Consider the following 138590-nt stretch of genomic DNA (forward strand, 5'->3'; position numbering starts at 1 on the left):
AAGCTCGGCCTTGGCCTCGGGAGAAGGCTGAGGGATCAGCGTCAGCGCCAGGGCCAGGAGGAACCTGGGCATCACCTTGCCTCACAGCCAAGGGTCCTTGCCCGGAGTGGGCCTGGGCCTTGCAGGCTTTCCAGGGGCTGAGAGGACAGGGCAAGGGAAGTCCCCAGCACGCTTGGCCTGGAGTGCCCCTACCACGTGCTGTGGAAATGCCTTTCCTTCCTTCCCTCCCCAGCTGCCTGTGCCAGGTCCAGGTGCCCAAGACCAAGACTTGCCTGCTGCATGGCCTTGGCCAGCGCCTGCACCTCTCTGCCCCTTTCCCAGAGAGCACAGAGAAATGGCCCTGCCCAGCATCATTGGGGCAGCCACCATCCCAGGCGGGGCTTGGCAGAGTACAAAGCAGGCCTGGATGCTGGCTCCCACTAAACCCAACCCGCCCCCGCCTTACCTCTGCCCCATCCCAGCCTGCAGGAACCCTCAAGAGGCAAGCCCAGCCCTGGCACCCATCCCCCGGGGCCCCCATGGGAAACACACACCCTGCATGGGCTGTAGGGACCTCAGCCTTTCCAGGCCTGAGTGGCTTCCTTAAATCTGTGAGAGGAGGCAGCTGTCCCAAGATTTGGGGCAACAATGTCCCATCAGTTCCCACCTCTTCTGAGTAAGGCCCTGGAGAAGACTTTTCCAAACTTGCCTGGGCTGAGGCTGGAGCAGGAGGGCCAAGGGCAGGTGCCCGGAGGAGTGCTGGGGTGAGGGCTGGAACGGGCTGGCGTCTGGTGGGGAGGCTGGATCCCTGCCCTTCCAGGGGAGCAGAGACTGGGGCATCCTTCAGCCAGCTAGCACAGGCTTCCATCGGGGGTGGGTTGTACCAGGTGGGCCCATAGGGCTGTAGGGGGGTTAGTATGAGGGGGAGCACAGTGGGTCCCTGGGAAATGGCAGTTCTGCAGCACTGGAGGCAGGTGGGGGTAGGGAGCTCAAGGCGCAGAGCGGAAGCGGGACCAGGTGTATGAGGTCAAGCCTCCACCTGCGCCTAGCATGCCTGCCAACCCAGAGGGAGGGAAGCAGGGCCCGGCTGAGTGAGTGCAGGCAGGAGAGCCAGAGCTGGGAGTGGGCCTGGGTGGGAAAGTGCACACGGAGGGCAGGCGGCCCCGGTTGCAGAGCGAGGACCACAGTCCAGACCAGGACCCCAGATGCTCATTTAATCAGGAGAAGGACTGCCTAGGTAGGTCCTGTCGCTGCCTCCTCTTTACAGGCAAAACAGGGAAGGTGCAGGCGGAGTTAGCCACTGGTCTGAAGTTCACAGCTAGAGCAGGGAGGGGCCAGCACCCAGCCATTCCTCCCAAGGTGTCCCCAGGGTCCCTGGTGTGGGGAGGGGCGCTGGGTGGCATGACCTGGAGCCACAGGAGGTGCACTTGCTGGAGTCCAGGCAGTGACAAGTGTCAGGCACCCCCTGCTTGGGAACCCCACCTTGGAGGAAGCCTCAGGATCTGGGTGGAGGCTGGACCCGGCTGGGATGACCACTTTCCAATACAATAGCCACCAACCACATGTAGCTATCTAACTGGAAATGGATTACAGCCAGTCAAATTAAAAATTCAGTTCCCCAGGCCACAAGCCACATTTCATGCCCTTGGTAGACATTAAGGCCAGTGGTGGCCATGCCGGACGGCACAGACACAGAACGCTGCCACCATCACAGGCAGTTCCATGGACAGAGGCATCCAGAGATTGGCTCTGGACTCGGATGCCTGGACCTAAGGGTTGGGCCTTCTCTGACCTTTGCTGGCCCCAGTCCAGGGGTGGGCTGTCCGGGACAGAGGCGAGGGGAGGTTAGGGAGGAAGAGAGGAAGGGGATGGGGGATGGGGGAAGGGAAAGGCAGCCTCCCCGGGTCCTCTCTGTCTTCCTGGAAACCTGGGCTGGTGGCAGCCAGGAGGCCACCTCCTCGCAACTCCTCCCCATGACCGAGGCCCTGAACTGGGATGGCTGGAGAGCAGAGCACGCCCGAGTCACCTCCATGGGTCCCCACGCTGCCTGGCCTGGGTGCAGGCTGAGGCCACAAAGGGACTACAGCATGTCACAGAATTGAAGCTGGCTGTGCATCTGCCCGGGAGCCAGCTTGTGCCTTGTCTCTGTCCCCCATCTTGGGATGCAGAGCCCTGGGTGGAGGGACTGGCTGCTTTCCTCCTCTGAATCCAGGCAGGAGATGGGGCCTCTGGGCAGAGGAACCGGGGAGGGTCCTGGCCATGTTTGCCTTTGCTGACTGACGGGTGTGCTGAGACAGAGGACCTGCAATGTGCCTGGGACACAGGAAGGGGCCATGCCTGCCAACCAGAAGACCAGAGGAGGCTTCCTGGAAGAGGAGGCCGGGTGCACCACACTGTTAGAACCTTGTTAACAGGAGCCTCTGCCCTCACTATCACTTGCTCTCTGACAGTCTCTCTCCTTTTCCCATCCTTCCTCAACATCTGCACAGTTTGGGGCACCTTCGGGCTGAGCTGGGGGTGGGAGGGGGGCCAGGATGCACCAGGACAGGCTGGGTGAGGGCAAGGCCTCAGGATCCTGTATGGTGGTAGGCAGGGGCTCCAAGGGTCCTGACTGGGAGGCTAACCTAGACTTGCTGCATCCACAGTTAACTCCTCTGCCTGTGAATCCACTAAGTACTCACCATTCCGGTCACCCCCACACAGAGGCCCTTCAGCCTCTGGCTGGCAAAGTCTATTGAGTACCTCAAGAGGACCAGGGGTCCTCTTCCTCCTGCGCCCCCATGCGACCTCAGCCCTAAGAAGCACTGGCGGATACAAAGAGCCCTCATTCTGCCCTGGGGGGTCCCTGCAGACAGCTCTGGGGGACCATGAAACGGGAGTCAGGGAGCTGGGTTGTAGACTGCCCTGGCTCCCCTGTGGCCTCAAACAAACACCCACCTCCCTGAGGATGGGACAGTCCTATGTGAAAATGGCTGGAAATATAGGACTTTGAGGCACACTTCCTGCTGCCCCACTCCGAGGCCTCATACCCCCCTTTCTGTTTCCTATCAATCAGGGACGCCTTAGAGTCTACACTTAGCCTTGGGACCAAAGCTCTGGATGGACCAAAGCGGCCATGGGATCAGGGCTCAGTCTGTACCAGGATGGAAGCTCGTGTGTGGCCAGAACTCAGCGTGTGACCAGGATGGAAGCTCGCGTGTGGCCAAGCTCAGTGTGTGACCAGGATGGAAGCTCGTGTGTGGCCAAGCTCAGTGTGTGACCAGGATCAGGGCTCAGCATGTGACCAAGCTCAGTGTGTGACCAGGATCAGGGTTCAGTGTGTGACTAAGCTCAGTGTACAACCAGGATCAGGGTTCAGCGTGTGACTAAGCTCAGTGTGTGACCAGGATGGAAGCTCGTGTGTGGCCAAGCTCAGTGTGTGACCAGGATCAGGGCTCAGCACGTGACCAAGCTCAGTGTGTGACCAGGATCAGGGTTCAGCGTGTGACTAAGCTCAGTGTACAACCAGGATCAGGGTTCAGCGTGTGACTAAGCTCAGTGTGTGACCAGGATGGAAGCTCGTGTGTGGCCAGAACTCGGTGTGTGACCAGGATCAGGGCTCAGCATGTGACCAAGCTCAGTGTACGACCAGGATCAGGGTTCAGCGTGTGACCAGAACTCAGTGTGTGATCAGGATCAGGGTTCAGCATGTGACTAAGCTCAGTGTGTGACCAGGATCAGGGTTCAGCGTGTGACCAGAGCTCAGTGTGTGACCACGATCAGGGTTCAGCGTGTGACTGAGCTCAGTGTGTGCCAGGATCAGGGCTCAGCATGTGACCGAGCTCAGTGTGTGACCAGGATCAGGGCTCAGCATGTGACCAAGCTCAGTGTACAACCAGGATCAGGGTTCAGTGTGTGACCGAGCTCAGTGTGTGACCAGGATCAGGGTTCAGAGTGTGGCCAGAGCTCAGTGTGTGACCAGGATCAGGGTTCAGCGTGTGACCAAGGTCAGTGGTCACTGATTCCAATGTCGGGGGCAGGGTCACAGCTGAGTGGCTGTGGCCCGGGATCATTTTGTGGCTATGGAGAACACCGAGAAGATACACTCCCTCTGGGCTGCGCGAGGAGGTTCTAGGGCCCAGCGTCCAGTTGGGTGTGGTCCCCAGCAGGGACCGTCAATTCCAGCCTCCCGGTGCTGGGCCCACCCTGGGTTCTTCAGGCTGTGGACAGGACCCTGAAACGAAGCCGATCTGGGCGTGAGACGTGCAGTGGCGGGCGGCGGCGGGGGATGGTGAGCAGGTGAGGGGAAGGGAGTTCAGGGTGCACACCGAGGCAAGCCTCCTGAAAGCCAGTCACCAGTTTAGGTTCTAGAATCCCGGAGTGTCTGGGCTGGAAGACACCTTCAAAGCCATTCAGACACACGCATGCCGACAGGGAGACAGGGCTGAAGTGGGGTGAGCAGGACTGCTTCAGGGCACCCTGCTGGGAGCTGGTCTCGGTGGGCAGAACTCCTTACGCCTGACCTTCTCCCTCCCTGGGGAGGGGCTGAGGGCTGGGCCTGGCGGTGGGAGGTGGAACCCTCTGAGTCCTGGATCAGGAGCTGGGCTGAGAGGGCGATTTTCTAAAAGGGGCGAGTCGGGGAGGGAAGCAGAGAAGGCCCCGTGCAGGGAGAGGAAAGGCCCTGCCGAGAAGCTGGACCCAGACGGGAGACTGCCTCACCCTGGATGGCCGCATTGGAGAGGGCCCCAGCCCTGAGAACCTGGGGCTGGATTCCCCAGCGGAGGCACCGGGATCGCTGCCACCCTCCGGGCTCCAAGGAGGAAGGCTGAGTCCTGACTCAGAGCTGTTGGCCTCCTGGCCTGACATCAGCCGCCCCCTGGTGGCCATGACTGCTGGTGCAGCGAGGAGACGAGGCAGGGCATCGCCGCCAGGACTGGGAGGAGGGGGTGCCGCTCGGCAGGGGATCCTCAGAGGCAGCCCGGGCACCCTGCCCTTTTGTCAACAATCCTGGCAAAGCTTTGGAGAAGAAGGCCTTTTCCCCAGGAGGAAGGAGGTGTGACACTGCCCAAGAGGTTGGACCGGGAAGCGGACCGCCCCCACCCTTTCTTGGCTGCCCTGTGGCCTGTGTCTCTGGGCCCCTTCTGGCCAGTTCCTCTGGACACTTCTAGGAGCCTTGGCCACAGATCAGCCTTGCAGAGGGGACTGATATGGACACAACTGTGTCCTGCGAGCTGTGCGCCATGCCCAGGGGCTCGGTAGGCTTGAGTTCCCTCGTCTCCTGGTGACCTGTGTTGTGATGGTGGTGACTGCCGTTGAGGGCCATGGGAGGACGGGGTGGGGTGGGTGCTGACATTCAGGTAGGGGTGGTGGCGGTCCTTGCGAATTTGTGTTGATGGTGGCAGTGGTGGTAGCCAGTGGAGACTGGCTGATGGGCTGACAGAAGCAGCCAGGCCGACGGTGGGCCTGGGTAGCAGCAGCAGCGTGACCTGCTGAGATGGTTCAGTGTGCAGAGTGCTGGACATCCACACAGGGGGACTTGCGCTCAGAGTGGACCACACGTTGAGAGCTAGGAGAAAGGGGTTGAGGCAGAAGCATCTTGGTGGAGAAGGATCCCGCAGTCACTTCTCCAAGGTCCGTCCTTCTGGGAAGTCTCCCTCTGGGTACCTGTCCAGCGGTCCTGGAAGCAGAAGAGGGGCCGTGGATGATCCAAGGCAGCCGAAGGGGCCATCCCCATCAGCTGATGAAGAACAAAACCTGAATATGGGGCTGGGAGGTCCCCCATGTCACCAAGTCAAATAAGGATGGATGGTGACAATGGGAGGAAGTGCCTGGGGACAGCCACCCAGGATCAGTGGTAGGTTAGACCTCACCTTCAAATCCGTCTCCTGGCTCTTTCCCCAGCCACTCCCCTCAGCATCTCTCAGCACAGGGTCCATGAGGAAGAACTGGACAAGCCCCCCCCGAGCAGTTCAACTGGCCCTACCCAGTCCCTGCCCAGCCCCCACTCTCTGACCCTCTTGGATGGGGTCAGGAGTCTATGCCTCCACTCTCTCTCCTACCCATCCCCCACTCAGCCCGCTCTCACCCCCATCCATGCCTGGTCCTTGCACCTGCACAGCCTTCAGCCAAGCAGACCTCCACTGGGTGCTGCCCATCCACTTACCCACCTATCCCGTCCATCCTCACCCATCTCTTCCCTCAATCCCCATCGTCCTCTCGCCAGCTCTCCAGTCATCTGTCCATCCATCCGTCCACCCCACTTCCATCTACACCCACCACCTCATCCATCCGTCCACCGTCCATCCACCCACGCACCTGCATTGCCTAGGCACAACCCCTCACTTCCTTCCCTCCATTCATCTGTGTGTCCGTCCTGCCGTCCACCATCCATCATCCAGCCAGCCAGTGGGGCCACTCCCCTGCTCCTGGAGAAGGCCGAGAACAGGGACCCAACTCTTGGCTTCTCTGCTGCGCGGGGCAGGCACCGGGCTCTCCTAGGTGTGCGCGCGTGTGTGCATTTTATCCGCCCCCCCTTATCTCGCTCCCCTCCCCCCACGCCCCCGCCCCCCGCTCGCGCTCCCCCTCTAATGTGTGATCTGGAAGCTCTATAAAGCCTGATGTAATCCGTAATGCAGTCTCTGGCTCCCGATTCGGGATCCAGTTTCAGAGAGCGAGAGATTGGGGAGCGCCGGCAGCCGGGTGGGGGGAAGCAGCTCTCGCCTCTCTCCTCCTCCTTCTCCTCGTCCTCGGCCTCCTCCTCCTCCTCCCCGCGCCGCCCCGCCCCCGGCTCGGCTCGGCTCGCCCCCCCCCCCCCCCCCCAGGAAGGGGAAAAAAGGCGAGAAGAGCCGGGCAGGCGAGAGGAGCGGAGCGGCGGCGGCGGCGGCGGCCGGAGAGGGAGCTGCGGGCGCAGGCGGCGGCGGCGGGCGCGGCGTTGGCGGCGGCCCCGGCGGAGCGAGCGCGGAGCCGGCGAGCCGGGAGCACAGGCGGCCGCGCCGCGTCCTGGCCCGGCCCGGGCCCGCGCGCCAGCATCGTCCGCAGCGCGGGCATCCGGACCCTCCGGGCGCCCGGGGGGCTCCAGCAGGCGCGGGGGAAGGGGAGGGGGCCTGCGTGCGCCGGCGGGTGCGCTCCAGGGGGCGTCCCGGTGAGGCCCAGAGCGGGCCGGGGGCGGCGGCGGCTGGAGGAGCCCCCCCACCTCCGGTCGGGCGCCCGGCTCGGCCGCCGGCGACGCGAGGCGCTCGCGGGGATTTGCAACTCGCCGGATCGAGTCCTCGCCGGCGGGGCCGCTGCTGCTGGGGAAGGTAAGGAAGGCTCCGGCGGGGGGCTGGGGGCGCGGCGGGTGGGGGCGCAGCGAGGGTGGGAGGGGGTCGGGGGAGGGGCGGGCGCCCAGACTTCCTAACTTCGCCGTTTGGGGCTTCGCAGCTCCGAGGTTTTGCGCTCAGAGCTCAGGAGTTTGGACCCCCACCCCCTACCCCCTCAGCCCCCTGCCTCCTCCAGCGCTGGCGATGGAATGTGGCAGGTCCCCGCGAGCCCGCATTGGGCAGGCTGAGGAGGGGGCGACCCTGGACGCAGGAGAGGCTCCTCGGCGCCGCTCGCCTCCTCCCCATCCACACACCACAGCCTGGCACCCCTGCTCATCACATGCACAGGGCAGGCTGGGGAGGGCGTTCCCGCTGTACCCCCAGCACACACAGATGCTGGCGAGGGTCTAAGGGAGCCCCCCATGGCCTCCAACAGCCACACATAGACGCAGCAGGCTCCGGAGAGCCGCCAAGCGTGTCCCCCTCCTGCTAATCACGTCCAGGGCCCCCTACAGACATTGTAAGGGCCCGAGACGTCCTCCCCCCACGCACAGAGCCCGGGGCAGGCAGGAGAAAACCCCAGACTCCTTCTCGAAGCCCTCGCCCGTAGAAGCCCTCGCCTGTAGACCTGGCATTGGCGGTGGAGACTCCCTGGAGGTACTCTCCCCCACTTCGGGCGGAGGGCTATTTTTGCGCCCCCCACCCCCACGCGAACGCCCTCGCTCTTCCCTCCTTGTCTACCTTTCCACTGGGTCGGACAGGCCGCGCGGATAAGCCGCTGTCAACTTTGGGCCGGCCCTGTGCCGTCTCCGCTCCAAGCGCCAGCACTCCCGGGCGCCGAGCACTCCCGGGTCCGCGTCGCCGGTGAGCAGAGGCCGCCGGCCCTCCACCGTCGCCGCGCTAGCTAGGAGCCGCGCGGAGCTGCCTCGAGGAACGAGCACGGCCCCCGCCCCCTCCTGGGGAGGCTGGGGGCTCTGGAACCGGCCAGGAGCCCTCTCCCTAGGTCCCCGCGGCCCCCTGGGCGAGGTAGAGAGCTCCTCCGGCCTCGGGAGGGGGCGGTGGAGCTGAGAATCACCGCGAAGCGATGCGACCGGGAGGGCTTGACGGAGGCTGCGGCTCCGAGCCCGGGTCCCTCCTCCTGGCCGCGGCGGCTCCTGCTTGGCCACTCCCCGGCAGCCTGAGGAGAACGCCTAATCTGGCACCCCAGCCCCAGGCCGCTGGGCACCTTACCCCTTTCCACTTTTATTTTGGGCTTCTAAGTTTCTTGGAGCGCAGGCGCCCAGGCTGGGACCCGAAGAGCCCTAAGCCAGCCCTCTTTCAGCACCCGTCCCCGCCGCGACCTCCCCGTTCTTCCTCCGGGTCTGGGGCGCAGATTCCTGGGCTGCAACTCCGGAGTAGTTGAAAGGCAGGAAGGCGTGTGGGCGGGTAGGGGGCCTGCACTCCCGCCCCAGAGGAGCCGCTTGTCGTTTGTGTTGGGGAGGGGGCTGGGAGGTCTGCTCTCCCGCTCCACCCTGGGAACCCACGGAGACCCTCAGTGCTCTCCCCACAGAGACAAACACACGCCCCCTCGGAGCGAGAGCCGCCGCGGGGGAACAGCAGAGGCCGCGCGGGCGGAGGCGGGGGAAAGGGGAGCTGGGTCCCTTTTCTATCTGGGAGGGAGGTGGTATGCGGTGTGTGGGGTCTGGGGAGGCGACTGTCACGTTTCCTAGAACCCTCATGCCTTCCACTCGTCTGCGACCCCGGCTGCCGAGGAGGCAACGAGGGAGGTCGAGCCGCTCCCTCCCGTGGGCGGCAGCGAAACTCTGCGCCCGCACGCCGGGGTGCCTCCGAGTCCAGCTTTGAGTACCCAGCAAGGTCAAGCAGGCGAAGGAGGGGGCGGGGGTTCCTGGGCGCGCCCCCGTCCGCGCACAGTCGGGGCCCTGGAAGGGGGTGTGGGCAGCCCGCCGAGTCAGTCCCGCGCGCTCGCCGCCCGCGCCCGGTCCCCGGAGGCGGACGTTGCGCGCGTTCGGGGATCCCGGAGCGTCCGGCGCCCCACGCCCTCCCTTCGGCTCGCTAGCTGCTCCTTGGCGCTGCTTTCGGACTTGTTGCGCCTCGATCTGGGGGGCAGAAGGCTGGCCCGGGAGCCCCGGCAGCTGAGGGCCGAGCCGCGAAGCCCAGGGATGCGCCAGAGAGGCGCGCGGCTCCGCGGGTGGGCGCTGCGCTGGGGGCTCGAGCCGGGAGTTTGCCGCCTCCGATCCCAGGGAAGGGCGCTTGCTTGTTCCTGCCGGGGTCCCGCGCGGGGGCGGATAGGGGGCGATTCGTCGCCTCGGCCTCAGGCAGCACTCCTCCGGATCCCGGGCTAGGGAGGGGGCGCAGCCAAGTTGTGGAGCCCTCGGAGGCCCTTCCCTCTCCCGCAGGCTCCGGCCCCTCTCGGACCTCGGTGGCCGCGTCCGTGAAATGGGGGCGCGGGCTCTGCTCTCGGATCCCTTCCAGCCCCCGACCCTCCGCGCTTGTCCCGAGATCCAACGTGCCGGGTCCGCAGCGTGCTGGGTCTGCGGCGTCAGGGCGGCCAGGGTCCCGAGACCATCTGCGCTTGCGGACACAGCCGTGGGGCCGGGCATGAAGGGCCCCAGGGAGGGCCAAGCAAGCGCCCGGGGTCCCAGCAGCCTCCTGCGGCGCCCTCCGCCCCTGGTCGGCCCGACCCCGCACCCGGGAGTGGGTCGTGGGGCGCAGGGCCCGTCCTCCGGGGCCGCCTCGGGGCTCCAGGCCCAGGCGGCCGGCGCGGGGCCGCAGTGGCGGAGGGCGGAGGGCCGGCGCGCTGCCGCTGACTGCCGGGAGAGGGCGCCCGCACCGCGCCCGCGCGGCCCTGCCCGCCCCTTCCGTCTCCTCCGCGCCTGGCCCGCGGCTCCGGCCCCATCTTGGGCAGCCCCGGCCGCCCCCTCCCTCCCGCCCGCTCGCTCGCTCGCTGTCCGCTCCCGCCGCCGGGTCCCGTGACGCGCTTCGCGTCTCGGCCAGAGCCCCCTTCGCCGGCCCGGCCGGGTCCCCGTGTGCGGTGCGCTGGCGTGAGCGCGCGTTGCGTGCTTGTGTCCATGTGTGGCGCGCATGCACGTGCGTGCCCGTCCGGGAGGCTGGGGGCACGTGTGTGCAGGCATGCAGACTTGCACATGTGTGTGCGTGACGGGGGCGGGACTCGCGCCGGTGTGGCCCCGGATGGCAGGATTTAGTCAAACCCCGTTTTACCGTCGGCTCTGGCTCTGGGCTGCCCCCGGGTCTGCTCTGTGTGCACGGGATGGACCCCCGGGAGGAAAGCTCCAACACCCGACCCTCAGCAAAGACCCCAAACCAGGAGGGTATTGTTAACCCCTCGGGGCCCGCGAGCCCACGCCCTCCCTTTGTCCTCTGGAAGTCTCCGGCCTCCCTGGCTGCAGCTGCGCCATCGGCAGAGCTGTGACTTCTGGGTAAACACGCACAGGCCTGGGATCCCCCTGTAGACAGCCGGCGTGCACACAGAGGAAGTGGCACTCACTAGACGCGTGGGTGCCCATGTGAACACCCTCGCACTGGGAGCAGGGCAGGGGGCAAGGGGGAGGGCGTGGTCCTGTGCAATCCCCCACCCCAAGCACTAAGGCTGCGGGAATATGAAGGAAAAAGCCCCTGACCAGCTCTGCCAAGGAGGCTCTGGGGAGTGCAAGAAGGCAACCTACAGAGGCCTAGAAGTGGGGCTCACCCAGGAGGTGTCCCACGGAAGGGCAGGTGGGTGGGTGATGAAGGGGTCAGAGGTCCGGGCAGAAGGAAGAGCCGGCAGTGCAAAGGCCCTGGGGCAGGGCATAGTGCGGGTGTGAGAAATAGACCAGAGCTGGAGAGGAAGGTAGGAGGCAGGACAGGGGCTGCAGAGGGGTCCGAGCCAGACCTGAGCCCTGAAGGTCTTGGCCCATGTGCTGGGAGCTGCTGTCAGGAGCCACAGGAGGGTCTTGAACAGGGTTAGTGGCTTGGCCTGATGGGGATGCCAAAGAGATGGGGCGCCCCGTGGGCCGCAGGTCATAGGGCGCGTCAGGAGGCTGAGTGCACAGCCTGTTGAGTGCCGCTGCCACGCCCACAGCTGCACTGCACAAGACTCACGCCACATTCATCTCAGTGGGCGGCAGCCAGCCCCGACGCCACCCAAGACCAACACACACCCCAGTGTGAGACGCAAGCAGACACCCAGAGCAGGCACGCGTGTCCCCACAAAGGCAAGAAACACGGAACGCCAGGGTGCACCGCCCGAAAACCTGCGTCCCATTGTGGGCTCACGAGGACATGGGTCAGCACGAGCACACCGTGAGGTGCACACGGGTGCACACGGCACCCCCGCCCTGCGATGTGTGCCTGTCTACACACGCAGAGGGGAAGGAGGGGAGGTTCAGACCTACAGACCCACGATCCGGAAGACACAGCCTGGATGTTCATGTCCAGGGATGGGGCAGGGAGGCCCCCGCAGGCAGGGACTGGCAGTGGGACCCAGGGGGTGCTGGCCCTGCGTTCTGCTCTGTGACCTTCATCAGGCCGTGGCGCCTCCTTTCCTCATCTGTGCTCCACTCCTCGGGGTTAAGGTGAGGATCCCCCTTCTCCCGCAAAGCACATGCCACTGAGGAGGGGGCTCCGGACGTCTCCACTCCCGCCCCACCCTCCCTCTCTCTTCTTTTTTCATACTAACTCATTTCTGTTAATTAAGGAAGCAACAAAAAATAGGATCAGTACCAAAGGACTAGCCTCCTTCCTCCACAGAGCCCTGGTCCCCTCGCCTCCTGCCACCCCTGTTACAGGCTCTGTTGTTCCGGGCTACCCTGCCTGGATAGACTGGTGGAGACCTCTGCCCCTCCTCCCTCCTTCCCTGCATGGGTTTCACAAATACAAACATGCACACACCCACCCCTTCTGTCCCTTGTCCTGCTCATCACCAGCCACAGCACCCTCATATTTGACACCAGCACCCTCACTGCCCCCCTACCATCTCACCCCACCCCATCACCCCCACCACCATTGCCCCCGAGGCTATCTCAGCCGCACCCTGCCGCCAGCACCACACCGCACCATCGTTCCTATCTGACCCCACCTCCATCCCCAACACCAAAGCCAACAAACACCTTCCCCCCATCACTCCCACTCGCCTCAGCAGCACCTGGACACCCCTCACAGCCACCTCCCTCAGCAGGATCGCTGTCACCTTGGCCCCAACCTTAGGCTCCTGTCCCCTTCACTGGCCCCCATGGCTGTCCTCCTGCTTGTGGCGTTCTGTTCTCTCGGGCATCCCTCTCTGGGGCTCGGTCAGGGGAAGGGCACGGCAGAAGTCCTCTCTGCAGCTTCGCTGTTAGGCCCCCAGCCACTTGCCTTCCTGGGAGAGAAGCATGCAGCAGGCTGGTCCCCTGCAGTCTGCCAGGCAACTGAGCGGTCCCGGCCCAGTGCAGCTGAGGTCAGGAGGACCCAGGGATTACTGGGAGCTCAGAGACTGGGGTGGACCTTGAGATGAGACAGAACCTGTGTCCTGGTGCCTGTCCCCCACTCCTCACTCAGCTGTGGGCCAGTTTTGGGGGTGCTGACTCTTGACTGAGACATGTGGTTGAGGGGTCTTTGAAGTAAGAAACGCAGAGGAGCGGCCAGGAGGCTGAGAAGAGGGTGCTGGCTGGGTACTGGCCTGGGTGCAAGGCGGGGAAGGAGGCTTGCAAAGCCCACACCCCACCCCCGACCACCATGAATCCCGGCCCATCCTCCCGGGCCCTGGGGGCACACGGTCGGTCTTTGGGCCAGCACCTCTCTGAGGCTAAGTTGGCATCTCTGTGACAGGAGGGTGGGCGGCCCTACCTGCGTGTCCTGGAGAGTGCCAGAGCGTCCAGGGTAGCGCCTGTGAAGTGCCAGGGAGAGGTAGGGCTGTCTAGGCAAATCTTGGTGAGGCCCCAGTTCCAGCTCGGGGGTAATGGCCACCCCAGAGGAACGCATTTCAATGGGATTTCAGAGCCCCGGGGAAAAGGAATGGGATTCAGGGAGGAGGAGAAGGGCCCCTGCACTCTGCACCCCCTCCCTGTTCCCGAGCCCCAGAGAGTCTGTCCCTGTGCCCATTCCAGATCTCATGGGCAGCTCCTCCAGAAAGCCTTCCTCTCCACCACAGCGCACCTACATGCACACATAGACCCGCCTTGCCACTCGCACACCTAAAAGACGTGTGCAGACCCGCATGCTAGCAACTCACTCTGTGTGCACACACTTGCTGACATACACCTGCACACATGCATGTGCACACAGCCCTTGAACAGTGTGTACACACACTTGTAATAACTCACAAAAGGAGCATGCACACACCCTGCACGTGCACACACTTCCTAACCCCCTGAAGCACACGCCACATGTGCACACTCACGTGTGTAACTCAGCTGGTGAACACGCACATTCTGTTCCCCACACTCGCTCACACACACACCACTCACACCTGCACGGCTTTCACTTGCACTCATCACCACATGCACACACGCACACATATGTGCAGCTCACATAGCCACACATGCATCCTCTAGCCCCTCCTTGCGCCAAGGCTGCTCACTTGCTGGACACACCTACTCTCTCCCTCGGTCTTGCTCCTCCCAGATGCTGGGCCCTGGCTGCAGCTGTTCCTCCCCATTGCCACGTAACTGCCTGCCCGCCGTGGTGGAGCGGAGGCCTGGGTTGGGGCCTGCTCCCGTGGTACAGCCGCCTCTCAGGGGTCCTCGAGCCAGGATACCAGCCATTTTGGAGTCCAGGCTGAGTGCAGCCTCCTCCTCAGGTCCCCATACTGCTGCTAGGGGCTCACCAGCCTGGCCGGGCAGCCCTGCCCTCGAGGACAACTCCTAGGCAAGGTAGCCCTCCTCACTCTGGCCTCGGATCATCCCCGGGGTGTGCCTGGGACCTCAGTGCAGCAGGGCAGGGACAGAGGAGCTTCAGCACAGGAAGCATCTTTAGGGCCTGCAGGTGGCTTGGGGTGATGAGCCCTAGACTATGGGAGGTGCAGTGAGGCCTGGAGCCTGAGGGCCGTTGGAAAGCTGGCCTCTGACGCCGGGCCAAGGTGGTCTGGGACAGTTGGGTGAGATGAGGGGTAACACAGCTCCTATCTTCCCCTGGAGTCACTAGGGGCCGGTCGGTCCCTCTGGGCCTGTATCCATGTCTGGGGAACTGCAGGCTGCGATCACCTTGCCTTTTGCGGGTGGGGGGTCAGATGAAGGTCTGTGTGCCAGGGCAGAGCATGGGGCCGGCCAGAGCGGAGCTGGGCACAGGACAGAGCCCCTTCTGCCTCAGCCCCACAGTGGTCTCTGTAAGAAGGGCCTTTCTTTCCCTGCCAGCAGCTCTGGCCAGATTCTTTGGGCACCCCTGTGCCCAGGCAGCTGGGTGGGGCTGGGCCTGTCGGGCTCTGTGAACATGGTGGGCTCCTACGCCCTTGGGGGCCCACGCCCAGGGGGTCCAACACTGCTGGCAGCCCTGCCCACCCTTAAGAGAGGCTTCCCTGGCCTGCCTCTGCTGTGGGTGGCACGTGACCTGGGCTCTCTATGGGCAGGCCTAGCTACCCTGCAGGTTGGCCAGTGGGGGTGTGGTTGGCACAAGCTGGGGTAGGGCAGGTGGCATCTGGTGGTTACCCTGTCGGGGGGAGGCTATCTCGGCACCCCCTCCTCGACTTGGCTAGTCCCCGACTCTCTGGCCCACTTCTTATGGCTCTGAACCCCTGAGACACGCAAATAAGTTGTCCTGGGCCCATGTCAGGGGCCCTGCCAGGACCTCACAGGCGGAGGACAGTGCTGCCTCTGCTTCCGGTACCAGGCTGCTTGAATGGGGGCCATGGGCACCCTGAGCGGGGAAGGCCAGCCGTCTGCCTCCCAGCCCCCTGGGCAGTCGGTGCCGAGGGTGCCCACCCCGCCCCTCCCCCCGTGCAGCCTTTTCTCAGGACACACAGGCGGGCACTGTTCAGAGGGCCGGCAGGACAACAGAGTGCCTTTTGTGGCTGGTGTCTGGGGATGCCATTGGTGGCCTGGGGTGGGCGGGGAGGGGATGCAGGAGGCCTGAGCCCAGGGTCGGGTCTGTCCGGTGTGGACTGGACCCAGAGCGGGCATGGGGTGCCGAGCCTCATGGAGGAGCCCCAGTGCCCCGAGAGAAGGGCGTTGGACAGCATCCACCGCCCCGGGTTGATGGTGGGGAAACCGAGGTGCAGGGTGTGACTGGAACCCAGGCCTGGTGGCAGGGTGGGGTGTGTGTGTGCAGTTTGCACAGGCGCAGGATGGCGGCGGGAGGTGGGTGCGGTGCCTCTCATCTGAGGGTGTCTGTGATGGGGGTCACTGCCTCACCCACCTCCTGCAGAAGCTGTGAGATTGAAGGAGGGGTTCGTGTATAATCTCAGGCCCGTTGCTGGCCTGTGGTCAGCGCGTAGTGAAGGTTGGTACCCACTTCCCCTCTCTGTGGCCCCCAACTCTGCTCCCCGGCCCAGCGTGGCTGGCTCCTGCTGCCCCACCTCTCTGGGTCCCCTGTCTGCCAGCCCAGGCCCTCACCCTGTCACCTCTGCCCAGAGACCGGCAGCACCCCCCACCCTCCCTGAGACCACCTCGCAGAAGCTGGCCAGCCTCCTCTGCAGCAGAAGGGATAGGGGCTAGACACCAGAAAGAACTTCCTGACAACAAGGGCAATTTGACGCTGGAGAAGGTGATGAGAAAGGCAGGAACCTGTGAGGGCTTTGCTGGTAATTGGTCACTGTCCTTGGGAGGCTGAGGGGCAGTGGGTAACAGGAGCTGCTGTTATCCAGGCTGAGATATAGAAACCAATGACCAGAGAAGTGGCCTGTGGTTCGGGGACCAAGACAATCGCCCACTTCTCTGCAAGAGAGTTGATGACAGTTTTGCCATTAAATTGTAACACTTAAAGCCAGGAGTGACCAGCGCCCACACGGGTCCCCCAGCAATGGGGGCAGCCCATGAGCCTCTCACACCCCGTCACCTGTGGCCTGGATGCCCAGAGCTTTCTGTCCTCATAGTGGAGGGCTGGCATGGGGTGGGCTCAGGGGTCAGCCTGGCCTCAATCTTCAGGGTCCCTGACTGCTGCATGGAGCACGCCTTTGGAGGATGAGGCTGGAAAAGCCTGCTGGGGAAATCAAGGCACCTGATGGAGAAGCACAGAGCATGGATTTTGAGGGACCAGGGCCAGGTCCAACTCCCGGGGCCCCCGGGGGATCCTCCCAACCTAGGGGACCCGGGAGCTGGTGTGGCCGGGGGGAGAAGGGTGAGCCAGCTCAGGGGAGCCGAGGCCAGAGGTACAGCTGTGCAGATACCACAGCGGCTGCCCCAGGGTGGAGCCATTGTTGGCCTCAGGCCTGGACCCCTTTCTCCAAGGCTGTGACTGTGCTTCTGGCTAAACGCACCCTCTGGGGCACACCCTCCTCTCCCAGCCCCGTCTCTGTCCCCGCTGCCCTCACATCCCAGCAAGTACAGCACGAAGCCCAGGCTGTCCCACAGCCACGTGGCCTTGTATAAATGTGTCGCATGTGAGTGCGTGTTCATGCTCACATATGCACACTCACAGGCACACAGGAACACGTGCACACACATATGCACTTGGGCACACACAGGCACACAGGTGCGCACACATGCACATGCACTCGTGCACAGTGACACACATCTGCTCATCCCCCTCCACATCTCAGCAGAGGCCACCAGCCCCTCCCCCATTTGCCCTCTGGAAGTCTCTTGTGACCCTATCCGCATTGACCTTCCTCCTGGCCCAAACACTACACAGGCCCACCCCTGCCCCCAGCAAGCAGAGGGACCCACTCATCCTCAGGGCCCCACTCAGGCGCTGACCCCTCCTGAATGCCACCCTGGGTGCCAGGAAGGATCAGGAGTCTCTCCTGCAGGCCCCACTGCGTCTCAGCTAGACTGTCGGCAGCCGTGTGACCTGGGCTGCAGTGCCCGGCTCGGGCCTGGCATGGGGGGATAGGAGCCTGAGGAGATGGTCCCTGGTTGCCCCCGGCCTTGGTCAGCTCTCTGCCCGCCTGGGCCTGCCTTGGTGTGAGAAGGCTCCGGGGTGGCCCTGTTGGAGAGTGGCAGGCAGGTGGGGTGCAGGAGACCTCGGCTGGCTCAGGGATGGGTGGGTCTGCTGGGGGCAGGGCAGGGGGTGAGTGTGGCAGGTGGGGAGGCCCGTGCCCACTGGCAGGCTCAGGGGCCATCAGCCAAGACAATGGCCTGGGCTCCTGCCCAGCGTTGCCCAGTGGCCCAGCCAGAAAAGGCAGGTTTGGGCTAGTTCTGTGGGTCTCAAATTCATGTCAGCTGGGCCGGCCTTCTGGCCAATACAGCCTCTCCCAAGGCCTGGGCGGGGAGCAGCTCAGTCAGAGATGTTCTAGGGGATGCTGGGGAGCTGGGAAGTAACCTGAGCCCTCCCTCCCCACACCCCCCTGACTTGCTGATGGCCCCTGTGGTCCCTCCTGTGGAACCCCGGGGCTCAAGGTTTAAGAATCCCAGGGATGGGCACTTCTGGGCCATCTCCTGGCCCCGAGACAGTCTGCCAAGGCCCCAGGTCCCTGCCAGGGCACTGGGCAGTTGCACTGCCTGGCCCTTAGCATCTCCTCCCTGCAGGTACCTCCTACCTCCTCCCTCTCCAGGCCAGAAGTGGGCCGTGTGCACCTTCCATGCCTGGCTGGTGCTGGGGCCTCCCCCTTCCACCTCCTGAGCACTCTCCTTCCCCATAGCCACTCCTGGCCCTCATGCCACTCCCTCGCCATCACCCCCAGGGTGACCCCAGCACTGCCAGGGTGGGCCTTCTAAGGGGCGGTTCTGATAGGGGCACTGGCTGCTTCTGATCCCCTCTGCCACCTCTTGCCTACAGGGTGGGCCTCATACCCTAAGAGGGTTCAAGGCGTGGAGTGAGCTGGTGACAATGAGAGGCGACCAGTGATACCAGGGCCCTAGGGGGTGCCAGGAGGCCTCCACTCGGCTCAGCTCTCTAGGGCAGGGGGAGGCCCTCGTCCACCTGCTTTGGGGCCATGCTGGGCCATGCTGTGCAGAGAGCATGGGCGGTGACCTGCAGGCCTGAGCTGGATTCCAGGCTCAGGTGCCCAGTACCAGCTGTGAGCCTCCACCAAGGCATGGCCCCTCTGTGGACCTCGGCATGCCCATCTGTAAAATGGATCTGTAACAGGGTGCCTCAGCGACAGAGTGCCTGGCACACATCCTATGTCCCTGTGAACCTGGGATGGACTCTTCTGGGTTTTCTCACCAAGCTGGAGCCTGTCCTGGGACACCCCTCCCAGGCCTGCACAGTCCACGTGGCGTTGCAGACACCAGCCTCGTCGTGGCCAGCTGGGCTTATGAGGCTGCGCTCCCCTTCTAGGCAGCCAGGCTGTACCAGTTTCCAGATGGGATGACCGAGGCCCTAAAGACTCCGTGCCTGGCCGCAGACCCACAGAGGCTGGTCCTTGTACACCCCAGCTCCTGTGCCCGCTCCTGGCACCACAGGCCCCCAGAACCTGCCCCGCCTTGGGAAGGCTATGGGGTGGAGCTGCCAGGGCCTGGGATGAGGAGGGGAGAGGTGGGCCCTGGCATCTTGAGCTATGCGGGTCCCTCTGGGGGAAGGTGGTGCATCTGGGGTTGACATTGACTTAGGGTCAGGGCTAACAGGATTGCCTGGGGCCTCCTTGGCACTTGGAGGGGCATATGGGGCAGTGAGGCTGGCTGGCCTGTGAAGGAGTCAAGGCCACGTGGGGTCAGCACCAGGTAGGACTGGTGCTCTGCTAGGCTCTGCCGACGCTCACCCCGGGACTGTAGCGCAAGGTGAGGCTGGGAAGGCCTTCTGGCTGTGGGACCTGCTCACAGCTGCTCCCTCTCCATGAGATGGTGAGGGGGTGCCCAGGACAGCCCAGCTTTTCCATGCCTTGTCCAAGCCCACCCAGCCAAGCGTGTCTGGGGGCAGGACTGGAGGAGGGCTTCCAGGAGGCAGGGGACATGGCGGCGTCTTCCCAGGTCTGCCACGAAGGCACCAGGATGGGAAGATTTTTTTGTAGGTTTGCCCCTTTTTAAAAAAATTTTCTCTTGGGAGCCCGGAATGTTTGCCAGGAATGAGACCACAGAGGGCCAGGTTGGGCCATGTCTGTCCCCAGATCCAGAAGCCCCAGCCAGCTTCCTCCCCTGCTGGGAGCACTTCCTGCACCCCCCTGGCTAAAATTTCCCCACCCAGCTCTTAACCTCTTGTTGAGAGCAGTGGGGTGCCCATCCCACTTTACAGATGGGGAAACCGAGGCTTTGTGGTGAGAGACTTGTCCAAGGCCACTGTGCAGTCAGGAGCACAGCCCGAGTCCAGCCTCCAGCCTCCTGGCTCCCATGGGCTCAGAGCCTCTGCTCAGGCTGGGGCCAGGCCTTGAGGCTGCCTGGGCCCAGCTCCCTGTCCTGCCTACAAGGCTGTGCAGGAAGGACGCCAGGAGGGGACTGCAGAGCAGTGACCGACCTTGTGTTGCCAGCCAGCTGGGCCCGGGCAGCAGGAAGCGGCAAGTCCCGTGGGCGGGCGACCGGCATTTGCGCGGTCAGCAGAGCGGAGGCATCCCCACCAGGAGGCTGGGTGGCCTGGAGGAGGGGGACTGGCTACAGCTCCCCTCCCTCCTGCACTGGCTCAACTGCTGGGTGGGATGGAAAGCCTGGCCAGAGGCCTTGGGGGTGGTGAGGAGACTGAGGTCTGTAGGCAGAAGGAACTTGCCAAGGTCCACAGCGAGGTGGATGCCCGCTGGGCCCAGGGCAGCCCCCAATCCAGGGCCTTCGCTGTGCCTCTGCTCACCCGTGCCACTGTAAGTGGGCAGTCACTCAACCTGGGCCCTCTCCTGGAGCTGGGAGGTGTCTCCTGGTGGCACAAATTTAGGGTCAGCCTGGGGCTTATATATGGGTTCTCCCACCCACTCACTGTGACGGGTAAATTATGGATTCTCTCTGTGTCTCAGTTTTCCCATCATGAATGATAGGAAGTAATGCTAGCCTTGCAGAGGAAGGGCGAAGGTGAGGTGGCTCCTGGTGGCTCCATCCCCCCTCCATCCCTCCCCAGGCCCTGTGCCTGTAGCTTTAGGGCACGAGGACACACGTGGGAGGGCCGAAAGAGAGCTTCCTGGCAGGAGCAGCCTCCACAAGCTGCTGGAGGCTGCAGAGGGCAGTCTGGGGGGGGCACCAAATCTGAACTCCCCTCACCCCAAAGATCCAGTCATTGCTATTGAGGCTCTGCACCCCCTTCCTGCTCCCCAAGCCTTTAGAAAGGGCTCGGGGGCCAGACGGGAGGCTGGGGAATTGCCCGAGTAACCTTGTTCCTGTGCTCCGGGCCCACTTCCCTTCCCACGGGGTTTGCAAAATCTTCCCGGGAAGGAGGAAGGTTAGAGAGGAGGGACCAAGGTCAGCAGGAAAGAGAGAGCCTGAGAGAGCTACACCCTCCACTCACAGAGGGGCAGCCACGCAGAGCGTGGTGAGCGAGCGGGCAGGCAGGCAGGCCAGGGCCCCCGGGAGCCACGCCAGGCTGCCTGGGCAAAGGGGTACCGCCAAAAGCCCCAGGTGGACTGCCAGCCCCTCCCTGCTCAGGCTTGGGTGGAGGCGGAGGTACTTTGTTCCCCAAGCTGGGCCGCTGCCCCTGCAGGTGGTCACGCTGGTGAGTGGTAGACAGCCAGGTGGACGGAGCAGGTGCCTGGAAGGGTGCCAGGGCCTGTGTCTGCGGCCCAAAGTCCTCCTGCCCTCGTTGGTAGCAGGCTGAGCTGCCTCCTCTGAGAGAGCCCACCCCTATGCCCAGAGCCCACGTCTCCCCAGGGGCTCACTCTGACCCTCTGCTCTTTCTCTTCCAGCTGCTGCTGCTGGCCACAGGCTGGCACCAGGGCCCTGGACTTTAGAAGCCGTTGCTGCCCTCTCTGTCACCTGAAGCAGGGCCCTCTCCCATCCCACCCTTGCCCCGCCTCCCTGCCCCCACCGGGCCGGCCCTGCCCGCCGCCGGACCCTGGCATGTCAAGACCTGGTCCGCGCCTGACTGCCCAGCCCGCGGAACCCCGGCGGCCCCGCGAGCTAGGATGAGGGGCCAGGCCGCCGCCCCGGGCCCCGTCTGGATCCTCGCCCCGCTGCTGCTGCTGCTGCTGCTGCTGGGACGCCGCGCGCGGGCGGCCGCCGGAGCAGACGCGGGGCCCGGGCCCGAGCCGTGCGCCACGCTGGTGCAGGGAAAGTTCTTCGGCTACTTCTCGGCGGCCGCCGTGTTCCCGGCCAACGCCTCGCGCTGCTCCTGGACGCTGCGCAACCCGGACCCGCGGCGCTACACTCTCTACATGAAGGTGGCCAAGGCGCCCGTGCCCTGCAGCGGCCCCGGCCGCGTGCGCACCTACCAGTTCGACTCCTTCCTGGAGTCCACGCGCACCTACCTGGGCGTGGAGAGCTTCGACGAGGTGCTGCGGCTCTGCGACCCCTCCGCACCCCTGGCGTTCCTGCAGGCCAGCAAGCAGTTCCTGCAGATGCGGCGCCAGCAGCCGCCCCAGGAGGACGAACTCCGGCCCCGGGCCGGGCCGCCGGGCCCCACCGACGACTTCTCCGTGGAGTACCTGGTGGTGGGGAACCGCAACCCCAGCCGTGCCGCCTGCCAGATGCTGTGCCGCTGGCTGGACGCGTGTCTGGCCGGTAGCCGCAGCTCGCACCCCTGCGGGATCATGCAGACCCCCTGCGCCTGCCTGGGCGGCGAGGCGGGCGGCCCTGCCGCGGGACCCCTGGCCCCCCGCGGGGATGTCTGCTTAAGAGATGCGGTGGCTGGTGGCCCTGAAAACTGCCTCACCAGCCTGACCCAGGACCGGGGCGGGCACGGCGCCACAGGTGAGTGACTGGCGGGGAAACCTTCGGACAGGGGAGGTGGGCGGATAGGGGGAGGTGGGCAGACAGGGGAGGCGGGCGGATGGGGGGAAGTGGGCGGACAGAGGAGGTGGGCGGACAGGCGGAGGTGGGTGGGCAGAGGAGGGGGGCCAGGGTCTTCTTCCGCAGGGCTGCCCTGCTAGCACCGCTGTCTGGGGAGTGTGTACCCTGGCACCCTCCCAGGCGCCTGCTCCATCCACCTGTGCAAAGAGTAAGAGTGAAGGTCACTGCAGGTGTGCAGCTCCAGCCCGGGCACACGGCGGGTGCTTGTTGAGCGTTGAAGGCCTAATTCCCTCCAGGATGGGAAAGGATCATCCTCCTGGCTGGGAGAGGGCCCGCCCTTTCTCTCCGGCAGGACAACTTTAATGGGCCAGAGGCTGCAGCGGCCGGAGGCTGGGGGCTGCAGGAGTCTCTGGGACTGGATGATGGTCCTGGGGACTAGGGCTGCGTGGAAAGGTCGGCAGGTGGGCTCTGTGGAGACTTGGTCAGGAGATGAGGTTTCGGGTTGAGTATGCTCTGGGTGGATGAATCACACCTGCCACGCGCTCTAGGTGCTGGGGCCGGGGCTGCAGCAGTGAAAACCCTCCAGAGCCCTGCTCTCAGGCAGCTGCGTAAGGGAGAGAGGAAGGCCCTAAGCAAGAAGACATGAGCAGCCAGGCCTCGGGCAGCGATGAGAGCCTTGCACTAGAACCGGGCAGGGCTAGCCCCTCATGGCAGGGTTGCCATTGTACCTGGAGGTCAGGGAGGCTGGGAGGAGCAGGGACCTTGTTCAAAGCTCTGGGAGAGGTGGGGGAACCTCATGCCAGGAAGAGAGAACGGCAAGTGCAGAGGCCTGGGTGGCTTTGTGCCCGGAGAGCACAGAGGGGCAGGGGCCAGTCCTGTGGGGCTGCCAGCCTCTGGGACACTGGCTTTTCCTGCTAATGAGACAGGAGTGTGCACAGGAGCAGGGTCCTCGGGGTAGAGTCCTGTGGGGGCCCAGTGGGCCTCAGTGCAGGAGATGGGTCCCGTACACATACGGCATGGAGACCCCTTGCTGACGGGTGACGTGCAAGAAAGAAAAGGAAGCCCAGGGTTTTGGTGTTAGCATCTGGGAAGATCAGAGGATTGGAGAGGTTTGAGTTTGCAATGCCAGGCAGGGGCTGACTGCATACCTCGGGTGTTTGGGGGTGAGGCCGGGCTGTGTACTCCAGGCTGGGGGGCCATCTTGGGGCAATGGGACCCTTAAGGGTATCCAGGGGCCTTGACTTCTCTGGGGCCAGTGAGGCCTATGGACTCCTCCTCAGAATTTTGTGTTTAAAGGCACAAAATAGGCTACGCAGGGCTACAAAGGAAGCCAGTTATGCTGGAGCATGGTTCTACCCACAACGCGGGGCCATGGATCCCAGATAAGAAGCTTCTGTGAGGCCGTGAGTGGGGCTAGAGAGGGGCCGGGGAAGGAGGGACAGGCGTGAGGCTCGGCCCACCCCTCCAGTGGCCCGAGGAGGAGGGAGGCAGCGCCCCTGGGCAGTGGGGGGCCAGGAAGCCAAGTGGTCATGCTGTGTCAGGACAGGTGGGCGCATCAGCTGCGTCAGGTGCCGCCAGTGGCTGGGTGGGAGGGGCTGAGGACCAAGCCCCCACCAGGCAGAGTGGAGGTCACTATGGCCTTGGCGAAGGCGGCTTCTGTGGTGTGGCAGGGATGAGCATCTGAGGGGTACTGGGAAGAGGACAAAGTAGAATATGCGGGGCTCTTTCAGGGAGTAGAGATGGGGCAGTGGACGGTTTGGGAGATGGGAGGCTGCAGGAGGACTGGGCCCAGCGGTCACAGGCACACCTGGCCGTGCATCTTGGTCTGCCACTCCTGGTCACTTCACCCCTCGGAGCCTTGGTTCCTTCCTTGGCAGAATACCAACTCCTTTGCAGAGTGTTTTCCTCCAATTGATGGGTCTCAGGGGCCCGGCCCAAGATTACACCCACTACTGAAGAGCTAGTCGTTAGCAGCATCAGGAGGCAGCAGCTCTGCCATTCCTAATAGTGCTTGGAGCAGCATGGAGCTTGTTGGAAAGAGCTGGCGGGACAGACGCATGTGACGCGTGGAGAGGCTGGGGCACTGTGTGACGTGGGTGTCGGAGGGAGCGCCGAGCTTCACTCCTCACTGGGCACCTACTGAGTGAAGGCACCCTATGGTGTAAGGTGGTCGGGCCTCCCGTGGGAGATCCCACGTTATCTTGGGAACCCAAGGGCCTTAGCAGGGCTTTGGGCAGAAGAGCCAGATGGTTGGGCTGTGAGTGCAGAAGAGATGTCAGCCCTGAGGGGAAGCCTGGGACGGGCTGGCAGCCAGTGCCGGCATTCAGGAGGGGACTGCCACTGGCCTAGTCAGGACGCAGCAGCAGCAGTGGGAGGGAAGAGGAGGGCCTTGGGGTGCAGCCGATGATCGACTTACTGATGAAAGGATGTGGACATGGGCAGGGAACCCCTCCCAGGTGTCACACCAGAAATGAGGATGTCAGCTGAGTTGAGGAAGTGGGGCTGCGGGTTGCAGGGGAGAAGAAGATCTGGAGGTCAGAGTGGGACTTGAGTGTGAGCTGCCTCTGAGGCAGCCAGCTGGCAGTGTCATGTGAACAGGCAGCTCTGACACCTGGAGCACCAGGACAGGGCCAGGGTGGGGCAATGGATGCTTGAAAATGGCTTCTGAGCCGCTTTTGCAGAGCCCCAGGGCCTGGGTTCAAATCCCAGCCTGACCCGACTTGCCGTGTGTCCCTGGGCCAATTCCATCAGCTCTCTCATCCCCTCAGGCCCCTCATCTTTAAAACAGGAAGAGTAAAAATATCTTGTTTCCTAGATTGCCCTGATGAATGAGAACTGGGGTGAAGTGTTTCTAAGCAGAAGCGATGTTGACGATGAAATATCAATATCCTCGCGTATTCTTAGGTAGGGAGACTCTAGAGGGCTCAGGGAGCAGAGACAGACTGGAGGCAGGGATATTCGAGCAGCTTGAGGTGTGCACGGAGATTCTGAGAAAGGGAATGTTTGGAAGTGGTGCTCAGAAAGAGGTGGGAGGATGTGTGTTCACGCATGCATTCATGCAAGTGTGTTGTGTGTGCATGTGTGTTCATGCATGTGTGTGTGCAAGTGTGGCATGTGCATGTTTGCATGCATGGCATACGTGTGTGCATATGTGCTCATGCATATATGTGGTGTGTGTACCCCCATGTAAGTGTGGGTGCATGTGTGTGTGTGTGTGTGCATGTGTGCAGTACATTATGCATGTGCTTGTGTGCACCACATGCATGCATGGTGTGAATGTATGTATCGAGGCTGGGCTCTGTGCAGCGATTTTAACAGAACACAGGTAAAGGCTGTGGGGCAGGGGCCGTTGGTCTTGTGGAAAGACGGCTAGAGGGCATATTGACTTGGCTGCTGGCAACATGAAGCAGGGAGCCTGTCATCTTGGGCAGGATGGGGTGGAATGTGGTCACCCGGGCCCAGAGACAGTTCGGACCCTAGTGCCCATGCTCTGTGCCCAGAAGGCCCTGATGCTTCCAGGACCACAGGAGCAAAAGTGACCTCAGTAGTAATAGTCATTTATTGAGTGTTTACTTTGTGCCGGAGGCACCTGCACGGGAGATAGGCTCCTGTGGAGGCATGCTCTGCCTCAGGGCCTTCACACAGCTGTTCCCTCTGCCAGGAACAGTCTTCCCTAGAGACCCGCAGGGCTCCCGCCTGCCAGTCCTCATGCAGATGTGACCTTTCATTGCAGGCTACCCTGACCGTCCTGTTTAAAATGGCAGCAGCTCTGGCCCCACTCTCTGACCCTTTATCCTGCCTCTGTCTCTGCACACGTGTCACCTCCCAACACACTGCATAATTTCTCTTATTTGTTGTGTCCACTTCTGATTGTCCAGGGCAGGATGTAAGCAGCACAAAGCAGGCATTGCCAGTTCCCTGACGTGCCCCCCCCAACGTGTAGAACAGTACCTGGGAGCAGCAGACACTCAGTCAGTCCACGTTGGAGAAAACCAGGCACAGACATGTTAAGGCAGCAGCCAGGGCCACACAGCTTGTAAGTGGCAGGCTGATGGCAGAGCCCCTTGACGCTGCCATTGAGTGGTAACACTAGGGCGTCTGCAGTGAGCTCTGCTCAGAGCTGTGTGTGTGCATGTGTGTGCACGCGTGCGTGTGTGTGAATGTGTGTGTGTGCACGTGTGCATGTGACTGTGTGTGTGTGCGTATCTGTGAATGTGAGTGTGTGCACGCATGCATGTGTGTGACTGCATGTGTGCGTGTGTCAATGTGTGTGCGCGTGTGCATGTGTATGAATGTGAGTGTGTGTACACGCAGGTGAGTGAATATGTGTGTGAATGTGAGTGTGTGTACACGCAGGTGAGTGAATATGTGTGTGCACGTGCATGTGTGAATGTAAGTGTGTGTGCATGTGTGACTGTGGGACTGTGTATGTGCACGTGCATGTGTGTGAATGTGTGAGTATGCATGCGTGTGAATGTGAGTGTGTATGTGCATGTGTGTGAATGTGCACATGCATGTGTGTGTATGTGTGCACGTGCATGTGTGTGAATGTGTGTGCATGTGTATGTGTGTGAATGTGTGTGTATATGCGAGTGCGTGTGTGTGCACGTGCATGTGTGTGAATGTGCCCATGCATGTGTGTGAATGTGTGAGTGCGTGGGTGAATGTATGAGTGCGTATGTCTCTGTGTGTGCACGTGCATGTGCATGGGGGGATGGGGTGGCATGAGGACCAGAGAGGCAGGTGACCATTCAGAAGACACAGCTGAGCGGAGGCACAGTTGACCCCCAGATCCTGCCAGCTGAGACCTGTGCCCAGGGAGCTTTATGCCCTCGCTGTGTGCCCGGGGACACTGGGACAGGCTTGTCCATCCGTCGATGTCCCTAGCAGGCAACACACAGCCAAATGCAGGAGCAAGCAGGCAGCCCAGGCCAGCCCGTGGCCCATTTTCAGCCCTGCCCCCCGCACAGCCTGTCCAAGTGCCACATGGCCACGTCACGCGTCAGACTCTGCAAACACTCCTCAGGCCAAGCAACTGTTCCCCTCCACCTCGCGCTGCCCCACGCCCCACCGCCCCCCAGGCTGTCAGGCCCCTCTCCCGCCGGCTCTCTCTGGCCCTCATCACTGCCTCGCCACTGCCTCCCTTTGCATTTTTCCGCCTAGAGTGAGATGGGGCCGTTTCTCTCAAGGGTTGTTTTAAATATTCATGTTTTAATTAAAGAATTTTATTGCACAAGCGACATGGAAGATCATGAAAAAGCAGCGTCCTGGGGCCTGGGAGCAAGTGTGTGTGTCCCTGTGTGTCCTCATGTGTGTGTGTGTCCCTGTGTGGTGTGTGTGGAGCCATTTTTTGCACAAGGAGGGACGGGGAGCCACTCCGTTTGCACAAGGGCCAATTTAGTGTATGTGTCCCTGTGTGTGTGTCCCTCTGTGGTGTGTGTCCCTGTGTGTGTGTGTCTCCGCGTCCCTGTGTGTGGTGTGTGTGCCTGTGTGTCCTCGTGTGTATATCCCTGTGTGTCCCTGTGTGTGTCCTCTGTGTGCCCACAGGGAGTGGGTATGGGAGGCTGGGCTGAAACTGGATGTGGAGTATGAACCCACACATTCCGTTGGGCTCCTGGATCCTGCAGGCGTATGGAAGGCTTACTGCTGGCCGAGGGGCTGTGACCGGCCACAGAGATGGGGTGATCTCCCCCTCCCTGCCCTGCCTCCAGGGTGAGTCAGGCTCAGCCCAAGCCCACCTGCCCAGTGACCCCACACTCACTCTTGAGGCTGTTGGAGACACAGTCAGGCTCAGCCCCAATCCCAGGAGCCCCGGAAGTCCTGGGAAGAGGCATCTGGAGGCCTCTCTGGGGTGTGCAGGGGCAGAGGGAGCGGCAAAGCCTGGGCTGGAATTTGGAGGGGCATCAGGACTGGAGTGGAGTTTGGGACTCCAGGTAGTCTCACGGTGACAGGGAGCACCGAGGAGCTTGGGAAGGTGCCAAGGTCTCCACTGTCAGGGGTTTCTGGCTTGGACAGGGGAGCCACTCTTTTTGCACAAGGGCCAATTTAGAAAAATCTAGAAAACAAGAAGGCTTCAGTCCCCATCACAGACAACACCCATTTCAGATGGGGATGGTAGGATGGGGCCCCATGGGAATGATATGCTGGGCCCACCATGCCCTCAGCCTTTTACCTCCTCCGCTCAGAGCCAGAACGCACCCCACGCCCGCCCGGCTGCGAGAGAGGCTGAGAGTCAGGGCGCTGTGTTTTGGTTCCACTTCCCAGAAAGATGGGGAGAAAGGACATGGAGCTGGCAGCAGACAGTCGGGGTTGGGGCCCGGGCGGTGGGCAGAGACTTGTCCAAGGTCTCCGGGATGGGCCCTGGGCTTTCAGGCTTGTAAACAGGGCACCATTCTCAGGCCAAGGAGCACCTGCCTGATCAAGAAAAGGAAGCAACAAGACTCGGCCAGCTCAGGGAGCCTCAGTTTCCCTCCTGAGAGTTGGAGACAGGACAGTACCTGCTTGCAGGGCCTGCGTGAGGCTTTAAGGAGATGGAGCCTTGACAGGTTTAGGGGAGCCCCGCTGCCCCACGAGGCTCCTCGCTCTTAGCTCACCTGGGAAATGGCCTGCCAGATGGTGGGCTCGGCTTCTCAGCCCCATCCTGCTGGTGCCCGCCTCTGTGGCGGGAGGAAGGGGGACCAGCCACTTGGGCACCGCCAGTAGGAGCTGCTGGCAGCAGGTAGGCTAAGTCAGGCCACCAGGCGCCCCATCCGCCCTCCGGGGCCCTCCCTTCCACGTCCGTGCAGGGGGCCCTGGTCTAGGTCTCAGAGGAGTCTGGGTGCCCAAGGACAGACCCTAACTCGGAGCCTGGGCTGGAGGTGGGGTCATCCCTGGGGCACGCTGTGGGTACCTGGGACCTGGTGGCAGAGCAGGGCGGGAATGGCCGAACTGACCCTCCAGCCCCGGTGCTACCCGACCTGCTGGACTCGGGAGACCTCTGCTGGCGACAGACAGAAGTGCACAGCTCTCCTCCAGAGAACAGCCCGGAAGCTGGGGAGGCCCAGCTGGAGGGAGGGACGCCCCCTGTGCTCCCCCGCACCCCCATCCCAGCCAACTCAGGGTGCGGGCTGTGGGGAGCTCACAGCCTCCAGTCTGGGGTGCCAGGGTGGGAAGGACACCAGGAGGCCTCTCACCAAGCACCCTCTCCCCTGGGTGGCCAGGCTGCCTGGGGCCGTTAATTGGCTCTATTCATCCCCTTAATGAGATGGAAATGAGGCTTCCAGACAGAGCAGCATTGAGTGGGGGAAGAAAGGCGGTTTCTTTCCGGGCCTGGAGGGGCAGCCCACCCCCCAGCCTGCTTGCTGCTCCTCTGCTGCCCCTCACTGCCCACCCAGCTCAGACACACTGGCCATCCAGCGAAGGGTGGCTTGAACACCTCTGCACCCTTCACTGCGGACCCCAGGGGCTCCATCCTGGCATTGATGCATTCACTAGACAAACATTTACTGAGTGTCAGCTAAGTGAGGGGACATACATCAAAAACAAAACAAGAATAAAAATAGCAGCTACCATTTTCTCAGCGTTCATTAGCAGCACGAGTGTGACCAAGATGGGGGATCAGTCTGTGGCTGGGATCAGGGCTCAGTATGTGACAGGATCAGGAATTCTGTGCCCAGGATCAGAGGTCAGTGTGTGATAAGGATCAAGGCTCAATATGTGATCAGGGTCAGGAATCAGTGTGGGACTAGAATCGAGACTCAGTATGCGTCCAGGGTCAGCTTGTGACCTGGATCAGGGCTCAGCACGGATCCAAAGTCAGGGTTCAGTATGTGACCAGGGTCAGGCTTGGTTTGTGGGGGCAGGGTGATCCATCCTCTGGGCCAGTGTCCTGCCCCTCCGCAGCCTCTCCTGATGTGCCCCCGCCCTTTCTCCCCCTACCACATTCTCACCACCTGGGTCACCAAGGTAACCAGCCCTGAAATGAGTGGGTGTTTTGGCAGCTGAGGCCTAACCTGGGTCTATCCTGAAAGGCTGCGCGCTGCAGCAGTTGCCATGGGAACCCAGTGGCATCCTCCGATGAGCCTGGCTTGGACACCCTCTCTCTCCCGCCCACTGCCAGTTTCCACGTCACTCAGGCTTCCGCATGGGGGCTGGCTGGGACGGCGAGGGGGGTGCCACAGGACATGCCACCCTGACCCATTGTCAGGCCCGCTTCTCAGGACCCCGTCTGTGCCTTTGCCTCAGAATCGGGGTGGGGGGGTGGGATGCCTTCAGCAGGTGCGACCACTGAGGCCCGGAGCGCCTGGGCCCCAGATAGTCCTGGCAGGAGGCCTTAGTCTGGGGGATGGGGGCGTTTGGAATCTGACCACCAGTTCAAGTCCAGGTTCCTCTCCTTGTCCTGAGTTAGGGCATGTGACAGGGCAGCCACGAAGGGCCTGTCACCTGTTCCTGTGCTGTAGGCAGGTGCCACCCTGTCCCGCCCTTGTGCCCTGGAGGCCGTGCTGAGTCCCCCACCTCCCCTGGCATGGCATGGGCCAAGCACGCTATGGAGGAGGCAGCTCAACTGCTGTGCACCCTCAGCCAGGTGCTCTCCTCTCTGGGAGCTGTGGGAGTGTGGCTCTGTGAGTGGAGGGAGAGGGTTCTGCAGCAGGTGTGGGGGCCTGGAAGACTCCCCCAACCCTATGGACCCCACCAGAGAGAATGAGGCCTCCCACAGCTGTGGTGGGTCAAGTCCCTCTCCTGGGTCTCATCCCCATGCCCCTGGCACCCCCTGCTGGCCATTCCTGGCATAGGTGCAGGGAAGTGGAGCAGGCTGGGGGGCAGGCTGGGGGGCGCGCTGGCTGGACACTGAGTTTGCTGAAAATCAAAGTGGGGTCCCAGGAGTCAACTCTGACCCAAGTGACAATGCCACACACCGTCCTCTCCACATCCTTTTTTGCTGTTTGACTTCCCACTGATCAGTCCTGGGAGGTCAGCCATTATCCTCATGTTGTAAATGAAGAGAGTGAGGCCAGTGGGTGGTGGGGCCACTGGGGGAACCTGGTGGCTGGCGCTCCCCTGGGGTCTCCTGCAGTCCACACTCCCACTGAGGGAGGTGGGGCCACTGGGGGAACCTGGTGGCTGGCGCTCCCCTGGGGTCTCCTGCAGTCCACACTCCCACTGAGGGAGGCAGGGCCCCTTCCCTGAGGCTCCAAGAGACCCTGGGGCCCTTCTGGTGGGTCGGGGTGGCCTGTGCTTGGCCTGATTGCTGCCCCTGGGGCCTCCCCTGCTGTACCTGGGATCGAGCGGCCGGATCCCCAGTGTTCCCCAGTGGCAGCATGGGGCAGTGGCCCCAGCTCCATGGTGGGTCCCCTCGTGGTGGCCGCCAGCTGTCTCCTCGCCACCGTGGCCAGGAGCAGGCACTTGGCAAGGGCTGCATGCCCTTTCCAAGTCGCCCTGACCCTGCTGCACTGAGTGTGCGTGAGCCCAGAGTGCTGGGCAGGAGGCCCGAGCGGGAGGCCTAGACACGGCAGCCCCTTCCCGGCCCCCTGGAGCCGCTGCCCCTCTCTGGCCCACATATGGCAGTGGCCCTCTCCTGCTTTGTGCTCCTCCATGACTACCCAATGCTCCAGGACCATGGGCACTCCAAGCGGCCCAAAGTGTTTTTGGCAGCACGAGGACCCCCCAGGAGCGGAGACTCCTGGGGCGTGAGGTCTGGTTTGCTGGGGGAACACAGGTCCGTGAAGGCCGCGGTGACTGTCGGGGCAGGGATGGAGGAACCCTCACTAGAGAAGCTGAACAGAGTGTCTGGGGTCAGGCAGGGGCGTGGTGGGGAGGGGCCTGCAGGCATTTGTCCCAGGCTCCCTCCTCGGGTGGCCAGCTGGCCAGGTCCAGGGCAGGCTCAGTCAGGCTGTGCCTTGGGTTCGAGGCCCTGGTTGGACACCAGGTGTGAGGCCTTGGTCACCACTGGTATCCCTGCGTGGGGTGAAGAAGCGGCTCCAGGTCACAGCTGGGGTGTGAAATGTGGAGCCCTGGTGATGAGGATGGTGACCCTCCGCTGAGCCCATGAGGAAACTGAGGCTCTGATGAGCAGGGCCTGGCTGGAAACTGGAGGGAGCCTGGAGAGGGCTTCCAGGCGTGCCAGGAACAAGAACCTTGGAGGCCAGACCCCTCTACCCTCTGCTCACCATCAGGACGCTGTGCTGTGAGGCAGCGCTCTGGTGGGCGGAGGTCGTCATCCCTTCATCATCCTGGCAGCAAACCTGCCCAGTGGCGGCTGGCACACGGGGACCCTTCAGGCTCAGACGTGACCTGAGCTCTCCAGAAGGAGCCCGGGAGCTGGGTAGACACCGGACCCCCAGGTCCTCCCAGGCCAGGCCTTCCCCGGCATTGCGGCCTCTCCCCACCCGGGCCGGCCTCGGCGGGCTTAGCACCCCCGTGACTTACCCCGTCCAGGCCACGAGCCCCTGCCCTGCCCTGATCCCCGCCCTCTGGTTTCCCCCCAGGCGGCTGGAAGCTGTGGTCCCTGTGGGGCGAATGCACGCGGGACTGCGGGGGAGGCCTCCAGACGCGGACGCGCACCTGCCTGCCCGCGCCGGGCGTGGAAGGCGGCGGCTGCGAGGGGGTGCTGGAGGAGGGTCGCCAGTGCAACCGCGAGGCCTGCGGCCGTGAGTGCGGGCGGGGCGGGGCGGAGCCGGAGCCCTGGAGAGGCGGGGCCTGTGAGGGAGGAGGGGGGGTGGGGCCCTGGGGAGGAGGGGCCCGTGGGGGAGGGGCGGGGCCTCGAGCAGAAGGGGCTGGTAGGGGCAGGCAGGGGTAGGGCCCGGAGCAGAAGGGGCCGGTGGAGGGAGGGGCTTGGGGCGGGACCAGGTAGGGGCGGGGCCTGCAGGAAGAGTGAATAGAGTGGGTCTGGGCTCTGAGAAGCAGGACCTAAACTCCGGGCTGGCCTGTGGGAGTGGGGCCTAGCCGGGGGAGCAGAGGTGAGGGCCCCGAAGAGGGTGGTGCTTGGGGCTGGGTGGGACTAGTTGGGGCTTTCTTCCGGTTTGTGGATTGGGGTTTTTGGAGGGTGTGCGGAAGGCTGGCTGTGGGAGCTCTGGCCAAGCCAGCCCGCCTGCCCCAGCCGGATACTGCCTCCAGAATGTATTTCTGTAATAAGGCTCTCTAATGACCCCATGCATTTTTTAGCTGCTTCCATGAAGTTAAATCACGTTGTAATGAGACTGTCATTGTTTGGGCTTTTTTTCCTTGGTGAACTTTCCTGGGGAGAAGAGCTCCTCTCAGGAGCCTGGGGAGGGCCCCGGGGCGTCGGCTGGGCTGCGGGAGGGAGGCAGGGGGCTGCTGGGGTGCCAGGCAAGGGAGAGCAGCCGTCCTGCAGGTGAACGCTGGCCTGTGAGCGATGGAGGCAGTGAGGGAGGTGGCGCGGGGTATGGGAGACAGGACCCACAGGAAGGGTCCCCTGGTGACCAGATGAGGGCTGGTGCCAGGCTGGGCACTCTGGTCCCTGGCTTCCCAGCTGCCCAGTGGAGCCAGGTGGCCCAGTGCTGGCGAACTCAGAGCACTATGGCCACAGAGAGAGAGGACGGGGGCAAAGCACCGCTCCTGTGCTGACCTGAGCCCGTCCTGCAGCCGCTGGGCGTACCAGCTCCCGGAGCCAGTCCCTGCGGTCCACAGATGCCCGGCGGCGTGAGGAGCTGGGGGACGAGCTGCAGCAGTTTGGGTTCCCAGCCCCCCAGACCGGTGAGCTGGCGGGAGGGGGGTGGGTGGGACTAGGGCTTTGGGAAAATACTGTAAGTTATCAATCACAGCTTCTTATGGGTAGTAACTTGAATAACATGCCATAACTAGACTAAACCCTTAGGTACAGGGCTCTTGTCTCCTGACTGACTGGCATTAGGGGAACTGGTGTGAGGTGAAGAGACCTGTCCCTGGCCAGACCCCAGAGGCCCAGGGATGGCACAGGCCGGCCCTCAGGGCTCCCAGCCTTGTAGGGGAAATGGCCAGTTCTTGAGATCAGCCTGGTTGGAAGGCCTGGGGGCTCTGCCCCAGCCCCGCTGCCTGCTCCCCAGCAGGGCGGCCCGCCTGCTGCGGGATCTGGCCCCGGTCTGACTGCAGCCCCGTGGGCGGCAGGCCTGTGACACTGTAGTGGGGCCTGCAGGTGACCCAGCAGCCGAGGAGTGGTCCCCGTGGAGCGTGTGCTCCAGCACCTGCGGCGAGGGCTGGCAGACCCGCACGCGCTTCTGCGTGTCCTCCTCCTACAGCACGCAGTGCAGCGGACCCCTGCGCGAGCAGCGGCTGTGCAACAACTCTGCCGTGTGCCCAGGTGGGTGGGACGTTGGGCTGGGGCAGCAGGGGGCCAGGGCAGCGGGGGGCCGGGGCAGCGGGGGCGGTGGCCGCAGAGGGCAGCAGCACCTTCCGTCCCTCTGCAGTGCATGGTGCCTGGGACGAATGGTCGCCCTGGAGCCTCTGCTCCAGCACCTGTGGCCGTGGCTTTCGGGATCGCACGCGCACCTGCAGGCCCCCCCAGTTTGGGGGCAACCCCTGTGAGGGCCCTGAGAAGCAAACCAAGTTCTGCAACATTGCCCTGTGCCCTGGTAGGTGAGAGGGAGGGTGTAGGGGCAGGGAGGAAGGGAAGAAAGGGGAGGTCACAGTGGGCCACTGGCCAGGCCCAGGAGCACAGCTTTGCCCACTCCAGACCCACCTCAGGGTGTTCAGAGGTTGGAACCTCAGACTGGGTTCAGGAAGCAGACTGAGGTGTGGCCTTGGGGCATTTCTCACCCATGTCCCAGGCTGGGTGCCGGCTGGTGGCCACCAGGGTGTTCACACCCATGTCCCAGGCTGGGTGTGGGGTGGTGACCCCCAGGGTTTTATCACCCATGTACCAGGCTGGATATTCACACCATGTCACAGGGTGGGTGTGGGGTGGTGGCCCCCAGGGTGTTCACACCCATGTCACAGGCTGGGTGTGGGGTGGTGGCCCCCAGGGTGTTCACACCCATGTCACAGGCTGGGTGTGGGGTGGTGACCCCCAGGGTTTTCTCACCCATGTACCAGGCTGGATATTCACACCATGTCACAGGGTGGGTGTGGGGTGGTGGCCCCCAGGGTGTTCACACCCATGTCACAGGCTGGGTGTGGGGTGGTGGCCTCCAGGGTGTTCTCACCCATGTCACAGGCTGGGTGTGGGGTGGTGGCCTCCAGGGTGTTCTCACCCATGTCACAGGCTGGGTGTGGGGTGGTGGCCTCCAGGGTGTTCTCACTCATGTCACAGGCTGGGTGTGGAGTGGTGGTCCCCAGGGTTTACTCACCCATGTCCCAGCCTGGGTGTTCTCACCCATGTCACAGGCTGGGCGTGAGTGGTGGCCCCCAGGGTGTTCTCACCCATGTCACAGGCTGGATGTGGGGTGGTGGTCCCCAGGGTTTACTCACCCATGTCACAGGCTGGGCAGGGGTGGTGGCCCCCAGGGTGTTCTCACCTGTGTCCCAGGCTGGGTGTGGGGCAGTAGCCCCCAGGGTCCGCTCACACCCACATCCCAAACCAGGCATTGGGGTGCCAGGTGTTCACGCCCACTTTGTGTCTCCTTCCTCCCCCGGGCCGGGCAGTGGATGGAAACTGGAATGAGTGGTCGAGCTGGAGCGCCTGCTCCGCCAGCTGCTCCCAGGGCCGACAGCAGCGCACGCGTGAATGCAACGGGCCTTCCTACGGGGGCGCCGAGTGCCAGGGCCACTGGGTGGAGACCCGAGACTGCTTCCTACAGCAGTGCCCAGGTCAGGGGTGCGCCGGGCTGGGGTCGGGGGGCACCTAACAAGCAGGAGCCTCTAGGAAGGGGACAGGCCCCACAGCGGGTGGGGGTAACCATGGGCCCCGGCATGTGACTGAGGAGGGAGTGGGGTGCACAGTGGGGTCTGGGGTGGCTGTGGGGGAAACGTGGCATGGGGTGGCTGCAGGGTGAGTGAGGTGCACTGTGGGGTGTGGAGTGGCCATGGGGAGAGGAGTGGGTGTGGGGTGGCCGTGGGGCAGCGGGGTGCACAATGGGACTTGGGGTGTCTGTGTGGGAAATGGAGTGTGGGTGGCTGTGGGGCAGCGGGGTGCACAGTGGGACTTGGGGTGTCTGTGTGGGAAATGGAGTGTGGGTGGCCGTGGGGCAGCGGGGTGCACAGTGGGACTTGGGGTATCCATGGGAAAATGGAGTGTGGGTGGCCGTGGGGTAGCAGGATGCACAGTGGGACTTGGGGTGTCTGTGTGGGAAGTGGATTGTGGGGTGACTGTGGGGTAGCGGGGTACACAGTGGGACTTGGGGTATCCATGGGGAAATGGAGTGTGGGTGGCCGTGGGGTAGCGGGCTGCACAGTGGGACTTGGGGTGTCTGTGTGGGAAGTGGATTGTGGGGTGACTGTGGGGTAGTGGGGTACACAGTGGGACTTGGGGTATCCATGGGGAAATGGAGTGTGGGTGGCCGTGGGGTAGCGGGCTGCACAGTGGGACTTGGGGTGTCCATAGGGAAGTGGAGTGTGGGGTGGCCATGGGGCAGCGGGCTGCACAGTGGGACTTGGGTATCTGTAGGGAAGTGGAGTGTGGGGTGGCCGTGGGGTAGCGGGGTGCACAGTGAGGAGTGGAGGGTGGTGGGGTTGGCTGCATGTGGGGTGTTTGCTTTATTTTGTATCAGGCTGATGACTGGTTTTTCCTCTCCTGGTCTGAATTTCTCTTCTTCTGACCTCCTGTCCCACATCCCTGGGTCCCTATGTTTCACTGCCGCATGGCTCTGTGTGGGTCCCTGTCTTTGTGTCCTCATGTCACTGTGGCTCCTGGACCCCGCCCTCCTTGTTGCCTGTGCCCTGTGTCTGGCCGCGCCCCACAGTGGATGGCAAGTGGCAGGCCTGGGCGTCATGGGGCAGTTGCAGCGTCACATGTGGGGCTGGCAGCCAGCGACGGGAGCGTGTCTGCTCTGGGCCCTTCTTCGGGGGAGCAGCCTGCCAAGGCCCCCAGGATGAGTACCGGCAGTGCGGCACCCAGCGGTGTCCCGGTGAGGCCCCTCCCACCTGGGCTGGGCTCTGGGGAGCGCTGATGGCGATCGGGCGGGCTCGGGCTCAGCTGTCACCCGCGTGGTGTGTTGGGGGCTCCCGTCCTGTCCTCATAATGATGCCTGCTCCAGGTGCCTTGCACCTTCCAGAGCCAGCTGCCGGCTCTCAGTACCCCTTCCTGAACCCCTGTCCCGGGCCCCTTGGCAGAGCCCCATGAGATCTGTGATGAGGACAACTTTGGTGCTGTGATCTGGAAGGAGACCCCAGCGGGAGAGGTGGCTGCCGTCCGGTGTCCCCGCAACGCCACAGGTGAGGGCTGGAGAGCACATAATGTATGGGGGCTCCCGTCCTGTCCTCACGGTGATGCAGCACTGGGAGGCAGCCCAGACATGGAGCCCAGACAGCCTGCATGCGCTGGCGCGGGGTGGTGGGGCCACGAGCCCAGGGCACCGTGTGAGAACTCTGTGGCAGCCGCTGTTCTGAGCACTTGCTAGGGGCTGGCACCCATGCTCAGCCCTAACGCAAGATGTCCACGGAGTCGAAGCAACCCAAGAAGCCGCCACCATTTACAGCTGGGAAACTGAGGCACAGGGAAGTGAATGCCCTTGCCCGGGGCTTGCAGGGACAGGAAAAGGAGGTCTCCGTTGAATGCCAGCCTCAAGGAGAAAGCAGGGCTCCATGGGGAAGGGCTCGCTGCACTAGGGGTAGGCCTCCTTTACCCTCCTTTTTGAAGGAGTGCGGGTGCTTTTATGTCCCTGACAGGCAGCAGGCAGAGAGGATGGCAGCCCAGGTTCAAACTCTGGTTCTGCCCTTGTTTGCTGTGTGACATTCAAAAACTGCCTTAACTTCCCTGAGCCTCAGTGTTCTCATCTGTAGGATGAGGGCAGTTGGGGTTCCTCTGCTCAGAGCTGCTGTGGGGAGGTGTAGGGGATGGCGGCAGGGGCCTTTTATTGCCAGCTGTGGCTGCTGCTCCTCCCTCGCTCTTCTGATTACAGAACAGGGCATGTTCTTGGTAGCAGATTGCAAATGCTGAGAAGCAAAATGAAGCACGTGAATGCCACACGGTGGCGTGCCTCCTCGGACTTTGGTCCACATGCATGGCAGGGTCTCCCAGTGCCGCTCATTTTTGGCCCCATGTAAACCAGGTTCTGCATCCAGTCCCGCGGCTCTTGTCGGGTGTCAGGGCTGCAACAGTTCTCTGTGGCTGCCGCCACCGTGTAAACACTCAGCTGTCCCTGTTTCTCTGATGATGTCCTGGGAGTGAGCTCTGTATCACAGGGTGTGCCGTGTTTAAGGCTGTTGTCCCCTTAATGCCCGGCGGCACCCCAAGGCTGCCCCCGTGTCTCTGGGCCAGGCTGAGGCCCCTGTAGCCCTGTGGATGCAGCCAGGCAGGGGCCCAGGGTGCTGGTTCCCTCCAGGGCTCTAGGTTGGTTAGAAGGGGCTCCGAAGGAGGTCATGGCTGAACTCTGAAGGCCCTGCTCAGCCGAGATCTCCACCTCCATGCAGTGGCTTCCTGAAGGCTTAGCTCCTGCCAGGTCCTGAGTCCTTGGGGCAGGTAGCAGCTGGAAATGTGTCGATGAAGGGAACGAGGTCCCTTTGTGGGCTCTGCTCTTGGCGTGAGGCCATGGGCGAGTCCCTGTTTCTGGGAGCCACAGGGTCCCATCCAGAGGGTCTGCTGCCAGGGGCCGAGGGTGGGATTCCTGCGCCAGGCAGCGGGCGTCCACCTGAGAAGGGGATGGTCTCCCCAGGACTCATCCTGCGACGGTGCGAGCTGGACGAGGAAGGCATCGCCTACTGGGAGCCCCCCACCTACATCCGCTGTGTTTCCATTGACTACAGAAACATCCAGATGATGGTGAGGGCCAGTTCCCAGGGGTCTCCAACCCCTCCCCAGTCACCCTGGCCACACAGGTTGGGACCCTGAGGAGGGTCCTAGGCATGGGAGGTCCTGGGTGGCTGCCTGGACATGTCCCACGGAGGTGAAGGCACCCGACCTCTCTGTCTTCCGCAGACCCGGGAGCACCTGGCCAAGGCTCAGCGAGGGCTGCCTGGGGAGGGGGTCTCGGAGGTCATCCAGACACTGGTGGAGATCTCTCAGGATGGGACCAGCTACAGCGGGGACCTGCTGTCCACCATCGATGTCCTGAGGAACATGACAGAGATTTTCCGGAGAGCGTACTACAGCCCCACCCCTGGGGACGTACAGGTGGGCTCCCCGAGGGGATTTTGGAAGAGGGTGTCAGGAAGGTGTCTGGGGAGCCCTCCTCGACCTTAGAGATGGATCCCCAACCCTGGCCACAGCCCAGGCCCTAACCCATGTCATAGGTTGAACTCTGACCTTTGTCACACATCTAATCTTGGTCACACATTGAGCCCTGACCCTGGTCACACACTGAGCCCTGATCATAGGCTGAGCCCTGACCCTGGTTACACGCTGAGCTCTGGTCATAAGCTGAGCCCTGATCCTGGTCACATGCTGAGCCCTGGTCACACGCTGAGCCCTGACCCTGGTCACACACTGAGCCCTGGTCATAGGCTGAGCCCTGACCCTGGTCACACGCTGAGCTCTGGTCATATGCTGAGCCCTAATCCTGGTTATGCACTGAGCCCCGACCCTGGTCACACACCATGTCCTGATCCTGGTCACACTCTGAGTCCTGACCCTTGTCACAAACTGAGCCCTGATCCTGGTGACACACCGAGCCCTGATCCTGGTGACACACCGACCCCTGATCCTGGTCACACACTGAGTACTGACACTGGTCACACACTGAGCCCTGATCCTGGTCACACACTGAGCCCTGATCCTGCTCACACACTGAGCCCGGACACTGGTCACACACTGAGCCCTGATCCTGGTCACACACTGAGCCCTGACACTGGTCACACACTGAGCCCTGATCCTGGTCACACACTGAGCCCTGACCCTGGTCACACGCTGAACCCTGACCCTGGTCACACGCTGAGCCCTGACCCTGGTCACACGCTGAGCCCTGACACTGGTCACACGCTGAGCCCTGATCCTGGTCACACACTGAGCCCTGACACTGGTCACACACTGAGCCCTGATCCTGGTCACACACTGAGCCCTGACCCTGGTCACATGCTGAACCCTGACCCTGGTCACATGCTGAGCCCTGACCCTGGTCACACACTGAGCCTCGATCCTGGTTATACACTGAACCCTGGCCCTGGTCACAGTGAGTTCTGACGCTGGTCACACACTGAGCCCTGATCCTGGTCACATATTGAGCCCTGACCCTGGTCATACACTGAATCCTGACCCTGATCATAGTGAACGGTGATTTTGTGCCCTGTTCTCTGTCACTGGCCCTTTTTCCTCTTCTTTCCAGAATTTTGTCCAGATCCTTAGCAACCTGCTGGCAGAGGAGAATCGGGACAAGTGGGAGGAGGCCCAGCTGGTAGGGCCTGGGGCCCCTACGGTCAGCAGCCTCAGGAGGGGTGCAGGCACAGCTGGTACCTCCCTGGTCTCCAGTCGGCCTGGGGTGGGGTCCCGCCGGGTGCTCTGGGTTTGGATCCCAGGATGGCCTCTTGCTGGTGTTGGCGGCACTGAGGAAGCTCAGCATTCCCAGCCTGTTTCCTCATTTGTCTAAGGACAGTCGTTTATTTCCTGGGGCTCAGTGAGGAGGTTCCGGAAAACACTGAGCACATGGGGATGCCGAGGCAGCTGGGACATAGAGCCCTCCTCATGTTGGGGCAGTGGGCAGTGCTCACTCCCCCTGGCTGACCTCCAGCCAGCCGCCACTCCTAGCCCGGGCGGCACCCAGCATGGGTCTGTGGGTATCCAGAGACTCTCCCCCATCCTGGGCTTCCAATGGGTGGGGCACAGCAGCCGCTCTGGGCATCTGCGTTCTCATCCCCAAAGTGGGGTACTCAGAGGTCACCAGCCCCACTTCCTCGAAATGTTAGGAAATGGCCAATAAGAAAAGGAGGGACAGGGAAGGGAAGGAGGCAGGGGCTAAGGGACAGTGGGGCCTCCTCCCTGGGCTGCTCACCCCCCTGCCCCCCAGGCGGGCCCCAACGCCAAGGAGCTGTTCCGGCTGGTGGAGGACTTTGTGGACGTCATCGGCTTCCGCATGAAGGACCTGAGGGATGCATACCAGGTGACAGACAACCTGGGTAAGCCTGCCCGCCTGCTGCCACCCCCCACGCCTTGCTCTGCAGCCCTGGGCCAGGCCCTTCTGCCTCAGCGTCCTCATCTGTATAAAGGGGCAGTGACCAGACAGCCTCTGTGGGCCCTCCCAGCCGATTTCTCAGATGGGTCCTGTTTTCAGTCTCCTGAGGGTTGATGATATGACCTAGGAGGGGATCAGACACAGCCTAGGGGTTGTGGACCTGGGAGCTCCGTTCCCCAGCCAGCGCTTCGCATGTACCCACCGGGGGCCAGAGCTCATTCTGCCTGTCACCCCCAGTGCCCTCCCTGTGGAGCTTTAGAGGCAGGGGCTGTGCAACCCACACCTTCCCTGCTTGTCAGTCCCAGCAGTGCCTTGCCAGAGGGGCCTGGATTCCACCCAGCTCTGTGGTGTCGACCGAGTCTTAGTTTCCTCATTTCTAAAATGAGATGATAACGGTGCCCACCTCATGGGGAAGTAGAGACTGATGAGACGAGTGAGTGCCTGAACCCCGGGGTAAAAGGTGGCTGTCATCACAAACACTCACAGCAATTTTATTTAATGACTGTTACTACAGTGCCCTCAAATACCTCTCAAAAGCCGCATTTCCCAAACTTTCCCTGCCTTGATCAGAGAGTCTCTCAAAGCAGAGGACCCAGGGGTGGGTGCTGGTCGCAGCTGTGATCCACAGAGCACCGAGCAAGGAGAATGTCACCTCCCCTGTGGGGATGCTTCACCTCTAGTGATATGACCGGGATCAGCTGAGCTTTGTCAGCACACACACCCTGGGGCCTTGCCCAGTGCCTACACTGGTGCCCAGGACATAACTGGTAGCCAGCTCCCAGAGCGCTCGGCACAGCCCACAGCCCCTGGAATGGCCCACACATGCTTTAAACCCTGAGCACCGTGGTTACCCCACATGCTTCATGACCCTGTCTCAGTCCATTTCCTGTTGCTGTCACTGAAGGGGTAATCTATAAAGATGAGAGGTTCTGCAGGCCGGAAAGTCCAAGGCCACAGCTCCAGCTCTGACTGAGCACCTCCTGCTGCAGCACAGCATGGCAGAGGCAGCCCATGAGAGACAGAGCAAGTGTGCCCACTGAGGTCTCCCTTCCCGTAATGCCACTAAAGCCATCACGGGGGCCACCCTCATGACCTCCCAAAGGCCCCACCCCCAAGTACCATTAGCAGATGAAATCCCACCCCCAAGTACCATTAGCAGATGAAATTGGGGATTCAATTTCCAACATGTGAACGTTTACAGGACACATTCAAGCTATGGCACACCACAGACACCCTGTGCATCCCATACGCTCCACTCACCCGTGCTCAGCCTCACTCACTCCCAGGACCCTGCTTCTCTGCCCAGGCCCCCACCCTTACATCCCTCCCTCACTCAGCTGCCAAGAACTGGGCGCCAGCGAGAGTGGCTTCCCATCGCATCTCTTTATGCAAACCAGATGAAAGGAATAATCCCTCCCGACCGTCAGAGCTGTAGGCCAAAGTGACACAGAAGCTGCATGTAGACAGACTACGAAGGCTGGAACTCTGATCCCTGCAGCCAACCTTAAACCCAGAGACCTGCCATGACCGGGTTGATGACCCAGTGTTTTCACCAATAGAAGTGTCCATTTCAATATTCATCTCGTCAGAAGGTGCTTGGCACTCCTGAGGTGTCCCATCCCCAGGCCTAAAACAGACACAGTCCGAGAACATTTAAGTTAAGCAACCCTAACTTCCATGCGACCAGACCCGTACTGCAGGCAGCACTCAGACGTGTCTGGTGGAAACCATAGCTTCGTGCCTATTGTACTTGAACAAGTCCCACTAAAACATGTCCAAGGCGCATCGACATTCTTATTATAATGTCTTTGGGAGGCTAACTAGCATTAACCTTTTAAATTAAAGACTGAGGTTAGGCGCAGTGGCTCATGCCTGTAATCCCAGCAATTTAGGAGGCCAAGGCAGGAGGATTGCTTGAGCCCAAGAGTTTGAGACCAGCCTGGGCAACACAGTGAGACCCTGTCTCTACAAATGTTTTTTAAAAAATTAGCCAGGCATGGTGGTGCACCTTTAGTCCCTGCTACTAGGGAGGCTGAGGCGGGAGGATCGCTTGAGCCCAGGAGGTCGAGGCTGCAGTGAGTCGTGATCACACCACTGCACTTCAGCCTGAGCAACAGGCTGTCTCTTTAAGGAACAAAAAAAGACAAAGTTCTGATTTTTCCATAGTGAAATGCCTCAGCTAGAAATATCAACACGACTGATTGCTACTATTTCAATAATTCTGCCACTTTTCATCTTGTTCCAATGAAACAGTTCAAAGTTTGCCCCTTACCCGGGCACACCTGCTGCAGCCCAACCTGGTGCCCATGCCAGCCCTCCACCGCCCCTCGATGACCCTGTGTCCAGCCTCCCACCCCTTTACCTGCTCCAGGGCGCTGCTCCAGCGTCCGTCTGCCCCCATTCCCCACTGCAGCTTCTCAGCAGCCCCTTGCCCGTGCAGGCCACCTGTCCTTTGACGTTTCCTCTTGTCCTCACCCCCGGTTCTCTGCCGGTCCCTCCTGCCCCTCTGCTCACTGGGTGCCCACCCAGTCCGAATTGCCTCTGCCTTCCATTGGGGCTGCCAGTGACATCCATGGTGCAAAACCCTGTTCTCGGGCATCCTTGCCACCCGCTGCATTTGGCGGTACTGATGCGCATGCCCTCTCCTCCTCTCCCTGCCCCATCTTGGGCTGCATTCTTGAGGCTCCACTGGGGCCTGTGAGGGCTTAGGCCACAGCCCCAGAGCCAGGTTCCCCCAGAGTGGTGGGTCCCTGTCAGCACCTGCTTCCGCCCCAGCGGCACTTCCCCAAACTCTCTTCCCGTCCAGTTGCCCCAAACCTGCTGCCTCATCCCCACGTCCAGTTGCCCCTAAACCTGCTGCCTCATTCCCATGCCCATCCACCCTGAGCTCAGGGCCCTTCCGCACCCCCAATGCCTTCCTTCCCAGAATGGGAGGGAACACTGGATCCGGTCTTTCACCGTGGCTCATGCTGCCCTTTGATGCCTGAGCCCTGAGGCAGGGCAGCCCCCATCCCCCTTCTACAGAGGGAGGGGAGGCGGGATCAGCTCACAGAGCCGGAGGGCAGCTGGGCTCCCCTGTCCCAGGAGGGAGTGGGGGGTGCTGAGGAGGTGCCTGGTCCCTGCGGATCCCTCCATGGCCACAGGACAGACCCCAGAATCTGCCTTTGACCACCTTCTGGGCCATGGAGGGTGGGAGGGGCAGGCTCCCTGCCCCTCACCGTGGCTCCAATTCAGCAGGACCAGGCCCGGCCCAGCCTCTGCCTGGTGCTCCTTGCTGACTCTGCTCCTGGATCTCACTGAGGTCTGGGAACAAGGCCCACCCAGGGAGTGTGGAGCCTGCACAGGGCCCAGGGTGCAGGGAGTTGGGGTCTGTACCCTGGGGGCTGGGGCTGGGGCTGGGGCAGGTGGCCCCCACACTCCTGCCTCTGAGCCATGGGCACCCCGCGGCATCACCCTGCACTGCCAGGCCTGCACCTCAACTCCCGCAGCTGAGGCCCCGCCACATCTGTGACTTTCCCTCCTCTCTGTCTCTCCCGCCTTTGCCCCTGCTCCCAGTCCTCAGCATCCATAAGCTCCCAGCCAGCGGAGCCACTGACATCAGCTTCCCCATGAAGGGCTGGCGGGCCACGGGTGACTGGGCCAAGGTGCCGGAGGACAGGGTCACTGTGTCCAAGAGTGTCTTCTCCACGGGGCTGGCAGGTGAGGGGCCCAGGGAGTGGGGGGGACCTTCATGGGGGAAGTGGGCCCCAGAGTCGGACGGTCGCCACCCCTCTGGAGTCTAGCTGCTGCCTCAGAGTTGGGCGGTTCTCAAGGGGGTCCCCTTTTCCAGGAAGCCCTCCTTGCCCTCTCTGGGGCCAGGGTCTGCGGATCAACCCTGAGGCCCAGGCAGAGGGGTCAAGATGAACCACCTCGCTTCAGGGAGGGACAGGGAGTCACATGTCAAGGACCCTGTTACCTGGAAGAGAGCCATGTCCTGCCTGCCCACAACTCTCAGGATGCCCCAGGGAATGGCCCAGTCTCCCTCTTCCCACCTGACTGTTGCCCCAGCTCCCTGGCTGCAGCACTGTGTCCGTGGGTGGGTGGGCCTCACCATCCGCCAGGGCCCTGGACATGACCTTGAAGATGGGCAGCAGATGCCAGTGACAGCGGGGTCCAGGCCAGGCTGCCAAGTCCCGCCCTGGCTATGGGGATGGCGGGCTGGGGTTGACAGTGCACTTTCTTCCAGAGGCCGATGAAGCATCCGTGTTTGTGGTGGGCACCGTGCTCTACAGGAACCTGGGCAGCTTCCTGGCCCTGCAGAGGTGGGCAGCGCAGGGCAGGCGTGGGGTGGGCAGGACCCCAGCCACAGGATGTGAAGGGGGAGGCCAGGGGGCCTGGAGGAGTGTGGATGATGGGCTGGGGGTGGAGGGTGGCGAGGGGTACAGGGGCCCTCGGGGGCACCTGGGGGAGGGCTGGGAGGAGCCTGGGCTGGGAAGTCTCCCCCGACACCTGTGCCTCTGGCTCTTGCAGGAACACGACCGTCCTGAATTCCAAGGTGATCTCCGTGACTGTGAAACCCCCGCCTCGCTCCCTGCGCACACCCTTGGAGATCGAGTTTGCCCACATGTATAATGTGAGTGCCGTCCGCGTGCACACTCTGATGCCAGCAGAAACGCGTGTGCATGAATTCTGTCCCACTCCTCAGCCACTAAGCCTTTGGGGCCTCCTCACAACAGCTCTAACCTGCGAGAGCTGCTTTTATCCCTGGATTATAGGTGGGGAAACAGGCTCAGAGAGGTGAGGTGACTTGCCCAGGGTTACACAGCAAGTGAGGTGCTGAAACCCCATCTGTGCCTGACTCCCCACCTGGGCTCCAACCACTTTGCCCTCCAGCCCCCATTGGCCTGGTTGTTCCCCTTCTGAGAAGTGGAGCCTGTCCCATGACTTCTGGCCCCCTAACGCCTGGCCACCGAGAAGCTGGAGGTGTAAGTACACCCTCTGCCGGCACCGCCAGGGCTGACGCCAGGCCTCGCCTGCAGGGGCTCTGGGATTTCAGCACAGGAGCATCCTCCCAGAACTCCCTGGCCGGAAGCTCCGGCCTCCAGGCCACGGCTGCTACGTGAGCCCAGCCAGATCCCAACCCTGCTCCTTGGAGCTCTCCAGAGCCCTTCGTCAGGCCTCAGGGGAGTAGGGGCCGAGATGCCCTCCTGATGGGCCGAGAACCAGGGCCCCTAGAGAACACGTTGCCTGGGTTACCGCACCAGGACTGGGCAGTGCCAGGCCTCCAGCCCAGGCCAGGGCTGTAGGAAGCCACGGGAGAACCCACCCTGTCCTTTCTAGCTGTGTGACCTTGGGAGAGTTGTTCAACTTCTCTGTGCCATGGTTCCCTCCCTTATCAAGTGGGAACAATAGGGCTGGGTGAGGACTGAGTCTCACAGCTGCTCTGAGCAGGCTGCACCTAAGAGCCACCCTCAGGAGCTCTGGCCATCTCTGCTGTCACAGCCCCATCTTGGCAGTGCTAGTGTGTGGCAGGCCTGGCAAGGCTGTGTCCCAGGAACGCTAGCTGGACGTCAGAGCAGTGCAGGGTGCTTACAGAGGCCACTGTGTGCCCGGTGACCCCTACTCACTAAGCCCCGGGGGAAGGGTCTTCCCATCACCCTACTTCATACCAGAGACGGACTTCAGCCGTTGCTGCCCAGCCCGGCCACTGGACCTGGGCTCTGGGAGGGGCCAGGAGCTGCCCAAGGCCACACGGGTGGTGGGGGATTGTGCCAAGCCCGGGTGACCTTGGGCCACTGCTGTTTCCACCCTGGACTCAGTTTCCTCCTCGCAAAACGCAGTCTGTTAAGGGAGCCACACAGGCAGCGTGCCTGGCAGCACACCTTTAGGTGGGTCCCATGGTGACCCGAGGGCAGGGCTGGTCCTGGCTGCCAGGGGCTCTGACTCCTCTCCCCTCTCTCCCAGGGCACCACCAACCAGACCTGTATCCTGTGGGATGAGACGGATGTGTAAGTTCACTTGGATTTCATGGCCTTGGGGGTCTGAGGTGGGGTTCGTGGGAGGCTGGCCCAGTAGGGGACGGGTGCAGGTTTTAGGTCTTGGCCGCTGGCCCCCCAGCTGTCTGTGTACCCGCATGGGCCTCCCTGTCACCACCTGTCACTCACTGTCTGGCTCTGGAGCCCACCAGGCCGCCTCCCACCCCCTGCCAGGGATGTCCACAGTTCAGGGAGGAGCGGACATGGAGGTCCAACCCCAGGCCAGGTGATGGGCAGGCATCCTGGCCTGCCACCTGCCCCCCAGCCCCATGCCCAGAGCAGGTGGAATCCTGGCATTCAGGTCTGCAGGTGGGTGCCAGGTGCTGAGGGGCTGCAGAAGCTTCCATGACAGACCAGGGCAGCGTGGGGTGGAACTGGAACTTCAGGCTCATCAGATGGGGGGGTGGGCCCCTGGGGTCTTCAGTGGCCATATGTCCTGTGCCAGTTGCAGGCCAAGCACTTGTTGGGTGCCAGCCGGCCCAGGTGCTGTGGCACAGCTGGAGCAAGTTCCACGCCCCATGTGGGGTTCCGTGAGGAGCAGTCAGGCTGTGGGGTGCCATCTCGGGGCCCTGGTGGGTGTGCCAGAGTGGGGCCATCCTCCCAGACAGCAAGGCGGGGGCAGCGAAGAGAACCTTACCCAGTCAGAGGAAGAGTCTGTGTAAAGGCCCAAAGTGCCAGTGCCCAGGGCTGAGCTAGGCCAGGACATGGGGAGATGGATAGAGCAATGGTGGCCAGGTCCCGACGTGTGGCTCCAGGCTGAGGGGTCTTCAGTGTGTGGTCAGGGACCTGGGTGTGTGCACCCTGCCACCTGCCTCCTCCGAGCGTGTTCCTCTGGCTCCCTCAGCCCCAGTCCCTCCTGGCTGCTCTGACATCACCAGCCTCAGGCCTCCCTGCACCCCTTTCCCAGGCTGAGTGTGTGTGGTCAGCGTGGCCACCTGGGTGTCAGTGGCACATGTGATGGTCCCTTGCGTGGTGGGTAGTTCAGTGACAAGGGAAGGCTCCTTGAGTGGCAGGCGTTGGAGGACAAGGCTGCCTGACAGGGAGAGGGATGCAGGTGGCTCAGGAGACAGCTGGAGCAAGGGCAGGGAGGCTGAGGGCATGAGGAAAGGGAGCTGGCCAGGAGAAGCAGGCAGAGGCAGGCAGGGGCTCAGGGGAGGCCACGGCAGGGTGAGGACAGTTAGTGGGGTCTGGGTGTCATGACTCTCCACCTACCCACCACCCATCCACCCTCTCCTCTGCCTGCCTGTTCTTTAATCTATACCCACTGCCACCACCCTCCACCCACCAACAATCCATCCTCTCCTTCGTCCACCTGTTCTTTAGTCTATATCCACTGCCACCACCCTCTACCCACCACCCATCCACCCGCTCCTCCGTCTGCCTGTTCTTTAATCCATCCACCCATCGCCCACTGCTCACCACCCTTCCTCCGGCGGTCACTACCATCTGATGGGCACTATTCTGGCAGGTCCCAGCCTTTAGCCTCCTCTCCCCAGTGAGGAGGGATGGGGAACAGAGACAGACGGAGCAGTGTGGTGATGCCTGGCCGTGCATGGGCTGGGAAGGGAAGCTAGCAGGGTCTGGATGCGGGTGGGGAGGTGCCTTTGCAAGCAGGGTCATGCACGCCTCCGAGGAGAGGGGAGGTTTCAGCAGAGGCCTGGCAAGCACAGCTCTGCGCGTGTGTGTCTGGGGATGAGCGTCGCAGGGGAAGGAGCAGCCAGGGCAAAGGCCTCAAGGTGGGATTGGCAGGTCACGCCAGGCTCCTGCCTTCTCTGCACCCCACACGGTGGACTCTGCTATGTTTCCTGCCCTGGGCCTGGGGTTGGCAGCCGGGCTGGGGAAAGCTGGGTGCCCTGTAGCCCTGGGGAGCCAGCTCTCTAGCTCTCGTAAGGGTGGAAAAAGAAAATGCAAGAAAAAAGCCCCCCTGCTTGCATTACCCAGGCCCACCCCTGGGCTTTGCATTTTCAGGGGGTGTCAGTGCGGGGGCTGCAGGTGAGTCTCTCTCCCCCACAGCCCCAGCACTTCCCCTCCCCACAGTGCAGAAACCCTCCATCCGGGCTGTTCGCCGGCTGCTGCAGCTCTCGGGGGGCTGCGCCCTGGTTCACTCAACCAGCCCCTGCTGGTGGCCTTCAGGAGCCTTCCCTCTCTACCAACATAAACGCCTGCATGACCGGCGACCTTGCGAGGACAGCTCCACCCGTACTGGGATCAGTCCCCAGGCAGTCTTATCAGATGGAGGGTGTGGGCCCCATTGCTTTTTAGAAAGGAAAGCATCCCCTTTGTCCTCCAGGGCAGCAGGCTGTGAGGGGCCTGTCCACTGAGCCGGGACAAGGACAGTGCCCCAGGGACCCGACTGTGGCTGAAGAGGACATGCTGTGTGGCCTTGGGCAGAGCCTGTGCCCTGGGAGCCTTGGCTTCCTGACCCTATGGCCAGCATCTGCCTGCTTTTAGGCAGGGGCGGGGGCAGCAGGACGGCGGTCAAGTCCTCAGGGTGTTTGGCGTCCACGTGGCCTCCATCGACCCTAAAAGTCACAGGTGTGGGGAAGGCCCAGGACCCGCCAGTCACACCAGGTGCTCCACCCACCCCATCACCGGCTGGATGCGCTGAGTGCTAAGGTCTTGGTGCCTGGGTCCAGGACTTCAGGACAGGAGGACAGGAGGCAGGTGCCGGTGTGGCCCACGCAGTGCCTGGCAGCATTGTGCCCGAGTTGCCTCTTGGGTCCTTGACCCTGCCCGGGAGCCAGGCCACGCTGCACACCTGCTGCCTGTGAGGAGCTGAGGCCCTGAGACTCCTGCAGTCCTGCTGAAAGCACAGCACAGTGATCGAGGCCGTCTGCTTTGGAACTGGGCAGCCTGGAGCCCTAGACGGCGGGCCGCGGCTGGCAGGGAGGGACTGGGGCTGACCTCGGTCCCCTTCCTTCTGCCCCTCGCCTCCCCTCCGCTCTGGGTTGGATGGCACCTCCCTCGACTGCTGCAGGGGCCACTCCTCGCCCTGTGAACTGTCTCCGGGCAGCTGAGTTTCCCAGTTGACCTGAAATGGAGACCACGGGCAGGGGCCCAGGTCTGTTTCCACCAGGACACCAAGGGACAGGGTCCAAGCTGGTGTGGGCCTGCGTCGCTGCGCACTTGGATGGGAAAGAGTCTCGTGTCTGGGGAGGGGTTCTGTGTGTGAGGAGTGCAGTGGTTTGAAGCAGGAGGGGAGTGAGAGCCATCAGTCACCATCAGCTGAGAAGTACTGAACTCTTAGAGCCGTAATTGTTATTCGTAACTGAACTGGTCACAGATAGAGCCCAGATCCCAAACTCAGACTGAGTTTTTACCCTGTTCACACACTGAGTTCTGATCGTACTCACTCACTGAGCCCTGATCCTGGTCACAGGCTGAGCCCTGATCCTAGTCACATACTAAGCCCTGATCCTGGTCACAGGTTGAGCCCTGGCCCAGTTCATACATTGAGCGCAGATCTTAGCCACACATAGTCCTGACCTTGGTCATACACTGGGTCCTGATCCTGGTCACAGGCCGAGTCCTGCTCTGGTGTCTTAGCTGGAATGACTTGTGTGTGTCACATGCTTGTAGGGCCACCTCCTCTTCCAGCCACATACAGCAATTGACCATGTGATCCGCTCAGCCTAGGAAGACTTACAGGCTTCCATTGCAATGCAGGTCACCTGCCTGCCTCACCCTGGTTGTGCAGACACACTTGCACCCATGGGCTCAACACTCAAGCCCATGGTGTCTGCTCATGCTCTGTAAACCCTGAGCCCTAAGAGCACCTGGTGTCCCTGCACCCCAGCAACCAGATCCATAACCAAACCCCAACCTCCCAGGCCCAAACACCCTGGGTCATCCAGTCCTGAATGCTGGCCTGGCAGCATGGCTCAGGTGCTGCTGCTCCCCCATACCCCTGCACCACCCTGGCTTGTGGTGGTGAGGGCCTGGGGACTGGGGATGCTAGGGAGGAAAATGGGGAGCAGAGCGGGAGGTGGGGGTTGCAGAGTTCCCATATGTTGCAAGCCATAAACATTGCCCCTACCATAGCCCATCCCTGTATAGTTCCTTGACCACAGGTGTCTCTACTGGAGTGGGGTGGGGGGACAGTGGCAGTTATGTCAAAGTCATGTCTGTATCCCTAGAACTGAGTCCTGACCCAGTGAGAATCAACAGTGGTTTATGAGCAAGGCAGTGATTACGTGGCTGCATGCAGAAATGGATGTGCGAGGGGGTTCTTGTTAGGCAGTGTGGACAAGCGGGGGTGTGGATAATCTGTGGGAGCCGGCTGTTTGCCAGAGGGATGCACCCAGGGTGCAGCTGTGGGTTGCTGGGGGATGGGGAGGCAGCGGAAGAACAGTCGCATGGCTGGGTGAGTGACCAGTGATGGCTGGCATGGGAAAGGGTGGGTGGGCGGACTGTGGATGACAGCATGCATGGAAGGCTAGAGATAGGGGTGGATGGATGGGTGACTGAGAGAAGGAAAGAAGATGGAAGGTGGCTGGAGGGATAGAGAATCAGTTTCCTAGGGCTGCCCTAACAAACTGCCAAAATTACCACAAACCGGGTGGTTTAAAACAACAGATATCTATTATCTCCCAGTTCTGGAGGCCAGAATCTTGAAATCAAAGTGTTAGTAGGGCCATGCTCCTTCTGAAGGCTCTAGGAAAGATTCCTTCCTTGCCTCTTCCAGCTTCTGGTGGCTCTAGGAAATCCTTGGTGTTCCTTGTCTTGTGGCGGCATCACTCCGGTCTCTGCTGCTGTCTTTTCCTAGCCTTCTGCCTTGTGTATCTCTGTACTTTTCTCTTCTTGTAAAGACCCCAATCATGGATCTATGCCCCCTCCAACCCCAGTGTGGTATCAGTTAAGATCCCTAACTCAATTGCATCTACAAAAACCATGTTTCCAAATAAAATCATATTCGTAGGTTCTGGGGGTTAGGACTTGGACATATATTGGGGAGAAGTGGATGATGGCTGGATGGATGAGTAGATGGGTGGGTGGATGAGTGCATGAGTGGGTGGGTGGGTGGATGGATGGATAGGTGAATGGGATGAATGGATGGGCGAGTGGATGGGTGGATGGGTGGGTGGATACATGGGTGGCTGTATGGATGTGTAAATGGTAGATAGATGGATGAGTGAATAGGTGAATGGGTGGATGGATGGGTGGGTGCGTGAATGACTGGATGTGTGGATAGAGGTATGGATGGATGGGTGGGTGGCTGGCTGGTTGTATAGATGATAGATGGATGGATGGGTGAATAGGTGTGTGGGTGGGTGGGTGGGTGGATGGGTGCGTGAATGACTGAATGTGTGGATGGAGGTATGGATGGATGGATAGATGGGTGGCTGGCTGGATGTATAGATGGTAGACGGGTGGATGGGTGAATAGATGGGTGGGTAGATGGGTGTGTGGGTGGCTGGATGTGCAGATGGAGGTATGGATGGGTGGGTGGCTGGCTGGATGTGTAGATGGATAGATGGGTGAATAGGTGGGTGGATAGGTGTGTGGGTGACCGGATGTGTGAATGGAGGTATGGATGGCTGGGTGGATGGCTGGATACATGAGTGGATGAGTGAATGATGGGTGGAGAAAAGGATGGGCTGGTGGGTGACAGGAAGTTGATGGAGGCCAGTAGCACACATTGGGAGTTAGGTTCTGTGGTCCTGAAAGGACAGCTCCCTGGGTGTTTCACACATAAGAGTTGCAAATATTTTTCAGTCTTTTAAAACTCCTCTAAAAAATGTAAATAACCCAGAGTTTTACCGAGTATAAAACTCAGAGCTAGCAAGATCCTGAGAGATCATGCACTCTGTCTTTACTCGAAATGTGGTTCAGTGGAGTCCCAGAGCGGGGATGTTAGTACGAGCCGGGCCACAGACCTGAAGCCCTTACCATGCTACCCTAGCGTTTATGGGGTGTTCTGCCAGAAGCCAGCCCATCCTCTTGGCTTTAGGAAGGGCAGCGTTCCGTGTGCTCCCGGGTTCCTGTTGACCATAATGACCTGAGAAGTCCTGCGGGAGACTCCTGTCCCACTGGGTTGGGAGTTTCCCTACTTTGCGGGCTCTCAGAACCCTTATTCTGCCGGACATGGTCCCCTCCTGGCAGGCGTGTGTGGAAGGAGGACGTGTGAGAGGGACATTTGCTGGACTCCTTTCCTGAAGCTCAGCCCCAGGCCATGCACCATGAGAGCTGCCTCACTCAGTGCACACAGGCTGTCTCAGCTCACCCATCTTTACTAACCAATTTGACAGCTGAGGAGACTGAGGCCCAGAGTGCTCGCTGGCAGATCCAGGGCCACCTCATGGGTGGTTCCCATCTGGCCTGTGCGGGCCTCCAGCCCTGCCTCCTGTGGGGCCCCCATCAGGTTCAACTGTCCTGGCTCGGGACCCAGACCCTGGTCCCTCCCTGGGACCCCTGCCCAAGTGAGCATCCTGGTCCCTTTAAGAGCCTCTCCCTCACCCACCCCTTTCCTGGTTTCCTTGGAGAGGGCAGTGAGGGGGCAGGCCAAGGGGGGGGAAGCGGAAGGAAGACTTGGCAGGGTCCCCGGGTCGCTGTCAGCAGCCGGTTCCCAGCTCAGTGTCTCCCACGCCGGCCGGTTCCTGATGGGGGCAGAGGAGGCTGGGGGAGGGGTGCAGGGGGAGGGGACGCACCCAAAACAGAGGCCTCTTTGGTGCCTGAGAAGAGCCTCAGTATCTGCACCGTGATCGAGGAGGGAGGGAGGATGAGCCTCTCCCAGCTTGGGTGGGGCCTCGGGGACGGGGGAGAGGTGGAGTGCTACTCTCAAAGATGAGCCCACCCTGGCCTAGCTTCTGCCCCTGCAGCGGCTTGGGCCTGGCACCAGCCCCTTCGCGAGTACCCCTTTCTCTGAATGTCCTCTTGCTTGGTCCTTGGGTAGGGGCAGCAGGGGCTGGCAGAGGCCTGTGTGGGCCTGTTCTTTCTGGGCGCAGGGTCCTCGCCCATGCAGGGGCTCGTGGCAGCTTTCAGAGCTGGAGGGAATGGACCAGGTCATAAGGTCACGCCTGTGGGCAAGCCCCCATGGCCTGAACCTGGAGTGGGCCAGCCTCCTCCCAGTCCAGGACACACCCTCGGGCCTGCCCAAGGTCTCTGCATCTGGGAATGGACCCAGCTCTTCTGCCTGGCCCAGGGGCCTCTCAGCTGCCCTTCCCCAGGCCCTCTTACTCCCCCACAGGGCCTGCTCGGGAACTCTGGGACCCCATCTGTCCCTGCTCAGTACCCTCTTCTCCACATGCTCCAGGCCTCTCTGCCCCCCCACCCCTGTCTCTTTCTTCCGGGCAGCAGCTCCGATCTGCAGCGAGTCCTTGGATCTGTGTGTGTGTTCTGTCTGCCCTACCCCAGCAGAGCAGGAGCCCCCGAGGGCAGGGCCTTGGTCTCTGCCATGGCTGCAGGCACACAGCAGCCCTCAGGAGGAGTTTGTTCAGGGAGTCCGAGTGTGCCCCACGTTAACAGGATCCCTCCCTCTCTGGGGCTGGGGGCTTCCATATTCATTGGCTCACACACTCAGGCTGCCCAAGACGCAGCTGTGAGTTGCCCTGGGTGCCTGCTTGGGCTCCTGTGTCCTGAGGGCTGGGGGTGTGCAAGTCTTATAGTTGGGGTTGGCAGCCAGGGCAGCCCCTCCCTCAAGCACAGAATTCATAGATCTGGCCACACTGGCTGTGCACACCCAGGCCTCAGTTTCCTCAAATGTGCAATGGGATAGGAGATGAGGGACCACTATAGTGAGAGTCTCTGCCCTCCTCCCAGTCCAGGGAGCTTCCTGGGCAACTGGAGACCACCAGCCACCAGCAAGGGCCCAGGGCCGCTGCACCTCCCCGGCCTACCACTCCCCGCACATCTCCCCCCTGCGCCCCCTCCCTGCCCACACTACCCCTCCTGCCTCCATTCTTTTTCTTCTATAGAAAGTCTGCCAGATGCAGGGCCTGTGACAGCCCCCATGAGGCATGGCTGGGAGGGACTTCGGCACTGGAGGAGGGGACCAGTGGGCATAACAGACCTGCTAGTCTGCCTGCCAGACCTCTGTGCCACTGCCTCCCCAGGGCCCCAGCCTCTCTCTCCCTCTCTTGGGAGCTTGACTGTGTCTCCCAGGCCTGCCCCAGCCACAGGCTGCTAGGCCTTTGCTCACCCCGTTCCTGGTGGGCAGTGCCATCCATCCCCCACCCACCCCAACTGTGCCAAGTAGGAGAGCCCGTGGGCTGCGAATGCCCACTCCAGGCAGGCCCCTCACTGGCACACACACACAGGGTAGCTTGGCAGTTGGGAGGGGCAGGGCTCCAGCCCTGTTCCTCACTGGCAGGGTGGTTGTGGGTGACTTCCCCCTCCTCTAGTCTTGGCTTCCGTGTCTGTAAAGCCAGGCTGCTGTGAGTGTTACGGAACGGGAGTCGGGCTGCTCAGCAGGTGGGCACCGTCCTACCCTCCAAGTCCAGGACGGCTTCTGAGAGGACGGCAGGCAGCTGCTCAACAGAGCGCCACCCTTGGGGGCCGGAGATTTGGGGTTTGGCCACCCGCGTGCTGGGATTCGGGGCCAGTTCTGGGAGTGGGCTTCCTAGAGGAAGGGAGCGTGCACCGGCTATGAAGAGGGAGCTGGAGTCCACACCAGGCCCCAGGCGCCTCAAAGGCCCAGAGGCCGAGCGCCGCGGTGGGAGCGCTGCCTGCGAGATGTCTGCGAGAGGTGGGGTTGGGAGCGGCTGGGGCGGGTGGGGCTGCTCAGGCCCTGGGCCGCCGGGGGCGCCTTGCCTGCGTCCCCATGCCGCCTTTTAGAAGCAGACAGGGTGAGCTCTCTGGCCCTGAAGGTGAGCAGAGGTGGAACAGCTGGGGGTGGCGGGGAGATGCAAGGAGAGGGCCGCCACTTCCTGGGTGCCTGCTCGGTGCCGGGCCTTCTGCCAGGAGCTTGGAAGAGCCAGACAGGCCCAGACCTGGACCAGAAGCCGGCACTCAGAATGGGGTCACAGCAGGCGTATGGGTTTGGGCCCAAGTGGAGTGACCCCTCAATGCCCACCCGGATCCTTTGCACCCAGATGGCCCCCGGCAGCCATCTCAGCCGGCCCTAAGCCTGGAGCCCTGCCTGTGGGGTTGGCTCCTGGGCCATGTCTGAGCCTCCCTCAGCACGGACAGGTCTGCAACTGGGGCCCGCAGGGCTTCTCATGTTCCTCACAATGCAAGACGCCAGTCCCATGGCTCCTGTCTGGCGCTGCCTGGAATCGGGGCAGGCAGGCTGGACATTTGTGTTTCGCCCCCGCCCCGCACCGCTCCTCCCCCGCCCCCCGCGCCGCTCCTCCACCACCCCCCGCGCCGCTCCTCCACCGCCCCCCCCGTGCCCTCCTCCACCTCCCCCCGTGCCCTCCTCCACCACCCCCCGCGCCGCTCCTCCACCGCCCCCCCCGTGCCCTCCTCCACCTCCCCCCCGTGCCCTCCTCCACCTCCCCCCCGTGCCCTCCTCCACCTCCCCCCCCGTGCCCTCCTCCACCTCCCCCCCGTGCCGCTCCTCCACCGCCCCCCCGTGCCCTCCTCCACCGCCCCCCCGTGCCCTCCTCCACCTGGGGAGCTCCTCTCAGTCATGGCTCGTGGGGGCGAGGGCAGGTGGAGGGGCGGCTGCAGGGGTCTGGGCCACGGGGATGGGCCTGGAAGGCCGTGAGCCTCCTCTGCTCAGCACCCATGTCCCTGTACCCAGGAGCACAATGGTTCATTTAAGGCAGCAGAAAAGGCTTCATCAAAGCCCCACCTTCCCAGGCCCCTCAGTGTTGCCCTGATGTCAGAGAGGGTGGTGACTGACTGTTCTGAAGCATGTGGGAAGGCAGGATATGAGGTAGACAAAGGGAAGGACTTCCACGTGAGCAGGGAGGGCAGAGTGGCCGTGAGTGTCCATTCTCTGACCTTGCCCTTGGTGCAGAGGTGCCTGGAAGCAGGGGGATGGTGGAACAATCTGGAGGTCACCAGAGATGACTGCAGGGAGCGGGGTCAGCCTGGAGATCCCTGGAGGGCAGGGGTGTCAGGTGTGAGGCAGTGGTGATGGCGTGGATGCCCTGTCGCTGGTGATGGTGGTGGCCGTCCCTCCTGCCAGCCTGGTTCTGCTTGCACTGCGCCTTGGACGTGGTGAGCACAGGATAAACGCTTGTTGTCGAATGCTGGTGACTGTTACCAGGCTAGTGTCAGTTCCAGGGACAGTGATGGAGCTGGTTCTGATGAAGCGACGGCAGTGTTGGAGACGAGAATGATGATGTGCTCATAGTGGAGGTGATGCTGGTGACCATGGGTGACCAGTGGTCATTGTGATGACTGCGAAGGGACAGTAAAGGTGACGGTTGTGGTGACAGTGGTGGTAATGACTGTGCTGTTAATGGCAGTGGTGGTGGTGATAGTGATGATGGGGGTGACGGTAGTGATGCAATTATCACTGTGGTTTTGATGACGGTGGTGGTGGTGGTAGTGATGATTGTGTGGTTTTGATGATGGAGGTGGGGTGGTGGTGCTGATTATAGGGTGGTGGTGTTGATGTTTGTGTGGTTTTGATGATGGAGGTGGGGTGATGGTGGTGATGATGGGATGGTGGTAGTGATGGTTGTGTAGTTTTGATGATGGAGGTGAGGTGGTGGTGCTGATTATGGGGTGGTGGTATTGATGTTTGTGTGGTTTTGATGATGGAGGTGGGGTGGTGATGGTGGTGGTGGTGGTAGTGATGGTTGTGTAGTTTTGATGATGGAGGTGGGGTGGTGGTGCTGATTATGGGGTGGTGGTAGTGATGTTTGTGTGGTTTTGATGATGGAAGTGGGGTGGTGGTGGTGATGATGGGATGATGGTAGTGATGGTTGTGTAGTTTTGATGATGGAGGTAGGGTGGTGGTGCTGATTATGGGGTGGTGGTAGTGATGTTTGTGTGGTTTTGATGATGGAGGTGGGGTGGTGGTGGTGATGATGGGATGGTGGTAGTGATGGTTGTGTAGTTTTGATGATGGAGGTGGGGTGGTGATGGTGATTATGGGGTGGTGGTATTGATGTTTGTGTGGTTTTGATGATGGAGGTGGGGTGGTGATTGTGATGATGGGATGGTGGTAGTGATGGTTGTATGGTTTTGATGATGGAGGTGGGGTGGTGATGGTGATGATGGGATGGTGGCAGTGATGATTGTGTGGTTTTGATGATGGAGGTGGGGTGGTGGTGCTGATTATGGGGTAGTGGTATTGATGTTTGTGTGGTTTTGATGATGGAGGTGGGGTGGTGATGGTGATGATGGGATGGTAGTGGTGATGGTTGTGTGGTTTTGATGATGGAGGTGGGGTGGTGATGGTGATGATGGGATGGTGGTAGTGATGATTGTGTGGTTTTGATGATGGAGGTAGGGTGGTGGTGCTGATTATGGGGTGGTGGTATTGATGTTTGTGTGGTTTTGATGATGGAGGTGGGGTGGTGGTGATGGTGGTGGTGGTGGTGGAGCTGATGGGATGGTGGTAGTGATGGCTGTATGGTTTTGATGATGGAGGTAGGGTGCTGGTGGTGATGATGGGATGGTGGTAGTGATGGTTGTGTAGTTTTGATGATGGAGGTGAGGTGGTGGTGCTGATTATGGGGTGGTGGTATTGATGTTTGTGTGCTTTTGATGATGGAGGTGGGGTGGTGGTGGTGATGGTGGTGATGGTGGTAGTGATGGTTGTGCAGTTTTGATGGTGGAGGTGGGGTGGTGGTGCTGATTATGGGGTGGTGCTGTTGATGTTTGTGTGGTTTTGATGATGGAGGTGGGGTGGTGATGGTGATGGTGGTGGTGGTGGTAGTGATGGTTGTGTAGTTTTGATGATGGAGGTGGGGTGGTGGTGCTGATTATGGGGTGGTGGTATTGATGTTTGTGTGGTTTTGATGATGGAGGTGGGGTGGTGATGGTGATGATGGGATGGTGGTAGTGATGGTTGTGTGGTTTTGATGTTGGAGGTAGGGTGGTGGTGCTGATTATGGGGTGGTGGTATTGATATTTGTGTGGTTTTGATGATGGAGGTGGGGTGGTGATGGTGATGATGGGATGGTGGTGGTGATGGTTGTGTGGTTTTGATGATGGAGGTGGGGTGGTGGTGCTGATTATGGGGTGGTGGTATTGATGTTTGTGTGGTTTTGATGATGGAGGTGGGGTGGTGGTGGTGGTGGTGGTGGTGGTGCTGATGGGATGGTGGTAGTGATGGCTGTATGTTTTTGATGATGGAGGTAGGGTGGCGGTGGTGATGATGGGATGGTGGTAGTGATGGTTGTGTAGTTTTGATGATGGAGGTAGGGTGGTAGTGCTGATTATGGGGTGGTGGTATTGATGTTTGTGTGGTTTTGATGATGGAGGTGGGGTGGTGGTGGTGATGATGGGATGGTGGTAGTGATGGTTGTGTAGTTTTGATGATGGAGGTGGGGTGGTGGTGCTTATTAGGGGGCGATGGTATTGATGTTTGTGTGGTTTTGATGATGGAGTTGGGATGGTGATGGTGATGGTGGTGGTGGTGGTAGTGATGGTTGTGTAGTTTTGATGATGGAGGTAGTGTGGTGGTGCTGATTATGGGGTGGTGGTATTGATGTTTGTGTGGTTTTGATGATGGAGGTGGGATGATGGTGGTGATGATGGGATGGTGGTAGTGATGGTTGTGTAGTTTTGATGATGGAGGTGGGGTGGTGGTGCTGATTATAGGGTGGTGGTATTGATGTTTGTGTCGTTTTGATGATGGAGGTGGGGTGGTGGTGGTGATGATGGGATGGTGGTAGTGATGGTTGTGTAGTTTTGATGATGGAGGTGGGGTGGTGGTGCTGATTATAGGGTGGTGGTATTGATGTTTGTGTGGTTTTGATGATGGAGGTGGGGTGGTGGTGGTGATGATGGGATGGTGGTAGTGATGGTTGTGTAGTTTTGATGATGGAGGTAGGGTGGTGGTGCTGATTATGGGGTGGTGGTATTGATGTTTGTGTGGTTTTGATGATGGAGGTGGGGTGGTGGTGGTGATGATGGGATGGTGGTAGTGATGGTTGTGTGGTTTTGATGATGGAGGTGGGGTGGTGATGGTGGTGGTGGTGGTAGTGATGGTTGTGTAGTTTTGATGATGGCGGTGGGGTGGTGGTGCTGATTATGGCGTGGTGGTATTGATGTTTGTGTGGTTTTGATGATGGAGGTGGGGTGGTGGTGGTGATGATGGGATGGTGGTAGTGATGGTTGTGTAGTTTTGATGATGGAGGTGGGGTGGTGGTGCTGATTATAGGGTGGTGGTATTGATGTTTGTGTGGTTTTGATGATGGAGGTGGGGTGGTGGTGGTGATGATGGGATGGTGGTAGTGATGGTTGTGTAGTTTTGATGATGGAGGTAGGGTGGTGGTGCTGATTATGGGGTGGTGGTATTGATGTTTGTGTGGTTTTGATGATGGAGGTGGGGTGGTGATGGTGATGGTGGTGGTGGTGGTAGTGATGGTTGTGTAGTTTTGATGATGGAGGTGAGGTGGTGGTGCTGATTATGGGGTGGTGGTATTGATGTTTGTGTGGTTTTGATGATGGAGGTGGGTTAGTGGTGGTGATGATGGGATGGTGGTATTGATGGTTGTGTAGTTTTGATGATGGAGGTGGGGTGGTGGTGCTGATTATGGGGTGGTGGTATTGATGGTTGTGTGGTTTTGATGATGGAGGTGGGGTGGTGATGGTGGTGGTGGTGGTGGTGGTGGTGCTGAGGGTGATGTGGTGTTGATGGTGATGGTGGTGGTGGTGGTGATGGTGGTGGCAGTGATGGCGATGGTGGGGTGGTGGTATTGATGTTTGTGTGGTTTTGATGATGGAGGTAAGGTGGTAGTGGTGATGATGGGATGGTGGTAGTGATGGTTGTGTGGTTTTGATGACAGTAGTGGTGGTGATGGTGATGGTGGTCGGGGTGGGGGTGATGATGCGGTTGTGGTAGTAATGGTTGTGTGATTTTGATGATGGAGGTGGGGTGGTGGGGGTGATTATGGGGTGGTGGTGGTGATGATGGGGTGGTGGTAGTAATGGTTGTGTGGTTTTGATGATGAAGTGGTGGTGGTGGTGGTGATGGTGCTGGTGGTGATGGTGGTGGTGGTGGTGCTGGTGGTGATGATGGGGTGGTGGTAATGATTGTGTGGTTTTGATGACAGTGGTGATGGTGATGGTGGTGGTGGTGGTGGTGATGGGGTGGTGGTAGTAATTGTGTGGTTTTGATGATGAAGTGGTGGTGGTGGTGGTGATGGTGCTGGTGGTGATGGTGATGGTGGTGGTGCTGGTGGTGATGATGGGGTGGTGGTAATGATTGTGTGGTTTTGATGATGACAGTGGTGATGGTGATGGTGGTGGTGGTGGTGATGGAGTGGTGGTAGTAATGGTTGTGTGGTTTTGAGGATGGAGGTAGGGTGGTAGGAGTGATTATGCGGTGGTGGTGGTGATGATGGTGTGGTGGTAGTAATGATTGTGTGGTTTTGATGATGACGGTGGTAGTGATAGTGATGGTGGTGATGGTGGTGATGGTGGGTGTGGGGGTGGTGATGGTTGGGGTGGGGGTGGTAATGGTGGGTGTGGGGGTGGTGATGGTGGTGGTGGTGGTGGTGATGGTGATGGTGGTGGTGGTGGTGGGGGTGATGATGGGGTGGTGGTAGTGATGGTTGTGTGGTTTTGATGGTGGCAGTGATGGTGGTGATGGTGATGATGGGATGGTGGTAGTAATGATGTATGGTTTTGATGATGAAGGTGGGGTTGTGGGGGTGATGATGGGGTGGTGGTGGAGATGATGGGGTGGTAATAGTGATTATGGAGTGGTGGTGGTGATGATGGGATGGTGGTAATGATTGCGTGGTTTTGATGATGACAGTGGTGATGGTGGGGTGGCGTTAGTGGTGGTTGTGTGGTTTTGAGGATGGAGGCAGAGGTGGTGGTGGTGGTGGTGATGATGGGGTGGTGGTAATGATTGTGTGGTTTTGATGATGACGGTGGTAGTGATGGTGATGGTGGTGATGGTGGGCGTGGGGGTGGTGATGGTTGGGGTGGGGGTGGTGATGGTGGGTGTGGGGGTGGTGATGGTGGTGGTGGTGGTGGTGGTGATGGTGATGGTGGTGGTGGTGATGGGGGTGATGATGGGGTGGTGGTAGTGATGGTTGTGTGGTTTTGATGATGGAGATGGGGTGGTGGTGATGATGGGGTTGTAGTAGTGATGGTTGTGTGGTTTTGATAGTGGCAGTGATGTTGGTGATGGTGATGATGGGATGGCGGTAGTGATGTATGGTTTTGATGATGAAGGTGGGGTGGTGGGGGTGATGATGGGGTGGTGGTGGAGATGATGGGGTGGTAATAGTGGTTATGGGGTGGTGGTGGTGATGATGGGATGGTGGTAGTAATGGTTGTGTGGTTTTGATGATGAAGGTGAGGTGGTGGTGGTGGTGGTGGTGATGATGATGGGATGGTGGTAATGATTGCGTGGTTTTGGTGGTGACAGTGGTGATGGTGGGTTGGTGTTAGTGATGGTTGTGTGGTTTTGAGGATGGAGGCAGAGGTGGTGGTGGTGGTGATGATGGGGTGGTGGTAATGATTGTGTGGTTTTGATGATGACAGTGGTGATGGTGGGGTGGCGTTAGTGATGGTTGTGTGGTTTTGAGGATGGAGGCAGAGGTGGTGGTGGTGGTGATGATAGGGTGGTTGTACTGATGGTTGTGTGGTTTTGATGATGGAGTGGTGGCTGTAGTGAAGATGGGGATGGTGATTGGTGATGGTGATGCTGGGGCTGGTGGTAGTGAGGGTTGCATCGTTGATAGTGTATGGTTTTGGTGCTGATGATGGGGTTGGTAGTGGTGGTGGTTGTGATATAGTGGCAGAAAGAGTGGTATTTATGATGTTGATGGTGTCGTGGATGGTGGTGAGGCTGTGGTGGCAATGGTTGTGTTGTTGATGATGAGAGAGTGGGTGTTGCTGCTGCTGGTGGTAGTGGCAGTACTGTTGATGGCGTGAGGCTGATGGTTGTGTCTCGAGGTGATGATTGTGGTGTGGTGAAGGCTGATGGTATTGTTGGTAGTGGTGGTGAGACCTGGTGGTAATGATGGTGTTGATAACACATGGGGGGTGGCGGTGGCGGTGGTGACAGTAGTGGTCCTGGTTGTATTGTAGATGGTGTTGATAGTGATTGGCCTCAGTGGTAGCTATGAGGGTGGAGGCTGTGGTGACAAGTGGTGGTGGTGGTAGGCCCAGCTCTTAGGTGAATTTGCAGCCCAAGCCCCCCGAGGGAAGCGAGACCCCCCATGACACAGTTAAGGAGCCAGAGCCCAGCAGCCATGCAGATGGCAGGCCAGGTGGGTGAGGAAATGGCGGGAGAGCCAAGGGAGCACTTCCGAGGTCATGGCAGTCTGGGAGGAGATGAGGCTGGGCTGGCTGTAATGGGGGGGAAGGTTTGGGATCTGCTAGAGCCAGGGCAGAGCTCGTGGGGGTGCCCAGTGCCCAGTACAGGGCCTGGCACAGGCCAGGCCAGGGAGGCACTTGCTGAGTGAGCGAGAGACTGTGCTGGCCCTTTGACCTTGCCACTGGGTACCAATGGCTGGAGCGTAAAAGGGTGTGAGGTCTGGGCAGTGGCCCCCTGCCAGCAGGGATAGGTGACAGGCCAGGCAGAGCAGGGCTGCAGGTGCAGCAGGTGCGGGTCTGCATGAAGGGAGACGGCTCGGGGCAGGCTTCTGAGTGCCAGCCTCCTGCTGGGGAGGGGCAGCAGGCTGAGCAACCCTGCAGGACCCCAGCCCTCCTGCTCCAGGTCACTTCTCTGCCAGGCTGGGCAGCCAGCACCCTGCCCTCTTCAGGAGCTCCATTCTGCCTGGCAGACAGCCTGGGGCCTCTGTGCTTCTGCCCAGGTGGATAAGTAGGTCAGGAGAAGAGCTGCTGGACCCTGGGGAGGGCTGGTTTTCCAGCCCAGGGGTAGCCTGTGGCCAGGAGCCCTGACTCAGTGTGGCGGCGCCAGGTGGGAGCCAGGAGATTGGCATCTTGCATCATGAGGAATATGAGAAGCCCTGGAGGCCCTGGTTGTGGACCTGTCGGTGCTGAGGGAGGCTCAGACATGGGCAGCTCTGGGAGAAGCCCAGGAACCAGCCTCATAGACAGGGCACCAGGCCTGAGCAGGCTCCAGCGTCATCTGGCAAGCTGGGCTCAGTAAGACCCAGGTCAGGCAGGTGTTCAAATGCCAAGGTTGATGGGTCACAGCGACCAGGATCCCCTCAGGACCCCAGGCAATTGCCCCCAGGCCCTGAGCTTGGAGGGACTAGAGCTGACCCGGGCCTGCCCTGGAGATCCTCACAGACTGGCAGCCAGACAGGCACTGGGCATGGAGTGGGAGTCAAGGAGGCTTCTTAGGGGAGGCAGTGGCTCCGGGAGCCCTGGAGGGAGAGGCTAATCACACAGGATGTGGGGCCTGTGGCCAGAGGACCAGCCAGGACCAAGGCCTGGAGGCAGCAGAGGGCGTGCGTTTGCTGGCTTACCTGCTGGGCTGGCCTGTGCAGGCAGGGCCACCAGAGGCAGGGCCACCAGGGCCAAGCGAGGCTCCTCCGGGATGGTCATGGGGGGCTCTGGCTGCTGGGTGAGGCAGAACACAGGGAGGAGAGCCCAGCACAGCAGTGGGGAAGGGTCTGGCTGAGGGTCAGGAGCAATGCCCAGGAGCTCGTGGAAGGGCAGGGGGGAAGTCTGGTTATCCAGGTAGACTTCCTGGAGGAGGACACAATGCCAGTCTTGATCTATGGCCAAGAAGTCAATGGGCAGAGGTGGGAGCCAGGCACTCCTGGTGGATGAAGCATGACTAAGGGGCCTGTACCCAGGTGTGATCCAGCCGCGTGTTGGTTTAAGGGGCACTGGGGAGGCCAGCCCATGAAGGCTCCTGAGGCCAGGCCTAGAAGCCGAGGCCTCTGCCTACAGAGACACCATTTCCACTCCCTGCCTAGCGCCTGAACTCCCCCACTGCGGTGTGCTGTGCCCACTCCTGGCTTCTTTCTGTTCTGTGGGAGGACACCCTGTGAGTCATTCACACTGGAGTGTGAATTAGCCCATCAAATCCAAGGGGACCCCGACAGCGCACAGTCCCATAATAGCACCTGCTTCGTGGGCCGGCAGGAGGCATCGTGAATGCAGTGAAGGCTCTGGCCTGGTGGGCGGGTGGGTGGGTGGGCTCTTAGTGCGCCCTCCCCATCACTGTCCCCTTGTGTCCCATGAATGAGTAGGCCCTGTGCGGGCACTGTGCTCTGCCATCCCATGGACAGGTGCGGGGTGAGGATCTGGGCACATTTCACAGGAGGAAGCTGAGCTCCGAGGGTGAGAATAGAGCTGGCTGCTGGACCCCCTGCCGGGCTGGACAAGCATGGTCTAGGCGCTTGCCGGGGGTGCAGGGCAGGGGCCCCAAGAGCACAGGAGCCACGGTGGGCTCTCCCAAGGCCTCCTACCTGCCCCGGGCTCAGTGGAGGTGCCTGTGGGGGCTGCCCGAGCAGGGCTGGGCCCAGGTCCTTCCCCACTAGCCAGCTGGGGAGGCCTTCTCTGAGCTGCCCTCCCCTGTGAGATGGGGACAAGGTTGTGGCCCTGCACTGGGGCTGAGGGCAACGTGAGGTGGGGATCCACACTGGGTTGGGAGCTGCCTGGGAGCTGCGGCCATTACTGGGTTTGGAGGGGTCTGCTGGGAGCCGTGGTTACTGACGGGACTGTGGCAGAGGGGAGAGTTGGGAGGTTGGGTGAGGGAGGTTGGGGCCAGTCCCTGCGGGCCCTGGGAGCACTGTGGCCTTTGCTCTGAGTGAAGAGGGAACCGCTGGAGGGCTCTAAGCTGAGGGCCATGCAGCCTGACATATTTCAAATGACTGGCGCCCTGGAAGGCCAGACGAAGGAGGGCAAGGGGCGGCGGCCACAGTAGCCAGGGCACGGGTGGTGGCTGTGGAGGGTGGGCACTGTGGGGCTCTCCATGCATTTTCAGATAAAGGCTGGTGGGATTAGCTGGTGGGCAGCTGCGGGGAGGTGGGGGAGGTGAAGGGGGAACCCAAGGCTCCAGGTGAGCGATGGCGGGCTGGCCGTGCCCTCCCCATTGATTCATGCACAGGCGTCCTGGCTGTGCGCCCTACCTTAGTGTGCGGCTGTGGGTGCCTGTGGGACTGTCATGCACCAGAATGTGCCCCTGGGGCCACATGTGCGAGCAGGGTGCTGACTGAGCACCTGGGCGACCCCGAGGTGGAGTAAACAGAACCAGAACTTGTCCCTTGGGTTTCTTGGCATGGAGGTCCTTGGTGACCTTAGCAGGAGCCGAGTGGGAGAAGTCCCAATGGTGGCGGTCACTGGTGGTCTGCAGAGGGGTGGGCAGTGGCTGGACCTGTCATGGGGCCCTAACTAGGGGGAAAGGCATAGCCCTGCCCTGGGATTCCCATCTGAGGGTCCCAGGTCGCTGTAGGTCCCCACTCCTCTTGGGCAGGAAGGGGACCTGCTGTAGCCAGGCCCCTGCTCAACTGGTCCTGGGTGGTGTCACTGCCCCAGCTCCTGCTCTCACCCTGGACCCATGGGGGTGGGGAGCAGGTATAACTGACCCAGATTCCTCAGGCCTGGGCTCAGGAGGGGACCTCACTCTGTGACCCAGATATTCCAAGTTTCTGTAGCCGACGAGAGGTGGCAAATGGTCTCCCACGTGCGGGAACAGTCGCCGTGTGCGAGGAGGGAATGACTTGCCTGTTTGCAGAGATGGGAACAGGTGCCCCCTGCAGCAGGAAGGATTTCAGTCAGACTTTTGGGGGAACTTCCAGATGTTGTAAGTCAGGATCTGGTACAAGAGGATGTGTCCCAGAGATTTTGTTGAAAGAGGGAGGTCTGAGGCTTTGCCACCTTGCCTAAGTCAACATGCATCTAAGATGCACACAAGGGCCTCAGTTCAGGGCCCACCCCTCCATCTGTCCTGCTAAAGGCCAGTCCTTGACTGAGGTCTAGTGCAGCAAGGGAGGCTCGGGTAACTCCCAGGAAACCTGCATTGGCTGAGTTTATTTCCTGGCTCGGGATGGGTCTCAGGTTGCCCCTGACGGTCCCTTGCAGACCTGCAGTTCAGTCAGGGTTCAGATGTTGTAGGCCCTGGGTGGGAGGGGGCATGCAGCCAGCCACATAAAAACTGGATTCCAGGCCCACTGCTGTCTTGCTGTGTGAACTTGGACAATCGCTGCCTCTCTGAGCCTTGGTTTCTTTATTTACAAAGCTGACCTAAGGGTTCCTGCAGAAATCAAATGATAAACTGCCAGAAAGCCCTTAGCACAGAGTAGAAGCCATTATCGTGGAGGTGCAGGGAAGGGTGAGGAGAAGGGTTCCTGTCCCCGGGCTGTGTGTTGGGAGGCTGTTCCCCTGACACATGTTGCCAAGGCCTGTGGAGCCAGGAGGACAGAGGAGGTAGAGAGGCTGAGGGGAGCACCTGCATTGCAGTGAACCCCACCCCAGGATCCACGCCCTTACAGAATGGCCGGGAGCTGCCTGCTTCCAGAGCTGCCAGCCTGACCAGCCGGCTCTCTAGACCAGGGGCAGGTGCCTCCTTGGGCCTTCCATGTCCTGACCCTCAGCAGAGTAGGCAGCAGCCCGTCTCTCTCCCTGCCCCCAGAGGCTGATAAACGACTCAGCACCCACAGCAGGAGCCCTGGGGACCGGGCGCTGGCTCCCAGGCTGGCCTTCTCCCAGGCAGTGGTGGGCAGCTGTCGGTCTGGCGCCCTGCAGACTGGCCAGTGCGTCTGGGAACCAGCCAGGCTGTTGGCCCCAGCCAGCCCGGCTCCCTGCACCCTCGAAGTGCTCCCAGCAACCCTCAGGCAGGTGAGCAGAGGGCTGAGGTTGTGCTGTGCCTGGCCTGGGTTGTGCTGTGCCTGGCCCATGAGAAGCAGAGCTGTGACTGGAACCCAGTATCAGCTGCAAAGAGAAAAGCGGTCTGCAGGACTCTTCCTGGGGTGCCCTCTGGCCTGTACTGTGCTGGCCGTCTTGGTGTCTGGTCAAAGGCTGGCAGGTATAGACCACAACCGCACACCCATCCCCAGGCACAGGGATGGGCCCTCTCGGTGGGAGATGGAGGCTCAGGAAGGCAGCGATTATCCAACATCACACAGCAAGGCAGCAGTGGGCCTGGATTCCAGTTTTTATGTGGCTGGCTGCATGCCCCCTCCCACCCAGGGCCTACAACATCTGAACCTTGACTGAACTGCAGGTCTGCAAGGGACCGTCAGGGGCAACCTGAGACCCATCCCGAGCCAGGAAATAAACTCAGCCAATGCAGGTTTCCTGGGAGTTACCTGAGCCTCCCTTGCTGCACAGCCACCAGCCAGGGCTTAGTGGCTCTGTGCCCGGGGTGGGTCTCAGGCCCCTGCTCCACCTGCTCCTCTCCAGCATGAGGACAGTGGCTTCTGCCCTGGAGGGTGTGGGGGATGGACGCAGGTGGTGAGTGGGATGTTCCTTGTGCACCTGAATGAGACCTTGGAAAACCCTCTGGCCAGGATGTAGGATCTGGGGTGTCATTTGGAGCACCAGGACTTTCCAGGGACCCCACGCTCCCTTTCCTGTTCTGTCCATAGCCCCAAAGCCTGCCTGGGTCCTGGATTCCATTCCGTGGTTATCAGGATCTGCACTCTGCTCAGGGAGAGGGTGAAAGGGTCTCTCTGCCCCAGGTCTGTGACTTTTCGGCCATCCTGTGTTGGGGACGCAGAGCAGCCTGGGTCCCTGGCCGCTGTCGCAGTGGCTGGGTAAGTGTGGTGGATGGCTGCCCTTTGGAGCCTGCGAAGGTCACGTGGGCTGAGGCCCCTGGCACAGACAGAGGCATCCTCGGAGCCTGACGGTGCTGCAGGGCCCTTCCAGGCTCCCACGTGCCTCTGTGGCTTCCTTTTACGGAGGGTGCTAGAGATGAGTGAGCCTCATGCTTCTAAACCCTGGCCCGTGACACGGGAACCTGGCCTCACACTGCACTTGAGAGGGGAGGGGGCTTCCCAGGGTCACACAGCCCAGAGCCAGCCCTGCAGAGCCTGAGGCCGGCTCCCGGGCCTCCTCTCAGCTCTGCCTTGTCTGTGACCTCCGCCACAGTTTTCCTTCTCTGTAGAACAGGAGCAGGTCCTTCCCCTAGGAGGTGGAGAAGATGCAAGAGATAAAAGCAGATGCTAAGGGCATTCTCAGGGGTCTCCCTGGCCAGCGGCTCACAGCATGTCCCTTCTCCCCTGGGCCCGAATCTCAGGAAGTGCTGCTGCTGAGGGAGATTGAGCAACATCCCCAATTCAATAGAGATTGTTCTGGGCTATCAGACATGGGCACTGGTGACCCATGCTTGCTCTAAGCCCGGCCCTGTGCCGCTCAGCGCTGTCCAGAGTGGACTGGGTGCTTCCCTCTGGACACCCCCCCCCCATTTTAAAGATGAGGAGACTGAAGCAAGAGGTGGTATAGGTAACTTCCCAAGGTCACATAGCTGGGACACAGCCGAGGCACAAAGTCAGGTGTCTGATCAGAGGCGGCTCGCCCAGGCTTTTCGTGTGGGGTCAGGGCTGCGTGTGTGGGCGGCTCTCCAGGCTCCTCTGGGGATAGCAGGCTGGAGAGAGCGCCAGCCACAGGGCACCGGGGCAGGTCCCTTCTGGCTCCTAGCCTCAGCCCCCGTTGGTACAGTGGGGACGGGATGGAAGAGGTGAGCTGAAGACTCTGCAAGGCACCTTGACGCACTCATTCCTGGGTGGGGAATGGGATAAAACTGCAGCATGGAGGCTCTAGGGCAGACCATAGGAAGACCCTCGACTTGGGCTTTTCTCCTGAAGTCCGGGGGCAGAGGTTGGGTCCCAGCTACTTAGGGAGGGATGAGGCCTTTTCAGCCGTGGATTTGGAAGGAGACCAGCAGCTGGGGCTCCCGCAGCTGCAGAGCTGCACCCACAAGCTCTTGGGGCTCATCTTTTCAGGAGGCCTGGAGTCCCTCCTCCACCAGGCAGGCCCAGGACCCTGGGTGGGGCTGGGGACTCAGCCTCAGAGAGGGCCTCCTGGGCACTTTCTGCAAGCCAAGCCCCAGCAGGCAGGAAGGCAGGCCCGGCTCCAGGGCCAGGTCTGTGAAGGAGGGACACGGTGGCTTCCGGACAGGAGGGCTGCCTTGAAGGGTGGGGGAATTCCGCTCCAAAGCAGGAGGAGGAGGAAGAGGAGGAGGTGGAGGAGGAAGAAGAGGAGGAGGAGGTTGGGGGTGGAGAGGAGGAGGAGGAGGGGTTTGCAGAGCAGGTCAGTCCCTGGTGCACCAAGTAACAAGTCCTGTGCTTAAATGCGTGCTTAGATGAAAACCGGGGCAGTCGCGGCCCGTAGACAGCGGGCGGCTGGGTCAGACCGCAGAGGGAAGTTTCCAGCGGCAAGCCTCCCCGCGGGGAAGGCTGTGTCTGTCCCAGGAGATGAGCCGCAGGCGCCAGGGGTGATGAGGCCCGGGGGAGGTGGATGTGGGGGATGGAGCGGTCCCAAGGTCGTCAGCTCCAGCCGGCGCCCTGGGCCGCGGGGCCGGAGAGCTCCGGAGCGGACCCTCGCCGCGCTCCGAACCCGCCCCGCGCCCCCAGGCCACACCCGGCTCGCACCCTCCCCGTTCCACGTGCGCCCACGCGCCCCTCCGGGCCTCCCCCTCCCTCCCGCGCGGGCCGGGGGCGCGGGCCCCGGAGGAGCTGGGGGCGGCGGGGGCGCGGGGCGGGCGACTGCCGGGCCCTGGGCCAGCTCTCGCCCCCCGCCCCGCCCCCGCTCTCCCGGCTCCCCCGCCCGGCGCTCCCTCGGGCTGCGCTCCGCGGCTCTCGGCGGCGGCGGCGGCGGGCGCAGAGCGCGGCATGGGCGCCCGGGCCGCGGGGCCTGGCGGCGGCGGGCGGGCGGGCGCGCGGCTGCGGGCGCAGGTGCGGGGCGGCGGGCCGGGGCCGGGGCGCGGAGCCGCCGCTCGGGGGCCGGGGCGCCCGCGTCCCCGCCACCGCTGACGCTCCGCCTGTCTCCCTCCCGTGTCCCGCCCGCCCCCAGACCCTCCTCCTCCGCCCCCCCGCAGCTCGGGCCCTGGTCGTGGCGCGGCTGCCGCACGGTGCCCCTCGACGCCCTCCGGACGCGCTGCCTCTGTGACCGGCTCTCCACCTTCGCCATCTTAGCCCAGCTCAGCGCCGACGCGGTGAGACCCCGGCCGGGCCGGCGGGAGGGGCGCCGGGCAGGGGCGCGGGCGGGGGCTGCCGGCGGGCCTGCGGGTGGGGAGGGCCCGCACCCGTCCTGTCCCGGAGGGGTCGCTGCGCCCCGCAGCCGCCGTGGCCTGGCCCGGCCGGCGGGGTCCATGCGCCTCTGGAGAGGGTGGGTGGGCGCCGAGCGGGTGGCAGTGTGGAGTTGGGGACGGGCCTGGGAGGAGTCGGGACCCCCGGAAAGTGGCTGATGGGTGGGTCCCATCTCCCCTGGCCTTGGAGGCCCGGGATCTCCCTGGGACCCTGGGCCTGGTGAGAGGCTGGGTCCTGAGTCGGGGGCTGGGAGGCGTCGCCTGTGGAGGGGCTACCCTTTCCCTTGGTCCTCCCCGCCTGCCAGGGAGAGGGAAGAGGAGGAGCTGCCGCCTTGGCAGAGCCCTTCGACCCACCCCAAGTAGAGCCCGGTCCGTGGAGGTGGCGGTGGCCCCAGGCAGGGGCCCTGGCCCAGATCCACCGCCCCCCAGGCCTCAGCACCTCGGGGCTTCCTTTTTGTTCCTGTGATTCCTGTGGGGGCTGCCGGTTTCTATGGAGACGGCATCTGGGGCCAGCCGCTGGCAGGGGCCCTGGGTGTTGGGCGCAGCTCCCTGGGGCGGGTAGGCTCTCTTGCTTTGGGCCGGCCACGCTGCACCCCCTGGCCTGAGGTGGGCCACAGCCCTCTACTGGGGCCCAGGCCGAGGCCCAGGACAGCCCACAGAGCAGGAAAGGGCCTTGGGTGTGTGCTCACCAAGTAACCTCCGCCCAGACCTCCTGTGGAAGCCTGGGGGGCAGCAGGGGTGGAGGATGCACTTGGAGGGGACCTGTCCTTCCTGGGTGTTGCAGGTGGCATTGCTGGCCCTTGGGGAACCCCGGGTTCGATGTAGAAGGTAGTGCCCAGCCTCTCGGACACTCTGGCCTCCTGGCTGTGTTCTCTGGAAAGTGGGGGGCGGGTGATGTTGGCAGCTGGGGTCTCCCACAGTGCCAGAGCTGGATGGGACCCTCCAGGCCATTGCCAGTAAAATCCTCTGTTGACAGGCAGGGAAACTGAGGCCCAGAGAGGGGGCCTTGCTCAAGGTCTTGGGTGAGTCTGGTCTGGACAGGGGTCTGTGTCCCTGACCATAGTGCACCCCTGCTTGGGCTGTCCCCTCAGGTGAGACTGTTGATGCTGCTGGTTCTGCAGACAGAGCCTGGCAGGCAGCAGTCTGAAGGGCCATCCCGGAGGCTCCCTGGAAGTGGTGGCCTTCTGTGTAGGAGGGATAGACATTATGGCTTTCACTGGGCAGCCTTTCTGGGCCCCTTCGAGGCTGGACCAGGCAAGGCAGGGCCCAGCCTCCGGTCTCCGGGTGCTGCTCTTCCTGTGGGTGTTCGAGGAGGACCTGGGCAGGAGAGAACCTGCTATGGTGTGTGCCCCGTCTGCCCCTTCTCCCAGCCCAGTGTCAGGCCTGCAGCAGGTCAGTGTTGGAGTCTGGAAACACAGGCTTGTCTCTGACAAACTGTGACCCTGAACTGGCTCTGCCTTAAGTCCCTCTGAGCCTCAGTTTCCTCACCTGTAAAAGGGAGGGGACCTGGACTACCCAGGACTGGCTGTGAGGTTGGAAACAGATGACTCTGAGAGAGTCCCAGGAATGGGGCAGTCCCCAGGCGGTGGCATATCAGTTGGTCACCAGGCTGAGCTCCAGAGTGGGCCTGGCTTAGGGAACTTGTTCAGAGAGGGGCAGGTACATGGGCCAAAGGGGGTGCCCCTGAAATTCCAGCAGCAGGGGGCTTGATGCTGAGGGGCCTTTCCAGGAGGAGCCCCACTATGTGCCCCAGTGCACAAGGGGGAGAAAGCAGCCGCTCTGTGGGACAGCGGCGGGGGGGCGGGGGTGGAGGCAGCCAGATACACAGTCCTGAGCCTTGTTTGGCAGGGGGTTCGCGGCTGCTGTCAGGGGGGCGCTTCCAGTGTTAGCCCAGCCCACCCACGCTGGTGTTCACAGGGCAGGATGCCAGCAGGCATGTTGGGTGCCCTGTCCCCCGTCCCGGACAGGACATTTGAGGCCAGGGGCACAGGGACTGGCAGTGTCTGCAGAGCCACGGGACCGAGGGCGGGCTGCCTGGACCCTGGGAGCCTCAGTGTCCTCATCTGTGAGATGGGAGGGTGGTTGGCTCTGCCACAAGGGCAGACCACGTGTGGCTCAGTTTGGGCTCTGGGCACCAGCAGGGGTGTGAGCTGAGAATCAGAGTGCCAGGAAGAAGCCAGGGTGGTTACAGCCTCTAGCAGGTGCTCCCTGGCACCAGAGCCCCTTGGGGTCTTCCTGTCCTTTCCACACCACCTCTCCCTCCTCGGCAAGGGCTGGCCCCCTTGATGCTGGGCAGGGAGGGGCCGAGAGTGAAAGGGAAACTGCTCTCTGGGTACAGCCTGCCCCTGGCATGTTCTTTTGTCCACCGTGCCGACCCCTCTGAGGGCTGTGGGCTGGGATGCCAGGGTTGATGCGGGAGGCAGATGTGTGCACACAGAGGTCTGCAGCTGCCCAGATGGAAAGGAGGAAGGCTGCGGGTGGGCTCTGGGTGCATGGCCACAGCCTTCTCCCCTCCTGAGTGTGGTGTGGGGAAAAGTGCACGGGGCTGAGGCTTGGAGTGGGGTCCTGAGGGGTGTGCAGGAGTTTACCAGCCGAGCATTGTGGGGTGAGTAGCAGCCATTGCAGGGTGAGGAAGGCATGAAACTGCGGAGAAGTGGGCACAGGCGTGGGCTCAGCAGGCAGGAGAGGCAGAGAGACTGGTGGCCAGCAAGGCCTGGGGGGCTGGGGGGAGCCTGAGCTTCCTCCAGGGGCGTGAGGAGCCGGGTACAGAATGGACTGGTGGGAGGCTGGGAGGTAAGAGGAGAACAGTCAGGCCTGGGTACCCAGGGGTCCCAGCAGGAGTGAGGAGCATAAGCCCAGCTGGCAGGTGGGGAGGCAGCCAGAAGTGAGCCTGGCTGGGCAGGGAGAGAGAGGGGTGCTGCCCAGCTTAGCCTGGCTGGGGTTGGATCACGCGTTGGGAGTGGGGACTCTGGTCTGAGTGGGCAGAGGCTGTGGCTTCGGGGGTTCAGAGTGGCCTGCAGGGGCTGCTGAGCAGGACAGGGGCCTGAGATGGTGGTAGAGGCGGGTACGTGGGCACCCCGGGAGCCAGGGTGCGATAAGATCCGGCAGGGTGGTAGAGCGAGGGGAGGTGAGACCCACGAGTCCTTCTCTAGAGCTGGCCTGGAGCCAGGGTGTCGGTGCAGACGCGAGCTGCGCAGATGCTGGCTCTGCCACTGCAGGCCTACGACGGCCGGAAGGTTGAGTAACCGCTCTGAGTCACACCTGTGAGGCGGATGATGCCACCTGTGTCAGAGTGGTGGGGACTGAACTAGGTGATGTATTTATGGCACTTGACATAGTCTGGCATGTAGTAAACAGTCTGAAAAGGACAGTTGTTGGCATTACTTCTGTGATGTGCCTCAGACTGTATTGGAAGGTTGTGACCAGGGTCACAGTTCATTTGCAACCAGGTTCGGGGCTCAGTGTATGACCAGGGTCAGGTTCAGGGTGTGATCACGGTCAGGGGTCAGCACGTGACCAGAATCAGGGCCCAGTGTGTGCCCAAGATCAAGACTCACAGCCTGACTGGGCTCAGGGCTCAGGATGTGACCAAGATCAGGGCTTAGAGTATGGCTGAGATGAAGGCTCAGAATATACTTGGGTCAGGGTTTAGTGTGTGGCTGGATTCAGGGGACAGGGTGTGATGGGAATTGGGGCTCGGGGTATGATCTGGGTCAGGGGTCAGTGAATGATGGGGTTCAGGGCTTAGTCTATGACTAGAGACAGAAATTAGTTTTGTGGGCATTTGGGAGCCATAGATGGTGTTGGGGCAGTGGCAGGACGAAGGTGGTACTGTGGGTAGAAATGAGTCCTTGGCGGGCATAGGGTGGATATAGGTTTCAGGAGAAGATTGGGAGTGGGAGTTCATGTGGTGGAAACTGGCAGACACTCAGTCACCAGCCAGGAGAAGCCATCGGCGGGAGGGGGCTGGCTGGTTCAGACCTAGTATGCAGGGAGGGCCTCTGAGAAGTGGTGACTTCCATGCTGAGAGGAGAGCCCGGTGCCCAAAGGTCAGGGAAGCTGTGCAGGGCAGGGGGCCTGGCGTGTGCGAGGACCTGGGCTGCACTGTGCCTGGCTTGGGTCAGTCTCCGGCAGGGGCCCAGCCTGGCTCTGCCTCCCCTCGGCATGAGTTGAGGCCGGTCTTGGTCTACCCCTCCTAGTGAGGCCTGCAGTTCTCGGACCCCTGGGCCTGCCCAGGCCGCCGCCCATCCCTTCTCCATCGCCTGGAACCTGCTGAGCAAGGGCCTTCGGGAGTGACTGATGAGCCAGGCAGCAGGGAGAGGGGTCAGGTGGACCAGTGGGAGAGCTGGCTGGCTTGCGGCTGCCAGGCCTAACGAGGGCAGGCGGAAGCAGATGGCCACAGAGGCCTGGGCCCGAGCCAGCCTCAGAGCAGGCGCGAGACACTTACTCGGCTGCCTGTGACTTTTGTGGTCGGCCGGCCTCAGGCCAGCCCAGTGTCTTGGAAACATTTACTGGGGTCACCCTGTCTCCCACCTATCCCTGTCCAGCTGGTGTCCTAGCCCTGGGCCTCAGCTCTGCACTGGTAAAGTTACCGGTGACTGATGAACCAGGCTGGGAGGGATCAGAGGGGCTGGTGGGAGAGCTGGCAGGTGAGTTTTGATGGGAGAAGTACCGGGTGATGGGACTTCAATTCCAGAGGACCACCGGTTTGAGGCCTGAGCTCCAGGCTGTGGCATGCAGGAGTGCTGCTGAGCAGGGTTTCCTGCCGGGCACGGCATCACTGTTCCCATCTTGCCCTCCCAGAGCGTAGTTTGGACAACCGAGGTGAGCAGCGCTACCTGGGGTAGTTCGAGGGGCCTGTGTGGAGGCCATGGCTTTTGAAAGCCTAGCAGGTTGGCAGTGCTTCTGCCCACGAAGAGAAGGCGACTCTTGTTCCGGGGAGGAACAGCTGGAGCCATGGGACCTGGTACACTTGGGCAGCACAGCTTGGCCATGGAGGCGAGTGCCAGGTGTGGGAGGTGTCAGTCGTGTGTCTGTGCGGGCCCCAGGAGTGTGCGTGTGCAGGCCCCAGGTGTGCGTATGTGTGAGCCGCAGGTGCGTGCGTGTGTGCGGGCCCCAGGTGCGTGCGTGCGTGTGCGGGCCCCAGGTGAGTGCGTGTGTGCAGGCCCCAGGTGCATGCGTGTGCGCGGGCCCCAGGTGCATGCGTGTGTGTGCGGGCCCCAGGTGAGTGCGTGTGTGCGGGCCCCAGGTGCGTGCATGTGTGTACGGGCCCCAGGTGCGTGTGTGTGTGCAGGCCCCAGGTGCATGCGTGTGTGTGCGGGCCCCGGGTGTGTGTCTGTGTGTGGGTCCCAGGTGCATGTGTCTGTGCATGTCAGGCGTGTGGCCTGCACCACCCCGAGGACAGAGCCCCAAGTGGGCGACCTTAGGCCTCACTTTGGCCTGGAGTGGAGTTCGGAGGAGCTGGGGTTGGGAGGAGCAGGGGGTGTAGGGGATGGGGAATCCTCGATGGGCAAGACCCTCACCGGGCAGGGGCTTCGAATGGCACTCCCCAGGGCTCCACTGTCACGCTCTGATTCAGGTAAGGCTGCCGCAGCCCTCGGTCTTGCAGACCAGCAGGCGGCTGGCTCCATGGAGGCTGAAGTGCAGACTGCTGGGAGCTGAGGCAGGCGTGCCCAGGAGGGCAGGAGGACGGGGGTTGGCCTAGGGAGGTGGCAGCGAGGCAGCCCGCAGAGAACAAGGCTGAGACAAGTGGGACCCTGAGGTTACCCAGCCAGGGCAGAGGCGAGCTAGGCTGAGCCAGGAGTCCTGGCAACGATGTTGAGCTGCCGATCCCTGGGGCCCTGCTCTGAGTCTGGAAACCTAGGTTTGTGTTTGAGCTGGACCCTCTGCTGTGCCGCCTGGTGACCTTGGACAGGTTCCTCCATTTTTCTGGATTCTGCCTTCCCCACCTTCATTCATCTGGTTCATGACGTTGACTGAGCATCCCTGCTGGGCGGGGCCCTCGGGGGCTTGGGGACATGAAGGACACTCGGCTGTGAGGATAGCACCCACATCTAGCAGGGGCTTTGAACTGGATCAGGGGGATGCCAGCAGGGCCTGGGAGGCAGGGAAGGCTGCCTGGAGGAGGCAGTGCAGGGAAAGGTAGTCCAGGCTGCAGGAACGGTTTGTTCATCATGGAGGGCACAGGGCAGCGTGGAGACTGAGGGGAAAGGGGGAGCCCAGGCTGGGGTGAGTGGGGCTGCAGGGCAGCTGGGCTGGCTCAGGATGTCGAGCACCTTGGGGGGGCAAGAAAGGCTATTCAGGGCTTTAGGAGACAGTGCAACATGCCAGCTTCAGCAGACTTGGGGCGGGGACCAGGAAGGCATCAGCTTCAGGGCGAGGGGTGCCCGAAGCACCCCTTCTCCCCAGGCCTCGCCTTCCTGCCCGGCCGACCACCTCTGCCTCCTTCCGAGGGCCCGGAGACGGACTGCACCCCCTTTCTCCTGAATTCTCCAGTCATCTGGAAGCTCTGTGCGCAGGGGGCCTTTGTTCACGCCCCCAAGTCGTACACCCACCTGCGGTGTGCCGGCAAGCCCCAGGCATGGCGGTTCAGCCTGGCTTACGACTCGGGTGATGGGTTGGGAAGTTGTTTGGGGTGAACTCATCCATACAGAAGCGATGTCAGCCTGAGTCCCCTCCCCAGCTGTGCACGCCCTTCAGCCACCTGACTTCCCTGTCTGTCCTCAGGCCTGGCATGCTGGGGCTGTGCAGGGCCACGGGGTCGGGAATGACGGGCTCTGTCGCCGGCCCAGGCCCTCTTGAGGGGTGGATGAGCTGAGTGCAGTGGCCAGAGGCACAGTCTTGTGAAGTGGGGAAGGGTCTTCTGGGGGCACTGCTGGGGAAGAGCCCTGAGGGGAACCAGGGGGCCTCAGGGGCTCAGGGCGTTCTTGTCAGGAAAGGGAGGCTGGCCAGAGGCAAGGCCAGCGCCAGCCCAGTGGCCTTTGCAGAGCCAGGTGGGGCATTTGGATGACACCCAGGACAGGAGAGTCAGGGAGGAGTGGGGGCCCTCCCTAGGAAGGGGCAGTCACCTGAACTAAGTACTCCCCAGGTGGTGAGGAGGAAGGGCCCACTTTATTCAGGTCACCCTGGCACCCGGAAGATGCCCCAGCTCCCACACTCTCCTGCCTCTGAGCAGGGCAGAGGTGCCCTCCAGTGCGCTGATAACCTCCCCCATGCCACTGTGTCGGGAGAGGAGCTCACAGGGGGCAGGGCTAGAGGTGGGGATGCCTGGGCCAGGGCTGGCAGCTAGGCCTAGAAGCTGCAGGGGACTGAGGGGCTGTGGAGGTGACACAGAGTCACCTGCGGAACAGAGAGGGAGGGGTGGGATGTGTCGGGGCTGTGGAGGGACAGGTGGGTGTGTGGTGTCAGGGCCTGGCTGGATGGCATCTTGGATGGGAGTGAGCCAGAGTCAAAGCGGCTGCTCCCCCTGGGTTTCTCTAAGCCTAGGCCCGAGAGGACTGTGCGTGTGGGTGGGCCTGGACCTGGCACCTCCCTGGCCCCATCTGCAGTGCAGGGCTGGTGCCTGCCTGGAATTGATGGGTGTCCGAGACATGATGGCGGCAAAGACTTATCAGGCGTCGGTCTTGGCATATGACTGTGGGCACAGGCAAATGGCCCATCCTCACAGAGCACAGTCCCGAAAGGGAGTTCTGGAGGGCCTGGGCTGGTAGAGGAAACCCCTCCTCTGCAGGGGGTGGGCGGGGAGGTGGAGGAGGGGCTGGGCCGGACGCTGTGGGTGTGACCTGGGGCTGCGGACTCTCGGGCCTCAGTCTTCGGGTCTGCCAAGTGGGCGTGTGGGGTGCCTCACTCCCCGCGATCTCTTCCCGGTCCCCGCAGAACATGGAGAAGGCGACTCTGCCGTCTGTGACGCTCATCGTGGGCTGTGGCGTGTCCTCTCTCACCCTGCTCATGCTGGTCATCATCTACGTGTCCGTGTGGAGGTGGGTGCCACCCAGGTGCTGGGCACGGGCGGCCGTGGCTCCTGCATCACATACCTCTTCCCCTCAAGGTCACGGGCGGGGTCGTGGGTGCCCCTCCCTCCCTTTGTCCTCACCTTTACAGTCACCTCCGCCTTTGCCACGGACCCAGCCCTGCTGTGGCCCCTCTGAGGCCGCCCTACACACTCACACTGTGTCCATGCCACACACATGCAGGCTGTGGGGCCCGATTCCTGCAGTCCCTCCCCTGAACGTGTTCCCTGGCAATGCCAGCCTGAGTTTCCGCCCCAGCTGTGCGTGCCCCCTCTGCCTGCACTTCCTGACTTCCTTGTCTACCCTCAGGCCTGCAGGCCAGGCCACAGCCTTCCCCGGACCCCCAGTCAGGCCTTAGGGCCCAAAGCCCCTGCTCACTCTCCACCCCAAACCCCCTTTCCCCAAGGCCACAGGGCTGTCAGTCTGCTGTCCATTCTGATTGCGGCCAGTGGGTTTTTGGGGCCACCCGGTCAGGTGTGGAGAGATGTGGAGGAGAGCTCGTGTTTGAGCAGTAACATGCCTGTTGGTTGTGTGGACGCGCCTCCAGGCACTCCCCGCTGTCTGTTCCTGTCCCATTGAGTAGAAGTGTGGAACAGGGAGCGAGGACTGAAGGTCACTCACTGCCCATGGGGCCGAGTGGGGACTCCCAACGTGTCCAGAGGACACGGGGCTCTGGCTCTGCAGGCAGCGCGATGTCAGCCGATAATCGGAACTGACTGCCTGGCTGCTGCCCAAGGTCAGGCACCGGGAGGTCGATGTGGCTGGCGGGGGAGGGTGGCCGAGCTTTCCTGGAGACAGTGACCGGGTTGTGGGTAGTGGCAGGGGCCCTCCACTGTCCTGCCTGAGGGGACAGCATCCACTGGGCCCCAGGGGGACCATGGTGTTTCCTCTTCCTGAGACCTGCCTTCCCCTAGGGCCTGGATTTCACAAAACATCTGGGGAATGGGGTTCAGGGGCTCTGAACTCAGCTCTGATGTCCTGAGTTCTGAGGAGGTTTTCTGCGGACAGTTTTCAAAGCATCTCCCTTGGTGAGCTCTCTTGGCCATCCGTGTGCCCTATGAGCTGCCGGCAGGGACTGTTCTGTGGTCCCCATGAGGAAGCAGGGACCCAGAGAGAGAACATGACCTGCCCAAGGTCATGCAGCACATCAGGGTCATGTCAGAGCCCCTGAGGCTCAGCCCTATGCCCTCTGCTCTCCAGCTGGGTGGACCTCAGTCCCCAAGGGCTGCTGGTGGTGGTGGTGATGGTGATGGTGATGGTGGTCCTGGTGGTGGTGTTTGTGGTGATGATGGTGGTAATGGTGATGGTGGGGGTGCTGCTGCTGCTGGTGATTGTGGTGATAGTGATGGTGGTGGTGGTGATTGTGGTGGTGGTGATGGTGATGATGATGGTGATGATGGTGGTGATGGTGGTGGTGATGGTGGTGGTGGTGCTGGTGCTGGTGATTATGGTGATGGTGGTGATGGTGATGATGGTAGTGATGGTGGTTGTGGTGGTTGTGATGGTGGTGTTGGTGGTGGTGCTGTTGATTGTGGTGATGGTGATGGTGGTAGTGGTAGTTGTGGTTGTGATGATGGTGATGGTGGTGATGGTGTTGGTGCTGGTGCTAGTGATTGTGGTGGTGGTGGTGGTGACGGTGGTGATGGAGTGATGATGGTGATGGTGGTGGTGGTGATGTGATGGTGATGGTGGTAGTGATTGTGATGGTGGTGATAGTGGTGCTGATGGTGGTGATGGCTGTGTTGGTAATGGTGATGGTGGTAATGATTGTGTGATGGTGGTGATGGTGGTGGTGGTGATGGTGATGGTGGTGGTGGTGATGGTGGTGTGGTGGTGGTGTGGTGGTGGTGATGGTGTGGTGCTGGTGATGGTGGTACTGATTGTGATGGTGGTGATGGTGGTAATGATTGTGTGATGATGGTGATGGTGGTGATGGTGATGGTGATGGTGGTGATGGTGTGGTGGTGGTGGTGGTGGTACTGATTGTGATGGTGGTGATAGTGGTAATGATTGTGTGATGATGGTGATGGTGATGTAGTGGTGATGGTGATGGTGGTGGTGGTGATGGTGGTGATGGTGTGGTGATGGTGGTAGTGATGGTGTGGTGGTGGTGATGGTGGTACTGATTGTGATGGTGGTGATGGTGGTAATGATTGTGTGATGATGGTGGTGATGGTGTAATGGTGGTGATGGTGGTGGTGATGGTGATGGTAGTGGTGCTGTTGGTGACAATGCCTGCAGGAAGTGGGGTGGGGCTCTGGTCTTGGTGCCACAGGACCACAGCCCCTGTGCAGATGGGGTTCTGTTGGGTGCTGACCTTGGGCCCCCGCACTCTTCACAGGTACATTCGCTCGGAGCGTTCTGTCATCCTCATCAACTTCTGCCTGTCCATCATCTCCTCCAATGCCCTCATCCTCATCGGGCAGACCCAGACCCGCAACAAGGTAGGCAGCCTTGCGTCCTGCCATGAACCTCCCAGCATCCTCAGGTGGTGAGGATGGACCCCAGGAGGGGCCTGGGCCATGGGATCCCTGGGAAACTCAGGCAGGTGGGTATGGGGGCAGGAGGAGGCTGCCCTAGCTACAGGGAGTTCCCTACCCTCTGCTGTGGCTGCAGGAGCCTGTCAGAGGCTGGTCAGCTGGCCGAGAAGGGCAGCTTGTGTCCCAGCATCTCTGCTGGACTTGCCCTTCAGGAGGAGCCTGCTGCAGCCCTGCCCATCCCGCTGTGGGCAGTGGACTCGGCATCAGCTCAAGCTGCCTCAGGGCTGGGGAGTGGCACTCAAGACGAGTGGCACTGTGGTGACAGAGGCTCCCACGGTCCACCCTCTCACCCCCACCCTCGCCAGCCTTGAAGCTGGCAGCTCATGGTGGGCCCCTGCGTGCCCTCCCCAGACCCCCTATCCCTAGTTCCTACCCTGTGGTCTCCAGCCCCATTCCACTAAATGTGGCAGGCACAGCCTTTGGCTGGGGGCCTCTGCTTCCTCAAGGGGCCAGGCTGACAAGGTAGGAGAGAAGATAAAGCAAGAGGGCCCGCAGTGAGACAGAGAAGGCCTGGCCCCAGGGCCTGCCGTGTGCTGTGGCAGAAGCTCAGGGCCGTGGTGTGGGTGAGGTTGCCTGCGACTTGCTGTGTGTCCTCGGGGTGTGACATGCCCTCCCTGGGCCCCTGGCTTAGCATTTGGTGTGGCTATGAATGGTGCTGAGGAAGACAGGGAGGGAGGGTCTGTTTGTCCCAAGGGGGCTTAGACGGTCAACAACCCATCTCAGGGCGAGGACCAGGTGATCTCTGGATTGCTTTCTGCCTGGGGACCTGGTCGGGTCCCAGTGAGGGTGCTGGGTGCTGGGCCGCCAGCTGCAGACAGGCACTCAGTGGGGGCAGGTGTGGGGCTGGGGAGCACCTGCCCAGCCTGCCCCGCCCTCGGCCCCACGCAGGTGGTGTGCACGCTGGTGGCCGCCTTCCTGCACTTCTTCTTCCTGTCCTCCTTCTGCTGGGTGCTCACCGAGGCCTGGCAGTCCTACATGGCCGTGACGGGCCACCTCCGGAACCGCCTCATCCGCAAGCGCTTCCTCTGCCTGGGCTGGGGTGAGCCGCGGCCTTCCCCACCCTCCTGGACAGATATCCTTCCTCCCGGCCCCCACTGCTTGTTCTGCCCTGGCAGCCCCTCGTCTCCCCGTCCCCTGTGGACCCCTGGGGCCTCAGTTGCTGCTTGGGTGGGCTTCCCCCTCTGGGCCCTCGTTCCTCCATGGAGTCACCAGATAAAGCACAGGACACCCAGTTCCCTTTCATGTCTAGATAACGAAAACATTTCTAGCACAAGTATGTCCGGTGCACTGTTTGGGATGTACATTTACAAAAAGAAGATTCCTGATTTCTCTGCGAGTCAGATGTGCCGGGCACCCTGTGTATTCTCTGCTTATTGGACCACCCTGCACCTAGCTCCGCAGGCCCTTGCCTTGTTCACCTCCTGTGCCATCTCTTGCTCAGCCCCATCCTCTGTTGGGGGCTTCAGAAGCGCCTGCCTGGCCCCGGCCCTTCAAGGCAGGGCTAGGAGGAGGTGGAGGCTGGCTGGGGACTTGGGTGGGGCCAACACCCTTTCTCTGCTCCTTCTCCAGGGCTCCCTGCACTGGTTGTGGCCATTTCCGTGGGATTCACCAAGGCCAAAGGGTACAGCACCATGAACTAGTGAGTCGGGGCATTGGGGATGTGGTGGATGGCCACATGGCCCCCCAGAGACTTCCGCCGCCCTGGAGGGGTGAGGGCTGGCCATGCCCTCCCCCCATGTGACCCTGAGCATCTCACAGAGGCTCAGGGAGGGTGGGGCCCCAGGGGCTGGAGGCTGAGCCCCTTGGGCATCCCCTCCCTGTTGGTCAGCCAGCTTCTCCCTGGCAGCGAGCAGTGGGCAGCAGTATTGAAAGAAACCAGGCCATCAGGGCCTCCCCCTCTGTCAGTTGGTCCATTAGCCACTCTGAGCCACAGTTTCCCCATCTGTTCAGTGGGGATCCCCCCTCTGCACGGTGCTGGTGAGAGAGAGGGCTGTTTGAGACACAAGAGCTCTGGGCACAGTGGGCACACCCCCCACAGCAGGCCTGTGGCAGGCAGGGCAGGGGTCGGAGGCTTATTTCACAGATGACGTCACTGAGACCCTGAAGGGTCAACTGGACCAGGTCCTTGGGGCCTTAAATGGCAAGCCAGGAAGCTTGGGGTCATCCTAGAGGCAGTGTGGTTCCCCAGGTAGGGAGAGAGGGTCTGGGGCTCAGGATGGGCAGAAGAACTGGGGTGGGGAAGGGGAACCGAGGCTTTGGAGGGAGGGCCTGGCTGCAGGGAGGGGAGCAGTGGGGAGCGAGAGGCAGGAGGAAGTGACTGATGCTGGCTGAGTGGGAGGGCCAGAGCAGGCCTGGCTCACTGTGGAGCCCCTGGGGACAAGATGTGGCACCCCCTTGGAGCACTGCCCTGTCTGAGTGGCAGTAGGGAGTAGACATAGCTGAGGGCCCAGGGGGTGAGTGCTGAGAGGGAAATCCAAACACTGTCCCCAGAGATGAGAGAAGCAAATACCTGGCCTGCCGGAGTCAAGGGTGGATCAGGAGGGGATGGGGACATTGAAGTGGGGTTCTGAAGGATGAACAGGAGTTTGTTTGACAGATGACATGGGGTAAGCTGCTCAGGGTAGAGGGAACGGTCCTTACTGGGTTTCAGGTGTCCATGGGCACCACGGGTGGTATCCAGAGATCTGGAGAACGTGGGGCTGCTGACTGGGGGGGTGGTGGGGAGGGTGCAGGACAGATGTGTGAGCATAGGACCAGGTGCTGAGGCCATGGGGGCTGAGCCTTGTGGGCTAGGGTCCCAGCCCCGGCATTCAAGCATCGCATCAGGAAGGAGGGTCGGCCAGAGATCCCGAGAGAAGAGCCGGGAAGGGCCCAGGTCTGGGGAAGGAGGGACAGTCAGGTGACCTTTGCCTTGCCAGCCTGGTGCCCCTGCTGTGTGGCTCTAAGCAGGTGGGTCCCCCACTCTGGTACTGTCCCCATCTGTAAAATGGGGGCAACAATGGCTGCCTGGGGTCTCCTGAGGATTCTAAGGCTAAAGAGTGGGTGTGACATGCCCTGCACGCCAAAGACGCTTAATAAGTGCTAGTTTTCTTCTGCCACTTCCTAGCTCACCTCCCTTACTCCTGAGAGGCCGGCAGCACCTCTCTGCACGCCCCTCTGCACACGGGCAGTGCTGATGGCCTGTCTTCTCCGCAGCTGCTGGCTCTCCCTGGAGGGGGGACTGCTCTATGCCTTCGTGGGACCTGCCGCCGCCGTTGTGCTGGTACTGACCCGCTGGGGCCACACTCCCCGCAACCCCGCCTGGGCCCCCCACCTGCCTCCTGGGCCTCGGTGCTGTCTCCTGCCCCAGGCTGTGCACCTGCTGTCCCTTCAGGATGGCCCTCATGGCCCTCATCACCAGGGGGTGGGGGTGCCCACAGCCCCACTCTGACCTGCCCTCGGCATGCAGTGCAGGGGCTGGGCCAGGCTAGTGACTCTTCACACCTGGGAGTCTCGGCTTGCCTGATTATTGGGCGCCAGCTGTGTACCTGCCAGGAGATCCCCACGGGTGTGGTGAGTGAGTGGCATGGGAGGAAGCTGGGGACGGACGGATGATGCAAGCAGCGGGGAGCTGCAGGCTGTACCTGGGTTGTGGGTGTCTGGCCCCAGAGCGCCAGATGTGAGGCTGGTAACCGGGGCTGCTTGCCCCTTCGGGGGCCCCAGTGAGGACCTTCCCTGTGTGGGTCCTTGGGCTTTCCTTCCCGCTCTCCTCCCACCTTAGTGTGGAGGAAGGCAAGACTGTGGCAGGTGGCATGCAGGGTCCCCTTCCTGGGGTCACAGATGAGCTGCGGCAGCCGGGGGGACCTGCCTGGGGTCACTGGCCTCTACTGGGTCCAGCTCTGAGCCCACTCAGCCAGCCCCCACCCCTCTACTCTGGCAGAGCACCAGGGTTCACACCCACCCTCACCTCCCCTCCCCTCTCGCCCCAGGAGAGGCCATCCACGTCCAGTAATTCCTGCCGCCATGAGCAGTGTCTCTGCAGGGCCACACCCCATTCTAGTGGGGACTCAGGCACAGGCTGGGCCTAGCAGAGAAACGTGCATGAGGGGTGATGGGGAGCTAGCCCTGTAGGGGCAGTTGGGGAGCCTACTGGGGGTTGGAGGGGCAGTGGGGTGCCATCTCTGGGCAGCCCCAGACCCCTCCCCACAGTCCTGGCTGTGGAATCCTACCTTCTTTATTCTTTCCTCCAGGCGGGAGGCGGGAAAGGCGTGGGGTACCTGGCAGTGCCCCGGGCACCTGGGGATGGAGGTTGTGGGAAAGGGGACAGAGACGGGAGCCCCACCCTTTACACCCCTCCCCAGGATGTGTCAGGAAGGCAGGCTGACCCTGGCGGCTGTGGGACCCGAGCCCCAGCAGCCCCTCCTGTCCTTGGGGCCACGTGGTGCAGGCTGGGCAGAGCCTGCTGCAGGCAGTGGCCCGTCGTCACTGGTGCCCATCCTCTCTTCTCTGCTCCGGCCACATCAGAAAACTAGGCTGCCCAGGAAAGAGGCCACCGCCCATCAGGCTGGCCAAGGCTGTGATGTGGGTGTCTGGGAACTCTGCATCCATTGTGGAAAGCAGGCCGGCTGTGTGGTCGTGAGCCCTGAGCTGGAGGGCTACACGGTCTACCACCCTGGTCTGGACGTGAAATGCCTGGTCAGGGGTCCATGGAGTCCTGGGGTCTCCCAGCCTCCAGCTTCTGGAACCTGGGCCTGAGGAAGTCAGGCCTTGCCCCTCAGGGTCCTGGCAGCATCCTTCTGCAGAGTGGGGATGCAGGAGGAGGGCCTCAGGGAGCCTCTGGCAGTTGGGGAGCAGAGAGTATGGCCTGAGACTCCTCCTTCCCCCCAGCAGAGGAGGCCAGGAGATGGGGCGACCCCAGGATGCTCGGGGCCGGTGGCTTCCCGGGGGGGCTCCGGGAACAGCTGTTGTCTTGAGTGGTAGCCTGGACAGTGGCAGGCGTGGGGGACTTAGTTAGAGCCCAAGAAGAGCCTCCCTGGGTGCAGGCGCCCAGCCGGGGCCCTTACGGGGTGGGCGGTTAGTCTGATGGGAATAGGAGAGGGGGATCAGGAGGGAAGTCTAGAGAGAGGAGGTGGCCTGCCCAGAGCAGAGAGGCAGGAGGAGTGTGACCCCAGGGAGAGCCAGGATTGGTGTCCCTTAGACAGGTTTCAGCTGCAGGCTGGCGAGGGCCTCCGGGCCCTGTGGGTGGGGAGCTCCCTGGTGGAAGGGACGCAAGGAGTACAGCAGAGGTGCCGACGGTGCGGGTGACACACGGAGAGGGCCTTGCACGGTTGGCAGCTGGGCTGGAGGTTACCTGACGTCCCATCAGGCACTAGGGTTCCTGTGATGGAGGCACGGGAGGTGACACTGGGTGGGGTAGGGGATCGTGGTTGGCATAGCCAGCGTCAGTCCAGCCAGTGTCAGCCCCTGAGCCTATGGCGGCCGCCACCCCCACACTCCCAACCCTCTCTGCCCGGCAGGTGAACATGGTCATTGGGATCCTGGTATTCAACAAGCTCGTGTCCAAAGACGGCATCACGGACAAGAAGCTGAAGGAGCGGGCAGGGTAGGACCGGGGCTACGCGGCTTCTTGCCCGCCCACAGTGCAAGACCCAGAGCCCACCCAGCCCTGGGGGATGGAGAACGCTCCATGCCCAATCCGAGACTGCAGGTCCAGGGACCCCGGAGCGGGTGGGAAATGGAGGCACCGAGTACAGAAGCCCCTTAGGCTCAGCCAGCCCCTGCCTCTCACTGTGCCTCAGTTTCTCCATCTGACATGGACAGGGTGGGCCCCATAAAGTCCTCAGAAGCTGTGAGACTGATTGTGCAGGGACACCCCGCCTCTGCCCGGCTCGCAGGGTGGCAGCAGGGCACCCCCAAGGCTGGGTGCTGGGGGTCCCTGGCCCACCACTCCCCCACCACAAGGCTTGCTCCATGGCCAGGGGGAGGATGTCGCCTGTCCATGCAGGGACTCCCTGTCCTTGTGGGACCTTCATCGTGGGGAGGACGGTGCAGGGAACAGGTGGAGCTGATGTTCCTCCCTCCGGGGAACCCAAGCCCAGGGAGTGCTCTCAGCACAGCAGCTGGACAGGGCGCGGGAGCAGGACGGAGGCGCTTGGGATGTGTGGCTGCACCCACCTTTCAGGGACAGGGCCCTGGGCACAGAGGGGAAACTGCGGGGCGTGGGGAGCTGACTAGGGCGGACAAGCCCCTCTTTGTCCTCCCACCCCTCACCTCTGCCTGCTGCTCTGTGTCATCCAGCCCTGGCTGGTGTCTGTGTGGGCCCCTCCCCTCCGTGCCAGTCTTGCTTGGATGCTTGGTGTCTCTCTGTCTCTCTCTCTCTGTTCCTGTCTCTCTTCCTGGCCCCTCCTGCTGTCCCCAGTGAACAGACGCTTGCAGGAAGCCTTCCCCTTGGGTGCCTGTGGGTTCTGGTCCTGTTTAGGAACCAGCCGAGCTGGCCTCCGATGCTGAGTGTGTGCCGTGGCCCTGGGGTCTGTCACTCTGGGTGGGAGTCCCGGTGCTTTGTCTCCTGGCCTGGGAAATGGAGGCGGGAACAGGCCTAAGGCCTTGCCCCACCTGTCCCCGGAACACCCTGTCCCACACTGCTCCCAAGACAGCGGTCACACTCAGAAGAGTGTCCCCAGGGCTACACATCTGGGGTCTGACCATGGCAGACTGCCTGCCCCTACCTGGTCGTCGTAAAAGCAGCAGTGATCTCAGGGGCTTACCCAGGGTGGATGTTTTGTTTGCTTCTTAGAATAACCATTGTGGCAGGTTCTATGGTTATATTCCCGTCTTACAGCTGAGAAATGGAGGTTTAGGGAGGGTGAGTGGCTGGTGGAGCTGAGCTTCCAGCCCAGGTGGGCACACACTAGAGCCAAGCCCAGGCGGCCTGCACTCTGCCCACCTCGCCCTGTGCGTGCCACAGGGGCCAGCTGCGTTAGGTGCACACGGCCCAGGAGCGCACCCAGACTCGCCCGTGTGGCCGTGTAGGTCTCGCTGCCCACGTAGATGGGATGGAGGTTGGGGGGGAGGGGCGCCCGGTACACCGGTCTACGTGTGCATGCACACCCACACGCATGGGCACACACGTAGGCATACACGTGCCACGAGGACCTGCACGAGGTCCCTGCCCAGGTCAGCTCCCTCGCAGACACATGGCAAGGGGAGAGGAAGGCGCAGTGGCCTCCCTCTGGGAATTTTACCACTTTATGCAGACGGAGGCAGGGTCCACCCTCAGCTGAGCACAGGGACCCCGCGCTGCCTTCCCCCCACGCCCTCAGCCCTGCCCACCACAGCGCCCACGCCCCAGGCCTGAGTTCGTGAGGTGGCTGAGAGCCCCCAGGACCGTCCCTGTCGGGGCCCAGGCTGGACTCCTGAGTGGCTTTTGCACTTTGGCCCCGCCCCTCCCGCCTGGTTTCCGAGAGCAGAGCGCTGGCTTTCGTTTCAGCCTTTTAATTTCACTTACAGTCAGCCGCCCCCGCACCCCCTCGGGCGCGCCCTCAAGTGTGCCGAGTGTGGAGTCCTCTCTGCCGCCGACGCCACCTCCGACGCCACCAGTAACGCCATGTTAGTGCCTTCGCTGCCACCTCCCTCCTAGGCCCACCCTTGGGGCTCTGTGCTCTGAGTCACCTTCTGTTTGTTTTATGTTTATCTTTCATTTCTTCCTTTTCTGCCGTCCACTCTGGGTTTCTAGGCCACTCCCGCCCACGCCATCCACTGCCCTCAGCTCCTCCTTCCATCCTCCCCACAGGCCTGCTCTAGGCCTGGCAGCACAAGGCACTGTGGGTGCAGGGCGTGGGGCCGGGCCTGGACACAGGTGGAGTGCAGCTGTGGGCTGTGCTGCGGTAGGGAAGGAGTGGTGGTCAGTCCCATCCCTCTGGGGCCCGAGTGTGTGCCAGGCTGCAAGCTGTGGTTTGTTGGTTCTGGAGTTGAACCTCCACCCCCACCCCTGGTGCTGCTGGCATGGAACCCAGGATGGCTGATGCCTGGGCAGGGGTCTGCACCCATGACACCCCCGCAGCTCTGTGGTGGGGCAAGGAGACTGGCCCTGGCCTGCCTGATGGGAAGCCTCCCTCCCTGTGAGTGCACGTGAGCACACATGTGAGAGCATGGCCAGGTGTGTGCATGTGTGTGAGTGCATGCATGCCACTGGGTGTGTGTGTATGCATGTCACCAGGTGTGTGTGAGTGTGCATATGTGAGTGTACATGAGTGTGCACTCGTGAGAGAGCGTGACCAGGTGTGTGCAAATGTGTGTGTGTGTGCACGCACATGTGAGTGTACTTGCTTTCGTTTCAGGCTTTTAATTTCGCTTGTAGCCAACCGCCCCAGTACCCCCTTGGGCATGCGCTCAAGTGTACTGAATGTGGAGCTCTCTGCCGCCAGTGCCACCTCTGATGCCACAAGTGTGCCAGTGTGTGTACATGTGTAAGAATTTTGCCTTGATGTGTGCAAGCATGCATCTATGTGTGTGAGTGCAACCCACTGTGCATATGTGTGAGCGTGCGTGTGTGTGAGTGCAACCCAGTGTGCATATGTGTGAGCGTACATCTATATATGTTTATGTGTGAGTGTGCATCTGTGTACCTGTGAGTGTGCATCTGTGTGTGTACCTGTGAGCATGCATCTATGTGTGTGAGTGCAACATGTGTGTGTGAGCGTGCATCTGTGTGCGTATGTGTGAGCATGCATATATGTGTGTGAGTGCAACCCGGTGTGCGTACGTGTGAGCATGCATCTATGTGTGTGAGTGCAACCCAGTGGGCATACGTGTGAGCGTGCATCTATGTGTGCGGACGTGTGAGGATGCATCTGTGTACCTGTGAGCGTGCATCTGTGTGAGTGCAACCCGGTGTGTGTACGTGTGAGCATGCATCTATGTGTGTGCGTGCAACCTGGTGTGCATACGTGTGAGCGTGCATCTGTGTGCAGATGTGTGAGCATGCATCTGTGTGTGTACCTGTGAGTGTGCATCTGTGTGAGTGCAACCCGGTGTGTGTGTGAGCGTGCATCTATGTGTGTGAGTGCAACCTGGTGTGTGTACGTGTGAGTGTGCATCTATGTGAGTGCAACCCAGTGTGCATACGTGTAAGCGTGCATCTATGTGTGTGAGCGCAACCTGCTGTGCATATGTGTGAGCATGCATCTATGTGTGCATATGTGCGAGCATGCATCTATGTGTGCGTACACGTGAGCGTGCATCTGTGTGTGTACCTGTGAGCGTGCATCTATGTGTGTGAGTGCAACCCGGTGTGTGTACATGTGAGTGTGCATCTGTGTGTGAGTGCAACCTATTTTGTGTTAGTGTGTGTGTATAAGTGTGAGTGTGTATATAATTGGGCATGTGCCTGTGTGTGCAAGTGTGTGCGTGTGTGTGTATGAGCATGTGAGCATTGTGTATGTGGGAGTGTGTTTTTAGGTGAGTGTGTGAATGCATGTGTGTGTCTGTGTACACGTGTGCCTGAGAGCAGGAGGCAGCCAGGGCCAAGGGAACAGGGAAGGAAGGGTTCAGGGTCAGGGGCTGCTCTGCTGACCTGGGGCAGCCTTAGCGGCTGTGCACAGGGCAGGGCGGTATGGGCTCAGGTGGGTGGGGCCAGTTGGGCTTTCCAGCCTGAGGGGTCATCTTGTCCATGCCCTGCCTCCCTCAACCCAAGGTGAGAGCGGTACCCCCAGGTGCATACCCTGTACCCTCCTACTTTGCTCCCTGAGCCAGGCACTAGGGGCCCAGGGTTTTAAGAGCTGTGGGCCCTGGCACTGTGCAGATGTGAGTTGGGGCGAGGCTAGCCTGGATGGGAGGAGCAAGCCTGGAGCTGGGGCAGCATCCACACTGGCCTGCCAGGCCCCGGGAAGTTCCGGTTCTTTGGGGTTAGTGTTGCCCTTCCTTTGTCTCAACACCAGGGATGCGGCGGGGGCTGTGGGATCCACCCCATCTCATTCCGTCAGAGAGAAGTGGGGGCCAGAAGGATGTTCCCTTTGAAGTCACTCAGAGCCTCTCCCCGCACCCCGGGCACCTGCCTCTCCAGACAGGAGCAGGCGCGGTGCAGCTGGGCACTCCCAGCCTCCCCTTCAGCAGCTCCCGGGACCTTTCTGCTTCCTTCCCACCGCGCTCTGCAGAAATGTTTTCCAGCCGCAGAGGCTGAGCTGCTGTGTGGGGGTAATTTACGGGTCCCCAGGCCCCAGGCCACCTGCCAGCCGCAGCAGATCGGGCTATAAATGTCAGGCCTGGAGACCCAGCTGCACCACTGTATCCCCTGACGGGCAGCAGCAGGGGTGACTGACAGCAGGCAAAGAAGTCTCCGTGGGGAGGAAGCCCCGCACCTCCTCCCTTAGGACTTGGGTGAGGAGAGGAGTCCAGGGTCCCGGCTCAAAGAATACCAGCTTTGGAAGGGAGAAGAGAGATTCTCCAGCTTTTCGCTATGGGAAAACTGAGGCCCCAGCCGAGGGGTCCTGCTCTGTGTCAGTGAGTCTTTCCTTGGCTCTGCGAATATTGATGGAGGGCCTCCTCGTCACAGGCTCTGTGCCAGGTGCACGGACACAGCAGTGAGTGACAGCCAGGGCCCTGTCTGCTGCTGCAGCCTGGAGGGAGCAGCACCGTTATGGGCAAGGGAGGCCTCTCCAGACACCTAAGTTCCCAGGCGGGGGGTGCAGGGGGAGCGGGGGCAGGCTCTCCAGGGCCAGGGGACGGGCGAAGGAGGTTGGGGGCCTCTAGCAGACTCCAAAGTTGTACAGGGAAGAGGGAGTCCCATGAGGCTGTTAGAGCCCATCCTATGCCCAAGAGCAGGAGGGGCGGGTGCGTGGCCAGGGCCACTGTACCCTGAGACCCGGGAGGCGCTGGCTGTGCAGGACCAGGCCCTCTGTCCTGATGCTGCTCCGGGCTCTGGGCCTGCACGTGTCCTAGCCATGGGTGTGTGGTCATGCCTGAGGCTGGGGCCAGACAGATCACCGCCAGACAGCATCACTGAAGAAAAGCAGACCGAGGCCTGGGGTAGAGGGCCGGGTGGAGGAGAGGAGGAAGAGCATCCAGGAGGCAGGCATGGCTGGCTGTGCCTGCTGAGAGGTCTTGAGAGATGAGGACACAGATATCCCTTGGGGGCTGGGCCCTGCACAGGTGTCCCGCACTAGGGGTGGGAGCAGCATTGGTGGCCAAGCCACGCTGGAGAGGGCTGAGGAGCAGAGCGTGCGGTTTTGGAGGCCCTTGTCCTGGCAGACTCCAGGTCATTCCAGCGTCTCTCCTGCCAGCCCTGGTGTGCCAGCTCCTGCCTGGCATTCCGACCCCACACCTGGGCCCCCTACTCCCTATTCAGTTCTCCTGCCCCAGCTCCCCCTGTGTAGGAGGAGGGAAGGAGGGAAGCTGGCGCCAGCACCCATTCCGGGTGGTGATGACAGTCCTGCAGGCTGTGCGGCCCCCTGCGGGCAGGCACAGGGCCACCTCCCGAGCACTCACCGCAGCCGGGGTCCTGCTGGCCTCTGTCTGTGTTCCACAGCCCTGGGAAGCAGGTTGGTGTCCCCACTGTGAGGAGGAGAGCACAGGCTCAGAGGCCACGCACGGAACCCAGTGGGTGGATGTGGGGAGGGGCCCAGGCCTTCACTGCTCGCAGCGAGGCTGGGCTGCAGGGGCGAGGGCTGCTGTGAGGCTCCTGGAGGACCTCCTGGGAGAGGGGGTGGCACTGAGGGGCACAGGCAGCAGGACGGGTCTACAGGCAGGTGGCCGCTGGGGCTCAGGAGGCATGGGCGGAGCTGGCCCGCCAAGAGGAGGAGGCGCCTGTCGGTCTGTCTGTTGCCGTCTGTGTCTGTCTCTCCTCTGCTCCTCCCCTGCTGGCCTTGGCCGTCCGTCTGTCCTCTGTCTCACTTCCTCTAAGCTTCTCTCTCTCCAGGTCTCTGAGTTCTGGGCTCCACCCTCCTCTCCCCACCATGGCCATCTTGCTCGGCCCTTCAGGGCCTGGACCCCTCGCCTGGGGCCTGTGGGCTGTCTGAGGGTCCTGGACCAGGGGATCCTCCTTGGCCCACCCCACACCAGACAGCCCATCCCCTCCAGCCTGTCTTGCCTCCCCTGTCACCTCCTAGACTGTCAGGAACCTGGATCTTCCCCAAAGAGCCCTTCCCCCTTGCCCAGCTTCTCAGGACCTCCCTCTTGAGTCCTTGGGTCCCCTCAGAGACCTTGGGCTTGGGGAGGGGGTGCTGGGACCTCAGTGTTGACGGTGGGCTCCTCCCCAGCCTAGTGGAAGGGCTTGAGAGGGGAGGGGCAGCGTGCGGGACAGGATTGAGGGAGCCCTGGGGAGGAGAGAGGGTGCAGACGCAGCCTGGGCAGTGGTGGACCCCTCGGGAGACTCAGCCCAGATAGGAAGTGCTGCTTGGCCCAGGCCCCCGGAGACAGAGACGGGGACTTAGGGCTGGGTCGCCACCAAGGCCTGGAGGTGCAGGGTTCAGGGCAGGGTGTCTTGGGGGCAGGGGCGGGGACGGCAGCACTGACGCCCTCCATCCCCAGGGCCTCCCTGTGGAGCTCCTGCGTGGTGCTGCCGCTGCTGGCGCTGACCTGGATGTCGGCCGTGCTCGCCGTCACCGACCGCCGCTCCGCCCTCTTCCAGATCCTCTTCGCCGTCTTCGACTCGCTGGAGGGCTTCGTCATCGTCATGGTGCACTGTATCCTCCGTAGAGAGGTGGGTGGGGCAGTCTCTGTCGGGCCGGGCTCCTGCAGGGTCCTGGGGCTGCCGAGTGGCCTCCTCCTTCCCCGAGGACCTCGGCAGGGAGATTGCGGGTAGGCGCAGCATCCATGACCCTGACACATCTGCAGGCCTCGGTGGTCCACAGAGCGGGGCCTGCAGGTGAGTGTGTCCACCCCACTCTCCCTGGGAGCCGCCCAGGCAGTGCAGCACCTTCCCAAGGATGCTCTGCGCCCGCACTGGCTTGGGGGCGTGGGGGACGAAGGCACATGGGGCCCCCATTCTCAAGGGGCCTACAGGAGCGAGGAAGCTGGCAGCAGAAGTAGACAGCTTCCAGGGCAATAGAGACTCCTGCTTCCGGCGTTTTCTGGATCTTTCCAGAAGGTGTCACTAGAAGGTTTTCACCAAACTACATCCCAACTACCGCCTGGCTGGTGGCCACGATTGGGATGCTCTTGCGGAGGCTGGAATGTGGGAAAGCATGCATGTCGACCTGGGTGGACTAGGACACCTGCTTCCAGATCAGCGCCAGGAGGGCGGAAGGCCCAGGAGTGGGGCGGCCACCTCCCTCTTCCTGGGTCCCGCTGGAGAGGCGGCAGAGGGGCTGTTGAAAAGCACACAGGTTCCCAAGGATGAAGAATACGGGAGAAGCCGACAGCAGGGGAGCTGGCAGGCGGGGAAGCAGGATGAGAGGTGCGGTCCCAGCTGACTGGAGACAGCCCAGGCCTCGGCCAGCTGCAGGGAGCCAGACAGAGTGGCAGGAGTGGGGCCCGCCCCCTCCCCAGGATCTCTGGCTGCCACAGGAAGATCAGGCGTGGGAGGCCTGGTTTTCCAGCCTCAGGTGGCAATTTCCATTCCAGCCTGGAAGGGCAGGGCTGCCCTCTTGGCATCCCCGGCCTGGGCCTCACTCTCTGGGCAGAGTGAACAGAGGGGCTCTGGCCTGGGTCAGCCGGCACAGCTGAAGATGGGGGTGCCGCCTGGAAACAAGTGGGGGAAGTGGATGTGCTGAGCCTGGGTCACGTGTCAGCACAGGCCTCCCAGACCCAGACCTCTGCGGGGAGGTGCGAACACCCCTCTCAAGGCAATCTGACTTCGAGGAAAGACAGGAGGAAGAGCCAGAGTTCTGATGTACAGCAGTGAAACGTCTCCCGTACCAGTCAACCACCAACCGGGCAGTGCTCCACTCTTATATCCCAGCAGCTCCTGATGAGGACAGCAGAGCTCCTGTTGGAGTTGCAACCCAACCAGACAAGCGGGAAAACAGCGTGGGGACAGAGGCAGCCCAGGAAGGAGAAACCTCACTGACCCCTCCTTATCCTCACCTGGGAGAAGTCGCTCACCCTGGTGAGCGCCACATGGGCTGGGCCCTGGTCCCAGCAATGAACTCGTGTTAGTGAATTTCATGACAGCTCCTAAAGCAGGTGCCATCTGCTCCGTTCCACAGACAGGACAGCTCCAGGAAGCTCATCACAGCAGCTCATCACCATGGCTGGGATTTGAGGCCAGGCGGTTCTTCTCTGAGGCCACACTCCTGGCCCCCAGCACCTGGCTTCTGTGAAACAAGAACAGTAGCCTATGAAAAAGGAACAAAAAGAGCTTTGTGGAAATTAAAAACAGAGAGCAGCTCAAAGCTCAGTAGGAGGAAAATGGAGGCAAAATATCTCACAAAATAGAAAAGACGGAAATTGGAGAGATTTCTCAAACAATTAGGCAAATCCCCAAGGACCAACTGACCGGTGACGGGAGCTGCAAAGGAGACAGCGGAGAGGAGGGGCTCCAGGGAGGCAGAGCCCAGGGCCACCTGGAGTAGAGGGCTGGCACTGGGGGTCTCAGATGTGCAAGAAGCCTCATGGTTGGCACATGGGGTCGGGGAAGGAGGGGACCCAGCATGCTCCTATGGTGGGTGGGGACAGAGGACAGCAGGCCCAGACTTCCCCGAAGCCCCCAGTGAGCTCCCAGCCCCTGCGTGTGGGCTCCGTGCTGCGGGCCTTCAAGGTCCTGCCCAGAGAGGGCTTCCGCCCGGTCCTGGTAGCAAGGGGCCTTGCCTACCCAGGTCCTCAGCCTTGGGGGTGGTGGCCAGGGCTGCGGACATGCTGAGGAGGCTGGGCCCGGTGGAGGCCATGCCGGGCAGCCCAGCCGGCCCTGTGGCCTGGGACACTCCTGCAGGTGGGCAAGTCAGTCCCTCGTCTGCCCATGAAGCCGGGGCCTCCTGGGCTGAGGCTGGCTCGGGAGTTCCTGGAGAGGGTACCAGAGGGACTTGGGGAGCCCCAGCTGCTCTGCTTGCCCACAGAGAGCCCTTCCCTACCTGCCTGTGGGACCGGGCACACGGTAGGTGCCCAGTAGGCCTTTGCGGGGCAGGTCCGTGAGGGAGAGGATGGCAGGAAAGCACACCTGCTGTGGCGGCCTGGAGTCCTTAGCTGGTGTCTGGGGGGCGGAAGCCATTGAGACCCTGGCTTCCAGGCCTGGCCCTGCTTCTGACCAGCAGTGTGGCTATGGACAATTCTCTTGCCCGCTTTGGGCCTCAGTCCCCATCTGCCTGATGAGAGGGGTGCGCTGGGTGTGCTCAGCCCCCCAGCAGCATGAAGCAGAGCACTAGGTGAGGGAACGGGGCCACAGGTCCATGGTTGAGTGGGTGGGTAGGTGGGTGCCTGGAAGCCAGGAGCCCCAGCTTGCCCTCTTTCTGCCTCTGCCAACTTCTGTTTGGATGCCTCCTCCAGGAAGCCCTCTGAGCTTTCATGCCCGCCACCACCCCCAAGGATTCCCTTTATACGCTGTTACCACCGGAGTGTCAGTGTGCTGCCCAGAGCAGCCCGCAGGAGGTGGCTGCCAGCCCCACGGGAGGGACAGTTGGCATTGCTAGATGATGTCTCCCGGATAACCAGTCTTTACCTCCTTGGGAGCTCCCTGTGCATAAGCTCTGCTGGCCGCTGGTCTTCCCCTGTAGCCCCTGCTACAGAGTCCGCTGCCATCCTCACCACTGTCCCCCCTGAAGAGTGGGTGGCCGTGAAGGGTGAAATCCCCCTTGACAGAGTGTGCCGTTCCCAGTGGGGTGGCTCCAGGGAGGGGCCGGGCTCAGGGTCCCTGGCACAGCACCCCACACTCCCAGGGCAGTGAGGGCCAGGCTTTCCACTGGCTCAGTGGAGGCAATGACGTTGAAGCTGCTAGAGATGCAGGCCAGGTCCAGGGACATCTTTGGCCCGCTGCAGGTCAGGGCAGGTTCTCACAAGCAGACTCTGGCCCGAGGACCTGCAGCAGCTCTCGGTGTCTGGGAGCTCGGTAGAGAGAATCTCAGACAGGAGAGGGGTAGGCTCTTCCCCTCCTGGCGTCTCGTTTCCCCTTCTCCACCCAGTGGGTCATGACTCTGCAGACCAGAGGTGGCCCTGTGAGGAGGCCTTCTGTTGACGGGCCCTGCCCTTCCCCAAGACGCCCGCCCCGCCACAGGTGCTGCTCATCTGATCTGGCGCTGGCGCAGGGTTGGGGCGTGGCTGCCACTGAGGTGCTCGGCTCTCCCTCCCCAGGTCCAGGACGCTGTGAAATGCCGTGTGGTTGACCGGCAGGAGGAGGGCAACGGGGACTCAGGGGGCTCCTTCCAGAACGGCCACGCCCAGCTCATGGTAGGACTCAGGGCCCCACCTGCCTCGTACCCCCGCCGGGTGCCTCCAGGCCCTCACCGTGCCCCAAGCTCCCCTAGGCCCCAGCAGCCCTGCTGAGAGGAGCTCTAAACCCAGTGTGCAGTTGGGGAAACTGAGGCTCACCAAGTGGAACCCCTAGTCCGGGGTTACCAGCTGGGAAGGCCTGAGCTGATGAGTTTGGAGGTCTCAGCAGAGGCTGGCATCCACCCCACACTCACCTCCGCTGGCAGCAGTGCCCGTCTGGCTGGATACCACCCTCTGAGCATCCCAGCCCTCATCTCAAGGTCCCCATCCTTACCCCTCCCAGGCCCACCCTCAGTGCCCTCCATCCCCACCCAGGAATATCCTGCTCAGCTGCCACCTAGGGGTCCAGCCTAGCCTGCCCGTCCCCTGCCTCTACCCCACATATTCTCACCTGCTGCCTCCCTGGTGCTCCCTGGGTGCTGCCCGGTCCTCAGCCCCTGCAGGGTGACCCTCCCTTGTGGCCCCTGGCCATCCTGCCTTCACCCTCTCTGGGCTCTCTGCCCTCCCCCTGCCCGTCCTGGTGTCCTCAGCCCTGTGTTCTGCACCCCCGCCCCTGCCTGTGCCTGCATCTGTGCCTGTGGCCTGTCCTCTTTACAGCACAGCGTTCCCAGGACACGCACAGGCCCTGGGAGGGTGGCCCGAGTGGCGGTTCCTACGTAAGGGCCCCCAACAGCCCCCTGTGGAGCCTCAACTCTTCACACCTCGACCTTAGCATCTTCCTCCTGCAGCCCCTGTGCCCCTGGGGCTCAGCCAGGACCATGGTGGGCTCCTAGTCACCAAGTCTACTCCCACCCACACCCGTCACTAGACCTCCTGCCTCAGCACCCAGGGGCTGGCACACGGGGTGGAGCCAGGCCCTCTTCTCCACCTTCCAGGCCTCAGGACAACATCCACACCCTGGCCTGGTCCTGAGCAGAACCCGCAGCTGTGCTGGTCTTGCCCCTGCCCCTGTGTCCTTCACACAAGCTTGCACCCCAGGTGTTGCCCACCCTGCGCACTCCCGTGGGTCCCCTCCTCCAGGGAGCCCTCCTTGACTCTTGCCCCATCGTGCCACCTTTCTGGGCTCAGGCTACGCCCCTGGTGAACTCTGCACGGCTGGCACGTGGGAGGTGCTCCCTCGGTCCCGGGGTGCCCAGCCACCTCACGGTGGTTTTGAAGCTCACAGGCAGGGCCTCAGCAGATGGCATGTCCAGCCCCGGGTGAGAGACGGCCACTTCGGCTCTCGGGTGACGTCCAGGCAGGCCCCTCACGGCTCCATGCCTCAGTGTCTCCATCAGCCAGGGAGCAGGTGTCAACCAGTGGCTGGCTTGTCACTTTGGGACACAGCTTCCCCCTCCCCCAGCGTTTCTCCTGGCCTGACCTCTGATGCCAGGGGAAAGATTTTGTTGTCTCCAGCCAACTCAACCCCTGCATTTGCAGGGAAGAAACCTCCAGGTTTTCAGTGAAGGGCGGTCCTGTCCCCTGGAGCCCCAGGGCCCCTGGAGAAGGACAGCCCCAGGCCTGGGCGGGTCCTGAGCTCCCTGAGGGTGGGCCTGGGCCGCCCACTCCTGCCTCCCCAGCTGACTGTCAGCTTGGTGTGGCTGCCTGAGGGTGGTAGATGCCGGCCTTGCCCCTGAATTGCGTGTTCACCGCCCCCCACCGCCTCTCCCTCCCCAGACCCTGGATGGGGCCCCCTTGGAGGGATGTGGGGGACCAAGGGGGAGATTTCTGGTGCCTCAGGCCCAGAGCCATTCCCGAGGCCTGCGGGGAGAGATGAGACCAGAGGAAGCAGGAGGTCATCAGCTCCCAGATGCCTTGGAGAGAGCACACATGTGTGCCTCACAGTCTCACACACACATGCGTGCACGCACACAACCTCAGAAACACACAGAGCCACATACAGAAATATACACACGTACATGCACAAAGCACTCAGACGCATTCTCTCACGTTTACAAACACCTGAATCCACACGCAAACACAGGGGCACAAATTCACCCACTTATACACAGACATATCCACAAACACGCACGCATACTCACACTCAAACACGCATCCACCCAGAGACACAAACGCCCACCACACAGGCAGGTGCATGGGGAGGCATGGGCGCCCACGTGGGGCACTGGGCTGTGGACAGGGACAGGGGTTCCTCGGGGCAGCAGGAGCACCGTGGCCCTCCCGAGCAGTCTGTGCACGCGTGCACACACCCCCGCTCCCAGAGGCGCTCACCCTGCCCTGTTGTCTCTGTCCTACAGACCGACTTCGAGAAGGACGTGGATCTGGCCTGTAGATCAGGTGAGCGCCCGACAGGTGAGAGGACGGTACCAGCCCAGCCCCCTGCACGGCCCCACTCCATGCCTCCGCCTGTGCATCACCCACATCACCCATCCCTGTCCACTCCTGCCGCCCCCACCCACACCCAGCCACACCGTCAGGCCCACCCAGACCCAGGGGACCTGCCCTGGGGGCCCAGCCAGGGCAGCGACCTTGGCCGCCATGCCTCCCACCCCCGCCCACTCCCCGAGGCCAAAGGAGGGTCCATGGGGCATGATCAGAAGCTTCCAGAACACTGCCCTGGCATTCCTGCTGAGCGGTGCCTGTGGAGCCCCTGGCTGCCTCCCCTGCCCTCCTGGCATCTTCTCTTCGTCCGTCGTGGCCCCAGCGAGGAGCATAGCCCCACCCTAGTGCCCCTCCCCCCACCCACCTCCTGCCCGCCCCACTCTAGCACCTGTGTTCTGTGCCACCTTCATTTCCTCATTGCCAGTCCCAGCAGGGGGAGAAGTGAGTGGGGCTTTCAGGCTAGGGGGACAATGGGGAGCAAGAGAAAGGCGGGGAGAAGGACCCACCATGGAGCCCTCGGCCGGTGCTGAGCTTCCTGGAACCAAGTGCAAAAAAGGAATGACTGCCCAATAAAGGAAGCTCCGCCGCCCATCCCCAAGCATCAGACTGCGAGGGTCTGTTTCTGTCCCCACCACTGTTCTGTGAACCAGGTCCTGAGGCAGTGACAGGCAGTGGCTTTCTGAGCTGTGGAGAGGCCAATGGACCATGCTTCTCTGGTCATTTAGATATTTGAAGAGCACCTTCTCTAGAGACAGCCCTGGCAGAGGAGCTGGGCCAGCCCCAGGTGGGGAGTGTGTGCTGGTGCCAGTTGGGCCCCAGGAGGACTTCCTGGAGGAGGTGACTTCGGGGCTGGGCTGAATGGGAGCTGGACAAAAAGCACCTTCTGCCCCCTTGGGGTCTCCTGTGAACCAGTCCCACAGCCTCTCAGAGGGGTGACCCCAGGACTTGGGGGCCTCAGGTGGCTTGGGTGTATGTGGGCCTCTCTGAGCCCCTGATTCCCTCATTCATGCGCTGGCTACGGCGCCTTCTGGATCACGTGCAGCTGGTGGATGCGCCATGAGCAGCTGGTGCTGAGCGCCTGGGAGCTTCCTCAGAGGGGGAGGGTGGGCGGGGTGCCAGCAAGGGGCCTGGGCCTGGGGGGAGCTTGGCTTTTATTCTGCCCCGAGGTGGGTACATGCGAGGGAGGCACACAGACCCCTCACGTGCCAGGCGCTCGTTCTGCCTTGTGGGGAGCAAAGTGTGAGGTGTGTGGGAGGTCGGGAGCCCCAGGGTCTGTGCGGGGTGGGGCAGCCTTGGGGACGTGTGTCCCGAGAGTGCTGTGGCTGTCTGGGTGGGGCATGTGGGTCTGACGGGGCGGATGACGGGTCACTCTTCGGTAGGGACGAGGGGAGGGGCGGGGCTGAAGATGGGCACAGGGTGTTGCTGTCCAGAGGGTGGAGGAGAGGACCGGGCCAGGAGCGTGGCCTGCTGAGCTCTGAGGGGGATGGGGAAGCCTGTGTTTGGGAGAGTGAGTGACCCCTGGCTAGGCAGCTCAGGGGGCATTGGTGACCCTGGGGCCCGTGTGTCTGGCAAGGTGGCTGAAGGGAGCAGCTGGTGAACACAGGCACCCAGGGCTGGCTTGCCGTGGTGGGTAACCATCTGCCAGCCTGCACGGGGCAGGACACGGGGCAGGCCAGGCTTCCCAGGAAGGGCCCCGGGGTCTGGATCTTTGGAGACTGGGGCTTGGAGAAAGGAGGGGTGTGGAGGGTGGGCACTCCTCCGTCAGGGGCAGGCGGCTGGGTCAGGGTCAGCTTGGGGCTCTCCGCCAGCCAGTAGGGGCTGGATTCACTGGCAGGAAGTCGGGGGCAAACTGGAGCCCCACTCAGAGGTCAGGGCGGCTGGGCCCCTTGCAGTTGACCAGAGACAGAATCAGAAGTGTCTGGGTGTGGGGACCTCTCTCCAGGGACCAGGCGGCCCTCAGGGCAGAGTGAGGAGGCTGGGAGGCCCCAGGGGCAGCGATGCAGAAGGGGCTGTGACAGAGGGCCAGGGCCTCGCAGCTGCACTCAGTACCACTGGGCTCCCCCACACTGCCCCCCAACCACACCAGGCCCAGGGCCATGGGCAATGGGAGCACTGGAGGGCCGGCTGGGCTCTGCCACAAGAACAGACCATTCTGCCTGTGCCCCTGTGCTTCTGGGAGTCAAGTCCGCCCTCGCCTGCTCTTCTCAGCGCCGGGGAGGGCAGTGTGTGGGTGACAGCCATTTGTCTTCTTGGGGCCGGTGGAGAGGGCCACCCTGTGTGGCAGCCTCATCTGAGGACACAGGAACCCTCGGGGCCGTAGCGACAGGCTTGGGTAGGGTGGTACCTGCAGTCGGCCCCCTGATCGGGACCCAGCAGGACCTGGCCGGGGTCTCCCAGGAGGTGGCAGCCTCGCAGGGCAGACCGGGCCCCTCTCCTGCTGGGGACCGTCCTACACCATCCTCACCCCCACACCTGTCCCCACCGTCTCCCCTGCGGCCCCTGCAGTGCTGAACAAGGACATCGCGGCCTGCCGCACTGCCACCATCACGGGCACACTGAAGCGGCCGTCTCTGCCCGAGGAGGAGAAGCTGAAGCTGGCCCATGCCAAGGGGCCGCCCACCAATTTCAACAGCCTGCCGGCCAACGTGTCCAAGCTGCACCTGCACGGCTCACCCCGCTACCCCGGCGGGCCCCTGCCCGACTTCCCCAACCACTCACTGACCCTCAAGAGGGACAAGGCGCCCAAGTCCTCCTTCGTCGGTGACGGGGACATCTTCAAGAAGCTGGACTCGGAGCTGAGCCGGGCCCAGGAGAAGGCTCTGGACACGAGCTACGTGATCCTGCCCACAGCCACGGCCACGCTGCGGCCCAAGCCCAAGGAGGAGCCCAAGTACAGCATTCACATTGACCAGATGCCGCAGACCCGCCTCATCCACCTCAGCACGGCCCCCGAGGCCAGCCTCCCCGCCCGCAGCCCACCCTCCCGCCAGCCCCCCAGCGGCGGGCCCCCCGAGGCACCCCCTGCCCAGCCCCCACCGCCTCCGCCCCCACCGCCCCCACCTCCCCAGCAGCCCCTGCCCCCACCGCCCAATCTGGAGCCGGCACCCCCCAGCCTGGGGGAGCCCGGGGAGCCTGCCGCCCATCCGGGACCCAGCACGGGGCCCAGCACCAAGAACGAGAATGTCGCCACCTTGTCTGTGAGCTCCCTGGAGGTGAGGGGGGCAGGGGTGGGCCGCACCCCAGCCAGCGAGGGCAGGGCTGCAGCAGCTGGGTCACCCCTGCTGGGTGGGACCCCCACGCCGTCAGCGGGGCGGGCTGGCTCTGCCCCCTAGCTACACCCCCAACCCCTGGCCCTGCTGGGTGTGCTGAGTGTGTCTGTCATGTAGTCCCCACCCTAGGCTTGGCAGGGTGGTCTCACCCCGTTTCAAAGGGGCTCAGGGACCCACAGTCTGGACCCACGGAGCAGGACCTGCACCTCGCACAGTCGCTAGTCCAGCCCTTGGGGCAGCCTGGCAGCATGTACCTGCCTAGGTCAGCCTGGAGCCTGCAGCTGACCCGGCCTCAGTCAGCCTGTAGGATGTGGTTTTTGGGGAGCCCATCCCCACAGGATATGCTCCCAGCACCTGGCTCCTGGCCTCTGGTGATGCTGCCCTGTGTCCCTGAGTTCTCTGTCGGGGGACCCAGCCATGTGGCCCCAAGTTCAGGTCTCCTTGATCCTGGGGAGTGTGTCCCGGGCAGGCGAGCCGGACACACCAGCCCAGCCCTGGTGCTGCTCGCTGGCACCCAGCGCATAGCTGGAGGAGCTGCCTCAGTGCACCCCCAGGCATGTCCCCCGGGTCTGGCCTGGTCCCTGAAGGCGGGCATGGGGTGAGCGAGTCCCTGATGCCCACAGTCTCAGGCAGGGAGAGGCGTGGACTTGTCAGGAGATTTTAGGGACCCTTGGCGAATGTTCACAAACCCCTTCTCCCTGCAGCGGCGGAAGTCGCGGTATGCAGAACTGGACTTTGAGGTGAGTCCTGGTGCCCCCCTCCCCCAGACACTTAGGGCCAGATGTGCTCTGAGCTCCCACAGGGCCAGGCAGCTCCCTGGCAGCCAGGGGACGGGCGGGGCAGGCAGGATGGGCCATGCCCTCCTCCTGGCCCAGGACTCACTGCCCAGACCCCGCCTGCAGAAGATCATGCACACCCGGAAGCGGCATCAAGACATGTTCCAGGACCTGAACCGGAAGCTACAGCACGCGGCAGAGAAGGACAAGGAGGTGCTGGGCCCGGACAGCAAGGTCTGGAGGGCAGGGAGGGGCGGGGTGGGGAGAGCCCTTAGGTCAGGCCGCCGTCTCCCTTCTTCCCTGGATTTGCCCACTTCATCCATTCATTCATTCATTCATTCGCCAGTCCCTGAGGGCTGGCCTGACCCTGCCACGCCGGACTCTGGAGGCCGTGGCCATGCTGGGAGCTGAGCGGTCACGAGCCTGCTCCTGGGGCCAGGGGTCTGGATTGGGGTGGAGCCAATCCCGGGCAGGGCCCCCACAGCCTAACCCGACCGTGGGGTTCGCAACCTTTGCCAAGACTGGGGAAAGGATCTGTGCGTGCCGCTGCCCAGCTCTCTTCCGGGCTCTTGTCCTGAAAGCCTCATCCTGTCCCCTGTCCCCTGTCCCCTGTCCCCCACCTCCCATCCCTTCCTCACTGATTGGTGTCTGCCTCTTCCCCCCCACTCCTCGGGCTCATGGCTCTCCCTCCGGGCCCCACCCCTCCTGCACCACCGGGCCACCCAGCAGCCAGAAAAGCAGCAGACGCCCAACAAGAGGCCCTGGGAGAGCCTCCGGAAAGCCCACGGGACGCCCACGTGGGTGAAGAAGGAGCTGGAGCCGCTGCAGCCGTCGCCGCTGGAGCTTCGCAGCGTGGAGTGGGAGAGGTCGGGTGCCACGATCCCGCTGGTGGGCCAGGACATCATCGACCTCCAGACCGAGGTCTGAGCGGGTGGGCGGCGGCCACGCACCGGGCCATGGAGGAGGGATGCTGCTCCGCCCGCTCCTGCCGCAGACGGGCACAGACACGCTCGCGGGCGGCGGGCCAGGCCCGCACCCCGGCCTCAGGGCGCTCGGACGGCGGCCAGGCACAGGGCCCGCAGTGCTGGGACCAGAGCCAGGTGCAGGACAGGAGGCGGCCCGGCCAGCGGGCACAGGGCACCAGAGGCCGAAGGTGCCTCAGACTCTGCCCTCCTCGGGCCGAGGCCCAGCGGGCAGATGGGCGGACGGCTGTGGACCGTGGACAGGCCCAGTGCGGCCAGCGTCCCAGGGTGCCCACCTGAGCTCCTGCTGCGGAGGACCAGCCTGCTTGGCCCGGCCGGCCTGGCACCGTTTTTTAAACACCCCCATCCCTCGGGAAGCAGCCAGCTCCCCACACCTTCCAGGGCCCTAGGCCCCTCCTAGACCCAGGTGGAGAGCACAGCCCTCCGACCCTCATGGCCCCCAGGGGCAGGACTGAGTCCCCTCCAGGAAGAAGCAGGGGGGAATCTATTTTTTCTCTCCTTTTCTTTTCTTCAATAAAAAGAATTAAAAACCCATCTCCTCTCTGTGTGGCCTCCCTCTGTGTGGCCTGGGGCCCTGACCCAGCCCTGGCTGCTGGGGTGAAGTCCTCTGCCTGGCCTTGGTGTCCCTGCATCCCTGGGCCAGGAGGACTGTGGAGGCCAGGTGGGCCCTGCAGCTCCTGCCTTGCCATGGGCCTGGACGTCTGGGCGCTGGACTCCCAGGCCAGCGGTCACGTGGCTCCCAAGGCATCCCCTCTCCCTGGGGCTCTGGGAACATTCAGGGAACACCAAGTGCTGGTGCCCTTGGCTCCCCCCAACCCTTCTCAGCACATGAGCTTCACACAGCTCTTAGGCCCCATGGTGGGGACACATTTCACTCCCCTTGTTCCTTGAGTCATTTTCAGGAGGGACAGCATGAACGCACCAATTCTTTAAAACAGTCTGACACAGTGGAAATGCATGTGGGGGCAGGGACACCAAGGGAGGGAGGAATCCTCCGTCTCAGTGCTCCCACCTCCTTCCCGCTCACCTGGGGCTCTGCCTTCCTCTGCTCCTGCCTCTGGCCTGGGGCAGGCACAGTTCTGGGTCCCCTCTTCATTGCTGGGGCACTTCCTGTCTCCAGGCCTGGGCCCCATCTGTCCAGGGGGGGCATGGGGAGCACATGTGAACACCCCTGGGCCCTCCATCTCCCGCCCAGAAGGAGGACCCTGCTTCCGCGCACCCTCCTCCTGCCCCAGGAGCTTTGAGATGCATGTCCTGCCTCCCTCTGTGTCTCCAGCAGGGGGCAGCCTGAGCCCCGAAAGGGAGCCTAGTTGGGGGAAGCCACAAGGCTGGCAGGGACAATAGCGGGGAAGGAGGGGCCCCCCTCAGACTGTGCGCAGGGCCCCAGGACTGGGAGAAAACGCTGCGCAGAGCCTGGGCCTGGAGAGCAATGCGTGCCAAGCTGCAGAGGCGGCTACAGCCTGGCACCCCCTCGCCCCTGCAGCCTCAACTGTGCCCTGTCACTCCCGACCCCAGAGTCCTCACCAGCAGAGAGGGCGGGACGGGGAAGGTGCTTGGAGGGTGCAGTGACCCCAGTGACCATGGGTGATCACAGATGGTCACACGTGGCCATGACTGCATTGAGTGGGTGGACGTTGAGCGGATGACCGGGAACGGGGTGGTGTGTCTGCAGTAGCCCGGAGGAGAGATGGTGCAAAGTCATCGGGTTCCAGCAGTTGAGAAGCACAGTCCCTGAGCCGTGGATCTGAGCACCCCAGAAAACCAGAATGTTTTGACGAGACTGGACAACAAAACCTGATGGAAACCGAGTCACACTATATATCTAAAGCTCCTTTGAACCGCTGCACGCACACACGCGTATGTTCTGCAGCAGAGATGCTGATGCACTTTATTAAGCCCCTCCCAGGATACTAAGTGAAATGTCACACACATCACACCTTTCTTAACCTGGACAGATCCCACCTGGCACCAGGGTTTCAGAAGAGAGGCTGTGGACTGTGGTCCCTTCCTCATCCTGTTATGGAAAGAAGCTGGGAGGCCCCTGGGAGCAGGCAGAGAAAGCGCTGAGTGCCCAGCTCCCCCCCTGCAGAAGGCAGCACAGAGCCTGGGGCAGGTTCTGGAGGTGGGGCTTCCACTGAGATCACCCCATCCTTGTGGAGTGGCCAGAGCAGGTTCTTGGCCAGCTCCCTGACCTCCTGGCCCCATATTCACACCCAGTGACAGGAGAAGCTGCAACAAAACAAAACAAATGACAAGAAGGGACCCAAGCCACACAACCCTGCATACGAAGGAAGCAACTCAGGTCAGCGTGAGCCGCTGGGGTCAGACACACAGAGTGACCAGGAGCAGGAGCAACTCAGGACAGTGTGAGCCGCTGGGGTCAGACACACAGTGTGACCAGGTCAGGGATTAGCCTGTGACCAGAATAAGGGTTCAGCCTGTGGCCGGAATCAGGGCTCAGAGTGTGGCCAAGGTCAGGGCTCAACGTGTGATCAGGGGCAGGGCTCAGTGTCCCCATGGTGAAGACTAAGTCGCAGCCAGAGTCCTGTTTCTCCTTCACTGTGGTCCGCCCTCCCAGAAGGCCATGTCTGTGCCAGGAGAGGCTATAGCCCATGTCCTGCCCGGCCCCAGTGTTCACAGCTGTTCAATACTCCGTGACCTCTCACAATGACGCATCACAGAAATTGCTCTCTTCCCCATCTCTCAGAGCAGGAAGCTGGCCAGGGATCATCCCAGGAGATTCATCAAGCCTTGAGCCCTGCTTGCGTCTGCCCCAGGCACCTTCTTGTGGTGAGCCCTGTGCTGGGCAGTGCTTTGGGCCACAGGCCACGGAGATGCTCCAAGCTGGAACAGGTGCCTCTTCCCAAACTTCTGCTGGTTTCCCTCTCTGCTTCATCCAGCTGCTCGGAGTGATGTGCTCCTGACACTGAGCAAGGCAGGGACCATGATTCTGTCTGTAGGTGAGGGCATCCAGACTCAGGGTAGCTGGTGTCCCACAGGCATCGAGAGCAAGGCTGTACCCGCAACCCAGCTCCCCCACCTCAAATTCCCTGACCCTCCCCACAATGGGTTGCTTTCCTGTGGGCACCAGTGGCACGTCCATCTGCCACTCCCCCCACCCGAAGCTACTTCTTTCCTGTGGAGTCCAGGGCTGAACAGTTTGCCAGAAAGATCTTCAGGGGCCTTGTGTTTACTCTATTTTCTTGGCCTCCTTGTATAAGTGCCACTCTCCTCAGCAACTTGTCACTGGTGAAGCTGAGACCATCTCCTCTGACACCCTCCATCTGTCACCATCAGCAGCACCTGCCCTAGGGAGAACTGCAGGGCTGAGAATGGTGGAGGCACTGTGACTGGCAGGAGCACTGTGGGGGCCAAAGGTGGTGGTGACAGTTTTGTGGACAGATCTGGGGCTGGAGATATTGGTGGTTGTGATGATGATGATGATAATGATGGTGACAGTAGTGCTGATGGTGATAATGGTGGTGATGGTTGCGACAGTGATAGTGGTAATGATGGTGATGGTGGTGATGATGGTGGTGATAATGATGATGATGGTGGTGATGGTGATGGTGCTGGAGAGTGATTTTGGGTGCTGGTGATGCCCAAGACAGCAGCCACCACAATATCTGTTGTAATGATGGTGCTTATAGGCTTGGAAATTATCTTGCCAGCTTACTCTGTTCCTCACTCTTATAAACTGGGAGCATCTGGAGGATGGATGGGTGGAAGGATGGATGGGTGGATAGATGGATAGATGGATGGATGAATGGATGGATGAATGGGGATGGATGGATAGTGATGAATGGATGGATAGATGGGCATGTGGATGGATGAATGGGTAGATGAATGGATGGATGGATGAGTGGGTGGATGGATGGGGGATGGATGGATGGTAGATGGATGGATGGTGGATGGATGGATGGTGGATGGATGGGGGATGGATGGATGGTAGATGGATGGATGGTGGATGGATGGTGGATGGATGGATGGTGGATGGATGGGGGATGGATGGGTAGATGGAAGAAAGGATACATAAGGACAATGACTAGAGTCTCTGAGTCACCTGGAGGTGGAGCAGACAGGAGTGGCAGCCACCCAGGCACTGTGCGTCTCGTCAGCACCCACACTCCTGAGATGTGGAGGAAGCTCCTTCGCACCTAACTCCTATCTGCTCATTCGCCTTCCTGTCGCCGACACAAACAATGCCAGAAGGGGAAGGAAGCCTAAGAAGGTTTCCTCCCCCCTGCACCAACTGGCTTTGTCTCTAGGCAGGCCAGAGGCTCTTTCTGGCAAGGCCCTTCACAACCACCTCTCTCACCCCACTTCCCTGGCCCCAGTCCAGCAGTAATAGAGCTTGCTGTCAGGAAGTCCTTCCTCGAGTCTAACCTGAATGCCTTGGGCTGCAACGTGAAGGCCCCTGTTCCCCTCAGCAGACTCTGCTCTTCAGTTCTCCCTCTTCCCCTTCTCCATCCTGACTGACCTCCCCCGCCCCCACCACCACCACTGTCTGGGCTGCATCATGACCATTTAGTGGGGCCATCCCCTAACCTCTCTTGGTCTCATTCAGGATAAAGGCCAGACCCTCCCGCTGGGCCCACCCACCTCCCCAGGCCCTGCTTCCCAGAGGGCTCAACTCCAGAGGAGCAATTGCATAGTGTGCGTCCTACTCCAGAATTTGTTCCAAAACCTTCCACTAGCCAGGAGTTCCCTTTTCAGCCCTGCTGCCCCGACCCCCAGCTCCTTATGATCTGTCCTGAAACTGGAAGCAGGGTAGGCATGTGCATGGGAGTGCAGGGCCTGGAGAGGCCTGGGCCTGGAGGGGGAGTGCAGGGCCTGGAGAGGCCTGGGCCTGGAGGGGGAGTGCAGGGCCTGGAGAGGCCTGGGCCTGGAGGGGGAGTGCAGGGCCTGGAGAGGCCTGGGCCTGTGTCTGGAGTGCAGGGCCTGGAGGGCCCCTGGCACGGGGTTCTGAAGTGCCCTGAGGTGACAGAGCAGCTGGTGTCTCACCCAGGCACTGCCCGCACCCCTCCAGCTGCTCACCCCCCTGGGATGTGAGCAGGGTCAGGAGGGACCAGGCAGCCTCTTCGGACCGGCGCCATCTCCCCAGCCCTGCTAGAGCCCCACAAGCTTCTTGGCTCTGAGGCATTGTCCCGGGGAGGGCCGAGCACCTCCCTGGAGGCCCAGACCTGGGAGTGAATAAGTGGGAGGGGCCAGTGGGCCTCCACCACAGCCCTGCTCTGCAGCCTGCTCCCTGTGGCCCCGGGGGGCTCTCAGACCCCTGCAGTGATGGTGTAGGCCCCTCTGAAGACCCGGAGCAGCACACCTCTGCCCGCCCGGTATTCTGTGTCTCTGGCCGGCTCAGCTCAGAGCAGCCCCTGAAGGGACCGGGAGACAGGTGAGACTCCTCCCAGGGTGCCTGGCCACCAGGCCCGCTCCTGGTCCTGCCTCAGACCGTCCCCGTCTGGGCCTCAGTTTCCCCACAGGTGCCGGCTGAGAGCCCTTCCAGGGCCAGCAGTCTGTGACTTGGCGCTTCTCAAGGTGTCGGAAGCAGCGGGCTCTGGAGTATCTTGTCAGGTCCTAAAAATAATCAGGAGGGAGGAACATCTCCGAATAGCTGGTGAACGTGCGAGCCGCCCACCCCACGCACAGCGGAAACTCCTCCAAATAAGGCCTTGGCAGAGCCGGAAGCCTGAACCATCACCACGCACATCAGCTGTGTTCCAGAACCTTCCCTCCCAGTGCCACAGGGTCTCCCCCAGAGGGCCGGCGGCTGGATCAGAGGCCTGGGCAGCCTGGCTCATTCTAGATACCTGGAGCCCACTGAGAGATGGCAGCCCTTCCCATTAGAGGTCCTGAAATTTATAATTACGGAATCAAAGCATTTCCTAGCCTAGAAACTTGTATTTAAACGTACGGAATCTTAGAATAATCAAATTCAGACCCTTCCCCCAAATCGCAGAGGACATTGGCTCCAAAGGGCAGTGCCCCCTGCCCGGCCCCCAGGAGAAGCAGGACCCCACCGGGGGCTGGGGGGCAGAGTGGTGGCCTCCAGGCCGGCCTGTGGGGATGGGGGGCGGCTCTCAGCTGTCCTAGGAAGGCAGAGGAGGTGTCGCTGGGCTCAATATGGCTCTCTGGGAACACCATATGGACCCTGCCCAGGAAGGGGAGGCGGGCGGAGGAAGGAGGCATCACCCCCATCAGCAACCTCCTCGGCCCCTCCCAGGAGTTCCGGGTTGGGGGTGGCCTACAAGCCCAGGTTCCAGGGCTGCTCAGGTGCCGGGGGCCCCAGGAACCCATCCCCTCCTGCCTTGCAGTGTGCACAGGGGTGGGGTGCTCCTTCTCTGCCCACCCCCCGTCTCTCCTCCATGTCCTTCCTGATTTTTCCCTGACCCTGCTGAGCTGAGGGACCCCCACCCCTAGAGGGGAAGCTTCTCACGGACTCCACCCAGTTCCTCCACCGGGCCACGCTTAACCTCCCGGAAGGACAAGGGTGTGCCTTGGGCACCAGGGCAGGGAAGACGAGGCAGGGGACAGGTCTGGAGGGGCTGCTTTATTGGAGGAGAGGGATGGGCACAGTCTGGTGACAGGACCTTGAGAGTAGGCAGGGTGGGTGCAGGGCAAGGACTGGACCTCCCACTCTTGAAGGCTTCCTGGAAGAGGGGACCTGGCTGAGCCCGGAGGTGGTGGAGGCGGGTGGTAGTCGGCACCCATGTAGGGCCAGCCTTGAAGGATGCTGATGTCACCAGTGGCCGCTGAGCCAAGGCTGGTGGCGTGGGCGGCATGGGCCAGGACTTGTACCCCTTGGAGGTTTAGGAGGTTCAGGCTCGCAGCCAGAGCCCACCCCCTGCTGGCGTGGAGAGAAGGGCTCAGCCCTCAGGCCCCACCCCGGGGCTGCTGTGGGGGATTTCTTTCTGGGCCAACCCCAGGTCACTAACAGGTCACTAAGATGGGGTGTGGCCAGGGTCACACAGCTGGGGCCTGGACCACTGCTTGGCCAACCCTAGAAGAGTCCCAGTCCGTGCCCCTACCCGACTGTTGCCATCCTCCAGGCAGTCTGTGCCTGTGGCTGCCAGAAGCACTCCTGGCCCCAAACCTCAGTGGTGCCTCCCTCTTCACTGTCCTGGCCTTGCCTCACCCCTGCCTCTGAGTCTCTCCAAAGCCATGTGCCTTATAGCAGGCTTTGGCGGGGGGTAGGCAGTTTCCTGCAGGACAGGGGTTCCCCTGAACCTGACATGCACATCGGGTGTGCTCAGAGGAGGCTCTTGTCAGCATCTGACAGCTGAGAAGTCTGAGGGGGGCCCTGGGGAAAGAGGCCACGGAGTGTTCTGGGAAGGGGCCACCTGCCCCTGCCTCCAGGTGCGTACCTGCAATGCACCAGGAACAGGCAGCCATTGGAGGAGAAGTGGGCAGATTGAGCCGAGCAGGCCTGGCGAGGAGAGGCGAGGTGGAGGCCAGGCCACGGGTCCAGGCTGAGGAACAGCAGCCATGTGCACAGGGCAGTGGCTGTTCACATCTCATGGGTCCCGTCTCCGTGGCCCACGGGCCTCGATGCAACACCTCCCGGGTATGTGCCAGGTTTGCAGAGATGATGCTGTTGGCTCAAGGACTCCTAGTAGAAGCTCCCAGAGAAGGGACCTCAGTGTAGACCTCAGTGTAGACCAGAGAAAGCACAGAATGACGTGTGCCCTTACCCATGGCACTGATGAAGGGGATGAGGGACAGTGATGCAGGCCTTTGTAACCACCACCCAGCACAGAAGAGGAAACTGAGGCACAGAGAGAGTAGGTGACTTGCCCAGTTACAGAGCTAAAGTGGTGGGATTCGAACCCAGGCATCCAGGCTGTCGTGGTGGTGTACTTAGGCGTCATTATCATTCAAGGTTTATTTCACCAGGTTTAAGGATTATGACCCATGACACAGCCTCAGGAGGTCCTGAGGACTTGCGCCCAAAGTCATTGGGGTACAGCTTGATTTTATACATTATAGGGAGACTTAAGACATCAATCAATACACATGACCTATATATTTGTTCTAGAAAGGTGGGACATCCTGAAACAGAAGCTTCCAGGGCATAGGTGGATTTAAAGATTTTCTGATTCACAATTGGTTGGAAGAGTTATTATCTAAAGACCTGGAATCAATAGAAAGGGTGTTTAAGTTAAGACTTTGTGGAGACCAAAGTTAGCATGTAGATGAAGTCTCATAGGTGGCCACCCTTAGAGGCAGTAGATGGCAAATGTTTCCTATTCAACCTTTAAAAGATGTTAGGCTAGACTCTCAGCTAATCTCTTCAAGGTCAGAAAAAGACCTGGAAAGGGAAGAGGGTTCTCTATGGAATGTAAATTTCCCCCACAAGAGACAGCCTTGCAGGGCCATTTCAAAATATGTTAAATAAATATACTTTGGGGTAAAATCCTTTGATTTCTTTCAGAGCCTACTGTTATGCTATGCTATGCTGGAGTCAGGTTCAAATTTGCTATGTTATTTCTACAAAGAGTCTGTTCGGTCTGTCTTAAGATTTCTGTTTAATGTTAATGCTGATCAGTTTTGTGCCTGAATTCGCAAGAGGGGAGAGTGTAATGAGGCATGTCTGATCCATCCTTCTCATCACAACCTGAACTCGTTATTTTTAGGTTTCTTTGGAATCCCCTTGGCCAAGAGGGGGGTCCATTCGGTCGGTTGGAGGACTTAGAATTTTATTTTTGGTCTACACTGGGCACCTGTGCATGACGTATTTGTAATGGAGTATTATCAGGGAAAAAATAGAGCAATTTCCATTTCCAAAAACAAAACAAGAAGTAAGACCCCATGTTGATGTATTAATTATCTGGGCCTGGACTATTCTAAGTGCTGGTCAAATAAATTTTAAGTGCAGGCCAGGCCCTGACACAGATCTCAGGTGGGAGGCACCTACACCATCTTCAAAGCTGCACTGGCTCCACATGCCCCACCTCTCTCATTCTCCCAGAGCTCACAGTGGAGAAGTTGTGCTCTCTGCTTCTGCTGGGTCTGGCACCTCCAGCCCCAGCCTGCCTCCCTCCCAGTCAGCTCCTCATAGGGTCTTTTACACCAGGCCTTTCTCTTTCTCCACACTCTCCAGCCTTTCTCCTTAAGAGTCCTTCTTGTCAGCAACTAACTATGGAGCTATTCAGGCTTTTTATTTCTTCTTGAGTCACTTCTAGTGTATTGTGCTTTTCTGAAATCCAACTATTTCAACTAAGTTTTCAAATGTATTGGAATCACTTTGCTCCTAACATTCTTTTATTTCTGATGTGTCTGTAGTTAGGTCCCCTTTGTCACCCCTAACACTGAATTGTGCCTTCTCTCTTCATGTTATTCAACTTGCTTATTTAATCATTCACTTCAAAGAACAAACTTTTGCCTTTGTGGTTCTCCTGTGTTATGCCCCCCACTTCACTCATTCCTGTTCCTATCTTTATAACCTCCTTCCTTCTTCTTTGCGTTTATTAGGAATGAAAATAACTTTTTATGCTGATAGCTGAACACATTCATTTTTAGCCTTTGTTATTTATTGTCTAATATAAGCATTTTAGGCTACAAATTTCCCTCAAAGTGTTACTTTAGCTCCACCCTGAAAGTTTCTGTATGTATTATTTTCATTACCATTCAGTTGTATTGGTTTTTAAATTGCCATTATGATTGCTTTGTTGGATATATGTTGTTTTATATGTGTTTTTAAAGTTCCAAACCATGAGATTTAAGAAATCTATCTTTTAGTGATTTCTAATTATGTTGTCATAAAATGTAATCTATATGTGAATTGCTTTGTTGCATAGTATGTGACTAATTTTTATAAATATTTCACACCTCTTTTACAATTGTTGAGTGCATAGTTATTTATATGTTAGTTAAACCAAGCTGGTCAATTCTATTGCTCAAATCCTCTGTACCCTTGCTGATGCAGGGCAGGTGAGCCCCAAAAAGTGGGGCTTAGCCTGGGAGGGTTCTTGGCTTTGTTCAGCAAATAATTTGAAGGCAAGCCAGTGGTGTTCAAAGCACCTTTGATTGAAGTGGCGTGGGCAGCCGCAGCAGAGGGACTGCTCCTTGCAGAGCAGGGCTACCCCATAGGTAGTGAGCCCAGGGAAGCAGCTCAGAGGCACTTCCGCAGTCATAGTTATACCCACGTTTAATCGTATGCAAATTAAGGGGCAGATTATGTAGAAATTTCAAGAAAAAGAGTGGTAAATTCCACGTCGGTGGGTCACTGCCATGGAAAGGGGTACTGACTTCTGGTGTTGCCATGGCAATGGTAAACCGATAGGCACACTGGTGGGCATGTATTCTGGAAAGGTCTTTCTACCCTGCCCCTATTTTAGCTAGTCCTCAATTCGGTCCTGTGTCTGAGCCCCACCTCCAGAGTTGAGTCCTGCTTCCTACCTCGTTGTGATATTGTGAAATATATATTTAATCTTCACACCCATTTCCTGACATACAGCTCCTGAAACTCTTGGAATCTTCAGAGTGGCAAGTGCTTCTTTTGTATGTTAATGAGATGACTGGTGTCCCTGAAACAGCTTCAAGATGGGGCTGGTCACTGGAAAGACCAAGGCAGCATCAGACGGTTGGGACTTTCAGCCCCACCCCCCACCTCTGGGCAGGGGAGAGAGGCTGAAGTTTGATCACCAATGGCCAATGATGTAATCAATCATGCATTCCTAATAAAGCTTTCTCATAAAACCCCAAAAGGACAGGGTTCAGGGAGCCCCCAGATAGCTGAACACACGCAGGTGCCTGGAGGTGGTGCTGGGAGGGGCTGGGAGCTCCGCACCCCTCCCCGTGCCTGCCCACGCGTCTCCTCCACCTGCTGTGCATCCGCACCTTCGTCACAGCCTGTGTCATAAATGGGTAAATGCAGCTCAGTGTGTCCCTGAGTTCTGTGAGCTGCTCCAGCAATCCATCAAACCCGAGGAGGGGGTCGTGGGAACCCTGATTTCCACGGTGCTAGTCAGAAGCATTAGCATTGGAAGTGGGGTCGTTGTGTGGGACTGAGCCTTCGACTTGCGGGATCTGACGCGAACTCCAGATGGATGGCGTCGGGATTGAATTGAGGATACCCAGCAAGTGTCCACTGCAGAGTCGCTCAGTGTGTGGAGAAGCGACCCTGCGGCTGGTCACAGAAGTGTCCTGTGCCATATTGAGTATGTGAGAGGGAGGAAGAGAAGCACTTCAGTTTGGATTTCTTGTCTCTTAACTTTCAATTATTTTGAATCTGCTGGACCTGTCAAGAATTGGAAAGAAGTATTGAAATTTCCCACTATGATAGTAGATTGTTTCTTTTTTCTTTGTAATTCTACCAAATTTTGCTTTGTATGTTTTGAGGAATATGAGTTTAGAATTATTATATGTTCCTGGAGATTTGAATTTTTGTCATTTTGAAGTAACCATCTCTCTATATAATAATGTTTTTTTCTTTTGACTTAAAGTCTATCTCATTTGATATTAATATAAATACCCTCATCGTCCTTTGTTAAAAAACATTTTTGTGGGTTTATTCTCAAATTTTAGGTATGTCTCATGTAAGGGCATAGAACTGGACTTTTAAAATCCAATCAGAGAATCTGGCTTTTAATTTTTTATCCCTATTTTTGGGTGATGGATGCTGTATTTGGATCTGGTACTCTGTCTTAGTGGCACGTCAATGTCTTGTTTTTATTATACTTAAAAAAAAATCTCTTTTCTCAGCTGGGCATGGTGGCCCAGACCTGTAATCTCAGCACTTTGGGAGCCTGAGGTGGGAGGGTTGCTTGAGGCCAGGAGTGTGAGACCAGATGGGGCAACATAGTGAGATCCTGTCTCTCAAAAAAAACAACAACAACAAAAGAACCACAAAACTCCCTTTTTGATTTTTCAAAGTGACTGCATTTTTAAAGTATTTATTTCTTTCTTTATTTTAGAGGCAGGATGTCACTCTGTCACCCAGGCTGAGTGCAGTGGCACAATCATAACTCACTGCAGCCTCAAACTCCTGGGCTCAAGTGATCCTCTTGCCCTTGCCTCCTGAGTAGCTGGGACTACAGGCGTGCACCACCACACCTGGATAATTTATTTATCTGTTTATTTGTTTGTTAGCAGAGATGGGGTCTCACTATGTTGCCCAGGCTGGTCTTGAGCTCCTGGGTTCAAGTGATCCTCCTGCCTCGGCCTCCCAACATGCTGGGATTACAAGCATGAGCCACCATGCCTGACCTAAAGTATTTATTTTTAGTGCAGTTTTACCTCTTATTCATATGGAAATCTTACAGATTCTTTCTATTCCTTTTCAGCTTACCTTTGAAATTTTACCCATTATTTAACTGGTTCTAAAATGCATCAATCTATGAACTCCCTTTCAAATGGCACAAGGATCTCAGAAGACTTTACTCATTCTCTTTGGGCTTCCATAATAGCTTTGTCTATCATTTGAGCTTTATATGTATAACCCTATGAATGAGACAGGATTATCCTTGTCAGTAGACAGCCCTGGTTATATGTACTTATGTGTTTAGCCATTCCTTTGTCACCATTCCTTCTAAGATGTCATGCTTTCCTTCTTCCCGGAGCACATGCTTTCCAAGTCCTGCTGGCAAACACCTGTTGCCTGTAACTCTGTTGTCCGTGTGGAGAAGGCCACGTTAATCCCACTCATGGCCTGGTATCATGCTGGCCCATGGGAAGCCCCGTTCTTGCTATTTATTCTCTTGAATCTCCATAATCCGCCCCCCAACCGATAAGCAGCTACTCTAATTTAGTTAATGTGTCTTTTTTTTTTTTGCAAGTGTTCTTTTTATTTGATAATAATTTTAGGCAACAAAGTTGCAAAGATTGTATAGAAAGCATTGCTCTACCCCCTACAAGTTTCCCCCGTCATTAACATCTTATATAACCATGGCACAATTATCAAAGTGTCTATTTATTTAAACTATATTGTTATAGATCTCAATCTGTTTTTAACTTTTTTCCATAAGCACTTTTTTAAAAGGATCCATCTGGGTTGCTATGTGTGCATCTTGTCTGTTCTTTTTCATTTTTTTCTTGACGTGGTTTATTTTAATATAAAATACAGCCAAACATATACCACAGATGAGATGGAGCCATATGTAATGACATTCTCTGTGCATGGCGAGTAATATTGGTGTGCGCACTTGAATTTTGCATTTTTGGTTTAACTTGGAGGTACAACTTAAATATACTAAGATTCGCCCATTTTAAGTGTTGGATGGGTTAGGCCATATGTATACACTCAGCCACTGCCACTATCAGATGGTGCACAGCTCTGTAAGACCCATGCAACTGTCACCATGAGTGGGACAGTGCCACCTGCCCTCAACATCCCCTCAGGAGGTCCCTTTCTAGTAAAATCCTTTCCCCATCCTCCCTCCGGGGCAGCCACTGCTCTATGCTTCGTCCCTGTACAATCGTGTGTCGCTTCATGACGAGGATGCATTCTGAGAAATGTGTCCTTACGTGATGTCCTCCTCGTGTGAACATCACAGAGTCTACTTACACAGGTCTAGAAGGCAGAGCTGACGCGCCGAGCATGTATAGTACAGCCTGTTGCCCCTGGGCTACAAACCTGGTCAGCCTATGACTGTACTGAATACTGTGGGCAACTGTAACACAATGGTAGGAAACTGTGTGTCCAAACGGGGTGCAGTGGTTGCACCTATAGTCTCAGCTACTTGGGAGGATCACTGGAGCTTAGGAGTTCAAGACCAGCTTGGGCAACATAGTGAGACCCAATCTCAAAAAAAAAAAAAAAAACCCACAGAATTTGTATAGCTAAACATAGAAAAGGTACAGTAAAAATACAGTATAAAAGATTAGAAATGACCCATCTGTATAGGGCACTTAGCATGCATGGAGCTGGCAGGACGGGCAGTTACTCTGGGTGAGCCAGTGCCTGAGTGGCGAGTGAATGGGACTCCCTCGGATGTCCCTGTGCGCTACTGGAGACTTTATAAACACTGTACGTGTAGGCTTCACCAAATCTGTTTAAAAATATTTCCATTCTTTGATATCTTACTGTAACATTTTTACTTTATAAACTTTTTAATTTTTATAACTTTTTGACTCTCTTGTAATAACATTTACCTTAAAACACAAACAAGTACAGCTGTAAAAAATATTTTCCTTTATTATATCCTTATCCTATAAGCTTTATTCTATTTTAAAATTTATTTTTATTTTTTTACTTTTTAAACTTTTTTCTTAAAAGCTAACATACGTACACACACAGTAGCCCAGGCCGGCACAGGGTCAGAACCACCCACCTCACTGTCTTCCGCCTTCACGTCTTGTCCCATTAGAAGGTCCTCAGGGGTGGTGACATGCATAGAGCTGTCCCCTCCTAGGACAGCAATACCTTCTTCTGGAACCCTCCTGAAGGACCTGCCTTGGGGCTGTTTTGCAGTTCACCTTTTTCTATATAAGTAGAAGGAGTATACTCTAAAATAACAAAAGTATTGTACAGTAAACACATAAGCCAGTAACAGCATCATTTATTATTAAGTATTATGTAATGTGCGTAACTGTATGAGCTTGACTTTTATAGACTGGCAGTGCAGTAGGGTTGCTTACACCAGCATCACCACACATGGGAGAAATGTCCGCTAGGATGTCACCAGGTGACAGACATTTTCATCTCTGTTACAATCTTACGAGGCCACCGTTGTACATGGGGTCCAACACTGGCTAACAGGAGGGGATGCAGCAAATGGTCCATCACTGGCTAACAGGCGGGGATGAAGCACATGGTCCATCACTAAAAGGAGGGGATGAAGCACATTGTCTATCACTGGCTAACAGGAGGGGATGCAGCACATGGTCCATCACCAGCTACTAGGCAGGCACACAGCACATGGTCCATCACTAATAGGCAGGGATGCAGCACATGGTCCATCATTGGCTAACAGGAGGGGATGCAGCACATGGTCCATCACTAACAGGAGGGGATGCAGCACATAGTCCATCATTGGCTAACAGGCAGGGATGCAGCACATGGTCCATCACTAACAGGAGGGGATGCAGCACATGGTCCATCATTGGCTAACAGGAGGGGATGCAGCACATGGTCCAACACCGGCTAACAGGCGAGGATACAGCACATGGTCCATCACCAGCTAACAGGAGGGGATGCAGCACATGGTCCATCACTAACAGGAGGGGATGAAGCACATGGTCCATCATTGGCTAACAGGAGGGGATGCAACACATGGTCCATCACCGGTTAACAGGCGGGGATGCAGCACATGGTCCATCATTGGCTAACAGGAGCAGATGCAGCACATGGTCCATCACTAACAGGAGGGGATGAAGCACATGGTCCATCATTGGCTAACAGGAGGGGATGCAGCACATGGTCCATCACCGGTTAACAGGAGGGGATGAAGCACATGGTCCGTCATTGGCTAACACGAAGGGATGCAGCACATGGTCCATCACTGGCTAACAGGCGGGGATGCAGCAAATGACTGCACCGCACTTTTCCCGTTTCCAGAGTGCCATGTCCATGGAATCACGCAGGGTGCAGCCCCTTGGGATAGCCCCCTCCCCTCAGCATTCGCAGTGCTCAGATCCATCCCGGTGCTGTGCACCAATCCTTCCTTTTTCTGAGACGGGGTCTCACGCTGTTGCCCAGGCTGGAGTGCAGTGGCGCAATCACAGATCACTGCAGCCTCAATCTCCCAGGCTCAAGTGATCCTCCCACTGCAGCCTCCCTAGTATCTGGGACTATATACACACACCACCCCGCCCAACTAATTTTTTAAGGTTTTTGTAGAGACAAAGTCTCATTATATTGCCCAAGCTGGTCTCAAACTCCTGGGCCCAAGCAATCCTTCCACCTCAGCCTCCTAAAGTGCTGGGATCATAGGGATGAGCCACTGTGTCTGGCCTGTTTTGTTTTGTTTTGAGATGGGGTCTTGCTATGTTGCCCAGGCTGGTCTCAAACCCCTGGACTCAAGCGGTCCTCCTGCCTTGGCCTCCCAAAGTGCTGGGATTCCAGGCATGAGCCACCATGGCCAGCCCATTTCTTTCCAGTTCTTCAGAAGAATTCCATTGTATGGGTGTACTATAGTTTATCTATTCACTCACAGGAGGACATTTGAGTTATATTCAGTTTTTGACAACGATGAAAAAAGCTGACATAAACATTCATGCTTGAGTTTGTGTAGAAATATCTTCATGTCTCTAGGGCAAATGCCTAGGAGTGGAACTGCTAGGGCATATGGTGAGTGTATCTTTAACTTTGTAAGAAAATGACAAACGATTTTCCAGAGCAGCTGTTCTGTTTTGCATTCTCACCAACAATGGTTCGAGAATTCCTTGCTGGCTATTGTCATAGCTGTTCTAATTCTTTCAAGAATATCTTTTGCAGAACAAAGTTGTTTTCCCATTGATTGAGCTTTTGGTGTCATATGTAAGACCTCTTGCCAGGTCACAGGGATTTTTCTCTGATTCTAAAAGTATGATAGGTTTGCATTTTATATTTAGATCCAGTCTGAGTTAGCTTTTATATAAGGTATAAGAATTACATCCAAGTCCTCCTTCATCTGAGGGAGGGAATTTAGCTGGACTAAATTCCCAAAGAATGTTTTCACTAGATGTAGAATTCGTATTGACCATTCCTTTTTCCTCAGCATTTAAAAAATTTTGTTCCATTGCTGCCTGACTTCCATGGTTTCTGGTGAGAAATCCATTGTCTTTCAAATCTTTGCTCTTCCATATGTCTATGGCATTTTTTTCTGGCTTGCCTCAAGATGTTTTTGTCTTTCAGCAGCTTGATTAGGATGTTTCTTGGCATGGATTTCTCTTTGTTTATCCTGTTTTGTGTTCATATCTGAATCTGTAAGTTTCTGTCTTTGCCAAGATTCAAGCAATTTGAGCTGTTATTTATTGAATTTTCCTATACCATTCACTGTCTCCTCTTCTTCTGGAAGTCTGATAATATGAATGTTAGTGTTGTGGGTCCTAAGGTTCCATTCATTTTTGGTCTATCAGTTTTCTCTCTGTTGTTCAGACTGGATAATTTCTATTGATCTTCAAGGTCGCTCTTCTCCTCTTATCTCCATTGTATGCTATTGAGATGATCCAGGGAATTTTTCTTATTTCAGTTATTGTACTTTTCAGTTCTAAAATTTCCATGTGGTCCTTCTTACATTTTTACTTTTCATTTTTTAAATTTTATTTTTATCATGTTTCATACACACACCTTCACCCTGCCCTCAGAGTCTCCTCTATTATTAACATCTTGTATTAGTCTGCAGTGTCACCCAAGGACCCCTGCACTAGGACCTGGGCTACTGCCCCCAAGTTCTTCAATGAAGAGGCAGACACTAACTACCCCAAAGGAATGTGTGTGTGGCAGGGATGGGGGCAGCATGAATGGAACTTAAGAAGCTGGCCTCAAGGTGCCCTCTCATTGCCACCTCTAGCAGTCTGCCCACCTCCCAGGCTTTTGGCCCAGGAGACAGGATCAGACACAGTTGTGAAACCTCGTTCCACCCTCTTTAGGCTTCTATGGTTGCTATTCTTGATTCCGCTGCTGGTTTGTTATTGCTAGGGGGTTTATGTCTGTCTCGGCCTGCAGAAAAAGATGTTTTCTTCAGGGGTGATAACCATGGTCAAGTCCCACAGGAGGGTTTAGGGTTTCAGTTTCCACTGCCAGCATTCAGTGGGGACCCCAGAGCTGGGGAGTTAATGCAGAAACTCATTCAGTATCAGCGGCAAACATAAAGACCCTGGCATGCATAGCATTGAGCCCAATGCCAGGGCTTCACGAAGAAGCCCACGATACGCAAGAGAAGCCCACGACACACAGGAGAAGCCCACAATGTGCGGGAGAAGCCCGTGACGTGCGGGAGAAGCCCATGACGTGCGGGAGAAGCCCACGACGCTCGGGAGAAGCCCACGACGCTCGGGAGAAGCCCACGACACGCGGGAGAAGCCCACGACACGCAGGAGAAGCCCATGATATGCAGGAGAAGCTGACGACACACAGGAGAAGCCCACGACATGCAGGAGAAGCCCACAATACACAGGAGAAGCCCACCACACGCAGTAGAAGCCCACAACACACAGTAGAAGCCCACGACACGCAGGAGAAGCCCATGATACACAGGAGAAGCCCACGACACGCAGGAGAAGCCCATGATACGCAGGAGAAGCCCATGATACACAGGAGAAGCCCACGATACGCAGGAGAAGCCCACGATACGCAGGAGAAGCCCACGATACGCAGCAGCAACGTGAGCAGGGGAGAAGCCACCATAAGCAGGAGACAGAAAGCATAGCCAACGGCAAGGCCAGAACCTGAGAATGTCCCAGAAGCGAGCCATGCAGAAGAGATGATAAGGTGTTTTTTAAATGATTACATTTGTGGGAAACAGGAACTCCTAAGAAAAAGGCAAGACACTGCAGAGAAGGAACAGGGGCACCTGGAACAGAGTGCAGGAGACAAAGCGAAGACCATCGCTGTTGATGTCACAAAGTCAGCGGATGTTTTAAGAGCAAATCAGGGATAGAGAAAGAATGAACTGGAGATAAATCTGGGGGAAAATAACCCGAAATGCACCATCGAGAGACAAAAGAGACGGAAAATGTGAAACCGGGGTTAAGTCACATGGACTGGAATAGGATGAGAAGGTCACTCACAGCTAACGTGTGAGATCTTTGTGCCCCCATGCGGTTTTTGTTTTTTGGCTTTTTTTGCCTCTCCAAATTCACCTGTTTTGCCTGATGTGTGAAAATGGATGTGAGTCCCCTGAATACCTTCCTCTGCTGGTGGGTCCTGGGGTGTGGTCAGAAGACAGCAGTGAGAGGCACCGCAGGAGGGAGCCCCTCTGCTCCGTGGGCTGCAGGATCTCCAGGGCCAGGCTCCTGCAGGGAGGCCACTGCCTCAGCACTCAGCTCCTATGGAGCGTGGGGACAGCCACAGGAAGGGGCAGCTGTGCCCGAACCCCCTGGGGCGGTTTGGTAAGAGGTTATCACCCGTGCAACACCTCCCTGTGAGCAACTTCTCCTGCATCTCAGAGGGCTCGTGTCCAGCAGTCTCTGCACCCACTGGCTTCTCTGCTACAGGATCTAGTTGCCCAGGAGAGGATATCTGCTGTGGGCACTTGCCTCAAGCCCCGGGAGGGGCTCTTCCGCCTTACATGACAGGACACCCCCTAGTGTTCTATAGACGCGTCATTCCTGCCGCTGCTGCATTCTTCAGAGCTCTCTTTACTTCTTACTAGCCAGCCCCTTCTAACTCGCATTCCCCATGGCACTGAATCATTCTTCATATTACACTTCCCTGCTCAAACTGCTGTGTGGTGCCCATCTCAGGAACGGGCTCCGAGGGATACGGAATGCTCAAGTCCCGATTGTGCTCTAGCGGTTAAGGGCAGCAGACCTTGGGCTCCCAAGGTCAATGTTTCCGCTGTCACTGTCATCAGCCAGGGGTGACAGCCTGAGGACAGACGGCACCACGGCACGCAGTGGGCGACCAGCATCCCATTCCTATGTCAGGGAGCTCGGCGCCACACTCACATCCTAAGTCACAGCCCCTCCCACCCCGAGCCTGTCACTGCTGATGTATCTCCAGGACCCCTCCCAGTACCAATACAATTCCACAGAGCAAGGAGGAAGTTCTCAATAAGATCCCAGCCGGGTGCGGTGGCTCATGCCTCTAATCCCAGCACTTTGGGAGGCCAAGGCAGGAGGGTCACTTGAGCTCAGGAGTTCGAGACCAGCCTGGTCAACATCTCAAAACCCTGTCTCCACAAAAAGTACAAAAATTATCTGGGTGTGGTAGCGGGCCCCTGGGGTTCCAGCTACTCAGGAGGCTGAGGCGAGAGGATTGTTTGAGCCCAGGAGTTCGAGGGTGCAGTGAGCTAGGATTGTGCCTGTGGATAGCCACTGCACTCCAGCCTGGGCAGAGAGAGAGAGACCCTGTCTCAAAAAGAAAAAAAGATCCCGAAGCACGAAGCACAGAAAAGGAATACATTTGGCTCCATTAAAACCAAAAACTTCTGTCCAACCAGAAATACCATAAACAAGGTCAAAGGAAAGTCACTGTGCAAAAATATTTGCAATGCCAATAGTTGGCTAAGGATGCAGGCACGGCGTAGAAAGAATTCTCACATTTTTCCGAGTGAAACACAGACAACCTCATATAGGACGCGGGGAGGATGTGCGCAGGTGGCTTGCAGCTGAGGGACCCGGCCCGGCTGGCTCTGGCTCACTGGCTTTCAGGGTTCCCTGCAGACGCCAAATGTATCTCTTCCTGGGAATCTTTGCTCCATCAGATTCCTGCCCTCCCCTACCTTTGAGAATTACATCCTCACCCTCTCAGGAAATGTTTGTTCCTTTCCCCACATCCAGCCCCAGCCTCTGCTTCCTCCAGGAAGTTCTCCCTGATTGCTCCTGTTCAGAGAAACAAGGCCTTCTTTGACCTCTAACTGCTCACCTCCGCCACCGCAGCTGGGGGGCAGCCTCAGGAGCTTCCCCCTGGGATTTGCCCTCCCTCTACATTCAAGCTGGTAGTGGCTGTTCCCTTCACCCTCTGGCAGGAAAGAGGCGGCAGGGTCAAGGAAACCTTTCAGCTTTCGGGCTCCTCCCCAGCCCTTTGGGAGGCTGGTGGGGTTTTCAGGCAGAGGAATTCTCCCAGCAGCTGGAGTGAGGCAGGGCCCGCAGCCAGCGCTGGGCACCCAGTACCCAAATGCAGGGACCCCGTGTGGGCTGAGATCGGTGTGGGTGGAGATCAGGCCTGCTGGGCCCACCGTCGACCTTGGCGGTGCCGAAGAGCCTGGCGCTGCTGCCCTGGCAGCCTGGCCAAGGCCGGGGCTCTGTTTTCCCCACTTGTAGGACAGAATGAGAGATGCAGTCAGAGATGAAATTGGCAGCTGGAAAAGAGGGGAGTGGTGTTTCTCACTCACCCCCGTCCCCTTCATCTGCCCCTTGCAGTGACGTGCTCCTGGCCAGAGAGCTGGGCCCAGCAGGATCTGTAGGGTGGGCTTCTGGGAGCTGAGGGCCCTCCTCAGGTCAGTCTTGGCACTTGAGGCCCGCAAGGCTCCCCTCACTGTGTCCACTGCCACCCGGACCCTGCAGCGGCTGCTCCATCCTCACATGGACACTCCTCAGGGTGCTGGGCGACTGCACACAGCCCTCCCCTCCTCCCTGGCCCCGCTTGTCCTCCTCCAAGAGGGCGCCCACATCTTACCATGAAGATAAAAATGTGGTTCTCGGCGCCCAGCCTGTGGCCCCACGCCAACTTGCTAAACAGCTCCTTCCGGAACTTCCGCTTCAGCAAGATGGCTCAGCGTAGGAAGGTGAGCTTGGTCTTCTGTGGGTGCACAGCAGAAAGATAGGTCACCCCAGGAGGTCCGGGCTCCCCTCCCCATCACCATGCCCCTCCCTCAAGGAGCCCAGGGGCCTCCGCAGCCCTGCTGTCCCCGGCTGCACAGTCTGTTGGTGCCCTGTAGGGGCTGGCCTGCCAGAGGAAGAGGAGGCCTCACAGCACTGTGTCCACCTCAGTCCCCACGGGTGTCCTGCGGTAATTCACACCAAGCTTCCAGGGAGGCCAGTGGTCGCCCTGGCTGCCCAGGCCTCCTTCTTGACCTGAGGGCCTCTCTCGAAGACCAGAGGGATGAAGGACAGGGGTGCAAGGGAGGGCCAGAGGCCACCAGCACCCACAGCCACCAGCCCAGGCTCAGGCCTCCCTTAGAAAAGCCCCAGCTATGGGCTGAACTGTGGCCACCAGATTCACATGCTGAAGCTCTGAACCCTGGTACTGAGCTATTGGGGGCCACTGTGATTGGGGACAGAGTCTTTAAATAGGTGATTAAGGGCCAGGTGCAGTGACTCTTGCCTGTAATCCAAGCACTTTGGGAGGCTGAGGTGGGCAGATCACGCAAGGTCAGGAGTTTGAGACCAGCCTGGCCAACATGGTGAAACCCCATCTCTACTAAAAACACAAAAAAATTAGCTGGGCTTGGTGTGAGAGTAGTCCCAGCTACTCGGGAGGCTGAGGCAGGAGAATCACTTGAACCCAGAAGGCGGAGGTTGCAGTGAGCTGAGATTGCGCCACTGTACTCCAGCCTGAGCGACAGAAGGACACCCTGTCTCAAAAACAAAAACAAACAAAAAGAAGTGACTAAGGTAAAATGAGATGATTAAGGTGGGCCGCAGTCCAGGATTCCTGGTGTCCTTCCAAGAGGAAGAGAGTAGGATACAGGCACACAGAGGGACGGCCTCGTGAGGACTTGGGGAGAGGGCACCCATCCACAAGCCAAGGAGAGAGGCTCCAGGAGAAGCCAGCCCTGTTGACGCCTCATCTCGAACTCATGAGCTTCAGAACTCAGAGACAATGCATTTCTGCTGTTTTGCCACCCAGCCCACAGGTGGCCCTGGCAATCCACGCAGTCCTCATCCCAGGCCTGGCTTCCCTGCCCCTTGCTGAGCTGGGAGGACTTGGTCCATCTGGTTTTCATTCTCCAAAGCCCTTAGCCTCCTCCTGAGTCAACTCTGCCAGGGCCCCTGCCTGGTACTCTGGGGCTCACACATCTGTCCCCATAGCACTGTGCTCCTCATGGGGAGGGGCCGCCTCCTCTCCACACCCACGATGAGGGCCCTAGTCACAGCAGGTGCTTGACAAATCCATGGATATCAACAGAACAAGGGGGACTTTCTGCTCCCCCGCCAGGCCTCAGCCTCACCTTCCTGCCTTTGCCCGTCGGCTCAGAGAATGCAGTGGACCTCGGCCTCCAGGTAAATTTTTAACTGCAGCTTCTGAGGTCTGGATAGGGGTCAGCCTCCCCCAACAGGGTATCCTGGTGACCTCAGCCGTCTCTTCCTTCTGAACATATGGCTGCGTCCCTCAGTTTCCCATTTGGTTACATCCTCCTCAGTCTGTATCTGACAGCCCCCAGATACCTCTGCGAAAGGCAGCAGCTTGGCTGCCCCACATGGGATCCAGCTCCAGAAGGCAGCAACCATCTCCTACCTGGGACCCTACCTGGGTCCTCTCCCAGCTCTCAGACCCCACCTGGGGCTGCTCCCAGCTCTCAGACCCCACCTGGGGCTGCACCCCGCTCTCAGACCCCACCTGGGGCCGCTTCCAGCTCTCAGACCCCACCTGGGGCTGCTCCCAGCTCTCCACCTCCCCAGGGTCCAGTCAGTCCCTGGTGGCTGTGGGCTCACGACCCCCTCATGAGGCTGCCCTGCCCTGGGTCAGCCCTCCTCCCTGCACTCCTCACCTCCCCTAAGTGATTCAAAGCCCCCATCCATTCTCACCTAGTAGACCCAAGGGTCTTTCTAAACCCCAGCCCACTCACCCTCCCAGCTGGAGGACCCATCCCTTGGCCCCCAGCGTTCCTCTACAGTGGGAGTGCATGAGCCCCCTGGGCAGAAACCCCCTTCCCTCCCATGGTCCCAGCCCGGCAGCTCCACCAGCCCGTGGGCAGCTCTGGCTTCTTCCAAGGGTGGGCTTGGGTGAGGCCATGTAAGCACCCTGCTGGCAGGGGTCCCCCTCGGCCGGGACAGCTAGGGGTCAGAGGGCCTGAGATCCCCTGGGGCCCACCTGCCACCCCTGCTCATGGCAGGCCTGCTCACGTCCTCGACCAAGGGCAGCAGGTGCTGGGCCCTCATGACGCTGGTGGACTGAGGCCCTGGGTGCCCAGGCGGTGCAGAATGTCACCCAGGATCTCCATCAGGCCTGTGAGGTCCTCGGGTCAGTCTTCAGGAAACTGTCCAGCAGCCCCATCAGCTGGACCTGGAGCAGGACCACCTGCAGGGAGACCCGGCCCTACACGTGGGACCCCTGCCCAGCTGCTCTGTGCAGGAACCCTCCCCACGCTTCCGCTAGTGGGGTGGCTCCCTGGCTGCCGGCCACAGCGCTCTTCTGATTCCCAGGGGGCTGTGAGCTTCCTGAGTGGTGACTGTATCTGCCCTGCCCCAAGCCCAGCCCACAGCTACTGCCTCTGAAGTGGCTGAGCCGGCAGAGGGCTGACGATTGAGCCCCTGGCAGAGGTTGGCTGCAGGCCACTCCCTGCCTTTCACACCACTTATCAGAGGGAAGAAAAGCATGGGGAACTGAGCCCCAGCTGAACAACAGCCCCAGCGGGAGGCTGCTGATAGGGGGTTCCTTCCCACCCGCAAAGGAGGCCGGAGGCACAGACCTCAGCTCAGAGATTCTGGGCTCCCCAGCCCTTGCAGTGCCACAGGGGCTCCCAAACACTGCTGCCTTCCCCACCCATTCCTTCCAATGCCATGCCTGCAGCGGAGACTGTTCCTGGCACCAGCTCCTCCCCATTTCCTAGGATAGAAGTGGGTGTCCTCCTGGAGCACCCCCATCTCCTCTCACCTTCTTGGGGTGCATTAAGGCACTGCTGAGGTCCCTCAGGCTCCTGACCCTCACCAGCTGGCTGGGATGATCCAGGCCCATGCTCAGGAAGTTGTTCACGGTTCTCCGAGACACCCACTGGGAGACCTCCGGGCTGTTGAGAAACTGAGATCAGCACAGTTAGCCCACCAGTCAATGACGGCAACCAGGGACAGTCAGCCTGTACACTGCAGGAGACAGAGGGCGAGACACAGGAGGCCCTCGAGGCAGCCATCAAGGGTTGCACGTGGAAGGCAGGAGTTAGGGTGCCTTTATAAAAAAGTGTGTTTTGAGACAGGGTCTCACTCTCCCCGGGCTGGAGTGCAGTGGCGCAATCACAGCTCGCTGCAGCCTCGACCTCCTGGGTTCAAGACATCCTTCTACCTCAGCCTCCCAAATACCTGGGACTATAGGCGTGCACCACCATGCCCAGTTATGTACGTATGTATGTATGCATGCATGCATGCATGTACCTATGTGTATGTATATGCATGTGTGCATGCATGTACTATGTATGTATGCATGTGTGCATGTATATACACATGTATGTATGTGTGTATGTATGTAGAGAAGAAGTCTCCCTTTGTTGCCCAGGCTGGTCTCACACTCCTGGGCTCAAGCAGTCCTCCTGCCTAGGCCTCCCAAGGTGCTAGGATTCCAAGAATGAGCCACCGCACCTGGTGGGTGCCTTTATGTTGGAGGACGGGAATGGATGGCTGGTTCTCTGACATGCTTCTGAAGGGGCAGAGCACAGTGAGAAGCAGAGGTGAACCGGACTGGGGAGGTGGACCTCTGTGATGATGAGGATGGCCATGACGCTGTCCCGCTCCTCGGGGCTCTGAAGAGCAATGACTGCCTGCCCCAAGACCGCCTTGACCTCACAGTCATAGTGGGCCATGGCCCTGTCAGATGGAAGGGCAGGTGCAGGGCTCCTGACGGCCCCATTCTCAGGCCATGCCTGGGGAAGACGGATGGACTCCTGATACCCCACACTCCTGGCTGACTTCGGTACTTAGAGAGCGGGCCCAGGAGACAGTCTGGGTGCAGGGTCCCAGTGTGAGGTGGGGTGCAGGCAGGAGCCCATCAGGGTGCAGTCTGGGCCCTGGGCTTGGGGCTAACCTGGCCAAGAGGGCCACCCCCCAGCGTAGGTTTCCAGCACTTGAAGAGCTCCCAGCCCTTCCGCAGCTTGAGGTAGGCGAACACCTCCCAGTAGCCCTTGGTCCAGAAGACGCCCTTCAGGGCTTCCAGGCATGTCCTGGGGGATGAGGTCAGGAAGGGGGTCACTCTTCACCTGGGGCCAGGGGTGCTGTCACCCCTGGGCTCCCCTCGCTTGGGGTCCTCTCCTGGCCAAGATTGAGACTCAGTCCCCTGCTCCCCCACAGGCCCACAGGTGGGGCTGGAGTGCATTATTTCCTGGGTTCCCAGCACTTATCCCAGGGTCTCCCGAATGTGTGAGAGGAGCCAGGAGCAGGGGCAAGGCCTGGGGCTGGGCGCAGGTCCCACCTGCAGGGCCCCAGGGGCTCCATGTCCAGGATGTCTTCCTGGTAGTCCGCCATGCCCTCCACCATGCCCAGCTGAAACAGGTAATGCAGCTGCATCAGCAGCCCCAGCAGGACCCCTGCAAAGGCCCAGCGGACTGTGGGCTTGTCCTCCTGGGTGTAGAGCAGCTCATAAATGGTGTCCAGGGCCTACAGCGGGGGACAGAGCAAGGCCCAGATGAGGCCCCGTGAGAATAAGAGCTGGGAGCAGAGCCGCACGGCCTCTCTGCCCCCGGCCCCTGCAGCCACGGTTGGCCCCATCCTGGGGTCAGCATCAAGAGCCTTTGGTGATTTCTGGCTGGACCTGGGCTGGCTCCTGCTTCCCCTTCCTGCAGTAGCCCTGTGGCAGGGCCAGGAGAGGCAGGCACAGCGAGAGGCAGGACCAGTAGTGCCCGTGCAGAGCCCTCATCTCATGGCTTTGCCTCAAGCTCCAAGCCCCTCCTGGCCCCACACACCACCAGCCTCCCTCTCCCTGGCTTGGCGCCACCAGCTGGTGACCTTTGGCCTGGCCCTCACCCCAGCTCTCCAGGTGTCCTTCCCAGTGGCTGGGGGGTTCTGCCCAGAACACCCGCTCTTGCTGGAGACCACCCCAGTCTTGCTGGCCTGTCCTGGCCCCTGGTTTCTGGTGTCCACCACCAGCTCATGAGGCTGACCCCCAACACCCTTTCTGCAGGGTCAGGCTGAGAATGGCCACTGAGCCCTGCCCCTGGCACTTTCCCTGAATGGTTCTCTCATCAGTTCTGTGGCCAATGAGCCCCCTGCCTGCTGTGCCCCTGAATGCAGTGCAGCCTCCTGTGGCCCCTCCCCTCGCCCCAGAGTCCTCTTTATTTTTCTTTTTTTGAGACAGAGTCTCGCTCTGTCTCCCGGGCTGGAGTACAGTGGTGTGATATCGGCTCACTGCAACCTCTACCTCCCTGGTTCAAGCAACTCTCCTGCCTCAGCCTCCCAAGTAGCTGGGATTACAGGCGCATACCACCACGCTCTGCTGATTTTTGTATTTTTAGTAGAAACGGGGTTTCACTATGTTGGCCAGGCTGGTCTCAAAACCCTGACCTCAAGTGATCCGCCTGTCTCAGCCTCCCGAAGTGATGGGATTACAGGCGTGAGCCACTGCACCTGGCCAGAGTCCTCTTTTTAAAGGGCAGAGCTAAGGGAGTCACTCTTAAGTGGAGCCTTCCGTGGCCTCTTGCACAGGGCTCAGGTGCTGGCCATGGCCTGGGCTCTGCGCAGTGAGGCCCAGCTTTCCCCTTGTGCCAGCCTGGCCACGGATGCCCTTGCTCTGTGTCCACCCTCACTGCCGCTCCCCAGGCCTCCCTCTGGCCTCCAACCAAGCCCTGCCCTGGGGCCTCGTTGTTCTGATGACCATAGGGCCACACAGTGCGTGATTGCTGGTGACTTGAGTCCCTGAGGGCAGCCTGGGCCGCTGCTGTCCCCAGTGTGCTCTGGAGGCTGCTTGTTATGACAGCGGGGGCTTGACCTTCCCTCTGGCGGGATGCAGAGAGACAGCTGCTGACGACGGCCAAGGCTGACCCCTCAGTGAACACACCAGGCGCCTGGCACGTCCCTGGTGTGTGCAGGGGCAGGAGTCATGGTGAGCAGTGACATGGTGCCCACCTCCACAGGTGACAACAGCCCCCCACAGGTGACAACAGCCCCCCACAGGTGACAACAGGCCCCTGCAGGTGCAGTCCCAGGCCGTGAGGAGGGCCTGGGGCAATGGGCACTTGGTGGCACTAGCAAGGGTCACCCTGGCATCCCGCAGGCCCCTGAATGACAATGCCATTGCAGAGGGGGATTAGGATAGGGACGCAGGGTGAGTGTGTCTCAGGGCCACGGGCACCACTCACCAGCAGGGAGATGAGCTGGGCCTGGAGGTTGGGGCTGATGAGCTCCTGAGGGGCCGCAGTTTCAGCTTCGTGTAGAGCAGGGTGACCACCTTGCGGGCCAGCTGGAGGTTGGCAGCCAGGGCCTTCCACAGGGGAAGGGTCCATCCGGGGAGACAGGGGTGGGTGGCCGCAATGCCTCATGGGTCATGAGAGGGACCTGCGGGGGCAAGGCCTTCAGTACACTCTGAGTGGTGGCTCCCAAACAGGCCTCGGAGTGGCCATGTGTGAGAGCAGAGATGGCTGGGTCTCTGCACGCAACACAGGACACACATGCACAACACACATCCCCCTCCTACACAGGCGCCCTACCACCCACACCTCATGCTGCGCACCCCACACCCCTCCCCAGGCGGCCAGGCAGCTGCAGCGGCCGTGCTCTTGGTGTTTCCCATGCAGTGTTTGGATGTGGGAGCACTTGACTTGTTGCCTTTTAAAGCAAATGTCACGCCCACCTCCCTAGGCCCAGGGCTGTGCAGGGAGGGGGCCCCACCACCCTCTGCCTTCTGCCCTGGCCTTGTTAGGCCTCACCCCGGCCCCCACAGCCAAGGCGGCCGGACCCAGAGCGGCAGGTGATGCTGGGGTGACCTGGGGCTCAGGGAGCAACACCTGCGGTGGGCTCCGCCTGGTCACATCCCCCACCTGAGCCCTACATACCCCACCTGAGCCCTGCATCCCCATGTAAGCGCTGCCTCCGGAGTCAGTGCTGGATTGGGTGAGGTGACGGCAAGGGGCCTAAGCTGCTCCCTGAGTGTGCGGCCCCCGGCCTCCGCTGCCCTTCTCTGCCTTTCGGTCCCCGCTGTGCGGGGGACTCACGTGGGGCTGGATGAGAAGTAGTACACCATCCTGGAGGCGACGTTGTCCACCCAGGGCAGGATCTTCTCCCTGGCACGCAGGGCCATCTGTCCAGAGCACAGCAGGGTGGTGCTGCTGACCCATTTCCCATGCAATTCGAGGCCTGGCTATTGGGGGACGGGCAGTGGGAGCTGGGCCTTCGGGGGACTCTCTGCTCTCGGCTCGCTCCTGACACCAACCCAGCTCCCACCCCTCCTGCAGGGGAGAAAACTTCAAGCCCTGTGCACAGGGTCAGAACAAACGCCAGCCGTGTCCACACCCTGCGTGGGACCATGTTCCCGGGACTCGCGCCAGCCCCCTCCTCCAGGAAGCCCCTCTATTTGTGGGCCCTCAGGGAACCCTGTGCATGGCCGGGCAGCACCTCCTCCTTCCAGTGTCTCTTGTTCTCTCCCAGCGAGGCCCCAGGGCAGGGATGGCCAGGACAATGAAGTTGCTCCACATGTCCTCCCGGCTCAGGTGCACAGGTGAGGACACTGAGGCCCAGCTGCACATACCACCTGGGGTCACGGCAGGCCCCATGGCCCTGGTCCTCAGCCCAAGTACAGTTCCAGACCCTACTTTGGGGTCCCAGGACTCACCTCTGTGGCCAAGGCAAGTACAGAGATGCTTTCGCCATGATCCAGCCTGGGTCCCCAACACCAGCCCCTCAGGGAGGACAGCGGGGCTGGAAACCCCTTGCGTCATCAATGAGCAGACTGAGGCTCAGAGACGCAGGTAATGTTCCCCGTGCCCAGGGGCCAAGGCCTGGGCCCTCCCTGCCACGTCGCCCTGTTTGGCATCAGCCCCCATGCTCAGGGCCTCTCTACCTGGCTGTCTGAGGACGTGAGGGCCAACCTCAGGAACCTGGTGCAGCCCAGTGCTCCAGCAGGGCCCACACCTCCTCCAGATGCGCGGTGGACGTCCATCCCACAGCAATTGCAATGCCCTGCGGACTGGGGACCTGGGGACCCTTTAAGCCAGTCCTCAAGAGACAGTGAAGACACACCTGCCCTCCCTGGGGGCCACAGCTGGCACTGGGTAGGGCGTCCCATTCTTCCCAGCAGGGACCCCTCTGCCAGGGTGGGCCCAGGACACACGCAACCTGGCAGGTCTCAGTGGTTCCTGCCAATCAGCGCCTGACAAGACGCTCCAGCGCCTCAAGGATCACACAGGATCGTGAAGTGAGGGACAGGGGCCTGGGATCAGTAGGGGCCCAGAATCAGCAGGGGCCCAGGATCAGCAGGGGCTCATCTGAGGCAGGGCCAGGGCTGTGCTGACCAGAGGGTCCCCAGGGTGCTAACCCACCTCCCTTTGGTCGGAGGACTGGTGGGGCATCTCCAGGAGGCAGCCCACGTGCTTCCGCACCAGCTCCACGCCAGCGCAGTCCCGAAGGACCAGCCTGTACAAGTGGAAGAAGGAGGTCTGGGCGGGACGCCAAGGGAAGGGGGACGCTGCTGCCGTGTCCAGCCTGCCTCTCTGAGCGGCACTCACAGGTCCATCTGCAGAGCCACCCAGGCTGGAGGGAAGTAGGTGCTGGGCCCCTACACCTGCCCCATGGCTGCCTGCTGCTCCCTGCCTGCTCCGTGGGGGCTGCTCCAGGACTTCAAGCCTGGTGACTCCTGCAGGAGGTGTCCACACTGGCGCCTGAGTCTGGGGCTGGGGAGCTGCCTTAGAACACGGAGCCCAGGACTGGGTCGGCCTTGCTCCTTGTGGGTCCCAAGCACATACCCCAGCCCGCTGAGTGCTGCTGTACACCCTGCCTGCCACTTGGACCATGCTGTGCACAGGGCCCTGGCCATGCTGGACTCCCAGCCTGGGGACCTCAGATGCCCTGGGCAGAGCACTCACTGCAGGGACACTGCCTGCTCCCCTCCCCTCTGCACCCCCAGAGCCTGCATGTGGGTGCAAGAGCCACACAGTGGCAGGTCTTGTGTCCATCCACCACCTTCAGATACAGAGGGCTTGGAGTCCCTGCAGTCACTTTGGGAGGGGAGGGGACTGACAGCCCCTCCACACCTGGGCACCAACCTTCTCTGAAGCCTGGGGGTCCAGGCTCAAGAGCTGCAGAAGCTCCTGGATGCCGCTGTCCTTGGTGTCTGACGCCTGCTCCTTCCCAGCCAGCTATGGCAGAACAAGGTGCCCAGGGCATGGACTCCCTGCCTCCAGCCCTCCTGCCAGGGACAGGACAGAGCCCAGAGTGGAAAGAACAGAGATGGTCCCACCAGGACCCATGAGCAGGTGGAGAACACAGTCTACTCTCAAAGAGTGGAAGGAAAGGGTCGGGGTAAGGCCCCACCCACAGCTGGGGGCTCAGGCTCAAGTGTGATTCTGGCCACACCTTTCTCTGCTTAAGACGCCACCACCCCAAAGACCTTACCCTTAGGACAGAGGCCAAACCCTTAACAGGGCAGCCTGCAAGCCTGGACGCCCTGGCCCTGCCCCCATTCCTGGGAGTGCCCCCGCCCTTCTGTGATGCCTCATGCTGGCCCCAGGGCCTTTGCACAGCCTGTCCCCGCCACCTGGGCAGCTTTCTCTCCCACCTCTTGTGCTTTCATTGGCAGTCGGCCCCAATGCCCCACTGTGTGTCCCCCTTTGTAAGCACTTGGGCCCTGCTGGGGTACCTCCACCTGCCTGTCTACCAGGCCCTGGCCCCCAAATAATCTGTCCCTCAGAGCGAAAGAGGCTGACAGCAGCCCTGAGAGGTGAGGGGCATGTGGAGGCTGCACGTGAATCAGGCCGCAGCAGGAATGCAGAGGCAAGAGGCCAGGATGGCCCCTGAACCCCGGGACCCTCAACAAGCTCTGGCAGTGGCCCAGGCTGTTAGCAGGTCTAGAGGACGGCCCCCCAAAGAGGACTGGGGCACACAGAACAAGGGGGTCCTGCTGCCCCCACTCCCAGGCCTGGTGTGAGAACAAGCCCAGGAGGCTGAGCTGGGTGCCCTGGGGACACCTCAGTGCCCTCCCCTTCCCGCAGGTCAAGAGCAGACAGACCAGGGCTGGGCTCAGAGTGGCTGCAGGCTGGGCCGCCCCCTGCCCTTTTCCTCGCAGGGAGCAGCAGTGTTGGTCCTGACTTCCTCACCGCTTCTGCACCTTCCAGCGGGAAAGTCAGGGGCTCTAGGGATGGCCGGGGCCTGTGGGAGCCGGGGTGACAAGGGAGTGATGGCAGCTGGGCTTGGGAGGCATGGGCTCCAGGCTTGACAAGGCCACCAGCTGCCCAGTGAGTCCTGCAGAGGCCCCCCGGAGCCCCATGGCTCTGTACATGTCAGGGCCACAGAGGGTGCAGAGCGTGGCTGGGGATCCTACCTGGCTGTGTTCCACCAGCTGGTTTAGGATGGTCTCCAGCACCTGGCCCTGCTCCACGACCTCCATGGCCCTGATCCTGCTGGTGAGCAATTCCTCCCTGGGGAGGCACTCACCTGAGGACACTCCCACGAGCCCTGGGTCTGGGCGGTCTGCGGGGACCAGGAGGCAGAGAGGCACCCCTTGCCCTGCCTGTCAGCCTGTGGCCTCCTGCCCCCTGCAAGCCTGGGACCCCTGTGGGTGCTGGGAGCTCACAGAAAATCTGGGCTGCCCCAGAGGCTCCAGACAGCCCATAACTGCTGTCTTTAAAATGCACATGGAGGAAAAGGGTGTGAAAGTAGCTGAGAAGCTGGAAGCACTGAATGCAGAGGCCCAATCACCCCCGCAGGGCCGGGACACACCGCAGAGGCCCAGCGTCGGCTCAGGGCCTGGACCAGGTGCAGACCCACACCCAAAGCCTGAAACCAACGCTGGATGCGCGGGCCGACGGACAGCGCCAAAGTAACCGCTGAGCATCTGGAACCAAACTTTACCTGCATCCTGCCCTATTCCCAGAAGACTACATTCCCAACTGAACACAGAGGAGACGTGGGTTTCATCACCCCAGTCTCAGGGTAGACAGGGGTTTCTAAACATGAAACGGAGGCAGCCCTAAGGGACGCACCTTCACAGTTAGCAACGTAGACCACAATTCACCCAAAAAACCCACCTCACAGATAGCTGAGGAAACCATCACCACACCTGGAACAAGGGGTGAGTGCCAGGTGGGGACAGGCCTCGCACCACAACCCACACCAGGCTATGGCCATGGTCAGAGGCTTCCAGAAGAAGAAGGCCGACTGGCCAAGAATTAAATTAAAAGATGGTCCACCCCACCAGTAATGAAAGAAATGCAGGTTAAGGCAACAAGGAAGTGCAATTTCTCCACTGTCAGCAAGACAAAGACAAGGAGTG

At 60.4% G+C, this 138590-nt stretch overlaps 1 protein-coding gene and 1 long non-coding RNA gene across 6 annotated transcripts; one reads left to right on the forward strand and one right to left on the reverse strand.

Annotated features, from left to right (window-relative positions):
* Positions 1-439: 439 nt before the first annotated feature.
* LOC129042482 (uncharacterized) lies at positions 440-8258 on the reverse strand. Its single transcript, XR_008504140.2, has 3 exons — positions 7998-8258; positions 6274-6383; positions 440-5635 (listed from the first exon to the last, which is right to left on the reverse strand). It is a non-coding gene; the product is annotated as an uncharacterized LOC129042482 (long non-coding RNA).
* On the forward strand, positions 6796-106258 carry ADGRB1 (adhesion G protein-coupled receptor B1). Of its 5 annotated transcripts, none has more exons than XM_063669159.1 (32): positions 7120-7256; positions 21076-22078; positions 32581-32742; positions 33698-33808; positions 34227-34391; positions 34498-34662; positions 35672-35836; positions 36928-37092; positions 37298-37399; positions 38839-38945; positions 39102-39296; positions 40444-40512; positions 41122-41230; positions 44842-44985; positions 45512-45587; positions 45796-45898; positions 47230-47273; positions 71259-71400; positions 79369-79472; positions 81844-81946; positions 82931-83081; positions 83612-83681; positions 85238-85304; positions 87538-87623; positions 89528-89626; positions 94544-94715; positions 98237-98332; positions 100612-100651; positions 103202-103908; positions 104670-104705; positions 104868-104975; positions 105468-106252. In XM_063669159.1, the coding sequence occupies exons 2-32, from the start codon at positions 21295-21297 to the stop codon at positions 105666-105668; spliced, it is 4848 nt and encodes a 1615-aa protein (XP_063525229.1). In that variant the 5' UTR covers positions 7120-7256; positions 21076-21294; the 3' UTR covers positions 105669-106252. The 5 variants fall into 5 exon arrangements, with proteins under 5 accessions (XP_054354548.1, XP_063525229.1, XP_063525230.1 ...); XM_063669160.1 differs by having other exon boundaries at positions 105471-106252; XM_054498573.2 differs by lacking the exon at positions 89528-89626 and having other exon boundaries at positions 6796-7256; positions 105471-106258.
* Positions 106259-138590: the final 32332 nt, after the last annotated feature.

The sequence above is a fragment of the Pongo pygmaeus genome, chromosome 7, assembly GCF_028885625.2.
Source record: "Pongo pygmaeus isolate AG05252 chromosome 7, NHGRI_mPonPyg2-v2.0_pri, whole genome shotgun sequence".
NCBI lineage: Eukaryota > Metazoa > Chordata > Mammalia > Primates > Hominidae > Pongo > Pongo pygmaeus.

Coding starts and splice junctions, on each gene's coding strand:
- ADGRB1 (XM_063669159.1), top strand. CDS start 21,295: ATGAGGGGCCAGGCCGCCGCCCCGGGCCCCGTCTGGATCCTCGCCCCG. Junction 38,946..39,101: donor ACAGAAACATCCAGATGATG/GTGAGGGCCAGT, acceptor TGTCTTCCGCAG/ACCCGGGAGCACCTGGCCAA. Junction 45,588..45,795: donor AGCTTCCTGGCCCTGCAGAG/GTGGGCAGCGCA, acceptor TGGCTCTTGCAG/GAACACGACCGTCCTGAATT.